The sequence below is a fragment of the Lygodium microphyllum genome, chromosome 12, assembly GCF_053477565.2.
Source record: "Lygodium microphyllum isolate KBCC chromosome 12, Lygodium_microphyllum_v1.1.10, whole genome shotgun sequence".
In the NCBI taxonomy this organism is placed as follows: domain Eukaryota; kingdom Viridiplantae; phylum Streptophyta; class Polypodiopsida; order Schizaeales; family Lygodiaceae; genus Lygodium; species Lygodium microphyllum.
Genome location: NC_141146.1, coordinates 2542620 through 2686798, shown reverse-complemented (window position 1 = coordinate 2686798; position 144179 = coordinate 2542620). Strand labels below are relative to the sequence as shown.

General features: G+C 42.2%; 1 protein-coding gene across 1 annotated transcript; it reads right to left on the bottom strand.

Moving 5' to 3' along the window:
- Positions 1-128671: 128671 nt before the first annotated feature.
- On the bottom strand, positions 128672-132774 carry LOC148027400 (putative pentatricopeptide repeat-containing protein At3g47840). The gene has a single exon (XM_087689080.1). It carries the CDS (start codon positions 132600-132602, stop codon positions 129498-129500), a length of 3105 nt encoding a protein of 1034 aa, XP_087545206.1. The 5' UTR covers positions 132603-132774; the 3' UTR covers positions 128672-129497.
- Between the last annotated feature and the right edge of the window lie 11405 nt (positions 132775-144179).

Here is a 144179-nt window from a genome sequence, read left to right as displayed (position 1 = left end):
TTTTTGATGAGGTTAAAGATATGATTGCTAAAGCCCAGCAATCATATACCAAACAAGCCAACAAGAAAAGACAAGCAATGAATTTTAAAGTTGATGATTATGTTTGGCTGAGAATAGAAAAACGTAGACTGCAAAGTGTAGATAGACATCCAGTTCTCAAATTAGCCCCTAGATTCCATGGACCATTTAGGATCATTCATAAAATTAATGATAACGCATTCAAGTTAGAATTACCACCTCATTGGAAAATTCACAACACATTTCACATTAGTTTATTGAGACCATTTAGAGGCCAATTACCTGTACACCCTGTTTATGAAAACTCGCCTTTATTAGAGGAAGAGACTGAAATACTTGAACCAGAAGCTATCATAGACACTGACTTTATGACCACTAGAACTGGCCGAAGGTATTCTAGATATCTAGTTAAATTTAAGAACCATCCTGTAGAGGAAGCACAATGGATGCACGCTAGAGACTTAAATGCTTTTCCCACGCTGTTAGCTCCACATTGAGCTAATAGCAATTGAGGTCAATTGCTATCCCACCCCGGGGGTATGATGCCAGGAGGCATATTTCACGGTGGATTCCGTGCCACGGTGGATTCCGTGAGGTTTTACGGTGGATTCCGTAAACTTTAATGACCGGGGCTCATACACAAAGTGGATTCTTTGTGCGAGAAGTTGATGGGGACGCCTGTCCTTTTCGGGCGTTTCATTAATTTAGTGTGTACATGGGTGATTCCATAGCGGATGATTCCACAAAATGCATATTAAATTAATAAACGTTTATGAGTTTTGAGTGCGCACTCGTAATAAATTAAGGTTAGGATTTATTTCTAACCAGTTGATTTATTTATGTAGCTGAAGACTGCTAGGTATTCACTTTTGTCGGTTTAATTGTATTATTTTACTAATGATTGTGAATGCTTTAGTTGATGTTTAGAGATAGCAGCAGTGGCGGAGGAAAGCATTGGAGGATAGCGAGTATTCGATTTATGGATTATATTTTGATAAGTGCCACGCCTATATTTTGTCATGCTATTTATTGAGGCATCGATTATTTATTATTATTTTGTATGCACATGGGCGCACGGTTATGTTATTTCTATTTGGACATTGTATTGGGCGTGCCAGACTCTTTGGGCACCGTCCATTAGCTTTATTCCTATTTTTGTGTAAAAGCAAACTCAAAAGCTAAAAGCTTGTTATATTTTTGTAAATTGGGCTATTATTGAGCATAAAGATGAAATATACATAAAATACATGCTTTGTGAAGCGCTCACACAAGGCATGGGGGGGGAGATTGCACCCAATTGGTCTCTTGCTCTTGTCGTTCATGCTTTTTACCTTGTAACTTGTGCAAAAAGTAGAGTTCATTGTTCTTGGGGACCTTCCGGCATTCACTACGCGAGCATACAGCGTCCGATCTGTGCACCAACAACAATGTTTAGTGATAAGGAGAAGACATATGAAGAGATCCTTAAGGTATGGAATGCTATCAGAGCTACCACTTTGAGGGCCATATGGGCAAATCAAAGCTTGGTTGATGTTGGAAAAGCGGTTCAAATCAAGATTGAAGTCATTTTTGGTAAAATTGTTTGGGAAGTCCTAGTGTTGCTCAACAAACTTAGAAATAGGTGGCATGTCTTCAAGGTACTCTCAAGTTCTTAAAGGGAGCTAAGTTGTAAAAATTTTGGTGGCAAAAACTTTTTGGTGCACCAAAGAGTGTAGTTTTAAATATGTACTAATAGTAATATCAAATAACACATATTATTTTTAAAAATTAGAGAGATTTTGAACTCAGAATATATGTATTTGCCATTTTTATAAAGTGCAAGGTTTTAAACTTCCTTCTTCATATTTTGAAAGTTCTTTCGAAAATTTGCCTCAATCACGGCATAAGCTTGTTGTAGGAGAAGAAGAAGGAGAATAAGAGGAGAAGGAGGAAGCAAGAGGTTCACTAACACTGGTCCCTCACTCTACCTCACATTGTCCCTCTATCACACAAGCAAGATGGAAGCAAGAGCAAGAAGAGAGCTCCACAAGATTGCATGCCACAAGAATGAGCTTATCCTTTTATTTCTTAGTTTTTATACATATCCTTGAATTTTTGGGAACCCTTCCATCTCATTGGCTTAAACATGTCCTTTCCCACTTGTACATACTCTATTGATTAGAAATCTTTTCTAGCGTGTTGAGCCAAGAGTATGCTCATGTCTCACTTAAAATATTATTATAATTTCCATGGGAGTGAGCCTAAATCTCTTGAATATTTTATGAAATATTTTTTTAAAATTATAAGCACTTAATGAATATTCTTTTTTTTGTGTCTCTTTTGCAAAATTTTGCAATTCTCCTTGCGTGTCTTACCTTCATCCTTGCTTTCCTGCATGGGGTTAACATCAGTCCCCTCCTAGTGGTCTCATGGCACTCTACAATCGGGTGGATAGCATTTTGTAGTTGGTGTTGGTGGACCATGATGAGGGTGACTAGAAATGACACAACAATCTTGAATCCTTGTTGGTTTGGATGGAATTGACTCTCTTGCTTTTTTTTAAAAGGTGGTATGCAGCAATCATGAGGGAAAGAAGGAACGGAATAGTATGACGAGTGCCACCAATATTGTTGGTTGGTCAAGACAATCTTTAAGCTTTGTAATTTTGCAATAGAAAAGGATGTGCACTCCCTGAGGGTATATACTTGCCTATTATATAGTGACTATTCATACAAGTGAGAGTGCAGCTAGGAGATGAGTCAAACCCCAAGTAAGCTTAATTTGTAGTCTCACACTTAAGGATGCAATTGGTGCAAGAGGTGGTGTGGTGCAAGGCTCAAGGTGGCAGGTCTCTTAATAGCCTCAGTATGCCCTACCCTTGATGTGCCTCAAGTCTGTAAAGTGGGGAAGGACTAGGAGGTTGGGAATGGAGCTTGCTAATTGTTGCCACGAGATGTGGCCAACTTGAGGGCCCCTAGATCATATGATCCTGGGTGTACTTAGTGGAGCTTTTGTTTCCTTTTATTCTCTTTCTTTCTTTTCAAATTTCATTGTGGCTCCTTTTTATCCCCTTCTATTTGGCCAACAAAGTGGTCACAATGATTTTTCCAAGTATGCCTTGCTCATCATATAGGTCTTCAGTTCTACTCCTACAACCAAGGGTATATTCAGAAGAAAGAGAGGACTACAACTAGTGAACCTGCTGGCATTCATATCCTTTATAGCTCAAAACAATGCGTAAGTAGTGGAGTGGCTCACAGAAGTAGTCTCACCATAGCATATCAATTCCTCCATTTATGTCAAAGAAGAGTGGATGCAAACCATCTTCTTTTGCCACCTTTTTTTAATTGACTAGTTGGAGAAGACCTATTTTTGAGATGTCAAGCTCGACACAAGCTAACACTCACGTACACGGATTATCATTTTTGTATTTATATCACTGACATGGTTGGTACCTACATCAATATATCATTCTAATGATACTTTATAGCTAGACATCAGCTATAAAGTATACCTACATCAATAAGTCCACCTACCCAAGTTGCGAGATATCTATCTAGTCATCTTTCTACTTACCATATTCACATTCTAGTGATACTTTAACCCAGTTAGTCCACATTCTAGTGATACTTTATAGTTGGACATCAGTTAGTCCACCTACCACGTTACGAGATATCTATCTAGTCATCTTTCTACTTAGCATTTTCACACTATGGACCACTTGTATATTATGTATGTTTTACTCTCTCTTATTCTTGGTAGACTTAGTGAAGAAGAAGAAGAAGAGAAAGAATAAGAAAGACTAGGGTTTCACCTTCCTATCTTGTGTGCCTCTCTATGCGTTTTGTGTCTTGCAAGATCTCAAGCTCTCTCCCTCTCCCACCTCATCTTTTCATGGTATCAAACCAGTATTCAAACAAGGAGCTATGAGCCGCAAGCGCAAGAGTCTATGATGAAATCCCATTGTGGAGTGAACCTATGGAGATCTCTTTCATATGATCTCTGATTTACAAGTAGTCTTCATAAGCTTGAAGTGCTCAAGGGAGTGCTAAAGACCTCCCATCTAAGCCTATATGATTGAATTCACATTTTAAGCTCATTTCGGCCTCCATTCGAGAGTTTGAGGCTATTTGTATGTGAATCTGGTAAGATTTAGGAACTCTACAAACCTTGTCATTTCGCAAACAAGTTGCATGTATTGGGTGTGGTAGACAATATTTGGATATTGTCGAACATTATAGTTGTTGCTCAATGCATCCTTATGTATTGAGTCCAGTAAGGATGATAGTTTACCTGAATAAGCAGGTTATTTGATAAATGCATATTTGTGGTTTTTGTTGCACAATGATTGAGGGATTTAATCAAATTGTGAGTGACAAGCTTGGCTAATCAAATTGTGAGTGATAAGCTAAAACCCTAGCATGTTCACATTATGGACCACTTGTATATTATGTATGTTTTACTCTCTCTTATTCTTGGTAGACCTATTGAAGAAGAAGAAGAAGAAGAAGAAGAAGAAGAAGAAGAAGAAGAAGAAGAAGAAAGACTAGGGTTTCAGCTTCCCACCTTGTGTGCATTCTCTCTGTGTATTTCATGTCTTACAATATATATATATATATATATATATATATATATATATCTCTCTCTCTCTCTCTCTCTCTCCTCATCTTTTCATGGTTTAAAATGGTATTCAAGCAAGGATTTGTGAGCCTCAAGCACAAGAGTCAATTAGAAAATCCCATTGTGGAGTACACTTGTGGAGATCTCTCTCATATGATCTCTAATTGATAGTAGCCTTCATGAGCTTGAATTGCTCAAGGGAGTGCTAAAGACCTTCGGTCTAAGCCTATATGATTGAGTTCACATTTCAAGCTCATTTCGGCCTCCATTTGGGAGTTTGAGGTTGTTCATATGCAAATTTGGTAAGATTTATGAACTCTACAAACCTTGTCATTTCGCAAACAAGTTGCGGATGTTGGGTGTGGTAGACAATATTTGGATATTGTTAGACATTACAAGTGTTGCTCAATGTGTGCTTATGTATTGAGTCCAATACGGATGATAGTTCACCTAAATAAATAGGTTATTTGATAAATGTAGGTTTGTGGTTTTTGTTGCACAATGATTGAGGGATTTAATCAGATTCTGAGTGACAAGCTTGACAAGCAAAACTTCCATGCTTGGAAGTTTTGATTGACTAATATTCTTGTGTGTAAAGGTTATTGGTACTATATCAAAAGAGATAATGCTAAGGCTCTACAGTTACTAGAGGAAAATACTACACTTGAGGAGACCAATGCATTTAAGAAATGGAACCAGGGTGCTTAGAAATTTATGTACTAGCTTTCCATTAGTGTTTCAAAAAATATGATTAGGCATATATAGGATGCAAATAGTCCTGCAGAAGCATGGAATAACTTAGGTTAAATTATTTGGTACAAATACAAAAGATAGAAAGTTGTAGTTGAAGTTTGGGTTAAACAATGTCAAGCATGGCAATATGTCTATTAATGACTATGTATCGAAGATTAAGAGCATTGTTAAAGCTCTTGGACCTATTGAAGTGTAAGTTGATGATTATGATATAGTGTTTATATATTTGGATGGCTTGGGTGAGGAGTATAAGTAGTTTCAAACCTTCATCAATACAAGAGATGCCATCCTTGATTTCACAAATGTAATATCTATGTCGATATTAGAAGAGAAAAAAATTTGTCACAAAGAAAAAATAGTTCAAAGCGTTTGCTCTACTTTGACACAAGTAGAGATAGAGATCATGGTGGTGGTCACTATGTGTAAAATCAAGGGCAATCTGATGACTCACAAGAGCAGTCACATACAAGAGGTAGAGGCCAATCTTGAGGCAAGGGGAGCCATAGAGTACATGGTAGATAGAATATAGGTTATGATAACAGAGAATACTATAATTGTGGTCAAAAAGGTCATATTTCCTATGATGTCCAAAAAAAGAGAAGAGGTGAAAATAATAGAAATGGAAGAAGACAGCATAACAATTGTGCATCTACCAATAATCGGGTTGATAATGAAAAGCTGTTTGGTATGTAGCATATGATGAAGTCGGTATGTACATATGCATCAACAAGTATGACTAATGATGTATGGTATGTGGATTCATTTGCCTCTAAGAATATGGTGTCTCATGGAGAATGGTTTAGAGAAATGAAAAATCTTAAAATGCCTAATTTTGTGGAAATAGGTGGTAGTACAACACATCCAATTGCTCATGTTGGGATTGTTCCACTGTCTATGAGGGATGGAAAAGTTAATTGTTTGGATGATGTGCTACATGGGCCTAATATCACAAAGAACTTGGTTTTTATTGGGCAAATGGTTGAGCAAGGATTGTAAAAATAAAGTTAAATCAGAATGGTTCTGTAGAAGATTTCAAAAATGGATGTAAACTAGTTGTGGGAAGGTTATTTACCTTGGATGTAAAGGTACTTGAGCTGAAGAATGCTATGTTTGCACAAGGTGCAAGAGTTGTAGTTGATATTGACATTTGGCACAAATGTATTGACCACGTAAATGTGCAATGGTTGAAAAATACACAATCACATGAAATTGTGACAAACTTGCCTAAGTTCAAAGTGGCTAATATGCAAAATGTGTGTGAAGCATGTCAATTTATAAAACAAGCAAGGCATGCATTTCCTCATGATATACAACAAGCATGAATTTACTAGATGTTGTACATTTAGATATATGGGGTCCTACAAATACTACATCAATGGTTGGATGTAAGTATGATGTAACATTTATTGATGACCATATAAGGAAGGTATGGGTATACTTCATGAAGGAGAAAAGTGAGACGTTCTCCCACTTTTAGGATTTTAAAATTTGGGTTGAGAAACAAACATGTGTGTAGATTAAGTATCTAAGGCCAGATGAAGGGGGAGAGTACCTCTCCAATGAATTTTGTAATTCTCTAAAATAGCATGGAATTCAAAGGTGGTTTACATGTAGATATACTTTGCAATAGAATGGTGTTGCAAAAAGGAAGAAGATGCACATTGTAGAAATTGCATGAGCCTTGATGGTGGCTAAAAATAACATGTCTTATTATTATTGGATTGAAGCTATCTCTATAGTTGTGTATATTATGAACAATACTTCCACTATTGTAGTGCATAGTGTGATACCAGAGGGGAAGGTTACTAGCAAGAAACTAGATTTATCACACGTTAAGGTATTTGGATGCATTGGATATGTACATGTTCTTGATGAGCTAAGAAAGAAGTTTGATCCAAAAGCTGAAAGTGTGTATTTGTTGGCTATTCCCTTGAGCAAAAGGATTACAAATGTTATAATCGAGTCATATGCAAGTTACAAGTGAGTAGAGATGTTAGCTTTTGATTAAACGAGTAGTTGGTATACTACTAAAAACTAAGTTGTTGTAGATGATGCAAAAGAAAAGCTGATTACAGAAAATGTGGGTCCACAACCATAGATATTGTGTGGGCCAAAAGAGTCCTCTTCTAGTAGGTCTATTGAGAGACCATGGTTTGGTAGGTTGCATGTGAATAGTACTCCTACAAGTGTAGAAATGTATCACACAAGGGAAAAGAAAAGATGGTTGAGTCACTTGGTGTGACAATTGTTTCTATAGTCTATTTCCATATAGATGGTGAGTTTGATGGCTCATATTAGAGTATGGATGAGGAATTTGGTATTCTAGTTGTTTGTATATTTAGTATAAGGGAAACCAACACTGATGCAAAAGGATCACAGAGTGCTTCACAAGTGTGGAGGTCAATGTGAGTAAGGTATCTTGTAAATAGGTTTACATATGATGGTTATATTGCTTGCCATTATGCATAGATAGCAAAGGTTATAAAATCCATTAAGTCCACTTGTTTTGAGGAAGCCCTTGGGATTTGGTGCCACTACTTGAGGGGATCTGGATGACTATTTCCGCATTCATATCATTGATGTGGTTGGTACTTGCATCATGCTTTGCTGTGTCTCAAACTTCAAAGCGTTCGTCTCTTGCCCTTTAACCTCTTTGCACCACGAATCACTTTAGAGCCTAAAATCTTCATTTTCACTCACAAACACCTTGTAGATCCACCTAAAATTGTCCAAAATTCCAAAAGCGCACCTTTAAACTACCTCTCATATAAGATTAGACAATGGGGGTGAGTACGTATTATATGCCTTTGAGTAGTTTTGTGATGATTAGGGCATTAAGAATCAGTTGAATGCTCCCTATTCCCCACCCCAGAATGGTGTCACAGAGTGCATGAACAAGACCATTTAAGAGAGGATTCATAGTATGCTCAGTCATCATGTAGGCTTGTCTCATACATTTTGAGTTGAGGTAGTCACTACAACAATTTTTTTGATTAATAGATCCCCATGGACTACTCTTGGTGGTAGAGTTGCAGAGGGGGTATAGTCTAGTAAACCTCATTTATATACATACTTTCAAGACTTTAGATGTGAGGTACTCTGCCATATTCCAAAGACAAGCGACAAGTTAGATTCGAAGTTTATCAAATGCATCTTTCTTGAATATGGTGGTGCAAGTGAGATGGGCAATATTATCTTTGGGATCCATAGGCTTGAAAAGTTATCCATTACCATGATGTTGTGGCCAATCCCAATTAGACAACTAGTAGTTGCTATTGATGCTCGAGTGGTCCAAGGTCCACCTGTTATGTAGGATCATATTGATGATGGATAGAGAGATAGAAAGTACTAGCTCCAGAGCTATGTTTGTGATGCTCTACTAAAGCCTCATATCCTCTTGATCATTATGAGCCCTTTATGCACTATATCATGGTGATAAATTGTGATTGAACTTTGCATGTAGATGTTCAAGCGATATATTCAAAATCATAGGAACACCCAACAACAAATCGAGCACCATCTTGTTCATGCACAATAGTGTAGGTATCTTATAAATAAGAATAGCAAACATTGTTGGTTGTAGACCATCAACATACATCGATGGCTTTACAAACTACATTGATCTCCAAATTTTGATGAACACATCCAAGCATATACTTAACAAGAACCCACTTGGAGAATAGAATAGAATTGCAAATAGTAAAAACATTGCTATCATATTCAATACTTTCTTTTTTCTTACAATCTAACCATACTAACACAAATACATCTCATTGGCAAGAATTCTAAAACACATACTCAACAAATTTGAACTACAGTACGAAGATATACACAACAATCAACTACGAACAAGTTCTGCCAAAGTCTTGTTAGACAGCTGAACAAATGACATCTCCACATACATAGTCAAAATCTTATAGTGTGGATTCAACATCTCACTTGAGGCCCTAGAAGAAGTTGAAAAACAAGAACCCAACACAATACTAAAAATATATATGGAAGAGAACAAGTATAGCTACAACCATGAAAAACCTCCCATGACCATCGAAAAGGTCACATACTTATTGAACAAAGATATCTATATCCTTATCCATGGCACCCAAAGTGATCCATTAAGTGCTAACATATACCTCCTAGGCAAGTACTCAGAGCATAGCTTATTTAAATCTCATAATATGTTTAACCCAACACAAAAACCTAACTCTAACAACAGTAACATTCCTTGGAGAAGAGCAGAGTCCAGTAAACCAACAAGAAATTGAACTTCTAACGGCACCAAAACAACAACCTCAACTACTACAAATGTTGCCATCAGCTCAACCACATCTATATTATTCAACACCAACTCTAAGCAACATATATTAGCCAATCCAAAAGTGATAATAGAAGGACATAAGAGTAAACAATTTATCTACAATATTAGATGTAAACAAAATGGAAAGATCTACATATGTCACACTACAAACATTCAAAAAAGACTACATCAATACAAAATAATTTCCATGTAAAAAAATGAAGAAAAACATCTAAACCTACCAATTCTTTGAAGAAAATATTCAGTTTAACATCAAGACAATAGCTAACAATATAAAAAAGGCCAAGCACCTAGAGGAATATACGATTCTAAAAAAGAATATAAGTACTACATGCTACAACAAACTATATGGACACCCATCGAGATGTAAAAAATATAAATTTTTGAAGAGAAGAAACTTGATTTAGCATAGGAATATACTGTACACAATCTATTCCATGCCTCTTCACACTAAATAAATAAGTACAATTACCCCACTTTGTACTTCATTCATGTCTCTCAAATTTTTTATTTTTTTCCAAGTACATTCATTGTTCCTTAAGCTCCAATAAGATATTCAACAACCTTCAATAGAATTGCAATTTTTTAAATATCTATAAATACAATATCTTACCTTAATTTGATGCTATTCTTTAAACACGATTCATAATTTCAAAGCAATTTTCTTATATTCAACTTTCATTTCTTACCAACAAAAACTTAAGCATCCTTCTCCAATTTATTCAAAACTAACCATGTGGCTGTACATGTCAACCTAGTTGTTATACTTAGCGTGAATGTAGTCTAATCTATGTAGTTCCAATTGTAGTAATACAATGCATCATATCTAATGGTAATGTATACCCTCACTTGAATATAGAAAATCAAGCTCCTCCTCCCCTTTGACGATGTTTAGTTAAGCCCATATCATCATCTTGAAAAGCCACCTGCCCCAATCCATAAATGTCTTCACCCCCATCATCACTTTTTTTCCAAAATGGCCCTTATAAGGCTTTTGCAAGCCCTCACTTTCTAAGGCTCTCATGGCTTAATTTAATCATGCTTTTTTCATCACACTCATTGAGCATTTCACTTCATCACAAAAAACACTCTTTTTCTTTTTCTCTCCTTTATAAATACATTAGCAAAGTGTTTTTTCTTTCTCATTTTCTTTAAAGCCTTGAGTACATCCTCATACCCAATAGTCTTTGAGACACCCGAGTATGTCTTTGTTTGGAGCAACTAGTCAAAATCTACATGATATTCAGCATCTAGTGCCATTCGAGTAGTGTCCACCATATTCTGGAATCAATATCGTGGCCACTAAAGATTTTAGGTGCCATGCCAATGCAAACTTGTACCATTCACTAGGAGTGGTTTCCACACTCTATTAGTGTAGATAATTTTTTTTGAGAAATGTATGACAATGCCTTCCATCTCAATACATACAACAAAAAACATTAGCTAGAGAACATGGTGTACAAACTATCGACATAAGTTACCACACTCTCTTAGGCAAGAACTAAAGAGGCCACACCATAAGCACAAAGAGACCTGCAATTGTAGATGCTGAATCTAGGCAAAAAACATCAAAACACCTAGGATTGAAGGATTATCATCCTCCATGACTTCGGTCACTGAGCCTAGTGTTGGGTTTTGAAGAGCTGTTGAAGGAGCTAGACAAGTAGAGAGATTGATTAAATAGAGAAAAAAAAAGCATCCTTAGCTACACAAGAAAGAGAGAAAGAAACTCATGCAACATATTAGCAATAAATCTTTAGTCTAAGGAGAGAATTGGATGTATTGAAGGAGGACAATGATATATGAAAGGGGTATAAAGACCTGCATTACCATTGCTTTCACAAACCACACATGCCTGGACTTAACAAAATGCTTATTGTTTCAAGCACTTTGAGCAATGTGGCTATGACTACCTCTCACATAACCATTTCAACTTGAACATGTCATCATTCCACAATATACATTTGTAATCCTCTTATCTTTTTTTAAAAAGTCATTTCAAGTGAGCTAATAGTGAGTTATTGCATCATGATAGGAACCTGAGATGGCACGACACCATGACAAAGGTAGCAAGCTTCCATTCTTGGAAGAGGAACATGCCAAATATGGCCTAGATATTGAAACAAGAGCCTTTAACCAACTTAAATACTGAAGCATTCAGAACTTAGAAGATCTAATGATAGAGAAGCAAGTAGTGAAATAGATCATCGACCAATGCAACCTCAGCAAGTATCTGGAGAAGGTCAGCCAAGCCATTGATTACATCAAGTGTATGTAGTTCTCGAGATCTTTCAATGCCAATAAGAACTGTGGCATATTTTGATGGTGAGGCAAGGAGAGGAGACCTGAAGAGTAGAAGTTGAGCTGAGGTCTAAACTAGTGAAAAGGGCTATGGGACTTGTCAACAAGCCCAAGAAGTGGCCCAAGAGAGACGTCTATGGAATGTTGGGGATGCATAGGGGCTAGGTGTACACAAATGATAGGATCAGTTTAGTTGACATCCCAACTTGGACATCAGACTACATGCAAAAGCAGTCCACGCATTATTCTCCAACTAGAGGTACAATACTTTGATGAGCAAGATTGGAGTACCACTGCTTGAGAGCCTTATAGCTAGATCCTTAGATGAAATCTACCAGAATGGATATGTGTGTAAGACCATTAAGTCTTCAACAAAAGCACTAGTAGCCACAAGCTCTAGAGTATTAGGTGGGGAGTCTCCGACTTCCACAGTGGAGACAACAAGAAAGAAACCAGCAGCTAAAGCAGCCAAAGCGGCCAACATAGTGTTTAGGGGCGTACTAACTACCATAAGCTAGGAAGTTATGGGAGATGTAGAGAGGGAAGAAGTGGTAGAAGAAACACCTAAGTGCTCACGAGCCCATGGGTCACTAGTGCATTCAACCATTAAAGTGAGCACCCTAGTTTCATTCTCTACCAAAAACTTGGGGGATTATACCCACCACCAACAATTATCATGGTTGCCATGCCTATCACCACACATGAAACCATAGAAGCCACTGTGAACCAAAGAAATGTGTTGGCTTAGGTCCAATGCCTAGTCAACATAGTGCAGTAGCTTGGTTGCCTGGTGCTAGGGACAAAGAGGCTAACTATTGTAGATGCAAAGTCTAGAAAAGACTCAAAGAAGCCTAGAATAGAAGCCTCAACAACATCCATATCCCCGGCTATGCAAGTACCAATGAATTATGATGAATACATAGAAGTGCTAACCCAACTAAAAAAGGTGAAGGAAGAGAGGAAGGCAATGTTGGCAGAGCTGGAGGTGGAAAGAGAGGCATTCTCAACTTATTAGCCTGAAAAGACATGGCAAAAAAATACCCAGTAGAGACAAATAAATGACTTGAAGAAGGAGTTGGAAGTAAAGAAGAGAGAGCACTAGAGAGGCCCATGATGGCAAGGGAGGAGATAGGGTTGGAGTTGGATTTGTTAGTCCTCTTACAACAAAATAAGAACATGAAGAAGCACCTCGAGCAAGTAAAGAAAATCAGAGATAAGCTTACCAAGGAGCTAAAAAGAGTGAAGACTCGGGCCTATGTAGAGACTTATAAGGAGAAACAACAAAAGGAATGGCTGCTCAAAGAACTTCATGATGCAAAGGCACAAAAAGACGAGGTGTCAACTAAAATGCTGGTAGAGGTGCAGAACTAACTCCATGTGACCCTCCTAGAGCAAGAATGATTGGAAGAGTAATTGAACCGCCATATATAGTATAAGGAGAAGATGCTCGAGGAGCAGGTTTAAATGGTAATGATACTGTCTCAATGCTAGAGTAAGGGAATAGAAAAGATGGACTAGAAGGCCAAGGCTTAGGAAAAAAGGAGTGGTGGCATTAGCAAGGGCAGAAAGCAGTGGAGGCCAGTATAGAAGTCCAGCAACAGCAAGCCTTTCTTAATACCGTGTTACATGTGACCTCGGCTAAAGGTGAGGATACAATAGGAGGGCTAATAAAAAGGAAGCTAGAAATTACAAGAAGAGCCATAAGGTATGGTCTTTAGGAGCGTACCCCCACAACCAACACTAGCCTAAGTGCAAAACAATAATGGTAGTACTTGAGGCAAGTTGGGCTCTTAACAAAGGAACTGGAGGAGTTAGGGTTTGGAGAGCAAGAATAGCAGATGCAACAGCCCTACTAAAAAGCCAATAGAGTCAGTGCAAGAAGAGGGGCTAGACTTTGAGCAAGGCCAAGATGAGGAAGAGCAACAAGGTGAACCTAGTCCACCACAGTAGGAGATGCCACTTGAAGATCCCGAGGGAAGTGCAATTTTAGAAAGGGTGATGGAAGCCAAAAGAAAGAGAAGAGAGATGGTGGAGCAAGCATAGAGGAGGCTGAGAGCCAACTACAACAAGTTTTTGAAGTCGAGATAAGAGAAAAATGCTATCCTATAAATTGGGCCTAAGAACTAACTATCTTGGAGCAATGGGGAACAAACATCAGCCTTTTGAGTTCTCCTTCCACTATCTTTGCTCCTTAGATAGGGTCCTATCTCTAAGATTGGTGGAGCAGGTGATTAGATTTGCACAATGACTAGGGAACTGATGGACAAATGAAAGAGGAAAATACCCTACAAGCTGGTAGCAACTCCCCCTCTCAGAATGGAGTTGTAGAGCGTAGGAACTGCATAGTCATGGAAATGGCATGCTCTATGTTGTTCATAGTAGAGCTTCCTGAGGACCTTTGGGTTGAGGCTGTTAACACTTCGGTGTACATCCTCAACTGGTGCCCGACTGTGGCTCTTCCTCAAAAGACCCCGTATGAGGCATTTTTTGGCTCTCGGCCTGGTATTTCCCATTTCAAAGTCTTTGGGTGTCATGCATACACACACACGCCTGATGACAAGATAGGAAAGCTTACTCCCCCGAGCTGATCTCCTTATTTTTGTGGGATATTCCTCTGAAGCGAAAGCCTATCATTTGTCCAACCTTGATACTTGGATGGCCTTCTCTAACACCATATCGGAGAAGTGCAACAATTCCACCTACATGCCATATCCGTAGAGAATATTGGTACACTATAATAAGGATGTGCATGTAGGTACGATTTTCCCAAGATCTATAATATGAATGTAGGGAGTCTAGAGGAGTGCTTAATCTTCACTAAGTGGGACATCCGCCCATCCATCACGCACTTCCTTGACAAGTTTTCATCTTATCTCGACCTTGTATTCATCACTACCTATAATTATCTCAAGGTACTCGGGATTTTGCTCAAGAAAAAGCCCATAGTAGAAGAGGCCCAGTTTCCACCACTCTTTTTTTATCTCAATGTAGGAAATGATAGTTGTATGATGGCCCACCTCCTCATGATGAGGGCCATGCTCCTACCTTCCTTTTGTATGGCAGTCCTTAAAGATATGAATGATGACCACTTCACCAATTGCAATCACCCCTTCCTATCAATGACACCCCTAAACGTACATATTAACATAAAAGGCTACTTGGTTGTAGAGCAAACCCTTCCTTACTAAGTATCTTAGGCCTCCTCGAAAAAATGTAGCTCTTGAAGAGCATCAAGATGACATCTAGCATGCTCCCTCCTAATGTATTAAATATTTTTTAAAAGAGAGAGAGAGAAAGAAAAAAAAGCAAAGAAAAGACAAAGATGAAGCACAAGAAAAGGAAGAAATGGAATTCTCATGTACCATTAGAGTGCCACAAACATTGCACCTATGGACAATTATATCCTAGCCCCTTCCCCCACTTTACACTTAGAGCATATCAAGGGTAGGACTTGCCTAGGGAGTTTACACTCAACCTATCCCCATAAGTCACACCCATAACAACTCCCCTTGCATGATTTGGGTCCTCAAGTTCGGACAACAAAACAAGCTTCGATCCAACTCCCAGTTCCACTGGCACACAAACACCATGTACTACATTGTGAGACAGGCATATCCACAGGTAGTGCACTTCTTTTTCCTTTTTAGGTACATTTGATAACCCATGACCAACCATTGACCTCAGAAGCCCCCATCACCCACTTGATTGCTTCTCAACCTCCACAACCTCACATCCATTTTGTTATGCTTATTCTTCATGACTAATCTCCCCAAAGCCCCATCATCAATCCACATGGCAAACCTTCAACCACCTAATCCCTCACCAACAAGTGTCATGGGACTATCACTTGGCTAGGAGGGGGTAATGTTAACCTTCATGCAAAGAAAGCAAAAGAAAATCAAAAGATGTAGGACAAAGTGGAAAAAGACGGCCCAATGAAAAAATAAGAGGAAAAGGACCAAAAGCATTGGAGCAACTTTAAAAGTCTAGGGTGAGAGCTCATGGTAGGAGGAAACTCAATTAGGCATGAAGGTAATGTTAGATATACTCAATGTCCCACCCTCATAAGGTGCCATCAATGATCCATGGTGCTCAAAGTTGTAAGGCCCCCATTATGAGGAGAAACCATATGTGAGCCCAGATATTGGTTTGAGTCCTGACTTGTATGTCAAATGAGGTCTATGTGACCGGATGGCAAAAAGGTCTATGTTGTGGGTCTAATCTTTGGGTTAGATTGAGTAGTTAAGTTGGTAGCAACTCGAGGCACATTGCATCGAGTTGCGGGGTAAGGGAGTTATTAGGGGCCCTAGCCAACGGTAAAGGAAATATTCATTGGAATATTCCCTAGCCAACTAGTGGAGATGCATATGAAAGGTCAACAAACACATGTGCATATCGAAGCTCAACAAACACATGTACACATGGAAGGTCAACAGACATAGATGCATATGGAACATCATCCATCATGACCCCCTTCGCAGGCTTTAACAGGGAAAACCGCTTCACAATTTTCTTGATCCATCTTTCACCCAATCAGAGTTATTCCAGCTAGCCTTAAGCTCTTCACCTATCTTTTGTCTAGATCGCCATCTAAGTTTCACAATGCAAGCGCACGGGTGGATAGAGCCATCTTTGTATCAGTTGTTTGGAGCTAAATAATTTACTTATTTTCCTCTTATCTATTGTGTACTCTCTATCTCTTTCTTAGATTCTGTTCGCTGCGCCGTGTAATTTTTTTACAGGTAAGCTTACTACACTCATAGGTGTGAGAGTGTGTATGGCTATGTGAGAGGTAGCCATTGCACTTGGCTTGAAACACTTGAAATAATAAGTAGTCTGTGTGGGTCTTGGCAGTTGAGCATAAGCTCCCACAATTATGAGCTCAGAATTGATAGAAAGGCTAGGATTGGAAATCCAAAAGGATGCCTCCATAATTCTTCACATAACTAATGGTAGTTTAAGGCAACCAAAAGGTTGCATTACCAAACTCCATGTGACTGTTGCTAATGTGGAATGCATTGTGGACTTTAGAGTTATTAGGTTTTTAGGATGACCAAGCTATCAAATCAGCCCACTACAGACTAACTACAGACATAAAGCTCTCAAGAAAGCAAATGCATGTAACTGTCCCACAAGCTCAAGCTCAAGTGTAAATAAGACTCTGTGTACATTCGAATATACCAAGAGGCAAATGCAAAGAGAGCAAGCAATGCTCTAATACATCAAATACATAGCATCAGACATACCAAATCCCAGTAGGGTACATCCGGAGCATAAATCCCAAGCTATCTCAAACCTAAAAGCATAAGCCTGAAAGCATTCAAAGAGCATGTAACTGACAACCAAATGTAATTCCTAGTAGATCCAAAATGCTCAAATGCATCTGAAGATGAAGCTCCAAGTAACTGTCAAGAACGGACAAATCAAGTGGCATCCATATCTGACCAAAGCATAAATGAAAGAAGCTTAAATGTCAAGTAGTGACCATAGGCATAAACCGGTCCAAAGCACACCAACTGAAGCCAAATGCTAATGATGACGACCAAGGCAGAGCCTATTCCAAGATCAAAAGCATTCTGGAACCAAGAAGAAGCATTTGACAACCTCCAAATACATCGGTATGATTATTCAAGCCTCCAGTAAGCACGCCGTATCCATGAACCAATGCATACACCAAGTAAATGAGCTTCAACCCACTGTATTACAGTAAGCAATTTACTGTTAAATGGGAATCACCCGCTATGGAATCACCCATGTACACACTAAATTAATGAAACGCCCAAAAAGGATAGGCGTCCCCATCAACTTCTCGCACAAAGAATCCACTTCGTGTATGAGCCCCGGTCAACAAAGTTTACGGAATCCACCGTAAAACCTCACGGAATCCACCGTGGCACAGAATCCACCGTGAAATATGCCTCCTGGCATCATACCCCCGGGGTGGGATAGCAATTGTCCTCAATTGCTATTAGCTCAATGTGGAGCTAACAGAGTGGGGAAAGCATTTAAGTCTCTAGCGTGCATCCATTGGGCTTCCTCAATAGGATGGTTTTTAAACTTGACCAAATATCTAGAATATCTACGACCAGTTCCAGTGGTCATAAAGTCAGTATCTATGATAGCTTCAGGTTCAAGTATCTCAGTCTCTTCATCTAGCAAAGGTGGGTTTTCATAAACAGGGTGTACAAGTAATTGGCCTCTAAAGGGTCGTAATAAACTAATGTGAAAGGTGTTGTGAATTTTCCAGTGAGGTGGTAGTTCTAACTTGAATGCATTGTCATTGATTTTGTGAATGATCTTAAATGGTCCATAGAATCTAGGTGCTAATTTTACAACTGGGTGTTTATCTACACTTTGTAATCTACATTTTTCTATTCTCAACCAAACATAGTCATCAACTTTGAAATTCATGGCCTGTCTTTTCTTATTGGCTTGTTTTGTATATGATTGCTGGGCTTTGGCAATCATGTCTTTAACCTCATCAAAAATAGTAGCGTGCTTGTTAGCAATATCATCAGCACTCTGATTTCTATTTGATAAAGATGCAAAAGGTGTAGATAATCTATAACCATAAATCACTTCAAACGGTGCTTTCTTTGTAGCTATGTGTGGTGTATTGTTATATGCAAACTGCAGTAAATGCAAATGTGTGTCCCATGTCTGTGGTTTAGAAATAGTGTAAGCATGTAAAAGATCTAAAATAATACTGTTAGTAGCTTCTGTTTGTCCATTAGTTTCAGGATGAAATGCATATGAAAAATCAATCTTGTTCCTAGGTTAGCAAACAAAGTAATCCAAAAGTTGTTACAAAATCTAGAATCACGGTCAGAAATAATAACTTTTGGTAATCTATGATTAGTGAAAAGAGTTTTCAAAAACAATTGTGTTGCCTGAGATGCTGTTAAAGTTTTCTTGCATGGAATGAAATATGCTTGTTTACTAAACCTGTCTACTATAGTCCAAATCATATCATGGTTAGCTTTAGTATTAGGTAAACCAGTAATAAAATCCATAGAAATCTGTTCCCATAGTCTTGATGGAATAGATAAAGGCATAAGTAAACCATATTGTTTACCATGATGTCTCTTAACTCTTTGACAAACCAAACATTCAGAAACAAAGTTAGATACATCAGTGTCCATATGTGGCCAATAAAAATCTTCATTCAATGTACGTAAAGTAGATATGATACCTCTATGACCTTGATATGGAGGACAATGAATCTCATTCAAAACAAAAGATCTAAATGGTAATGTAACACATAATCTCTTTTCATAAAACATGAATCCATCATTGTAAGACAGTGAATCAATAGGAATTCAGTTATTTCCAACTAATTTATTCCAATCAGCATGAAAAGTAATGTCCTGATGATAAGTATCTTTCATAGGGGTTAGAGAATCAAATGATATAACAGAGATATTATGAATGGTCGGTCTTTTACTTAATGCATCGGCTACTACATTTTCTTTACCGGGTTGATATTGAATAAGGGGATGCAAACTCTGAATAAAAGCTGCCCATTTGATATGTCAGTCAGATATTTGAGGTTGACTAAGTAGATGTCTAATACTTTGTTGATCAGTCTTAATCATAAACTCAGAACCAATTAAGTAATGTTCCATTGTCTTAAAGCTTGTACAACAGCTAACAATTCTTTATCATATGTGGAATATTTAAGTTCGGAGGGTTTCAATTTATAGCTAGAATAGGCTATAGGATGATTATCTTGCATAAGTACAGCTCCTATTCCAGATCCGCTAGCATTAGTAACTGCTAAAAAGAATGGTCTATTAAAATCAGGTAGTTGTAATACATGAGCATGGGTTAATGCATGTTTCAATAAATCAAAAGATTTCTGTTGATTATCAGACCAATGATAAACAATACCTTTCTTTAAAAGTTTAGTCAAACGCAAAGCAAGTAATTGAAAATTTTGCACAAATTTCTTGTAAAAACTAGCAAGACCTAGAAAAGAACGTAACTCATGCACATTTTTGGGTATAGGCCAGTTCAATATTGCTTCTATCTTCTTAGGGTCAAACTTAATACCTTCTGATGACACAATATGACCTAGATATTCAATTTCTGTTTGAAAGAACTCACTCTTTTCCGGATTAGCAGACAATTGATTATCTTTCAACAACTGGAAAACCAAAGACAGATGTTCATAATGTTCTTTCTCATTTTTACTGAATACCAAGATATCATCAAAGAATACTATAACACAATGCTGATATTTCAAAAATATGTGATTTATCATTCTACTAAATGTAGCAGGTGTGTTAGTCAATCCAAAAGGCATCACTAGAAATTCATAATGACCAAATTGTGTTCTAAATGCAGTCTTAAATATGTCAGATTTATCTAATCTCACCTGATGATAACCAGATTTAAGATCTATTTTACTAAATATGGTAGAACCTTGTAGTTTATCCATAAGATCATCGACCCTAGGAATTGGATATCTATTATTTACAGTAATCTTATTTAGGGCACAATAATCAATGCACATACGATAAGTATTATTATTCTTCTTTACCAAGAAAACAAGTGCACCAAATGGAGAACTACTAGGTCTAATTAATCCTCTTTTTAATAATTCCTCAACTTGATTTTGAATTTCTTTCTGCTCTATCTGGTTATGTCTACATGGTGCTTTACAGGGTGGTTGTGTACCAGGAATTAAATCTATTTTGTGGTCTTCAGGACGTGAAGGAGGTCATCCAGGTGGTAGATCTTCAGCAAAACAATCTTTAAATTGTGCAAGAAATTCTTTATGCCTAGGGTGCATATGTTTTTCTTTAGCTTGTAGTTCATTCACCCAAATTAGATAAGATTTATTACTTTTGCGTAATGCACGTTTAGCTTGAGTATAAGTAAGCAGTGGAAAAGCATTAGATGCGTGCATACCATACAATGTAATGTGTTTTCCTTGAAAATGAATTTTAATTGAATGCGTGGAATAATCTATGTCAGGATTATGCTGATGACGCCAAGGCATACCTAGGATAATATCACTGGACTGTAATGGTACAACTAGAAAATTCCTTCTTTCAGTATATTCACCAATTTGAATTTCTAAATCATGCACCTCTTGTGTTCCATTATACCTTGTGCCTAAGAATGCTGCTTTAATGCGATAATGCGTAGAAACAGTTTGTAATTTCAATTCTTTCACTAACTTTGCATAAATAAAATCATGTGTACTACCATCATCATGCAAAATAATCTTTTCTTTTCCATGCACTAAACATTTCATTGTCAACAAAGAATGTGGAGTTGGCATACCTGGTAAAGTATCCGAAGGAGTAGTAATATCGTCCTCATCTTCCGTAAAGTCAGGCATTTCTTCATGTTCTTCATCTTCCATTGCTCCAAGATAGTTGATATGGACAGGTGGCTTCTTCGATTGGCAATTGGCTGCTAGATGTCTAGGTTGATGGCATTTGTAACACACTATAGGTTTGGCTTTAGATACATTGTTTGCAATGGCTTTGTAACACACTATAGGTTTGGCTTTAGATACATTGTTTGCAATGGTAGGAAGTCTAGGAATATTAGAATTTGGCGGTGAAGATGGCTTAGGGTTTTGATTGGTATTTGATGGCAAAGTAGGTGGTTTTGTCCAAGACTTATGGAAAGATGATGAAGGAAATCGACTTTGATTGAATCTTCTAAAATTTGAATTGAATTGCTTAGGACCATAGTTACCATTTGTTTGAAATTGTTGTGGACGCTTGTCTCTTCCTCGAATCTTCAAGAGTTGCAGGCTTGAACATATTGACTTCAGCGTAGTAATGCCCAAGTAATCCAGACATATACTTGCGCTTGTGAGTCACTTCAGGTACGTCTTCAAGCATGCGTAGTTGGAGTAAGGCATTCCAAAAGCGTTTGGTGTACTGAGAAATAGGCTAACGATCTCTTTGCTGAAGAAGGTTCCATTGCCTTATGGCTTTTTCATGGAATTGTGGGGGAAGGAAATTCTGCATAAACTTCTTCTTGAAACTCTCCTAGGTAGTGGGACAATCTATGCTCTTACGAACCACGGTCCACCAAAGAGATGCTCTATCCACTAAATTATTAGTGACACACTTGTTTTTATCTTTTTCAGCATATGTTTCCTCATGAAAGTAATCATCAAACTGACTGATGAATGCAAGAACAATTTTTCCATCTCGAGTGCCATTGAAAATACGGAATTTGAAATTTCTTTTACTTATCTTTGTTTCCTTGCGGATGGATTAAGCTTCGAGAGTCGCATTGATGGTTCATCGAATAAGATCTTCAGGTTGTGGTTCCTCTTTGTCGGTAGTCGATCTTTGTAAATTGGCCAATTGAACTTGCAATGGTTGCCAGGCTCTTCGTTCTTCGTCTAACTGCATCATAATTAAATCCAACTTTTGTTCCATGGTAGGTTCAGGAAGATCGCCTTCAGCCATTAAATCATCCATATTTTGTTCGGTCATCCTGTAAAAATTCAAAAGACCTCACACTCTCAAAATGCAATTAGCGGGATGAGCGTAGCTCAAAATCGGGTGTACAAGGCTTATAGATTTTTTTGTTTGGCTTTCACGATCTTCGACTTTTGCGGTTGCGGGATTTGAAATCTTCGTAAATTTTGCGTATGACCTTCTGCATGTGCTGAAACTGGTTCAACAAGTCTGCGTATGCGAACAGAGTCTTCCAGGGAACAACTTTTCAGTTCGATGCTTCTGCGCAGGAACAATCCTTATGGGAGTTTTTGGCACAAGTCAGTTCTGACTTCTGGTGACTTGCTGGACTTACAGAGTTGCAGAACTTATGAAACTTGGTAGACTTTGGAGCTTTGTGTGATTTGAGACTTAGGTAACTTAGCTTATAGCTAAGTTGAATGAAAACGGCGAATTTTAGGGGGGCGTTTTTTGCGCCGCGGCAAAAATCACGCTGAGGTCCTCTAATGCGCCGATTTTAGAATTTGTTGAGCTGAGCTGTTTAAAAGCTTAGCCTTGAAGCTTTTAAGCTTAATAGAAAATATAAAACTTATCTCTCTGATCTGTGAGAAGACGGCTTGGTAGAAGGAGATGTTGACGTGGTCCTCCGCCGTTACAGGCCGGTCCTTCGCAATCAGAGGCTGTAAACAGAGGTTCTTGACCATTAGGAATCCACCCGTATCGATCGTTTGCGATGAGACTGACCGTAGAGCTCGATCGTTCCAGGAGCTCTGTCTTCGCACAAGATGGGTAGCGATTGGAAGCTCTCGATCTTAGCTTCGCTCTGATACCACTGGTGCACAGATCGGATGCTATATGCTCACGTGGTGAACACCGGAAGGTCCCCCAAGAACAAAAGAACTCTACTTTTTGCACAAAACTCAAGGTAGAAAGCATGCACGACATGAACAAGAGACCAATTGGGTGCAATCTCCCCCCATGCCTTGTGTGAGCGCTCCACAAAACATGTATTTTATGTATTAATCATCTTCAAGCTCAAATAATAGCCCAAATTACAAAATAGCACGCTTTTGGCTTTTGAGTTTGCTTTAGTGCCAAATAGAAATAAAGCTAATGGGCGCCCAAGAAGTCAGGCATACCAATACAATGTCCAAATACAAATATCTAAATCGTGCACCCATGCGCATACAAAATAATAAATATCCAATGCCTTAATAAATAGGCGCGACAAAATATAGGCGCCATGCCTAAGGTATGTGCCCAACTCGAATACACGCTATCCTCCAATGCTTTCCTCCGCCACTGTTGCTATCTCTATACATCAACTGAAGCATTCACAATCGTTAATAAAATAATACAATTAAACCGACAAAAGTGAATACCTAGCAGTCTTCAGCTACATAAATAAATCAACTGGTTAGAAATCAATCCTAACCTTAATTTATCACGAGTGCGCACTCTAAACTCATAAACATTTATTAATTTAATATGTATTTTGCAGAATCACCCGCTATGGAATCACCCATGTACACACTAAATTAATGAAACGCCCGAAAAGGATAGGCGTCCCCATCAACTTCTCGCACAAAGAATCCACTTTGTGTATGAGCCCCGGTCAACAAAGTTTATGGAATCCACCGTAAAACCTCACGGAATCCACCGTGGCACGGAATCACCGTGAAATATGCCTCTTGGCATCAGATTCCCAATGATGCTCATATCCATTGTGGAAATAAGGAACTACACAAGGTGAAACAGGGAAACCTAAAGTTCAATTAACAAAAGCTTCTCTAATTGTGAAAGGCTTGAAGAAAGGATTACTTGTTTACTTGATCAAGCTTAATAAGGTAAATCAAGATGGTCAGGAGACAGAAGAAGAACCATTCTGGTTAAAAGATTATGCCAACATATTTCCTGAAGAGCTAACTGAGTTACCTTCGGAAAGAGAAGTCGATCATGAGATCAAACTTGTTCTAGGAGCCGCTCCAGTGGTAAAGAGACCTTATAAAATGTCTATTCCTGAAGCCATCAAACTAAAAGAGTAACTCAAACAACTACTAGAATAATATTTGACCAAGTAGTTCACCATGGGGAGCCCCAATATTATTCCAAAAGAAGGAAGATGGAACTCTTTGTCTTTGTATTGACTACTGAGGGCTAAATTAGGTATCAGTAAAGAATAAGTACTTGATCCTAAGGATAGACGAGCTTCTTGATCGTCTACAAGGAGCAAGGATATTTTCTAAAATCGATCTTTGGTCAATATATTATCAGATCAAAATCAAGGATGAAGATATTCCTAAAACCGCCTTCAACACAAGATATGGTCATTTCGAATTCATTGTGATGTCATTTGGACTGACAAATGCTCTAGCTACCTTCAACAAGTTGATACATGACATTTTCAGACCTCATCTCGATGACTTTGTTCATGTATTCTTTGATGATGTCCTAACTCATTCTAAGGAGGAAGAAGATCATGAACCACATCTTTGCATTGTCTTGGAGACAATGAGAACACTTAAGTTGTATGCTAAGAAGAAGAAGCGTTCCTTCTTCAAAAGGAAGATTGAATACTTGGGATTCATAGTGTCTGCTAAAGGTATATCAGTAGATCCTGCTAAGGTCAAAGATTTTCAAGATTGGCCATCCCCAACCACTATCAAGGAAGTGAGAAGTTTCCTAGGTCTAATAGGATGGTATAGGATATTCATCATGCCCAAATTGTAGCACCTCTTACAAACCTACTCAAAAAGCAAGTTGCCATTATCTGTATGTCAATTAAATAGTCTAGCTTTGAGCAACTAAAGCATAGTTTGATAACTGCTCTTATTTTAAGGCTACCTGACTTAAGCAATGAATTTGAAGTTATCACAGATACCAGCTCTCTTGCATTGGGATGTGTACTAATGCAAGAAGGTCATCATGTAGCTTACTCTTCAAGAAAATTGAAAGCCCATGAAAAGAGATATGGTACTCACAACCTGGAGTTGTTAGCATTCATGCTCTTAAATTATGGAGACATTACTTGCTTGGAAATAAGTTTTCCTTGGCCACGGATCATTAAAAGTCTTAAGTGGATTTTTACTCAGCCTGATCTTAATATGAGGCAACAATGGTGGATCGAAATTTTGTAGGAGTATGACTTTGAAATTAAGTTCAGACCTAGTAAAGAAAATGTAGTGGCAAATGCCCTTAGTCGTAAAGCCTTCCTTAATGTTGTTATCGTTGAAGAATCATATAGGGCAGAGTGTCTGGCTACAATGGTATCAATACCAACTAATCCTATCATCGAGTTGACTAAGGATGAAGAAAATAAGGACCCAGACTATCAAGAATTGTTTTGGGAAGTTCAAAATAAGGAACAAGATCCCAAACTCAAGACTAAGTATCAAGAAATCTCTACAGATGAAGATGAAGCACTTGTTTATTTTAGAATGAGGCTATGCATTCCTTCAAGTCAGACTCTCAAGAGAAGGATACTTTGGGAAGCACATGACTCTCCTTTTGGAGGACACCCTGGATATGCAAAAACTCTTAATGCTATTAGGAAAAGCTAATACTGGCAAAGAATCAAGGGTGATATACTTAAGTATGTCACTGAATGTCTAAATTACCAAAGGGTAAAATCTGAACGTGTCAAGTTACCAGGAAAACTCCAGTCACTTGACATTCCCCATATGAAATGGGATTTTATTAGCATGGACTTTGTAGTTGGGTTACCTTTTGTACAAGGAGGATATAACTCAATAATGGTAATAGTAGACATGCTAACAAAGGTCGCTCATCTTATTCAAACAAAAACCAATTACAAAGCTTCAGATATTGCAAGAATTTTTGTAAAAGATATTTTTAGGTTACATGGGTTACCTAAAAGGAAACCAAACTTGTGAACAATGGCTCCAAAGTGACGAGGTGGAATGACCATGAGAACCACCGCAAATGAACTTGTATTGCCGAGAGATAGGAGAGTGCTCGAGGTTGCCAGAATTGCCACTACCAAATGGGACATTGGAAGTGGCGAATGTGAGCGCGAGCAAAGATAAAATTCCCAATGTTGTCGTGCCAAACTAGGTTATTCACTACTAGGCTATTATTTCGATACACAAAATAATAAGGTTTATGCCAAATTTTTACAAAAGATAAATGTTAGCCTTTGCATCAAATGATATAAGAGATACTTGTTAGATTGCACAAACAACATCCGTATAAGAATTAATTACATAAAATATTAGGTCTATATTTTACATTTACACAAATTGACAATTTCATCTAGAAAGCATACTAGTACACGCATAAACAATTAATCGCTAGGATTGAAATGAAAGATAATGATGAATCTCACTAATCCTAATAAGGTTGAATAAAAAAATAAAAAAAATAATTTTATTAATAAAAATATAAAAATAAGTTTTAAATGAAAAAAACAGTTTTATACGCCAAACAATTGTAAAAATTTATAAATGTATTTGTGGATGTATGGTGAGTCTAAGGCACGAGGTTTAGTCTCAACTTAGCCCAATTTACATGTTATAGTGCATGTTTTATGAATTTTTAAATAGGAAAATGACATGAAAATGCCACAGTAGTTAGTCAATGGGTGCTCATTGTGTATGTGCTACGAGGTGCTAGGACACAGATCTATTTGGGTACCCCATGTGAGGAGTTGCGAAGAGATTCGTTAGACTATAAATAATACAAACATGTGTCTAAGTTATATTAGTGTGTTGTGTGTAGCCTTCGGATACTCCTAGCCGTAAGGCCATCAGGTATTTTGGTTGAGCATAAAGGCTCAGCTAGAGCCTTAGAACCAGTGTCGTATACCCGTTTTTAGTCCCAACAAGTGGTGCATTTGTCAGGAGCCGATAATAAGTAGTGGTGTTTGATTCTTGCTCGATAGGGACCAGTTGATTAATGTATGCCAAAAGGTAGTGAAATAGATCCAAAAGACCATCAAACCGAGCTTCAAAAGTAAGAAATAGCTAAAAGGGCTAGATGACAGGCTGAAATTATTAGGAGATATTATCCCCAAATAGAGCAGCCCAATATCCCTATACAAGAAGGGAGGGGTCTTAGCAACCCTAGTTCTACAAGCAGTTATTTAGGAGGAGGAAGCTCTAATAATTCCCCTCTCTTAGTTAGTCAATCCACTTTTAGTGGAGTAATAGTTCCAATAGTTTAGAGACCTTTAGCGAATCCAGTTGTCATGGCCTAGCCCATTTCAATCCTTCCCTATGTTGAGTTAGCTGCAATGGAGCTTCTGTGTAGAGATGCAGGTTGAGAGAGAGAGAAGAGAGAGACACACAAAATTTGTGGTACGAAAGAGTACCTCAATAATGATTTTAGATAGGTATATGTACAATGTACAGTCTGGTCCTTATGGGTGGACACAAGCACTGCCATTTATCCCAACAACCTCCCCCCTAAAGGCAATGTGCCCAAAGGTAGAGGAAAAGAATTAGCTAAGTCTAAGTATGTACAAAGATGAAAAGACTATACCTTTCCAATACCCATCATTTGTTGGGGCAATGGGCAAACCCATCATTAGTATGTACCTTGACAAGCTCAATGCTCTTGCTGTCAAGTACCTCTCTAATGAAATGATACTTCACCTATATGTGTTTTGTCTTTGCATGAAAGATAGGGTTCCCTGCTAACATGATAGCACTCTAACTATCACAATGGAGGATAGGAACCTCAATGATACCAAGCTCAGCAACCAAACATGACGGCCATAAGGTCTCTTTGCATGCCTCAGTGGCAGCCACATACTTTGCCTCCATAGTAGACAATGCAACACACTTTTGTAGCCTAGATATCAAAGAGATAGATCCTCCTGTGAAGGTAAACACATACCCTAAAGTGGACTTCCTACAATATGTGTCCAGCATAGTTTGCATCCTTAAAGCCAACAACAGATGCCTTCTACTTACCAAAGAAAATGCACAAATTATTTGTGCCCTTGAGGTATCTCATAATACCTTTGACTGCTTCCCAATGCTTCTTGCTAGGATTTTCCATGTACATGCTAACCACTCCCACTGCAAAGGGAATGTCAGGACGTGTAGTAACCATAGAATACATCAAATTACATGATTGAAACATAAAAAATCTTGGCCATTTTAGCCTTCTCATCTTCAAATGTAGGGCTGTTCTTTGCACACTGAGTTTCACATATGGAGGCAATGGAACTTCGATTGCTTTGCCCCCCTCCATCTCCTCTAGTGCATTTGGTCTTAGGTGGTCGGGGTATCTCATGATCACTATCCGATCTTACTTCTGACTTGAAATCAAACTCTCAGTCTTTGCTAAAAGAGGGAGTCTCTCCTGGAGGTCGCAGCTCCAATAGTGATTCCGTTCTGAGTACTGGTGTGACACTTGGTTGGGCAAGACCTACTCCTTCATAATCAATCACTCCTATGTGCTCCAACTAGGTGTGATCGTAGCCCATTTGCATGACTCCTTTCTTGATTCTGAAGATGGTCTTTTTCTACGGTTTGGAGTCTTCCCGTATTTGTTCAATCTCATGTCCCTTAGTGTCGTACTCTATTATGTTGATCTCTTCTTCGCTCTCATCACGCTGGAGGAACAACAATCTTTGTACTCATCATCGAGAATTGTCCTCATCCAACTGCATGTCATCTCCTAAGTGCAGCTCCTTGTCATTGGTGGCTAAGGCCCAATTATACATCAAGTTTAGGTCGTGCACCTTGGTCCATCACCACTTGGGTTCATCCAAGAGATCCTTGAGAGGTTTAAGATTTGCGGCTGGGTTACCAATTGATTTTTCCATCGGGTGCTCTAAGATCTCATGGAGGTCTTGTTTATTGTTCAGAAGAAGTGGAATGTGACCAGAGATGGGTCGCCCATGTGAGCTCCTAGCCATCATGCAAATTGGTATTGAGGGCGTGTGACCAAAGGCTTTCCGACTACCTTAGCAACTTGCTCATATTCCTCGTTATTCGAGAATGGCAGATAGATTGTGGCTAGCACATGCATCCAATCTCACTCATCCTCATGGAAAGGGATATACTTAGTTAGTGGCCCGTATGATTCCCAATCTAAGCGTCACCCTTGAGCATAGCTGAGATAGTGTCTAGGTCGACTGGTGTAGTCTTCTAAGTATCCATCTCCACTCTTACCACTTCCTTCTGATTGCCCAAGAAAATTAGACCGCTCCCTAGCCTTCTATGAATCTGCATTGTGCATCAAGAGTCGGCCTAATAGGATATCATAATCCACTCCTTCCATGACTATAAATTCCATAGAGAACCGAAATCTTGCGATCTTCAATGACCAATTTTTCAACACTCCAAATGGCTTTACCTTCATTCTGTTAGCCAGCATGACATTAAACCTAGCATTCTCGATAGGTGGATTACCCCAAGCCTCAAGTATTGTGTAGCTAAGTACATTGACTCCTACCCACGTGTCTATAATCCCTTTTCTCATGGTATCACCTAGAGCTAGGACCGGCAAGACCACGTGCATTTCAGTGCCTTTCTAGAAAGCATTAACATGCAAGAACTTGGGCTTTGTATTTTTCTTACTACGTCGAGGTCTTGCAAGTCACCGACAGCTTTCTCTATCGATCCCTCCACACATTGCTATAGCTTCTTCCATAGTGTCGAATGCTACCTAGGCAGATCTCCTAGGCTCACAGTTACAAGAGTGGTCACTAGCATCGTGAGAAGATTGCTAGCCACTTGCTTGCCTCCTAATTCTACGCTCCTTAGCCAATGTCCTTGACTAGTTTGCTAGCCCATGGTGTTCAAGCTCTGTCTTGGTAGCACAATTTGAGGTGCGGATGCATCTCTCAGTCGTGTGTGGGAGAGACTAGTGTGCTTATACTAGAGAGATCATCGATCTCATCCTACAAGATGGGCTCAGCATCCTTTAGGTGTTCCTGGGCTTCTCATAGATTCCTTGACCTTTTCTATGGCTTTGAATTGGCACTTCAGGTTGTGGTACTCCCCTACCTTAGCACTCCCTTTCTCAGTAGTTTTTGGAGTGGATGTTTTTGCCTCACCGTCCATGACTTTCATTTCGACAGGCATGTTGTTGACAGTCAGTTTTTAACATGACCTTTGCTTCACTTTTCTTTTTTCTTCACCTATTAATTTTCTTTCCAATTGAGGCTACATCCAAGTTACTGGGCCTTGGCAATGATATGCGGTGTGCTTCATCTATGCATGATTCTAACATGCAACAGGATGGGCATGGCCTCCCTGTCGAGTGTCTCGATGCCAAACAACCCCAATGGAATTGATGGTACCATTTCCAAACTAGAGAATGGTCTCCGCCTAGGGCAATCGACAAAAAGGTGAGTGATTCCACACTCAACGCATCTGAGATTAGCCTAATCTCAATTGGCTTTCTCCCTCTTGGGGCAGTGCGAAGAGATGTGTCCTGGGTGACCACAAGTCCAACAAGGCTCTTGGGTTTGCCATCCTAAGACTCTCCCTCTCCCTCTTCCTAACGCCATCACCAACATTGGTCGATAGTCCATGAGAACTAGATTTCCCTCTTCATCGGGTTCACATAAGGCTCCTCATCATTCGGTTCCTCTACGTAGTGGACTTGATCGTCGCTTGGTGGATGGGTTACGTAAGGTCTAGGAGGCCTAAGTATGCCTGTGGGATTGATCTCTATCCTAGGGATGGCTGGCTTTGCATAGTTAGGTGCCGAAAGGGCCAATAAGGCTCTTCTCCCAAAGAAATTCAAAGGCATATTTCCCTAGGTAAGGCTAGTTGTAAGGCTGTGAGTATGGGAGTCTCCACATTAGTTTGCATTACATGGCATCATGGCTGAACCTTCTGCAATTGGCATAAGATTGGGACCGGTCCTAACACTCAGCTAGAAGGTGGTTTTTGCCACAATACACACATTGGATATGTGACCACGTAGGTCTCCTAATTATTTCTTGTAGTCTGGCTAGCTCTATTTTCATCTTTGCTAGCTCCGGGCTTGGGTCACCAGTTCCCTTCCCTTTACCTTGGTTGCTTAGACCTGACCGTTTGCTAGTTGGTCATCCACTCATATGGCCTCTTCAAAGTCCCTAGCTAGTGCATCTCTCCTGCAAGCTTGAGTTTCCTGCTAAGGCCTTGTAGAGTTCCTCACTGCGTATTCTGTTGATGAACGCTATGGACATCACTCTCTCGATGGGTCTCTCATTTTAGTGGTGGGGATTCTCTTATAGAGACTCCGCATGTGAGTAATGTAGTCTCCCTAATGTCCTTTTTGTTCCCCTGCTTGACATTCATTAGCCGCACAATAATATTATCTAAGTACTTGACCTCCAAGAATCTCTTAATGAAGAGACTCTTGAGGTCATTGAAATTGTTGCACTCCCTAGTAGCATCTAGGCTTGTGTACCATGTCCTACCCTTATCACCTAAGCATAGGCTGAAAGCTTGTGAGTGCTAAGCAAGATCCGTGAGGCCGTTAGCCTTGCAGACCTACTCAAACTACTCTACAATTGTTGTTTCATAACTGTAGGGATCCTTGATAGGCTCTTGGAGCCTTGGGTAACTTCTAATCCTGCAAGCAATAATATTGCTAGTGCTGTTGTGCTTTGTTCTGCCAATGTGTTGTCTATTAGTCGCTTCGTGAGAAGCTCGCTTAGCTACCTCTAGCACTCTTTCCCTCATTGTGTTCGGTCTTGTTTGGTTTTTATTTGCTAGGGCTAGCACACGGACTTCTCGCATTTCAATGTCTAGCCATAATCTCCTAGTCTGTTATTGTTGGTTGTATGCCACTATGCTTTGCAAGGATTCCCACACCAGCTTTATTTTCTCCTCAAGGTTTGCTATGATGTCTTATGATAGTCTGCCATGGTGGTCCCATTGGAAGAGAGGGAGAGAGATAGAGTGGAGCGGAAGATGAGCCTTAGCTCATTGTTGTTCTTCTTCCATTATTCTTCCATCATACTAACGAAAAGAGACTTACACACATAGGTATGACTAACCAAGACTAACTGTGGTTAAGTCATTGACTACACCGACTTATTGAATGTCACACACGTGTATAGCTGTATCTAGTTAATGTCAGGTCACACACATAAAGATAGACTAACTAAAGAGTAACTGGAGCTTGATATTCTAACACTTTCCCTCAAGCTCAAACCATCTGATAAACTCCAAGTAGCTATCAGAAGTATATGAAGTTTTCTTTACCAAGAGACTTGGTAAATATATCTACTACTTGGTCTTCAGTCTTCACATGAATCAAGTCACTCTGTCCTGTAAGATCCATTTCTCTAATGAAATGGTAGTGAGCCTCAATATGTTTGGACCTAGCATGGTAGATAGGATCGCTAGCCAACATAACACTGCTGAGGTTATCACAATGCAATCTCACTCTACTTTCTAGCTGTATTCCCAAGTCTTTCAACAGTTTCATCAACCAAACTGCTTCGCAAGCCATTAAGGCAGCTCCTCTATACTTAGCTTATGTACTAGATAATGCAACAGTAGGCTGTTTCTTACTCTGCCAACTGATCATACTACTACCCAATCCAAATGCATAACCGCTGGTTGACCTCTTGTCATAGGCACTGTTGAGTGTTGAAATGACTTGTTTTTTTGGCTGATTTTTGTTGTTTTTGAGAGCTGAATGGTTGATTTTATGGGATGATTGATTGATTTGGAAGTGGTTTGAGAGTGTTTTAGATGATATTGATTGTGTCTTGGAAGTTCATGATGTTTGTTGATGGTTCTGTGATGTTCTGATAGGTTCTGAATGGTTCTGTATACCTTCTGTTTTGTTCTGTTTTGGTCTGTTTTGTTCTGATTATCTTCTGTAAGGAGGGATGAAGTATTGATTGATGAAGATTGAGATATTGTGAAAGTTTATTGAATGGTTTGTGAGAGTTTGAAATGGTTTGAGAGTGAGTTATGAGGTTTTGATAACCTTCTGTAACCTTCTGTAGGTCTTCTGTAGAGCTTCTGTAGACTGTTCTGTTTCTGTTCTGTTCTGTACTGTAGCTGTTCTGGTACTGTTCTGTAGACTGTTCTGTATGCTTCTGTAAGTGTTCTGTGGAATGTATGTGTGACTTTGGGAAAGTTTTGTAGCCTTGGAAAGAGGTGAATACAAGTGCAAAAGAGCTGAAAGAAGTGGAAGAAGTAGCTGCTGAAGACTCAAGAGAAGACTAGAGTGAAGTGACAGTAGTGAGTTGTGAAGAGACACTGTAGTGGCTCTGGTGACTCTTCATATCAGACATACCTCTTGGGAGGGGTATCCACGACCTAAGAAGGATTATTGAGAGTGATTTTGAGAGATTGTAGTGAGGATATGATGTATTATTGATGGAGTGAGAGAGAGAGAGTCAGAGATAGCCAATTCTACTGAAACAGAGTGATTGTATATGAGAGATTGAGAGAGAAGACTATGAAGATATTGAAGATGAATACTATGTGATATATTTCCATTCAAAGATGGTGTACTCCTTTGCTTTCTTTGTTCTATTGGTGGATTTTATGAAGATATTGAAGAAAATGGTTGATTCTATTAAAACCGTGGGAGATCTACATGATGCTGCATGAAGATTTGTTGTGCCTGGTGTTCTTTTCTTCATTTTGGTCATATGAAACATGATAAACAAGCTTGTTGATGTTACAAGATAGATTTTCTTGCAAGAGAATTCCCTTTTCCTTGGTGTTCCTCTCGGGGCTCCATGTTTTTGGTGCGCAGCCGGGGAATCTTGCCATCAACAAGCACCAAAAGAGGCTGAAAATGAAGGAAATGGCATTGCCAAGAAGAGAAGAATTCAATGGATGTTTGTAAAGTTCCTTCTTCCACTGAAGAGTTGGAATTTCTCATAATCAAAGCCACTTTCCACAAAAAGTTCATCCCACAATGGCGGAAACACATCACCATCATGATGCATGCTCTATGTGGTGGACAGTTTCCTCTTCCTGTTGAAGCAGCAGAAACTTGCATCTTGGTGGCAAACTGTTTGGGAACAAACTGAAGAGCAGAAACAGAGAGAATGACCATCCATGGAAGATTTGGTATTCATTGAGAAGTTTCCAGACAACATCAAGTGGGAGATTGTGAAGAAGCTTCAGGAGTCTTGGTCTGTAGAGGTTCACAAAGACAAGAAGGAAAAGAGTTGGAATTTGTTCGTGGACGCTCAACAGCAAGATACATGGGATGCTTGGTGTACTGATAATCTTCTGTTTGTTCAATTAGCAACCCACTGGAAGTTGGTAGACAGAGTGTTTTTCACAACATACACTATTGAAACCATCAGAAGCTGGCATTACTATGATGATGGTACCACCACAATGCTCAGACGTATGCATTTTGACATCTTCAGAACCGAATACTTTCCTCTGTGTAGTGGCATGAAAGCAGAATTCAGGGACGTTGAAAAGAAAGAAGTAGAAGAAATGTTGGCAAGAGAGTCCTCCAGAGACTGAAGCCTTCTGTTAACCCTCTGGGAAGCACTAACAACATAGTGGAGCCACACCCCTGATGAATGACGCAATAAAGAGGCAAGCGTTAGAACGAGTCCAGAGGTACGTGAGAAGAGAGAAAGCAAAAATCAGAGCCGAGAGCGAGCTCGCAGCAGAAGCCGCCTTTGACGCCCTTGCGGAACTCTTTACAGAAGTCCCAATGGCACATCAAGCCCTTCCTCCTCCTGCTGGAGGTCCACTTCCAAGCCAGATCTGTCCTGGAAATGTTGATGACAGGCCAGCGAATGTAGTCCCATTGCCAGTTTTTAAGGGAGAGTACAATGAAGACCCCGATCTTCATGTAGCAGAGTTTATGGTAGCGTGTGTGGCTAACAATGCCAGAACCCCTGAGCATTGGTTAGCAATATTCCCCGCCACTTTCAAGGGCGCGGCGTTTCAGTGGTATGAGAGACAAGCAGCAGGAACTTTTGGCACATGGGACGACCTGAAGTTGGCCTTCCTCACTAAATTCAGGCGTGAAGGTTTTGAAGAGCGGATGAGAGAGGAATTTATGAACCTAAGTCAGTCCTCTGGAGAAAGAGTGGAAGCCTATGTCTCACGAATGGAATCCATCCTGAAGAGATGGACTAACCATAATTTAGATGATGGCATTCAGAAGGGAGTGTTTCTCAGAGGATTACAACCAGAAGTCCGTAAGTTTGTGGAGCTGCAAAGACCAGCCACCCTGCAAGCTGCAACAGAAGGTGCAAGACTGTACGATGAAGTGGAAGCTCGATTAGTGATGAATTCAGGAAGAGGAGTCCCACCTCCTCTGATGCCAGGAATGATGTATCCACCAAATGCAGTCCCAGGGACTGTTCCCTACCCCTACCAACAGATGCCCCCGGTATCACAATACAGTGCACCAAATCCACAGTGGCCACAATCCATGCCTCAAATTATGGTTCAACCACAACAACAATGGTCCCAACCAATTTCCTCAATGACAAATCAGCAGCAACAGTGGAATCCTACCAACTGGAGCCAACAGCCAACAGTTCAAACAGGAGCTCTGAATCAGAACCAGAACAGAGACCCCTCTGTACCAGCCCAACCTGTTTATGCAGTGATTACAGAGACTCCTCAAAACCCTCCTGCCAGTACGTCAAGAGGAGAAAGCTTGAAGGATTATTTATCTAACTCAGTTGCAAACATAAAAAAGGAGTTGATGGATGTGATTACAGAACAACTACATACATTGAAAGTGAATGCCGCTAGCATATCCAATGTTGCAGGAGTAGGAAGAGATGTGATGCGGTCAAACACTTGGTGTGGTAAGTGTCATCAAGCAGGCCATTTAGCCACTGAATGTACACGAAAACCAACCATCCCTGGAGCCTTCTGTTCCTACTGTTTGCGGAAGAACCATACAGAGGACATTTGCTCTCTGAAGGAGATGCATGATAGGAGAAGGAAGGAAGAAGACGCAAGATTCAACTTGCTGGAATCCAAAATGACAACACAGGATATTGGACCCAAGCCTAGAGAGTTTGGTCCTAATTTCGGACCCAGAAGATTTCCCTCCCAAAGTTACAGAGGAAGACAGTCTGGCGGTGGTCAGAGATCAGAAGTGGAGTGTTACAGATGCGGAGAAAAGGGACACATCTCACCAAATTGTCCAAATCCTCGAAGGTCAGTGGATTACAAGCCCTTATGCAGTAGATGCAAAGGAGAAGGCCACACTGCAAAAGACTGCCCAAGCCCAGCCCCAGTGAAAAACAGTGCTACTGATAGTCCGTCCAAGGCTCAAGAGCCTACCTCCAATTTAGTGGAATTGGAAGTTGCTGCCATCACGCATGCAAAGCAGAAGGAACCACCTATCCAGAAAGAAAATAACCCTCCTGCCAGAACAGTGAAGTTCAATCTTCCACCAGAAGAACAGAACAGAACAGAGCCTAACAGTGCCGTACAGAGCCCTACAGTGCCACAAAGAGTTACAGAGACAGTTACAGAGATAGGACCAGAGGTCCAGGATACAGAAGAAGAGGAAGTGCCACAAGTGGCAGAAGAAGTTCCTGTAATTCCTCTGTTGGAAGAAAGAGGGAAAATGAAAATGGGTGTTGCCCCATTCCCTAATCGGTTAGAGAAGCCAGTGGATCCTATTAAGGAATACGATCTGGTTAGAGATCTAGATACCTTTAAACCAAACCTTACATTCCGACAATTATTGATGTTGTCCCCCAGTTGCCGGAAAAGGTTCAAAAGTATACTGACAAGAAGACGTGGCTTAAGGATTTCTCCCTCAACAGCAACAAAGCCCAACAAGGCTCCAGAGCCTGTAAAAGAAGTGGATGTAGCTAATGCTTTCCTAGATCCAGGTACTCCAGAGACTGGTGTGTGGATAGAAGGCTGCTTCATTGCAAACGCACTGATTGATGGTGGTTCATCAGTAAACATTATGACGGATGTGACAATGAAGGATCTAGGCCTACAAGGTGTGCAACCCACCCAATGGCTCATCAGACTGGCGGATCAGAGTAGAATTAAGCCTTTGGGCATTCTTCCATATGTGAAGACTACAGTGGCTGGAAAAGATTATTGGCTAACCTATCTGGTGGTGAAGCCAAACTCTTATGGTACATCTTATCCTCTGTTACTGGGCAGACCATGGGTTTTTGAAGCCCGAGCAAGGACGGATTGGTTCAAAGGAACCTTGACCTTGGGTAGAGGACCCAGCAAAGTGGTGCTGAAACTGTATGGTTCTCAAAAAGGACATGGATCCACCTCCTTGGAATTATCTTCTGACTCCCCTAATGAGGCTACAGATGGAACATCAGCAGACGAAGATGCTGTCAAACAGATCCTTCCCAAGAAAACAGTGGCACATTCCTTAACAGTGGATACTGTAAGCCGACTTCCAAAAGAGGCAAAGCCATTATCAATGGGTGAATACTTCCTGCCTGAACCAGGAATGACTTCTGAAATCACTTCTGACAGTGAGATAGAAGCATGTATGTACTGTTCTCCCTGTTACATGGCCATAGCAGAAACAGAGATAGAGACAGGAGAGGAAACAGAGAATCTATTCTTCTGTTACAGAGCTCCTACAAAGGCAGAAGCAGAAGCAGAAGCAGAAGCAGAGACAGAAGCAGAAGCAGATACAGAGACAGAAGAGGATGGATATGATATGGACGAAGAAGATTATGAAAGTGAAATGGAAGGGTCTATCCCACCTGAAGAGGATACATTTGAAGAAGAAGTTCCAGAAGCATCAGAAACAGACAACCTCATGCTATGGGACAGAATGGTGATGGTACCATTTGGTCTAGTAAATGGATCTTCTCATATGCAAAACTTTTATAAGGGATGGATTAAGAAGAACAAGCCGTCTTTCAAGAGTGGCTCCTGCCGTCCTACCCCATCCTTGCCAAAGAAAGATGATGATGATGCACCGTGCCAACAAGCACCAGTCCCACCAATCCAACAGGCATCAGAAGGTCCCTGTTATGTGACGTTCCTGGATGTATCATCAGAAGATGAGTCTTCAAGCCAAGAGGTAATTACTCTTCAAACCAAACCTGAAACAGCTTTAATCCCATTCCAACATCTCAAGGAGCAACCTAAGTCTCCACCAAAAGAAGAAATTGGTTCTAGTGGGACATCAGAAGAGGACACCACTCCCTTGAAGGAGTCGGATCTGTACCCAGAAGCAGTCCGTGGGACCTTCATCCGTGAAGTAGAAGGTGAAAGGCAGTTAACTTTTGTGGATGCGGAAGGCACTGAACGCCACTTGAAGGTGGGTAGCAGTCTCCCAGAAGAGGAGTTGTCAACCTTGTACAACTTGTTGAAAGAAAATTTGGACGTGTTTGCATGGTCCTACAAAGACCTAAAGGGGATTGATCCCACAATATGTCAACATCATATTGACTTGGAGCCTGATGCCAAGCCAGTACGGCAACGACAGAGGCGAATGAACCCGAATTATTCCACATTGGTGAAAGCGGAGCTGCTGAAGCTTCTGGAAGCCGAGTTCATCTATCCAGTGGCGAACAGTGAATGGGTTTCACCCATCGTGGTTGTACCCAAGAAGAATGGAAAATTGCGAATATGTGTGGATTTCCGAAAGCTTAATTCCAAGACGAAGAAGGATCATTTTCCTATCCCTTTCACAGACCAACTGTTGGACACAGTGGCAGGACATGAGCTTTATTCTCTTCTGGATGGATTCAGTGGATACAACCAAGTCCAAATCGCAGAAGAAGACCAACCCAAAACAACCTTCACTACAGAATGGGGGACCTATGCTTACCGAGTGATGCCATTTGGGCTCTGCAATGCCCCTGCTACTTTCCAACGAGTCATGATGGCTGCATTTCAGAATCATCTGCATGACTTTATCGAGGTATATTTGGATGACTTTTGTGTCTATAGTTTGATCAGTGAACACTGGGGACATTTGGAGCAATGCTTTGATCGATGCCGGGAGTATGGGATTTCCCTCAACCCCGACAAATGCATCTTTGGAGTTTGTTCCGGAGTCCTGTTGGGCCACATTGTCTCTGCACAAGGGATATCAACAGACCCTGCAAAGATTGAAAAGATCGCAGCTCTGACAGCACCCACCAACCTCAAACAGTTGAGGGGATTCCTAGGCCATGTGGGTTACTATAGAAGGTTCATAGCCCATTTTGCGACAAAGGCAACTTCCTTGCACAAGCTTCTGAGGAAAGATGCAGAGTTTACTTGGACGGAAGAATGTGACAAAGCCTTCCATATTCTGAAGCAATGTCTGATTGAGGCACCCATTCTGCAACCTCCTGATTGGACGAAAGAGTTCCATGTACACACTGATGCATCAATTGAAGGTTTAGGTGCTGTCCTGTGCCAAAAGGGCTCCTCGAAGTTGGATCAACCGATCTATTACGCAAGCCGAAAAGTCACTGATAGGGAACGGAACTATACAGTGACCGAGCTGGAGTGCTTGGCAATGGTGTTTGCCCTGGAGAAGTTTCGCCATTACCTCCTATCTACCCACTTTAAATTTTATGTGGATCATGAGGCCCTGTCCTTCTTGATGAACAAAGCAGATGTGAAGGGACGAATGATGAGATGGCTCCTTTTATTCCAGGAGTTCGATTTTGAGGTGATTACTAAGCCTGGTCGTTCCCATGTTCTGGCTGATCATCTGTCGCGTATCCCACAAACTGCAGACGAGGAGCAAGATGATCCAGACCTCCCTGATGCTTCCCTATTCTTGGTAGAAACTGTAACTCCCTGGTATGCAGACATTGCCAATCTGCTGGCAACCCAACAGTATCCTCCTGGCATTTCTAGTCGGGAGAGGAAGAAGCTTATGCTAGAATCAGCCCCATACACCCTGCTAGGTGGTGCACTGTACAAGAAAGGCAAAGATGAAGTGCTTAGAAGATGTGTCGCAGGAGAAGAGATTGGGATTGTTCTGAAGGCTTGCCATGACGAGCCATGTGGAGGTCACTTTGCAGGAGAAGCTACAGCCAGGAAGGCTCTGCTAGCAGGTTATTGGTGGCCTACCATTCATAAGGATGCCTATGATTACTGTAAAAGATGTGATGCTTGTCAAAGAATGGGGAAACCCACGAAGACAAGTGCCATGCCATTGCAACCTATCCTTCCGTTGAAGCCGTTTGAGAAGTGGGGCATTGACTTCGTAGGTCCGATCGATCCTCCTACCAGAAGGAAACAGAACCGATACATCCTCGTATGTACGGATTATGTCACAAAGTGGTGTGAAGCTAAAGCCCTAAAGCGGGACGATGGTAACAGCGTGGCCCTGTTCATGTACGAGAATATCATCACCCGTTTTGGCAGTCCCTTAGAGCTGGTAAGTGATAGAGGCACGCATTTCCTCAACAAAGTCATGGAGGAGTTGACAGAGTTGTATAAGATCCGCCATCGCAAGTCCACTCCTTATTACCCTAGAGCCAACGGCCAAGTCGAAGTCACGAATCGCATCCTCTGCTCGATCCTGACAAGAACGATTGCCGCACATCGTCGTGATTGGGACGATCGACTTACAGAGGCCCTCTGGGCGTACAGAACCTCCCATAAAGCAGCAACGGGACAGACACCCTTCCAGCTGGTGTATGGAACAGAAGCTGTTTTTCCTGTTGAACTAGAATTACCCTCTTTGAGAGTGGCTATCAAAGAGCATTTGGGGGAAGATAATTCACTGCAACGCCGTCTCCTGCATTTGGAATGTTTGGACGAAATTCGTCGGATGGCTCTACAGTGCATGGAAGCCACGCAAGCTCGACGTAAGGCTTACCATGACAGTTTCATCAAGCATAAGGAGTTCAAAGAAGGTGATTTGGTCCTAGCCTATGATTCACGCTTTGGCAAGTTTCCTGGCAAGCTTCAACAGCGGTGGATGGGCCCCTATAAGGTACTTGCCGTCAACCCTAATGGCTCTGTCCAAGTACAGACCGTTGATGCCTCTGATGATCCCTTTCTGATCAATGGATATCGCCTGAAGAAGTACTTCCCTCCTTGGGGATCTTGACAATTACGGACACTTGATCTTTTCCCTCGTTGGCGCGGCTGTAAAATATTACACGGCGCAGCGAACAGAATCTGAGAAAGAGATAGAGAGTACACAACAGATAAGAGGAGAATCAGTAAAATTCTTTAACTCCAAACAACTGATACAAAGATGGCTCTGTCCACCCGTGCGCTTCCACTGAGTGAAGCTTAGATGGCGATCTAGACAGAAGATAGGCGAAGAGCTTAAGGCTAGCTGGAACAACAACTCTGACTGGGTGAAAGATGAGTGTAAGATGGCTGCGAAGGGGTTTAGCTTTTATAGCCCGCGTAGGTCGTTAGGTCGGCCTGCTGACCGACCTACCATATGAGCCTCCACTAGTCGGCCAGGGAATATTCCAGGGAATATTCCCTTTACCATTGGGCCGGGGGCGCTGCCCCCGGACCCCCGCCAGGGGGGCCGCTGGCCCCCCTGGGACCCCCCAGCCAGGGGCCGCTTCCGCGGCCCCCGGACCCCACAATAGGGGCCCCTTTTAACTCCCTTACTACGCAACTCAATGCAATGTGCCTCGAGTTGCTACCAGCTTAACCACTCTGTCTAACCCAAAGATTAGACCCACAATGGTCACCTTTTTGCCATCCGGTCACATAGACCTCATCTGATATACAAGTCAGGACTCCACCAATGTCCGGGCTCACACTTGGCTTCTCCTCATAATGGGGGCCTTACAACTTTGAGCACCATGGATCATTGGTAGTACCTAATGAGGGTGGGGCATTGATCATATCTAACACCCCCCCTCAATGTCCACCCATAGGTGAACTATCTCCTCGGCCCAATGCCGAGTCTCTGAAGATGAACTTGAAGCAGATCCTTCGTAAGTGCTTTGGTGAAGATATCTGCTCCATTCTCCTCTGTTGGACAGTAGACCAATTCCACTATCCCATCCTCCATCAAATCACGCACATAGTGATACTGGATCTCTATATGTTTGGTGCGTGCATGAAACACTGGATTTTTGGCAATGGCGATGCAACTCTGATTGTCACATCTCAGCACAGTTGGTTCTTCATCCTGCACTCCCATATGCCATAGAATCCTTCTCAACCATACGGCCTCACATGCAGCAAAACAAGCTGCCTTGTACTCTGCTTCGGTAGAAGACAATGCCACTGTTGGTTGCTTCTTACTAATCCAAGAGAAAATTCCTGAACCCAAAGAGAAACAATAACCAGAAACTGACTTCCTGGAATCAATGTCTCCTGCCCAATCTGAGTCACAGTTCCCCACAAGAGAAGTTCCGAAACTGTATGTGATACCATAGTCAAGAGTTTTCTTCAAGTATCTGAGCACCCGCATCCCAGCCTTCCAATGACTCTCATGAGGTTTGTTTGAGAACCTGCTCAAAACACCAACAGCAAAACTGATATCTGGTCTGGTGTTACACAAGTAGATCAGACTGCCGACCAACCTCCTATACCTCCCAATGTCTGCTAATGCTGATGTATCCTCGACGGATAACTTTGCATTCACCTCCATAGGTGTAGCTATCTCCTTGCACTCGGTCATGCCAAATGCCTTCAAGATCTCCCATGCATACTTCTTCTGAGAGATGAAGATCTTTCCTGGCTCTTGCCAGACTTCAATCCCCAAACAATAGTGCAGCAAGCCCAAGTCTGTCATTTCAAACTCAGAACTCAAAGCCTTTCGAGTTTGGTTGATCATATCTTCATAGTCACCTGTAATAAGAAGGTCGTCCACATATAGGACAATCACTACAGACTTTTTACCATCCCTGTAAACATACAAGTTAGCATCTGAGGCACATCTTTTGAAGTTTAGGTTTAAAAAGAACCTATCTATCCGCTGGTACCATGCTCTAGGGGCTTGTTTCAGCCCATACAATGCCTTCTTCAGTTTACACACTTTGTTCTCAGAATGGGGGGCCTCAAACCCTGGTGGCTGAGCCACGTACACCTCCTCCTTGAGGTCACCATTTAAGAACGCTGACTTAACATCCATTTGGTACACTGGCCACTTCTTGTGGGCAGCCACTGCAAGTACCGTGCGAATAGTGGTCATTCTGGCAGTTGGGGCAAATGACTCTTGAAAATCAAACCCTTCAACTTGTGAAAATCCTTGGGCAACCAGTCTAGCTTTGTACTTTTCTAAGGTACCATCAGCCTTGTACTTTACCTTCCAGATCCACTTGGTGCCAATAATCTTCCGCTTTGCTGGCCGATCCACTAGCTCCCAAGTGTCATTCTTCATTATGCTGTCATACTCCGCCTGCATAGCAGCCTTCCATGATGGATCTGCAAGTGCTTCTTCTAAGTCAGTTGGCTCCTTTACTTCTCTCATAATCTCAACCATCAAGGCCATGTTGACTATGTGAGCAGAAGCCCTCCTTTGCTCCTCTATTCTCTGAGACCTCCTTGGTCCGTCTGCCTTCTCCTCAACAGATGCAGGCCTAGGATTATTGTGGTCATAGAGCTGCTTCACCCAGCGCGGCAATGGCTTTTCCGGTGGGGTGATGTCAGGTTGGTGAACTTTTTCCTCATCATCTGAAGATGATGCTTCCTCCTCCTTAAGGATAGGGATAGCTCTCGGGACAGGTTCATAGTGGACTACTTCTTCGCTTGATGATAAAGTGGAAGACCTTGCCTTCTCCTCCTCCACTGTATGCGGCTCCTCCTTGAACACCACATCACGGCTCGCGATGATCTTCTTTGCCTCTTGGTCATATAACTTGTAAGCCTTCTGCTCATCACTATAACCCAAGAAGATACATTTTCTGCTTTTTGGTTGTAACTTGTTTCTCTTCTCATCTGGAACATGTGCATAACATTCACATCCAAAAATTCTGAAATGTGAAACAGATGGTTTCTTACCAGTGTAAGCCTCATGAGGTGTTTTTCCCTTGAGAGCCTTTGTGTAGCTCCGATTTAGAATGTAGACTGCAGTATTAACAGCTTCAGCCCAAAAATGGTTAGGCAATCCCTTGCCCTTTAGCATGCATCTTGCCATCTCCACAATGGTACGATTCCTGCGTTCCACAACACCATTCTGCTGAGGTGTGTGAGGCGTCGTCAATTGACGCTTGATCCCTTTGCTCTTGCAAAAGCCTTCAAACTCCTTTGAGTTGAACTCACCACCACCATCTGTTCTAAATTTCTTCACACTTTTCCCTATTTCATTCTCAACAAGTATTAGCCATTCTTTAAACTTACCAAAAGCTTGAGCCTTATCACGAAGGAAGTACACCCACATCTTCCTACTGTAGTCGTCGACAATCAACATAAAATAAGAAGATCCCCCCAAGGCCTGTGTAGGCATCTTACCACACAAGTCAGCATGCACCAACTCTAGAGGAGCATGTGCTCTATTCTTGCTTTCTTGTGGAAATGCCTTTCTTTGTTGCTTGCCCATCATACAAGCTTCACATGGTTCCTTCAATTCAGTTATTGTAGGTAGGTGAGCAACCATACCTTGCTTTTGCATCTCCTTCAATACTGCAAATCCGATGTGTCCAAACCTTTCATGCCAAAGCTTACTTGTGCCCACTCCAGCGGTGGCTGTAAGAGCACTTAGCTCATACAGGTTGTTCCTTCTTTCTCCTTTGCCAACAATTGTACCAGCACTATCAATAATTTCTGCACCTGTCTTCTTGAACCTCACTTCATGACCAAGATCAGTTATGGCAGCAACTGATAAGAGATTTCTCCTGATTTCGGGAACATACAACACATTTGAAAGCTTTTTGACTTCACCATTTGCAGCAACAAAAGAAATAGTACCTGTGCCCGCAGCAGGGCATTTAGCATCATTTCCAACCGTCACAGTGATGGATTCTTGTAGAGGCTGCATAGAACTGTATAGACCTTTCTTGTTGGTCATGTGACGGGAGGCCCCACTATCCAACACCCAAGAGTCAGTGGTAGATTCTTCTTGCGCCGAGGAGCACACTTCCTCAATGGTCGCCATGAATAATTCCAACTCTGCTTCAGCCGTATTGGCTGTCTCTTTCCCTTTAGTTTTAAGGGTACCATTCTTTTCATCTGCCTTCTTGACACGACAATCTGCAATTGCATGTCCTTTCTTCTTACAGTAGAAGCACTCTCCTTGAAACTTCTTCTTGCCGCCCTTTTTCTTTTTGTCACCATCATTTTTGGTGGAGGAAACACCTTTGCCTTTTGCATTGGCAGAGAATGCAGCATCTCCATTGTTGCTTCCTTCTCGGGCTTTCAGCCTCAACTCCTCCTCCATTAATAATGCACAAAACTCCTCAAAAGTCAAAGCTTGAGGTCTCACCTGAGTATTAAGGGCAGTTACTAGTCCATCAAACTTTTGTGGACAAATCCGAAGACACCTCCGAGCTAGCTCTTCGCTAGTCTTTTGTATCCCAGCGCCAGCCATCTGGTCGCGCAGATTCTTAATCCGAGTGATGAATGCTTCAACCGTCTCTCCTTCAGCAAACTTCTCCGCTGCTAGTTGATTCTCCAAGTTTTGAATCCTTGTTTGGTTTCGTGTTTCATACTGACTCCTTAGTACATTCCAAGCCTCTGACGCTTTGGTTGTATGCTGAATCAGAGTCAAAACACTGTCAGAACAGCTTGTAACTAAGGCACACAATGCATCTGCATTCCTTCGTTTCCAAGCTCGTAGAAGATCTGCATTCGGAGGAATCATCACACTAGGATTTGATGGGTCGGGGGTAGGCTGTGGTTCTGCGTCAGTCCCCAGCACAGTCTCCAGAAGCTCATAAGAATCAAGGATAGTTGTAATTTTGAACTTCCACAAGGTGTAGTTTGTACCATCTAACTTGCCTTCGCTGAAGGTTGGTGGACGAATCCTCAGTGTTTGAATAGCCGGTACAGCAGCACCACCTCCTGCACCGCTTCCTGATGCGCCAGAACTGCTTCCCGGAGTCGACATCGTTTCTCTTTGCTGTTGAAGCCTTTGCCTCTTGCACGCTCTCCGATCTCTAGAGCCCCCTGGGCTCTGATACCATGTAAAATATTACACGGCGCAGCGAACAGAATCTGAGAAAGAGATAGAGAGTACACAACAGATAAGAGGAGAATCAGTAAAATTCTTTAACTCCAAACAACTGATACAAAGATGGCTCTGTCCACCCGTGCGCTTCCACTGAGTGAAGCTTAGATGGCGATCTAGACAGAAGATAGGCGAAGAGCTTAAGGCTAGCTGGAACAACAACTCTGACTGGGTGAAAGATGAGTGTAAGATGGCTGCGAAGGGGTTTAGCTTTTATAGCCCGCGTAGGTCGTTAGGTCGGCCTGCTGACCGACCTACCATATGAGCCTCCACTAGTCGGCCAGGGAATATTCTAGGGAATATTCCCTTTACCATTGGGCCGGGGGCGCTGCCCCCGGACCCCCGCCAGGGGGGCCGCTGGCCCCCCTGGGACCCCCCAGCCAGGGGCCGCTTCCGCGGCCCCCGGACCCCACAATAGGGGCCCCTTTTAACTCCCTTACTACGCAACTCAATGCAATGTGCCTCGAGTTGCTACCAGCTTAACCACTCTGTCTAACCCAAAGATTAGACCCACAATGGTCACCTTTTTGCCATCCGGTCACATAGACCTCATCTGATATACAAGTCAGGACTCCACCAATGTCCGGGCTCACACTTGGCTTCTCCTCATAATGGGGGCCTTACAACTTTGAGCACCATGGATCATTGGTAGTACCTAATGAGGGTGGGGCATTGATCATATCTAACAGCGGCATTGTACTTCTTATGATGTTACTTCTGATAGCCGTTCTTCAATCACTCCTGATGAAGTGGACGCAACCCTCTGTCCCCTTAAAACCCCTTTTCAGCCTTGATCTCTTATCCTCTATTTTCCACCAGTGACAGTGGCGAGGTTGGTCTTGAGACATGGTTTTTCTACCATTCCCTTGCTCAATTTGGAGAGAAAAAAAAAAAACGAAAAAAAAAACAAAGCAAAACATATCGGTCATGGGAGAAAAGGACTTAGGTCCCTGTCATGCCGACCTATTCTTCGAGAAAAGGTGGAAACACCCTCGGGAATAAGGGAAAACAAGAAAAAGAAAAAGAAAAAGAAAAAAACAAATCTGTTATGAGAGAAAAGGAAGCAATTCCCTGTCATAGCAGGCCTCGTTCCAAGAAAAGGTGATAAACACCCTTGGGCGAGAAGCTGGCTGTGGAAAAGGTGGTAACACCCAGCAGTCCAGAAAGCGGATTCATTAATTGATATCCCCAGGATCCAATTCCGAAGCTGCCTCCCTTGGTACGCTGTGTCCTGGGTCTCTTTGCAAAGTGACTACCTGTCCTCTAGCAGACAACATGTTCCTATCCAATACAATAATCGATTTGATGGCTACCTCCCTGGGTACGCCTCTTTAACAACTGATGACGCGAACTTCATCGACAACCCCTTGAGTGATGTGAGCTTTCATCCTAACCGGATGGGGAAGTGAGTATGGTTGCCCTCCCTTCGCATACTCCTTCTGCACCATTTCCCCCTTGTCGATTCCTCAACCGGGTATGAGATATGGGTTTTAATCATTCTTTCTCGAGAGATATTAGTCATGGGGCGAGTGACTGTTCTTTCATCTCGTTTCAGTGACTGTGAGTTGAGTGTAGTATCCCTCATCATCATCGACGAATTTCCTGCGATTCCTTCCATCAGCTACCTCCCTGGGTGCTGCCGCGTGGTCCCTGCCATGACGAACGTGTGCCGAGAAGATGCCTTGGTCCCTCCAGCGCTGACAACCACAGTGGACGTGCCATCGATACTCAACCTTGATTTTTGACGAAACGGGCCAAGTTTATCTAACCCTACACTTTGGTTTCTTTGTGCCGGTCATGTTTTAAGTGTGGGGAAGTTAGTGGATGGTCTGTGGCGTGGTCCTAGGTCCCTGTTGCTCGGTTAACCCTATCCATTGAGGTCTTAAGTGTGGGGACGCGTCCCTGCGCGTCTATATTGCATATCTTCTGCATCTGCCTTAACCTGTTCATGCATGAATGCCTTGCCTTGCTTTTACCCTAATGGGATCCCTTCCCACCCTTCCGGTTATGTTCCACCCACCCTTGGGGCTGTTTCCCTGCAGTTTTCCTTCATTCCTTGATTTTGAGGTTTTTCCATGTGAATGTACCCTACGTTCACTGAAGTCCAAATCCAACCTCATAGCCCTATTCCTCCCGTTGAATTGACCATTTTTCCTTTTTACCTACCCCTATTCCGGTGCACGGTTTTTGAGTTATTAATTTTTGAAGCATTTTGCGTAATTTAGCCGGTTTTCCATGTGAATGTGCTTTTCTTGCTTCGGAACCATGTTCTGACATCATATCCCTGACAACCACTTTTCCCCTGACATTTTTCCTTTTTACTCCGAGTCATTCTGCTACACGGTTTGTCCAATATTCATTTTCCGGTTTTTTTAAGACTTTTTCCTGCGTTTTTTTGCTATTTTTCCATGTGAACCTGCCCTATTTGCATCGGAATTCCAATTTGATTTGACAGCCGTGTCCCTGTGCCTCCCCCCACCTTTTTCCTTTTTCCTCCACCCTTTTTCAACTTCTGGATTTATTATTATTAATTTTTAAATGTGTTTTCGGGAGTATTTTTGGAGTTTTTCACATGTGAACCCCTCTTACTTCCACCGGAACTGCGTTTTAACGTGTTACCCCTGTGCCACCCCTTCCTACAGACAAATTTCCTTCTTACTGCATGTCATTCCGGTGAATGGGTTCGCCCGATATTAATTTCCGATCCTATTTTCAGGGTTGTTTTTTGGGTTTTTCCCATGTGAACGCGTCTTATCTCCGTCGGAATTATGTTTTGATGTAATAGGATTGTCGGGCACATCTTTCTGCACAGTTTTCCTTTTTTCTGCACCTCATTCCGATGCACGGATTTTTCGCTATTAATTTTTACTTGCGTTTTTTGGTTCGTTTTTTGTGTTTTTTGCACGTGACCGCCCTTTACCCCTCCCGGAACCTCCTTCATATATTTTTCTTGTTTTCCCTCTGTCGTCCTGCCCACTTTTTGTTTTTACACTATGTCGTTTTGACGTCCGGATTGGGAGTTATTACTTTTTCTTTATTTTTACGTTTTTTCTCGCGCCCGTTTTGCGCGTGAACGCGCCCTTTTTCGATTTTACGAGTCTCCACGCGCCCCGGTCGTGTCCGTGTAACCCGCCCTGTCATCCCAGCGCCATTTCACTCCCGTCACGGCAAATTTTTTTACCCCGCCCCGCGCACGAGCGCGGGACGGGGGTACGCGCCCTTGCCCCCCACCCCTTCCCCCCCACCTGCCCACCCCATGGCCCCCCCATGGGCCCCCACCCCTTTCCCCTAACTGCCCACCCCTTCCCCCCAACCGCCCGTTTCTTTCTCTCTCTCTCTCTTTCTTTCTCTCCTCTCTCTCTCTCCTTCCTCCCCCCCCCCCGACGTCCGTGCTTCTCCTTCCCTCCTTTCTTCTCTTCTCCACCTCCTCCCTCCTGTGTGCCCAGCCCTCTCCTTCTCCACCTCCTCCTTCCCACGTGCCCTCTCCTTCTCCACCTCCTCCTTCTCACGTGCCCTCTCCTTCTCCCCTCCTCCTCCCGCCAGCGCCCTCCCGCCACCGCCTTCCCCTCCCGCCCTTCTGCCCCCCGCAGCAGCGCCAGCCTCCCCTCCTTCTTCGTTACCCCCCGCCATCTCCGCCTATCCCCGCCTTCCTCCTCTTCGCCCCTTCTTCCCCCCCCGCCATCTCCGCCTCCCCCCAGCCCGTCGCCTTCTCCTTCCCTTCCCCCAGCCCGCCGTGCTTCGCCAACGCCCCCCCGCCCTTCCGCCGCGCCGTGTTGCAGTCGCCAGGAGTCGCCGCCGCTGTCGCCAGGAGTCGCCACCACCACCTCCTCTCCCCACCACCACCTCTACCCTTAACTGCCTCCACTAACCCTATTCTGGTTAGTACACTAACCCTAGTTAGTTCAAACCTAACTAACCTAACTAAGAACACTAACCCTAGTTAGTTCAAACCTAACTAACCTAACCTAACTTAGTTGACTAACCCTAACCTAGTTAACTTACCTTAGTTGACTAACCTAACTTAGTTAGCTAACCTAGCCTAGTTGACTCACCTAAGCAACCTAGCCTAACCTGACTTGACTTAGGTAGACTAACATGACTTACCCCACTACCTAGACTTAACTGACTTATGCCTAACTGACTTATCTGATTAATGTGATTTAGGTGACTTAATTAATCACTACATTAATTTTTCCATTAAAAAAATTCAGAAAAATTTCTAAAAATTCCTTTTGCTTTTTGCCAATTTTTGAGAGTTTGTCCGCTGAAAATTACCTACCCTACAATTTCTGCAAATTCAATATTTCCTCATTTAACCCCCAAATTGCCAATAAATGTAGAAAATTCATTTAAAAATAGTGAAAAAATTCTAAAAAATTCTCAAAAATTCCCCTCACCTCCCTTGATCATTTTCCATTTATTCAACCATAAATACTCCCAACTTAACACAATAAAAAAATAATAAAAAAATAAAAAATAAACATAATCATACAAATAAAAAAAAAACCCACAACAACCAAATTAACCCATCCGCTAAGGTGTTGTTATTGTTGTTTCATCAGTGGTCTTTACTTTTCCTTTACTGGATTCACTTCTTTTGGGAGACTCTTCCGTGCGCATTTCTGCATTACATACACACCCCTTCCAGGTATTTATTTTATGTGCTTTATTTATTTTCATTTCCCCCTTAATCACAAATTAATTGTTAAAATGAACCCTTTAATTCACCCACAATTTCCACGCGCATTCGTGCTAAACACACATTCTTTTTAATTAAAATAAACCCGCCGTTCACTTAGCACGCGCTATGTGCGCTAAAGAGGCACTTTAATTTTTTAATTAAAAAGAACCAGCCGTCACATGAGCACGCGCTGGCAAAAAAGCGCTCCACATCACCTTAATTTGTAATCAATGAATTGCATTTAGAGACCCAGTCGGGAATCGAATAAACGCACCGTTTTAACCTAATAATTGGTAATTTAATTTTTAATAAGGAACCGCCGTTTTCTTGTTAAGGTTTATCACCTAATAAAAATTCACCTATTTTTTATAATTTATTAAAATTAACCCTTCATTAAATTAATTCCCCCCTCACTGCACTTACTTCCCCTTTTTACTGAACCGTTTCGAGGGATGGGTATGCGCAGTCATTAACGTTATTTTCCCTGGTCCAGTCTTGGTTTATCACAGATATAGTTTTGATATGTGTCAGATATGGTATTGTTTTGGTTTCCTGTCTTAGTTACGGTTACGGGTACGGTATGCAGTTTTTTTTCTTTTATTGCCTGATACGGGGGTTCTGGGTGTTTGTCTGATGTATCGCATGAAGCTTTCGGTCGCATTTGTCTCAAAGTCATGTCAAATTTTTTTGGATGTGGTTTGCTTGGGGTTAGTAGGTCGAGTCACGTTTTATTGGTAATTCTCTTATCCTTGGGTTTTTGTCTGTTGCTTTGCAGGCATTCTCCTTGATTGTCTGTGTTTGTGGTGTGTGTGTAACCATCTGAATGGCGCCTTCTCATGCTCCTCCCCCTATCCAGTACGTCCCATTAGTTAGTAGGGATTACTCTTCCCTACTTACTTTTGAGCTCCTCACGAAGGCGGGACTTGCTGCTTTTGTGGCCACTCCTTTTCCATTGCTTCCAGAGGATCCGTCCTTATGTGATGAGTTCCTGGCCTCTTACAGGAAGAAGACAGGCGTAGTCCAAGGCATGTCTATGACTTTGACATCTCGAGGCTTAGGGAAGGCTCTGTCTTTACCCTTCAAAGGAGAACCTTTTGTGACCACTCGTCAGCTCTTCTCTAATGAAGAGATTCTCAAGTTGTTGCAGAAGCAGACAAGGGAAGTCCTTGATATTAAGAAAGTGATAAACTCTTCAGGAGTTTCTTTTTCTATGATCACTGATCCCGTATGGAAGACGATCTGTCAGTTCCTTCAGGACAGGTTTATGCCTGCCAAAACGCCATCCCACTATTTGTCCAAAGAGCTTTTCACAGCTTCCAGGATGGTGCTGAAAGGAGTTGCTATTGATTGGAGCACTTACCTCCTTACTAAAATGGATCAGCATTTTGTTAAAGTCACCAGAGGTAATGTTACCAATGTTACATACGGATCATATTTGTCTGCCTTCTTGACCTATTCAGGTTTACAGAAGACTGTACCTCCACCTCCTCCATCAGATCCAGTACCTCCTCCTCCACCTTCAGAAGAGTCAGCACCCATTGACATTGAGGATGATGATTCTCCGCCTCCCCTGGTCATACAGCGCAAACGCTTGAAGAGGGTAGCGGATAAAGCCCCTGCTGTACTTCCCTCAGTGCCTATCCCTGCTACTTCTGGCAGTGAACTCCCTGGGTATCTCACTTGCAATAACCTGTTCCGAGCACATCGCGAAGGATCCTTGGAGATCTCAGTTCCTTCCCTGAACAGTCTCGTTTCAGGAGATGCCATTCCTTTCCTCTGCAAGGATATTCAAAGTTCCATTGAGTTGTCAGTGACAGCCTGTGTTCAACAGCTGTACGCATCTTTCTATGAGGAGCTCATGCAGTCCAAAGACCAGTTGCATAAGGCAACATCTGAGTTAGCTTCTGCTAAGGATACCCTAGCAGATTTATTTAAGCAAATGGAACAGCGCCAAATCCAGCAGTTGCAAGATCAGCTTGCAAAGTCCCGCTCTGTTCCTCCAAGCCCTCATGTTCCATTAATTCCTTCTCTTTCACAGCAGGACTTGGCTGCTCTACAGAGACAGGCTACTTTGTGCCCTCTATTCCAAGATAAAGTGGAAAGATTGCAGTCCAGAATGGACTTGTTATGGTCTACCTTTGAGCAGTTTCAGGAATATGTCTTACCAGACCATTCTTTCTTTGTCCGCTACCACTTACAGAAGTTGGTCTTCTATATGAAGCTTTCCACGATGGATTTACCTTTTCCAGAGGATGGCTGGAGTGGGGCTTGGTCTGCTGAGTTGTTGACAGAGGTAGTCAGAATGGTCTTTGAAGATTCTGTCACGCCAGATACCATGTTGATGTCATACATGTATCTCCGAGGAGATTTGTTAATTCCAGATGAGGTAGATATGGCATGGTATGTGGGGGATGTGGTCTTACAGGCTGTTTTATATGTCAATCATTTGGAGTTACGCATAGCTGATATGTTCCAAAGTTATTCCTCCAAAGTAGCTGATTGTCAGGATAGTTCGTGGCATCCCATGATTGATTCGGTGGTCCTAAATCAAAGACAAAACACAGCTCCTAGCTTTGCCCAGAGTACTAACCAACTGAGGATGGATCTATTAACCTATCTTTCCAAACATAATCCGTTTGATGCTACCTTCTTTGATGCCTATCATAGACGATCTCTCTTAGGACCTTCTGTTCCTACCCTCCTCTATTATCAACAAATGGCTCACCGCTATGCTATATATTTTTCCCTTTGTCAATCTAATTCCACAATTATTTTACCCCTTCTTTTCCAACCTTCATCTTTCCCTCAAATTCCTATTTTCACTTATTGTTCCTTTATTGAGGATAGGGTATTTTCCCCTTCTCCACCCTGTCCTTCACCCCTCATTAATGTACCCTCCACATTTCCTATTTATCAGTTAACACCGTTCCTTAGTGATTCCTTACAAATTTCTGCCACTCCTTCTTTAACCTTTTCTTCCTTTTATGATTTTTCCTATCCCTCACTTCATCCACTCTTTCTTATTCCATTACCCTCTCCTAGCACTTCCATATCTCAACCACCTCAGTTGGTTAGTGACTGTGACGGGTTTGATAATCAGATTTCCAGAAGAAGGGGATGGAGTTCGGATGATTGCCTTACAGGACCGCAGATTAATTGGCCAGTAATTCCAGGAGAATGGACAGCTTCCAGTCAAGCTTATCAGAATTATGTTCATTTTGCCCAATAGTATTCACAGTCTGCAGATCCCTCAGTGAGATTAACTGCTCACTTTGCTTGGTACCTGGCGTATATGCATAAGCACTCTCATAATGATTCAAAGCCTATTCCAAAGTTGTGCATGAATGTCAATGTTAGCATTGATTCCCAACAGCTGGAGATACTGTATTTTCATGCCCTCTGTTTGCCTAGCAGATACTTGGTCCTGTTGGAAAGGATGTGCTGTCTCCAATTTTTTCAAAATCCTCCTAAAAACTTTGTAGATGAATCTTTATCTATGGATCGATTCCGACAGCATCAATCTTTTAAGAGGGATCATCTTCATTGATGCCTTTCCAATGTATGGTGGAAGCTTTTAATGAAAAACTCTCTTTTTGAAGAAGTCATTCAGATGGTTGTGTTGTGTATTAGTGTTTGTGTTGTGAGTTCATTTATGTCAAACGAACGTGGTGGTTTCCTATGGGATTTCGTGTACGAGCTATGTTTTGGAGATTTGTGGTGATGGGGTCGTGGTTGGAGAATTGAAGCAGATGCAGATGCAGAAGAAGCAAACTCTTATATCCTTTACAAATTTGTGGTGATTTTTAGTTTGATAAGAGGTGTTAATGTATAAAGGGTTTTCCTTTCTTTGTATTTTTATATCCGAAACAGGTTATAAGTTGGGGTCGTGGTGGATGGATTCTTTGTGAAAAGATATTGAAGATCAAAGTTGAGCTTTTCCCTGAACTTGTATTCCCTTTTTCCTGGGTCGCGAGGACGCTTCCTTATTAAGTGTGGGGATATGTTGAGTGTTGAAATGACTTGTTTTTTTGGCTGATTTTTGTTGTTTTTGAGAGCTGAATGGTTGATTTTATGGGATGATTGATTGATTTGGAAGTGGTTTGAGAGTGTTTTAGATGATATTGATTGTGTCTTGGAAGTTCATGATGTTTGTTGATGGTTCTGTGATGTTCTGATAGGTTCTGAATGGTTATGTATACCTTCTGTTTTGTTCTGTTTTGGTCTGTTTTGTTCTGATTATCTTCTGTAAGGAGGGATGAAGTATTGATTGATGAAGATTGAGATATTGTGAAAGTTTATTGAATGGTTTGTGAGAGTTTGAAATGGTTTGAGAGTGAGTTATGAGGTTTTGATAACCTTCTGTAACCTTCTGTAGGTCTTCTGTAGAGCTTCTGTAGACTGTTCTGTTTCTGTTCTGTTCTGTACTGTAGCTGTTCTGGTACTGTTCTGTAGACTGTTCTGTATGCTTCTGTAAGTGTTCTGCGGAATGTATGTGTGACTTTGGGAAAGTTTTGTAGCCTTGGAAAGAGGTGAATACAAGTGCAAAAGAGCTGAAAGGAGTGGAAGAAGTAGCTGCTGAAGACTCAAGAGAAGACTAGAGTGAAGTGACAGTAGTGAGTTGTGAAGAGACACTGTAGTGGCTCTGGTGACTCTTCATATCAGACATACCTCTTGGGAGGGGTATCCACGACCTAAGAAGGATTATTGAGAGTGATTTTGAGAGATTGTAGTGAGGATATGATGTATTATTGATGGAGTGTGAGAGAGAGAGAGTCAGAGATAGCCAATTCTACTGAAACAGAGTGATTGTATATGAGAGATTGAGAGAGAAGACTATGAAGATATTGAAGATGAATACTATGTGATATATTTCCATTCAAAGATGGTGTACTCCTTTGCTTTCTTTGTTCTATTGGTGGATTTTATGAAGATATTGAAGAATATGGTTGATTCTATTAAAACCATGGGAGATCTACATGATGCTGCATGAAGATTTGTTGTGCCTGGTGTTCTTTTCTTCATTTTGGTCATATGAAACATGATAAACAAGCTTGTTGATGTTACAAGATAGATTTTCTTGCAAGAGAATTCCCTTTTCCTTGGTGTTCCTCTCGGGGCTCCAGGCACAACCAGCCCAATCAGCATCAGTAAACCCTGTCAAGTCAAGGGATTTTCCATATGCATAAAACAACCCATAATCTGTAGTACCCTTTACATATCTCATGATCCTCCCGATTGCATCTAAATGTGGTTGGTGAGGCTTCTGCATGAACTGACTAATCAACCCCACTGCATAACATAGGACTGGTAATAGTCAAGTATATTAAGCTACCTACCATTTGTCGATACGTGGTCACATTCCCTATGTCATTCCCAACATCAATCTACAGCTTGGCATTCTGATCAAGAGGTGTCTCCATAGGCTTGCATTCAGCCATACCATACTTCTGTAACATGTCATGAGCATACTACTTCTGTAGCATCCATATACCTTGAGGCGTAGAGACTATCTCAATCCCAAGAAAATACTTTAGTTCACCAAGGTATTTGACTCTGAATTCAGCCTGTAAACATGATTTAATTTTAGCAATGCCCTTTTCATCATCTCCAGTGATGATAAGATCATCTACATAAACCACTAGAAACACATATCCATGATCTATCTTCTTCGAGAATAGACTATGATCTACATCATCCAATCTAAATCCATGTAGTTGTAAATAACTATTGATTTGAGCATTCCATGCTCTTGGTGCCTGTTTCATCCCATATAAAGCCTTTTTCAGCTTACATACATGTGTAGGAAAGCCCGGGTGAACATAGCCTTCAGGCTACTCCATAAATACTTCCTCAACCAAATCATTAGTCAAGAAAGCATTCTTGACATTCATTTGCCATAATTTCCAGCCTTTGCATGCTGCCAAAGCAATGACACTTCTAACTATTGCCATTTTATCCACCGGATTGAAAGTTTCCTCTTAATTAAGGCCATATTGTTGTGCATACCCTTTTGTAACAAGCCTGGCCTTATAGCGTTCTAACGAACCATCTGACTTGCACTTAACCTTGTACATCCATTTGCAGTCAATGGGGACTTTGCCTTCAGGCAACTCAACCAATTCCCATATCTCATTTTCAATCAAGACTGCATACTCCTCATCCATGGCAGCACACCAATTATCATCTATAAGTGCATCATCAAACTTTGTAGGTTCTTTGTAACCTGTCACTCTAGCCATATATGCGTAATGGCGGGCTGAATAACCAGTGTATGTAAACCTATCAACTGGTTTTATGACTCTCTCAAATCTCTGTAACTGTGGCTCACTCAGAGCTTGCCTCTCATGAGGCGGTACATAACGACTATGCCTTGCTCCAGGTATCATAATAGATGGAATGCCCAAATGCAAACTGTTGTTGTTAGATGACTCATAACCTGCTATAAGTGGACCTGTCACATCCTCAATCATCTTTTCTTTTCCCTTATCCAATCTTCCCCTCACTGACATATCCGTGTCAGTGGACATAGGAGTACGACTCTGCAAGCCTCCTGACCAAGGACTTACCGTAGGTGACCCATCACCTATAGGACCACTCATAGATGTACTCACTGTAGGTGTATTTTTAGCATTACTAGTGCTGGTTGATCCATCAGTAGCCACTGCAATCGGATTACCATACCATGATGCCACCTCATCAAAAACAACATCTTTGCTAATCAATGTCTCATGTGTAGACGGTACATAACACTTGTAAGCTTTCCGGTCTTGTGCATAACCAAGAAACACACTCTTGACAGCTTTAGGATCCAATTTCTTCCTCTTTTCATCAGGAACATGCACATATGCAATGTTGCCAAATACCTTCAAGTGTGAAATGTTAGGCTTATGACCATACAACCTCTCATATGGAGTTACATCATGAATCCTTGCTCTAGGGGTTCTATTTAGCACATAGACAGTAGTCACTACCGCTTCAACCCAATAGCCATTTGGAAAACTCTTCTCATTTAGCATAGCTTTGGCTGATTCCATCAATACCCTATTTTTCCTTTCTGCTACACCATTTTATTGTGGTGTATAGCTACAAGTTAACTATCTTCTAATCCCATGTTTAGCAAGATACCTGTCAAAGTAATTAGAGACATATTCTCCACCTCCATTTGATCTAAGACATGAAATTTTACAACTCAACTCATTTTCAGCATGCTTCTTAAATTCCTTGAATGCATCAAACACATCATCCTTATGTTTTAGTATGTAAAGCTAAGTGTACCTCTGCTGAAATCATCAATGAAGGATACATAGTAACGAGCACCACCAAACGAAGCATTATAACACAGACCCCATACATCTAAATGTACCAACTGCAAGGGTTGTGAGCTATTCCGTACATGTCTCATAAATGGAAACCGTGCTTGCTTTCCAAATTGACAAGCATCACATACATGTCCAAAGTCATGATACTTGAACTTAGGCAGTCCAAGCACAATCTCCTTCTGATGCGTAGATTTCAGCTTTTGTACATTCACATGGCCGATCCACTTATGCCATATCTCAACATCCTATATAGCAACATCATCATGTGCAAACATGGTTGCTTTCAATTCTAGAATTGACGCATCAAGAGTAAACATTATGCCATCTCTTCGGCCTCTAGTAATCAATTTGCAACCATTACCATATTCTTCAACAAAGCATCCATATCTATTAAATCTCACCTGCAAATTTTGTTCTGCCATCTGTCCAACTGATAAAAGATTCTTGGTTATTGTAGGTACATGTAGTACATCATGCATGATATTTTTCTTGCCATCAAGCATCAACAATTGAACAATTCCTGTGTGTTGAATGTCATGTTGGGTGTCATCCCCAGTACACACATAACCATGTGAACCTACGACCATCTCATCAAACCATTCTCCATGGGGTGTCATATGATTTGAAGCCCCTGAATCAATGTACCATCTCTCATCTTTGTTCTTCCTAGATGCATTCTTAGACACATACTACATGGAAAACAATCTATTAACCTGCTCATCATGAGCACAGCTAGAAGATGCATAGTGCCCATGTTGTTTGCCCTTTGCCTTCATATCTCCCTGATTCTTGTGACAATCCTTTGAAATATGTCCATATCTATTGCAATAATGATAGTCCTTATCTCTGTTTGACTGATCATTTGACTGCCATGAACGAGATCCACCACCTCTACCATGGGGTGATCTCCCCTGCCTCTAAAGCCGCTAGATCCATGTTGGCCTTGTGTACTTGTGCCATGCCAGGCATTCTACTGATGCTGTCCATAAGCATTTCGAGTGTCTCCTCGACCTCGAAAAGAGCCACAGCCTCTGCCACCTCTACCACATTGGCTAGAGTAAAGAACAATATCTCTACTTTGCGACGTACTAGAATATGTATTCAACCCAAGCTTAACTTTCTCATGCAGCAACAAAGCAATTAGCTCATCCCAATTAAGGGATTTAGCTCTCACAGAAATAGACATATCAAATGCTTTTTACTCTTTGCCAAGTCCATTCAATGTCACTGCAATCATATCATCCTCAGACATTGAAGATCCAATGGTGGCAAGCTGATCCGCTATGTTCTTGATCTCTGTAGTGTAGGCATGAATGCTTCTGCCATTTCTAGACATATTATTGAACTATTGGTTCAGTTGAATCTTTCTTGCATGTGTTACATTTCCATAATTCTTCATGAGTATGTCTTGTGCATCCTTTGGAGAACTGCATCCAGTAATCTGTATAACCATAGCATTTGATATACATAAGGAAAACCAATGTAACACCTTGCGTACTCTCTCAATCCATAGCTTATGAGCCCTTTTTTGATCATTTGTCGGATTTCTTTCATGCATTTCAGGTTCAGCCTCATCACTTGTACATAAGTCCCAATAACCTCTACCAACCAAAAATACGGAACTTCCATAAAGCAAAATTTTTATTGTCCAGCTTTTCTCCCACAAATTGAGTGATATTGTCAGTGCCTTGAGCATTTTCCATAGTTGCAGCTTAGGTATTCAATGATCTATACAAGTTGTAAGTATCTGACTCCTTTTCCTACAGTTCAGGACCAGTTTCTTGCTATTTAGGACAGTTTTCTGCAATTCATGAGAGTTTTGCTGACAACCTTCTTGCTGTAAACTATATTCCAACAATAGAAAAACACAGTGAAATGAGCATAAACCAAGCTCAAATCAATTCAAAACATTCTATGGTAGTGGCAAAACATCCCAGCAACAAACTATATTCATACAAGTATCAAAGTTTGTACTGTATGCAAGTAGCAGTACCAAATACAGCCAACCCACTGATATAAGCAGTAGTATTTTCTCTGTTAAAACAAGAGTATTCAAACCTCAAAACAACCCCAAAACATCTCATTCAGTTGCAACTCTATGCAAGAATTGTACTTGTCCAACCGGTCAGAATATATTGCATGTATGTCAAGTGAAGATGATAGGTATCCTTCCTGCAGACAATAACCAGTCAATACCCTGGCATAACTAGCAATAAATCAGTCCAAACTTTGGGCTTTCAGCACTCACAATATCCCAAAAAGCATCTACCACTCAAGTGGTATGATCCAAGCATTTGTCAAACAATAGAAAATAAGTATCACAGATACTTCAACCCTGTAGGTATATTGTTTTCAAATTCAGGACAACAACCAATTCACTATTTCTAGCCTGCAAATGAGCTCCAAAACTGAGCATTTAACACTCCAATATCATGCTCAAATGCATGATAATAAGGGCATATACATTGTAAGGATGAAAGCCACTAGTGCCCTAGAATCACCTGCTATTTACTGCAGTAAACAACCAATATGCACAGGCCTATGCTAAATATCTCAAAATCTATGAGGAATTTGAAAAACTTTCTTCTGCAAAGTTGTAGACCATGTCAAAATGATCAAGAATTGGTAGGCCGTTTCTCCAAAAATCATTTTTCTAGCAAGATATAGCTTCTGCAAAAAAAAAACGGGCTATATAGGCACAGTCTCCTTTGATGACGTTTTCTTCAGATCTAATGTCTTGATGTCAAATGGCCACTGCCAAGCCTTCATGGTTCAGGCGTTCAAGCTCTGATACTATGTTGGAAGAGAGGGAGAGAGACAGAGTGGAGTAGAAGATGAGCCTCAGCTCATTGTTCTTATTCCATTATTCTTCCATCATACTAACTGAAAGAGACTTACACACATACGTTTGACTAACCAAGACTAACTGTGGTTAAGTCACTGACTATATCGACTTATTGAATGTCACACACATGTACAACTATATCCAGCTAATTTTAGTCACACACATAAAGATAGACTGACTGAAGAGTAACTGGAGCTTGATATTCTAACATGTCCAACTTGGTTTGTGCATCGTATTCATTTACCATATGTTGGATTTCGACTGGGAAATCCCCTAGGTTGAGCTCAAAGTTTTCATGGTTTATATTGGGTTCTACCATATCTGTGGTCTCTTGCTCCACTAAATTTTCGATTGATGTTGATTAAGTCAGGCAATGTCGCACTCCTAATGGTGTTGCTCCTTTGATGCGCGTCAGGCCTTCCGTGTTGTGTTTGTCACTTAGTCCTACCTTAGGGTTACTTGATCACCCATCTAGGTTTGAGGGTCATCTCCTATTGGTGGGTTCATTCTGTTCATTAAGTTTGAGTGTGTTTCTTTTTATTTACAAACAATCCTCAATTTATGTTCACTTTATGTGTGTGTGGTGCTCTTTTCCGTGCACTATAATTAGGCTTTTAGATTTTTTTAAAAAAAGTGTACTTCCAGTGTCAAACAATGTGTGTTGCAATGCAGAATGGTAAATGCAGCTTCCGCACTCCTATCTATGTTCTCAGCCAACTATAGCTTTAGGTTTGATTGCTAGCCGCGAGTTGAGTCTGAGACCAACACAATGTCATCTGCATATAGTAAGATATGAACTGTGGCTCCACTGAGATCTATACCTCCACCGGCTCGCTATTGAATAAACTCTGCTATCTCATCAATGTATAGCCCAAATAGAGTCGGTGAGAGTGGGCATCCTTGCTTCACACCAATGGTGCTCACAAGGGGATCTGATATACCTCCCGGACATCTGACTCTGCCAGTAACCCGCTCATATAGTGTATAAATACCCCACATCATGTCATCATCCACCCCTAGATCAAGTAGGCGTCTGAAAAGCCTCTCTCTCGGAACCGTGTCAAAGGCTTTGTGGAAATCCACAAAGCAACAGTACAATCTCTGTTTCTTCACTCGTGTCTGATCGATCAGACAACGGAGAGTGAAGATGTGGTCTATGGTAGAAAATGCCCGTCTGAACCCTGCCTGTCCGGGTGTGCGCATGCACTCTCTCTCTGCCAGCGTGCTGAGCTCCTCCTCCATCACCGTGCCATAAATTTTGGACAAAACTGGCCCAATCATGATGGTCCTATATGTGTTAGGATCCATAGGATCCCCTGACTTATGGATAGGTACAATGGTGTGCTCTGTCCACGAGTCAGGGAACCCCTCAGACAATGCACGGTTGAAGAGGTGAGCAATGAGTGGAGCCAATGTGTCTCTGCCATATATAATATGCTCTACCTGAAGATCAAACTAGTCTCGAGCGCGGCCATGCTGTAACCGTGAGATAGCATGTTTCACCATACTAGTGGTGAAAAAGGATGAAATACCTGGTCTCGGTGTACATGGTGTGGGTATCAGCGGCTGTGCGGGTACATGATATAAACTCTGTGCGTATCCATGCCATACTGCACGGTCATGTATCGGTGTGGGTGAGCGTGGTTCTCTGATCTGCCTCCATGCCTCTGCACAATCTCTGCTCATAAGAAGGTGGTATATATCCCAATATCTCTCCTCCTCCCATTCCCGCTTTTTACGGCGGGTCAAGCGGTGCATGCGTCTCTGCGCCTGTCTGTGTGTGATCTCTCCTCTCGCCTCCAAATCGCGTAGCTGTTGACATAGATCTCTGCACTCATCATCATACCACCTGTTCTGTGGCATGGTACCGGTCCGAGGGGGGTGCGTGTATGTGTGATGTGGAAAACTAAGTGTAGCAGAATCATGCAGAATGCGTGTGATATCAGTGGTCAGTGTATCAAGGGGTGCGTATGGATCAAGTGACATGATGTGCTCCTCCAGATGCTATGAGTAAACATGTGAGAGCTCATGAGTGAAGTGTATGGTAGTATGCATGTGGGGTATGATATCTGCAGGTGGTAATGGTAATGAGGTGAGGAGTGAGAAATTGAGAAAGGTGTGATCGGCACCGAGTGGAAGTCTCCCAAGGCCGAAGGACTCGATAGTATGCATCCCATCGATCGGTCCGAGCAGATAATCTACAGTACTCTCGCCCCCCCCCATGTGGGAAGCATGTAAGACCTCCTGAATATGGCCATCGTGCCATCCCATTATAAATAACGAGATGATGTCTACTACCAAGCTCAAGTAAATGCCCTCCATACCCTGTGGCATCTAGCCCAATATCTACTGACTCCCTACTGATCCCCAACTCCTCAGGGTCTAATGCTCTCATGATCTCTGGCTGCTCCATATCAAAAGTCTCACACTGTCGGCTCTGTGTGCGCCCGTTGAAGTCCCCCATAAGGAAGACCTCACCCAAACTAGAATACAGAATAATGTCCTCTGAGAGCTGTGAATAAGGGGAGGGGAAATCTCTGGCCTGAATATCACCCTGCGTAGTAGCATATCTGGACCCTCGTGGTGAAAAGTAGCATACTGCCATATAGATCCATCTCTCATCTGATATCTGCACTCTGATCCATATGTAACTGGCCTCCTCATCTCGTCTCACTAACTGGATATGTCTCTGTATCCCCTGACGGAATAGAACTGCCACCCCTCCTGAGCCCCTAGATGTGCTCTACCTAGTAGTAGCCCGGTATGCAGATACCCACTCAAATCCTGTAATGCGTGGGAGCCCTCTCTCTGGGCTCTCATGTGTCTCTGTGAGGCATATAACATCATGGTCGGGTAAAATCTCCTCAAGTCTGTCCGGTCGTGACCATAGGGAGCCGTTGCAGTTCCAAACTGCCACACGTATCGGGGTCTCCTGTACAGTCCTCTGCCTCGTCTCATAGGCCATGCCCCCCTATTTGGTGGGGCGTCCATCTATAAAAATCCGGCCATCTCGATAGAAGGCCTTACGGCCTTCTCTACGTGCTTGGAGTATCTGTGGCATGCATGCTCGTTTGTGTGCAATCTGCATCTGAGTCAGGTCCTCATCCATGAAGATGGGAGCCCCAGTCATCCCTCGGAGTGAAATCCGCTTCCGAAAGAAAGCGGCTCTGTCCTCCGGTGTGCTCATATGTAATATCAGAGCTCTGACCCTGGTAGTATCTCGTCCTGCACGCCATGCTTGAGTAAAGGGCATGCTCGTGTACCCTAGTCAGGTGCATAACCTGCGTGCGTCCTCCTCCGGAGAGGCCCCTTCGAGGAGCCCGGTAATACGCATGTTCAATCTAGGTGCGTTCCTGAGCCTCTCCTCCTCTAAGGTCTCCTGAACCCGGACTACCTCCTCCTTTTTATTTTCTTCCTGGACCTCCTTCTTAATGTTCTTCTTCACTATCTCAATCCACCCCTCCTTATTCCCTTCTAATTCTTCCTTCATGTTTGCTTTGATTTTTTCCTCCCATCCCTCTCTCGAAGCCTCAACTTCGGTTTTAATGCATACCTGGAGGTCCTCTCGGCATTCCTTCGTGATAGCCTCTCGGAGGTCCGCTTTGAAATCCGCGTCCTCTCTTGCCTCCCGTAGATGTGACACTTCCGTTTGTAGCTTGTCCAGGTCGGTTTTGAGATCCCTCTTCTCTTCCGTGAGTGTCTTCACCAACTCCTCCAGTCACCGGATCCTGTCATGGAGCCGGCGGGTTTCTTGGTTCAAGGCATTATCCGCATCCTTCTTGAAATCTTTTTTCGCCTCCTTGATAGCTTGGCTAATTAGAAGCTCCACGTTATGGAGCTCGAGCGGCATGTCGCCTCACGGGGAAAAAGCCCCCTCGACAGACCTGTTGAATGTCAGAGAGACCACCTTCAATGAAGAAAGTTTCCCACTTTTCACCTCCTCCTGAAACTGCACATCCACAAATGCTGTCCCAGCTTGCACATTCCAGGAGCCTTCCTTTTGCAATGCCTCTAAGCTTGACAATGTGTAACCCTTTGGAAGAACAGAAAAATCCTGCACACTACGAATCTGAATGTATGTGACCCCAGGCTGGGCAGGCTATTTTAGAGCATGAAAAGTGAGAGCAGAAATGCCAGATCCTCCAATGCCCAAAGATGTGAAGTCGTATACATGACCTCTTTCTAAAGACAACTCTATTTGCCCAAGAAGTTCAACTTTCACACCCAAGTGCTCCACTCTCTTGCCTGGCAATGGATCTATCCACACCTCCCCTGCTACTGTCTCTCTTCTGTGAAAGACAGGAAATGTTGAGGAGAGACCATTTTCTTTACGAATGGAGGCCTGAGAGAGAACCAAGTCTAAGTGTTGACTCTCCTACCCCACCCTACACCCCTCTCCATAGCCCCCCTCTCCAAAACTATACTTCTAAATTTTTTTGAATAAAACAACCCCTAATGTAGATTTTACAAGAGGTACATTTTTAAACCCCTTCTATTTTTGAAAATTTGTAAACATGATCAAAATACCCTTTCTTTTGAACTCACGTGGTACATTGCATGTTCTATAAGGTGACCCCCTAAGCCTTGTAATAACAAGGATGTCCTCTTGCTATCATTAATCACCTATTCCCCTTGCCATAGTTGCTTCTACCTCATATAATTGCATGCCACCTCTATATGCCTACCACTAGCTCTAAAGCTTGCCTTTTCCACTTGTTACTTTCTTCATTTCCCTCTTGTTTTGTGCCATTCTTTCATGGAGCTCCACCCCACATAATGTTGGCACCATCATCATCACCCTTACCACCATGATTAACATCACTATGCTTTTGTGGTTTCTTAGCTTTTTTCTTCAAAAAGAAAGCTTATATGCTTTTTGTCCATTGACTTTTTTTGCAATTTTCAGTGTTGCTTCAAGGTGGCACTTTTCCATGTCATCATGTTTCTTTTAGGGTGGCACTTTGCATCATCATTTGGGCCCACTAGCCTCTATCCATGTCATTGTCCTCCATATTGCATCACATGTTGGTCATCTTGGTACATCTAGATCAAAAAAGTGTTGAAATTTTAGTCTTCAAACTCCCCATAATCAAAATTTTGTTTTTCATGCTACCATAACAAGTCTATGATGATATATGTACTCCAATTTCTAATATACTAAGGCTTAAATATTTTTGTTGATCATGACCCTTGATCCAACATCCAAACTCAAGAACTCATTCAATGGATGTCTATGAATCCAGGAAACAACCCTACTAACTATGAAAGAGAACCTAGGACTCTCTCCTATATGAAACACCAAGCACTCTAGCTAGTAAAACCATCTAGATCTATCTTGCCAAAGGACATAAAATAAGTCATTTTATTACTATTTGTGGATTTTCCATATGACAACTCTTTATCCCTAGTCTAGTTCAAGTCCTCAAGAAAAAACCTCACAATGTAGCAACCATACTTATAAATGTGATATTCTTACAAAGCATGCTATGTTCATGACTAACCTAATGGCCTTGTATTAGTAAATTTTCTTCCATTCAAACAATCTCCACCACTCAAAAAGAAAGCAATGTCACACCTTGAAGCTCCAAGTCCAAACTACACAAGTTGTCCTACACCACAACTTCACATGAATCCTTTCCTCCAATGAATACATGATCCTGAAGCCCGATCAACTTGCCATACTCAAGAGTGCATTGCACATAATATACAAGCAATCCATAGTGTGAGCATGCTAACTAGAAAGATGATTAGATAGATATCCCATTAGTTGTAACTCAAGTAGATGGACTAATTGATGTCCAGTTGTAAAGTATCACTGGAATGATATGGTAATGCAAGTACCAACCACATTAGTAATATGAATGTGGAAATGGCCATCCATGTATGTGAGTGTCAACTCATGTTGAGCTTAACATCTCAACATTGAGGCATTGGGATGAAACCATTCATAATAAATCTCATCAACTTTGTGTCAACCCTCTGATAATATGGTGGAAGGCTACAAAATAAGCTTCACTATCTAGTCATTGAATGATCCAATTGCAACTTCATGAACTAGCTTAAATGGATCCCTATAGAGATGATCCTGGTTATGAGAAAGATCATCACATCTTCAAAAAGACCAGAATCTTGTACCTTAGGAGAGGATAAAGATCTATAACCTAAGGAAAGGTTATATTATTACATTGTATATATGTGTGTAAATTCATATCTATCAATCTATTCATCTATCTACCTATCTATTGGTGGCCTTTTGTCCATTCATTTTAATATTTTTTATGTTGTGACTCATAAGTTCAATGTTGAGGACTTGAGAAATTGTCCATTCTTCCTATCTATTTTTGATTATGTTGTCCATTATTTTTAATATTTTTTAATGTTGAGGCTCACATTCTTTCAAGGGTTCTCCACACAAAGGCTCACTTACCTCTCATTTAAGTTGCCTTATCTCCACCTCTCTCACTCTCTACTCTCCTACTTCATTCCCACTCCAAGAATATAAGCTAGAAAACAAATATGAAAGCTTAAGAGCTCAATGTGCACTCATTTCTACCTCAATCTTAGCCATCATAGTCCAAATGGTGCGTAGATAATCTTTGATGATGCCTTGTTTCATGATGAAAACTCTAGTAGCTTCTCTCAATTTGCAATGCACTACCTTCACCATGAGCACATAGAGAAGAGAGGAGAGAGTACTTGTAAGAGCAAGATAGGAGAATCTCTTACACCCTTAAGCTTCAGGAAGCCCTCACAAAAATCTCAAGCTATGGAGAGAGTACTTGTACGAGTAAGACGAGAGAAGCTCTCACTATAGCTCAAGTTATGGAAGATAGATAAAGAAAGTCCACAAGTATGCACACCAAAGAGCTGGACTTTCATTATGTGAATTTGAGCTTTATATTTAGGTTTTTGCCTTTCCACTAAGTCATTTGGTCATCTCTTATTAAGTATAATGCATGTCTATTGGCCTTGGCCTCATGACATTTGTTTATGTGATTGTACAACTTGCACAAGGATGTCAAGAATCTTGTGGTGGTGGGGGACTTGCTTGAGCTATTGCACCAAACACACACCATACATACAAGAGGAAGCTCACCCAAGAACACAAGAAGAGATATGGAGGCCAGTCTTTGGGATATCTTGTTCCTTGATTCGGATTTGATAGTATCTGAACCTTTGATCAATCTTGGAAAAAGCCTTGGCTTTGAGTAGGCAATCTAAAAGTTCATATATCGTGGATATGGGGTACTTGTTCTTGACCGTAACCTAGTTTAGTCCTTTGAAGTCAATGCAGAGTCTAAGTGTTCCATCCTTCTTTTTCTAGAAGAGAACATGTGCTCCCCAAGGTGAATTACTTGGATGGATAAATCCTTGATCTATCAATTTCCTCAGTTGTTCCTTAAGCTCAATAGCTTCAAGAATAGACATTTTGTACGGTCGTTTTGGTTCGGCTCTAGAAACCAATTCTATTTCATGATCAACCTCACAATTTGGAGGCAGTTGAGTCAGTTCTTCTAGAAAGTCATCCTCAGTCATTGATCTAGGAAGTTAAAGTTCCTTCATTAGTCTTTTCAACCTTATTCAATCGGATCATGTAGATTGGTTGACATTTCTTCGATCCTTTCCTGAGTTGGCTTGCCTTGGCTAGTTGGCCTCTAGTTCTTCTAGCTTTCCCATATGCCTTTACGATTTCTCCTTCCAAGTCTTGAAAGATTATTTCCTCTTCACCACATAGAATCTAGGCTTTGTTCTTCTTGAGCCAACCCATTCCCAGAATGCAATCGTAGCATCCTAGTGGTGGGATTCAAAATTTTGCTTCTGTTGTATGGTTGTCTAACTCAAATTAAAGTTTCCCTATGGTTTCAATTGAGGCGATTTCCTTCCCTTTGCCAATTCTACTATCATTTTCCTTGTCCCCCTAGATTCTAGATACAATCTTTTAACTATTTTGGGTGCAAGAAAGGAATGAGTGCTACCACAATCAGTCAAGATTATAAATGACATGCCCTTAAAAGTAGCTGGAGATTGAAGTACTGAACATTGGTGGTGTGCTCCTTTCCTTTCCATAGCAAGATGAATGGATCCTCTTTCAATTTCTTCACCTAATGTGCATTCCTCGGGCCGTTCAATCATGGTATTTACCCGAGTAGCAGTTTCTCTTCCACGTTCACAACCTATGTTGTTGTTGTCGTTCCCTCAGCCTCTTCCACCAACTTGGTTTGGGTTAAGATTTTGAGGACAATTAGGACCATTTTCCCTTAGGTGTCCAGTCCTTTCACACTAGTAGCATTGCTTGTTGCATATCCCATTTGGTCCTTGGGTGATTGCATTAGCTCTACCATTCCCTCTGACATTAGCCATGTTGACACCATAGTTTGGTAGCCCCTTCCATAGTTGTTTATTGGGCGGTTCCTTTGGCCATTTTGAGCAATTTCCTTGGCCATAGACTTTTCTTGCATAAGAGCATCTTCAAGAGTCGTTAGTCTCATTAATTCAAGGCGAGTGTCCAAGGGTGGATTTAGTCCTTGGCAGAACCTTGCAATATGTCGAGACACTGTCATTGGGGGTGCAACTCACAAACTTAGAATAGTATCCTTCCAAGGTTAGGTTTAATTGTCATAAGTTGTAGAATTCAATCAACTTGATTGATTCAAAAGATGGAAAAGATAACATCCTTTCATAGCTTCTTTCATCTGCTCCTCCCAAGTTCGGGAAGCTTCTGTTACCCCTTTATCTTGGAAAAAATGTTTCCACCAAAGCTTAGCTTTGCCAGTAAGATGAAGGCGAGAAGTCATGGAATGATTTGTAGCAGTAGTTTCAACCGCTAGGAAATAATTTTCCATAGCCTTAATCCAAGCTTCGGCATCTTACTCCATCTTGGGTCCTTCACTGCTAAACCTAGGTGGTGGTGTCTACTTAAGAAGAAACTTCTTCTCTTGGGGTTCCTTGTATGTTTCATCAATTTGCACTAGTTGGTGATTCTGATTACATCACAAGTTGAATGTTAGATTTTATCTTCCAAGAGTTAAAGTACCTACTCACTCTTAGTCAACTTTAGAAAATAAGGTAATCTTTATTTATCAAAAGAAGAAATACAATGGAGTTCAGTCATGGACTTCCTGTAATGGTACATTTACAAGGTAAGGGGTTTTCTTATCTATCTCTAAGGCTCTATAAATTGAGGGTATCCTCTAACAGAGTAGCCATTTTGGGCATGTCTCCCGTAGAGTACTATACAGTCAAGAGGTATAATTTGGATGACTTGTTCATATACCCAACAATGTAGGGTCATTATCTCCCCATTAATTGTCACAGTATCATTAACCCTATGCCCTCTAATGACTATGATGACGTTGACTCTCTAGATTAATAAGAAAGCCAAATGATGATGCACTCCAGGTTTTTTCACACTATGTCCACGTGTGGCATTACAACGTGCACTTCACATTTGTAATTGTTGGATGCACTGCACTTGGGGGTCATCTCCTAATTTCTTCAATTACTTCCATGCCATGGGTTGGGTAAATGCACTCTTTGTCCCATGCACATGCACTCGAGAGAGTAGCTTCATTGAACATGCACAGTTTATTTCACGCACAAGAGTTGGGATGTTCATCATAGAATTAGAAACCTTAGGATGAGCGGGAAAGATGGTGAGGTGATTTTAATGGTCATGAAGGATGCTGAGAGTGGGACTTTATGACCTGAAGGAAGCCCAGAAATATTCCAAGTTTTGTATATTTGAAGCAGAAATTAAAGCTTGATGGAAGCAACGGACGCGGATCTAACAATTTTAAGCCACCGAATTCTCTTAAGATCAATCTTGAGGTTCCTTGTATGATCAGGGTTGATCATGAAGAAGTTACAAGCTATTCTCCATGGCATTCCTCTAAACCAACCCCATTGGATTAGGGTGTAATGAGGGTCTATCATATTCTCAAGAATTGTCATCATGGATTCTCGAAACTCAATGTTCAAGGATTGGCAAGTAGTATTGTACGTATTCTTAAATACCGTAAATTGATTATAAGCTTTTTTAACATCCTGAAATACCATAATACACTCATCAAAAGAAAAAGAGAGATATTTTTATTGTCATAAGAAAGTACAAGTGTTTAGCAATGTATCTTTGTAACTTCTTTGTTACAAAACAAGGTGGTTTGGCCTTCGTCTTTAGGAATCGATAAGATTTTGGGAGATTGGGATACTCTGGAAGCTCATAATTTTTTGACTTTACATGCTCGGTAAGGGCGATCCTATCAGGAGAAATAACCTTTGTATATTGGACATACACCCATTTATTTCTCATTACAATTTTTCCATCTATATATTTTGCCTTATCATTTCTAAGAGTATCGTACTTATAAAGTCCTATCAATTTGAGGTCTTCGAGCCATTTCAACAACTTGAGATGGACTTTAACATCTTTGTATAGGGTTGAGTCTAAGTAAAAGTAAGGGTCATCCCATCCTCAGGTTGGGCTCCAATTGTAGCCCCTTTGTAAGCTTAAACAACTCCATAGACAAGTCTTCTCTAAGATAGCCATTATGCTCTCTCTTAATTCCAACATGTTTGGCTAGCAAGCAATGGAATACAAGATCTCAAAAATCAATCGCATAAAGTGTACTTCATCATTAACCTGTCAAAGCAACTCAACTATCATCATAAGCTCATAACTCAAGCTCTTCAAAAATAATAACGAGACTTTATATTTATGAAAAGTATTTACAAAGATATATTGATCATAATATGATCTACCAACACACCATCTCATGGATCCTTTCCTCATGAAAAGTATCAAGGTCTATACTCTCATATCTTGGCGGATTCTCATGTACATGGCAAACAACATAATATGGTGGCTCTTGGGGGTAACGAAAACATCCGGTGCCAAAATAAGGCCTTCTTGGCAAGCACTAAAAAATTCTCTTGAATGGTACTATTTGTAGCACTTTCTAATATACCCACAAGATTTCAGGTATAGGCTCATTCACAATGTCTAGTAATCATTCAACAAAGGCAATGAACAAAAGGTATATCTTAACTATCCTCAGTTGTTCAGCCCATCGAATCATCCATAGTTGTTACGCCCACAATATATCCCCATTATGTGACCTGTTCCTTGACTAGAAATCTCTCATGTACCATGAGTTAGGATAAGGTTGCAATAGAATTGGAGGAATAAATATCATTTCCATTATCTCAAATATAGCCTTGTGGTATGAGAAATTATTCTACCCTAAGGCTACTTGATACATTATGGGAAAAATATCATATAAACGTGTAGCTTCCTCATCGCTTAGTTCATGTGGGCACAATGTGTATGCTAGTGTTAGTGCAAGATAATCAACAACGGTTTTCTTCAAACAAGTGTGGTTATTTTATTAATTCCTTTTATACATTGACTACTTAACCTTACACTAAAATCTCTTTTGAAACCTAGCCTCTAATACCATTTGTTAGGTGCCTCCTCCAATAGACCCGGAGGAGTCCTCTTAGTAGTCTATCAAAATTCATATCCATGCACATCACTATCTAGTCTCCCCATGGGAAACCTAGGACTTAGTTGAACATGGAAATCTCACTTCTAGATCACAAGGTGAGCGTGGACAAGTCACCCCTAACAATAATCTAATGCCCACCTAAGAAAGATCGCTTTGCAAATCAATCAAAGGTGGGAGTGAGGTTAACACTGCACTTGGTTCAAAGAGAGTGAGAGACGGGGGAGAGTGTAACTTGATCCCCCTACCCATAAGGTAAAATCTCAGCTTTGGCCCCCTAAAACGATGTTAAACCTGGTAACTAATCCTACCAATATTTGGAGGATCATGATTTAATCACCTCTATCTAGTGTTAGAAAGTTACCCAACTTATCGGGTCCACCCAGCCATAAGTGTTTGATTGTCAGGATCGAAGCCTCCCACTTTTCTCGATTGGCTTTGCTTTAGTTTTCTAATTAACAAAGCATACTACCACACTGTTTGGACATTTTTTTAAAAATAGCTTTCTTTTATTGCTCAGTTCAACTGGGTTCATTAAACTCAATCTTTAGCACATAACAACAATTCGAAAATCAAATACTTTATTTCGTAATAATAAGCATAACCATCACTCCACAGAGAGTGGTACAAAACCGTCTTTCTACAAAAAGACACTGTCCAACCTAAGATGGGACCTTCCAATCTCATAGGATTGGGTTGTATGTGATCACACTCAGTCTGCGGTCAACAGGCAATTTACTAGCTTAGAGCTCCTCTAAGCTTCCGTGGGCCTTAGGAGCCGTCCTACATAGGAGGGGCACTTATCACTCAACCCTTTGCCCTCTCAGGTGCTCGAGTGACCAAAAACCAAAAACAACTACATCTCTTGGGAGCATAGGACCCCCACCCGCAGGTGAGTTTTTCCACACTCTGCAGAGTGTTTGGAAAGCATTGGGTTGTGGATCCCAATGTCCTGAACCACCACAATCCACAACTCGTCTTGCTAAGCACGGGATCATAAGAGAAATGGTTCATCATTCACAAATCCAAAAGCAAACATAACCATAAGACATTTTTAACACACTTGTCAATGTATGCGATGCATAGAATCTATTCCCCTCACAATTCTCGTATTATTTTCTAAAAAGAAATTAATAATACTAACATTTTTTTGTAAGTTTAACTACGTTCTAACTAATCATAATCTATGTAATAGACTTATCATATGGGCTTTTCTAACATTACTAACTTATCCCTCATTTTATCGTAAGATGCAAAAAAGCATTAACGTAAGATAGAAAAATTAGGAAGTTGTAGAGTTAATAGCTTAAAAGTAATCATTTTCTTATGTACTAAACCTGATTATCTATGTTCGGTCATCCATCGTGATTACAGGTTATGAAATGTCCTTCTAGTTGAATGGATTTGGGGGTAACTTCCACTTGCGCTTCAATAGCGACTACTTTCTCACATTGGGAAGCTCTCCAAGCATGACCTCTCTCAACAACTTGATGTCTCTTGGAAGCCATGGAAGAAGCTTGATCGATTTGAGTAGCGCTTCCGCGCGTAGGTGTGGAGAGAGAGAGGCTTGGCTGATTGCAGTAGAGCTTCATCGTGTCAATAGTAGAGAGAGTATTGCAAGGGTTGTTGTTGTCTTGACGTGACACTCTATCCATGTTTATATAGTAATCGGGGGGGAGTGAAGGGGGGTAAAGAGAGAATGCTTGCTTTTATCATTTTTTATGAGATCATTGATGATGCCAAAGAGGGGCTCTGTTTTTGGAACGTAGCGTGGAGATAAAGATAAGAATTTACGACTAATAGCGAGCACCACGTGTCGCATCATCGGGCGGCAGGTGTCACTTCAAGGTGGCGACTAAGGTGGCAACCAAGGCATAGACCTTGGCATCTTGGTCTTGGCATACTTGGTAATGGCTATGAAGGCTTCGTTGACGCCATTGGCTACACACGAGAAGCTCCCACTAGCTTATAGGAGAAGCTTCCCAGGAGGTCACCCATCCCGACAGTGTCGTCACCCAAGTGCACTTAACTACCAAGTGACTATCCACTAGGCTAGTTCTTTTTGTTGTTCTATACTATAAACATAGTTTTAAAAAGGTGTCTTGGGAGGGTTTCTCAAGCCTTCCTTCAATTATCTTCATAGTTAGAGCTAGTTTTAAAAAAGTGCAATCTTTATCATTTTGTTTTCAACATAAATCAATTTTTGGAATGTATATGCACATTGTTTAGTAAAATAAACTTAGTAATGGGGACATTACATTAAGTGAGAGATTTGGAACATTAATTAAGGTAGATACAAGGTTCTCATATGGCTCTTGATTTACACTTGCTAGTAATACTGTTATGGCTTCATCTTCATCAATGTTCTTCTTTAGAGTGGCAAGTTGAGTTTTTAGGGTCTTAAACTTATTAATGTGTATGGTCATAGAAGAACTATCTTTTGCATATAGTTTGTAGAATTGCATGAGTAGTTTTACCTTGGAATTTTTTAGCCTATGTCCCAAAATTTTTATCAAGTTCATCCCACATAGCTTTGGCATCCCTGATGCTAGAGATATGATGCAACACATCATTAGTCAATCCCTAGGCAATGATGCCTAGAGACTTGTTGTTCATTCTCTTTCATTCTTTTGTCTTTTGTTGGACTTCATCAAAGGTCCTACCATTTGCATCTCTTCCATCATCTTCAAATAGATCCCATAGGTCTTTGCACATGAGATAATTCATGGTTTTATCTTTCCATGCATGGAAACCTTCACCATTAAATTTGGCTATTTTCTCAAGATATGTCATTTTTAGATAAGGAGGTCTTACTGTGATTTTATGGTACACTTGGGTAGTGTCTATCCTTTTACAACAAAATTGAGAGTTTGCAAAGGTTTAATTAATGGAGCATTCCACACAGTAGCTTTCCACAAGAATGTGAATCACTTTTGGGATCAAAATTGGCTAAGTCAACAAGGTTTTGAGTGTGAGGAAGAGGGTGTGAATGGGGTTAAGCTGAACTAGATTGAGAAGTACATAAGTGTGAAAGAGGATTGAATGAAAGGCTCAATTAGATAAGGCTTTACCTTATCTTAGGCAAAGAAAAGCTTTTAACCTTTTCATGAGTTAAAAGGCATAAACTTGGCATTGCAAATGTATGCATCTCTTGATATGAACTCACTATGCTCGATTCATGTAGGTATGTCCTCTTGGTAGCACAGGTGATGGATTTGTGGAGGCTACACAAGCTACTCAAAATCTATTTCATTCTCTCAGTCTCTATGTGACAGAAATAGAAGCATGCCTCTTGCTTAGCACCTCCAATACAAGCTACAAACCAAGATTCTTGACTGAACTAGAAATCACCACGTGTAGCTTGGGAGATTGAGATGGGGAGTAGATGGTTTGATGAGTTGAGTAGAGAAGAGGATAAGAGAGGGAATGGTTGAGAGAGTATGCAGACTAGCTACCTAGCTCAATCGGCTCTGATACAATGTTAAGAAACACGAATCTAGAGCTAGATTTGGCTATGGTGGACATGATACATGATTATAATGAGATAGTGTAACTCGAGTGAATTAGCTTCCAAGTTTTATTAGCTTGGACTCATAAACACAATCTTGAGTTGACACAAAAGAGAATAGTTTGATTATTTTGAGAAGAAATGCTATCATAAGCAAAATGCAATGTCCAGAGGTCATGAAAGGACACAATATGGTCATCATGCAAGTGGTTATGGAGGCTCAAGCTATGTTTCTATAGGTGGTTCATCACCTAGAGGTCATATTTTTGCTATGGAGCATGTACTTGATAGCATGACATATCCCCCTAGAGAGGATCATTGGTTTTTGGACTCAAAAGCTATAAACTATTGACACATCATGTAGAATTATTTGATAGGAAGCAACAAATGTAAACTAAGAATATGTGTCTACAAGATATGATACCTTGCATAAGATACTTACATAAGATAACTCACATTGGTAGTCTCCCATTGGTAACTAGAGATGGGATATATAATAAGCTGGGAGATGTCTTGTATGTGTTTCCAACCATCACTAAATATTTGGCTTCAATTGAATAAATGGTTGGTCTAGGGTTGCAAGTAAGGTTCAACAAATATGGTTGCTTTTGGGCTGAGATATTACATATTCTAGTTTGTATTATGAACAAGATACCTACGTCATTGACTCATCACATGTCACTGTATGAGAATATGTATAAAAAGAACACCTGCAGTTGCATATTTCATGGTATTTGGTTATGTATGCTATACTCATGTCCCTAATGATTTGAGGAGAAAGGTGGAATTGAAGGCTATCAAATGTGTTTCTATTGGCTATCTAGATGAGAAGAAGGGTTATAAATACTACGATCATGTCACTAGAGAGGTCTGCATAAGCATTTATGTAAGATTCAATGAATATGAGTCTTGGTATACATCTAAAGCAACAATTGAGATGAATGCTTATAAAAGTAGTAATGATGATGGTTAGGGGAAGAAAAATGCAAAAAAAAAATAAAATCAAAGAAATCAACATATCGAGGACATGTCTAGACCTCAAGACCATGAAAAAGTAGTGGGAGCTGTAGCCCATGGAGTGTTAAGTTGAGGAGTTCATAGAAGAAGGTAGAAATAGCACAAGAAAATAAGCCTACGAAAGCGATTTTAGAGAATGATGAGTTTAGGATACCATATGTTGGAACTCTAGGAATAAAGTGTGTAGTAAATTATATACCACCACATGTGCAAGAACGGTTGAGGCACTATATAGTGCACCTTAGTTGAGAAGATAAAAAAGAGTAAGACATCTAGTTGATAGGTTGACATCATACAATGGATTTATGAACATTCATTATGCATACATGGTATCTTATGTGTAGCATGTAGAGCCTACTTGCTTTGAAGAAGCAATCAGAAGCAAAGATTGGAAGTATGCAATGGATGAGGAAATGGATGCATTGACCAAGAATAAGGCTTGGGATCTTATTGATTTGCCTTATGGCAAGAAAGAAATTGGTTTCAAGTAGGTTTATAAAGTCAAATTTAAGTCAGAAAGCTGGAAAAATACAAAGCAAGATTGGTTGCAAAGGGTTGTGCACAGGCATATGGATTGGACTATGAGGAGACATTTATTCCAATTGACAACTACAATGAGATCGGTGATTGTATTAGCTTCAATTTATAGCTAGAATATATATCAGATGGATGTCAAGAATGCTTTCTTGAATGGTATATTGGAAGAAGAAGTATATATGGAATAGCTTGAAGAGGGTATGTATACCCTAAGTATCTTCATTATGTCTGCAAGCTAAGGAAGGCATTGAATGGGTTAAAGCAAGCACCTAAATCTTGGTGTGGGAGGATCAAGTAGGTTTCTATGCAACCTAGGGTCGACAAAGCATGGTTGATTATTCACTTTATGTCAAACATATGAAGGATGGAATGGTGATTGTTGTTATCTATGTTGATTATCTTATCATAATAGGTACTTGTGAGAAAGAAAAAAAATTGAAGTAAAGCATGGTCCACACAAGGAGTTATTGAAGTACTTTCTGGGATTTGAAGTGATTGACACTCCACATGGAATTCACTTGGTGCAATAGTAATATTCATTGGAAATGTTAGAGAAGCATGGAATGATAGCACATAAATGAGTTGATACACCATTGGATCAAAACATAAGATGGTTGATGATGGACAATATGTTGAGGATATCACTATGTTCAATAAGATGGTTGATAGCTTAATCTACTTGACCATAGCAAGAACTTAAGCTATTTAGTGGGAGTGATAAGCCAATTCATGCAAAAGCCATGCAAGTCACATTTGGATGTTGTGATGAGGAGAGTGTTGAGGTATGTGAATAAGATAGTTAAACTCCATAGACATGACCTCCTAAGTCCATACCACAATCCAATAAGTTTCATTCATTGAATCCTTAAGGATGGGACATACCAATAAATTTTTAGCTTACCTATCATTAGACCCACCCCCAAGTCACAAATTTATGCATACTATTACTCCTAATGTGGAAGCATGCCCCCTAGGGAGAGCACTTATACCATTGCTCCTATAGTTGAAGTCCATCACTTACTGTCCTTATCTTTTCCACCAAATCATCAATATCTTGGAAGACCTCTTTTATCCACCATTAGAGAAAGGATTCGATTTAGATGTGCAATGGAAGGGATATGACACAAGATATGGAGGTGCAACCCCATCTTTTTCTTCATCATTTTCATTCTTCTCTATCCTTTATTGTTAATAGCCTACACACAAAGTATCTCTCAAAGTGATAGATACCTTTTAAGTTTTAAGTCACTTTACATGGAGTCTCTCTTTTATTTAGTACATACATAGGATATAAGCATAGCCTATGTGATACTTCTCGACACTCCCCCTCAAGCTCAAAATGAGTTTGATGATACAATACCCCAAGTGTGCTTCTAAAGTACTCAAACTTATCTTTGTCTAATAATTTGGTAAAAATGTCTACAACTTGGTCATTGGTTTTGATGTGTACCAAGTCTATCTCTCCATCCATTACTCTCTCTCTCTATGAGATAATAGTGCACTTCAATATGCTTTGTTCTTGCATGGTAGACTAGGTTATTTTCAAGCATGATGTTGCTAATGTTAGCACAATACATGATAACTTCACCATCTATCTCAATCTCCATATCACATAGAAGTAGTCTCAACCATGTCTGTCCATATATTGCCAATGTTATACATCTATAACCTACTTCTGTGCTTGACAAAGTAACTATAGGTTGTTTCTTGATGCTCTAACTCACCATGCCTAAACCAAATGAATAATCATAACCATTGGTGGATCTCCTATCCATAATACTTCTTGCCTAGTCTACATCTATGTAGGAGCTAATTGACATAGGCAATTGAGTCTTAACAACTTGAGGACACCTAGCTATAATGATTGTTCATGAAATATTGGGGATTGCCATGTATAACATGCTAGGTGGATTATACATGAAGAAAGAAGTTATATAGATGACAATTGAGGTAGAGGTGTATAAGGGAGAGATTTGGAGAGAAATTTTTGACCAAGAAGATAGTTGTAGAGGAAGATGTGGCTTAGCAATGGTATTTATGGAAGAAATGGGTGATAGTAGGCCATGAAATTATTCTCATTTTTATCTTCTATGACTTGTAGACATTAAATGGGAAATGTCCAGAGATAGGGCATTGCTATTGGCAAATGGATCTATTCCTATATAAATATTAAGTAATAAAAAAGGGAGGCTATGCTCATACAATGATATTGAGGAGGATAAGAAGGGGGAGGTAGTTGATGGTGCTAATGATAGTGAGGTCAAGATAGTTGGAAAATTTGATGACAAAGGATTGGAAAAAGGGAAGGAGTTCGATAAATTAGAATAGCTAATTTGATGCCACATCATTACTTTCATGTCATGGGTGTTGCCAAGTGCATTGATTACTATAGGCCTTGGCTAGTTTACCTCAATTGTCAATCCACCACTTCTTATGGTTGGAGAAACATTATGTGAACATGCCCACTTGAGACGTCCTTGGTAGCACGATTTAGTCGTCCATTGAGATGATTTTTCTAGGCAAAAATGCTCGGTACTGTAATATCTCTGCTCAATAAAAGTTAGTTGGTTGGTTCGAAAGTTAGCTAGTCAGTTAATAAGTTAATAAGTTTACTAACTAAAGACTAATTAAGGTAAAAACTAACTAACATTAATTATTAATAATTTTTATTTAATTTAAAATATTTTATTTAGAAAAATCAAGAGTCGTAAATTCGATATTTTTCTCGGATTGGCAAGGACCGTAGCCACCCTTCACGTAAATTACAACGTGAACGAGACTTATGAGTTATATTAATCACTAGGTTAACGTGTATAGTTTGGATGGTCCAAAAATATTAGATTTTGGGCAAAACTAGTATATTTTAGATATTTTAGATATTATCCTAAAAAAAGATATGGAGATTTTAGAACTGGATGTCATTTAAAAGAAAAGACAAGTGATATTTTAGTTAGTTTGGAGATTTTATAAAAATAAAAAAAAAGAGAGGATTTGCGAAATCGCGCGCGCCGCGATTGCAGTACACAGGCAGTGGACAGCACTTTGAACAGAGAAAAGAAGGAGTGAACTAAGAGCTTTCTAACCGAGTGTCTTGAAATTTTACCCCCCTTTCGGAGCCAATGGAACCATCAGATTTATGATCTGAGCATCAGATCACCGATCTTTCCAAGATCCCCCTCCACAAAGAGCTCCACTTCTCAACCACAAGCCCTCTTCTCTAATTCACTATAAATATGAGGCATGGGAGAGGCATAAGAAAAGCATAAGGAGACCCCGAGAGGCTGCGAGAGAGAGGTAAAGAGAAGGATACCCCTCCAAGAGATTGTGAGGAAGAGCTTGAAAGAGAGAGAGAGAGAGAGAGAGAGAGAGAGAGAGAGAGAGAGAGAGAGAGAGAGAGGTCACCCGAGAGGCTGCAAGGAAGAGAATTAGCTCAATTCCCTCTATCTCGATCCTCGACTTAACCATCTTCTCTTACGCTCTCCCATCTTAATCTATTCTATCTTCTTAATCTCTTGAGTCTACCTGCGGACAATGGCCTCCAAGCGAAGAATGTCACGTGTGGATGACAATCCTGCAACCAACAAGGCTTCGGGCAAAGGCATCACTGTCAATCCAACTGCGGTTCCGGTCGTAAGTAATGTATTTTCAAATTGATAGATGTCTGTTTTGATTCTCGTATGAGATACGTTAGGCCCCATACTATTGCACGAGTATAGGTCATGGGAAAGGATAAATTTCGTCTCACCTACTCAGAAGATGGAGTTTGTGAAGTACATATATCAAGGGAAGATAATTGCACCTAGTTACATATGACTTATTTGCTAGTAGAGCAATTACAAGGAAGAATTAGTCAAGCGTTATGAATGGCATAGACATCAAAAGAACGACATCAAAAGATTGGCCATACAAGTGCTAGATTAAAGTATAGTCAAGGGTTATAGATAGCATAATTGCTAAAAGAATATGACATTAAGAATCATGAGTAGAGAAGTACTAGTTTAAAGTTTAGATACTTCAAAAGTACTTAGCCTAAGAGCCCAAATATTAAGAAAAAACTAGATTCTAGCTAGCTCAATGCAAGGCCTGTTGGAGTCTAATTACTTGAGATCATCCCGCACTTATCTTATCAAGTATTTTTACATTATGCCTATACCATGTTTGATATATGAGGATAATTTTCTAGTTGCCTCATGACTTGACTAAGGACTAGTACAAGAAATTGATCATAAGGGATAAAATTAGGATGTCTTGAGTTCCGTCGGATAATGATGACTTTTGCCAATCCAAATCCATGGTTGGGTTATCAAGCAAGGTAAGTGACCTATAGAACTTACATCATGAATAGTGTTTGAACCCTTAACATATGCCCTAGCCAAGGGAAGGAAGTGTTAAGATCATGTTTGCATAGTATTGCTCTTAGATCCCAAGGGGAAGAGCAAATATACGATGGAAATGTTATATCATCTATTCTTGCATTGGAAGGAAAGAATGCAATTGGTTTTGTTGATTGATCGAACAACATCTTAAATGCTTTTATATTCAACTGGTTGTTAGTTGTTGTTTGGATGATTATTCCAAGTGCTTGTGATTTATGGTAAATGCATGGCAAGGTTCTGTGATGACAAGTCGCCATGGGAATAAAGGAATGTTTTCTTGGAAAATGATATTAGGCTCAATGCCTTGTTTGTGCTTGATTCTTAAAGGATTTAATTAAGGAAGGATATATTGTACAAGTGGATCACCTCCATGGTCGCACTGCGTAGTAACCCGAGAGGGCACTGCTCGATTCATGGGCCAAAGGTCGAGTGGTGAAAAGGCCAACCACGGGAATGATGTTTCGCTCCTAGACAGCTTGCGGGTCAATTGGAGCTCTAGACACCCCTTGCTAGGTCTAGAATGGAGTTGAAGACCTCCATGGCGCCCAACATCTGGGCATGTTGGGAGATGCCATTTGAATTGGACCAGTTACTTCTGCAGGGCAGAAGGGATACTTCTGTTGGACAGAAGCGGAACATAATTTCTCCTGTATGGGCGGGAGACAAAGATTAACTTGAAGATAAGTTAAGGAACTTGTTTGATCTTGTTTGTCAATAGATTGCTTTGCTCTGTTTTCGTGTCTATGCTATAAGTTATGCGAACGAACCCTGCTCCCTAAAAGGCTTAATTAATGAAGCTGACTTTAAGTATCACACATAAATGTGGTAGGACCTAATTAGAAAACTAAAGCTATTAAGGGAAGCGGGTGGGCGAAACCCCCGACGGGTTTGTCCTATGGCAAGGTGATCCCACAGAACTGGGAGGCTTCTCATAAGTTTTTATCGTCATTCGACCTTTAGGTATTGTTAGGTTAGGACCCAATTCATGCTGTTTTAGGGGACTGGAATGGGACTATGCCCTATGGGCAGAGAGGTTGAGTAGCACATCCCTCTCGTTTCCCATTCTCTTTGAACCAAGTGCGGCATGGATCTGCCTCGGATTGGGTATCTTTGCGTAAATTAGGACGTCCAAAAACCGACGCTAGAATGCTAATAGGAGCCCTTGACAACTAGGAACCCGAATTTCATGTCGATCCTAGTGGGTTCGGTCGTGAACGTTCCGTTGCGAGGCGGATTCAGGAAACCCTAGGCGACAAAACTCGGAACATTCCCTGGGAGTGCCGGGCAGCGATGCTTATATTTTTTTCTCGATAGACTGCTAAAAGAGTGCCTGGGAAGCTGATGGGCGGGCACCTCACAAGTACTCTTTTGAAAAATATGAGGTTTACTACCTAGACTCTCTCAAGACCACTTTGCACAATTGAAGGTCCTGGCTATTTCCACAATATGTGACTTGAATTTTGCTTTCTAAGCAAGCTAAGGTCTCCTATTTTGGAGTTAACTAGCATCAATCTTCGAGCAACTAATTGTGCTAGATTGCTTGAAAACCGATTGACGTCTCAACACTTTTCCTCAACCTCAATTCCATGACCTAGATTCCAAGTAAGCTTCAAAATTATTAAAGTTTTTTTGCTTCTAGGATCTTGGTGAAGATATCTACAACATACTCCTAATGGGCCTCAATGTATTCCATGCATACATGAAACAGTAGGTTCCTCGGCCAACTGTATGCTGCTCATGTTGTCACAATAAATGACTATACTCCTATCTATTTGTATCCTCAAATCATCAAGTAGCTTTTGTATCCAAGCTACCTTGCATGCAACCACAACAATAGCCCTATACTCTATCATAGCAACACCCCTAAATTCTGCCTCTATACTCAATAATGCAATAGTGGGCTACTTCTTATTGCTCCAAGTCACAACCCCACAAAGGAAAATACATAGCCACTATTGGACTTCTAATTGGACACACTACCTACTCAATTTGCAACAATATAGTCAAATAACTGCACTATCAAATGAGCCTTATAAAAGATACCATAATCTAGTGTCCCCTTAGGGTATTGAAAGGTACATCTTACACTACCTAAATGAGGCTTGTGAGAAACCTACATAAAGTGGCTCTCCAAGCCAATTGTATAGTTACAATTTGGCCTAGTGATAATAGACTCTCCAAGCCAATTGTGTAGTACAATTTGGCCTAATGATAGTACTAAAGATCAAACTTCTCATCACTATCTTCCTTACATTTTGGGATCCTCCAATATCTCACCCACTATAATGTGCCACTCGAGCTATTCCTTGGTGATACATTCTTAGTAGCCCATTAAGAGATATCCTAGGAAGCGCCATATCTGAGATTTTGATAAAACCCTCGGAGTTTGCTAACTAGGCTCGCTTGAGTCTACCTCGCAGTGGAAGTTCAGGCTGCTCCCACAAGGATCGACTTGAGTTTTTTTTGTCAAATCTATTACTAGTGGCTAATTAATATTAGTGGATTCTAAAGTAATGTGAGTCAGACAATCTGGTTTCTAATGATCCATCAAGTGCAATTTTTATTCCTTCTTAGGAAAGCTCTCCGCTTACCAAGACCACCCAGCCATAGGTCGAGATCTGTCCATCCTCCCACTTCCCTCGAGAGAGTACTTTTAGTTATTTAATTACCTACCACTTTAGGTTCAACATATAAAATCAGCTTCCTTGAATTATCTCCTGATACAAATTCATTACACACCCTTAATTTATGACACAAAAAACAGAATAAAGCAATTCCTTCTTAATAGTTCCTTTTTAAAAAATGACTTTTACAATGTTTTCTGTTCAAAGTATTATTCTCTCCAAGTTCCGTTCCCCAACTAGTATTGGAACTTCCAAAACACAGTCTGGAAATTGAAGGGTAGTTAGCAATTTGTAAGAGCCTAAGGAGTTTATAACTAGAGCCCCCTACTATCCTCACCTCCTCTTGTGCTAGCTAGAGTTCCCTATGACAAGACCTTTTGAGTCATGATTGATCTAAAGTCACTAGCATGAAACAAAGAAAAAGCCCTTGGAGTAGGTTTTATTCACACTGGCCTTAGGGAGGTCTAGCACCATCAAAAACACTGCCTCAATCAGTGTTCTGTGTTCACCAAAATACTGCCTTAGTCAGTGATCTATACTCAGTCATCCATCTTTTAGCCTAATGATTTTAGAAAATATCAATACTTAGCTGACAATCACAAACATCTTATTTCGAATGAACTATATATAAACTCTTAACAAGTTTATTTCCAAGAGAAATCTTTTCTTTCCAAAAATAATAACATCGAGGAAATTTAGCATAAGTGATAAAAGAACTACAAGTGACAAAATAACTTCAAGACAAATCAGCCTAAGTGGCAAAATAACTTCGAGACAAATCAACATAAGTGGCAAAATAACTTCGAGACAAATCAGTCTAAGTGGCAAAATAACTTTGAGACAAATCAATATAAGTGGCAAAATAACTTCGAGACAAATCAGCATAAGTGGCAATACCTTCCAATAGTCTTCGTGGATTCCCTCTTCCTTGGGGATTAGTTTGGATTGAATTTAAGGAAGAATTTCATACTTGAGGATAACTCCCTTGGAGTTTCATGGATCTTTACCCGCAATAAAAGAAAATCTTGATTATTTTAATTACGAACAGTATCATTTGGCAATTGCATCTCAAGGTCTCTTATATACCGAGGATTAGCATTTGTGATTCAGAGATTTCATTTGATCAACATAAAAATAAAGAATATTAAATATTTTAGGGACACAGTACCTTCATTGTACTCGCATAGGTTCATCTCGTACAAACCCAAGTTAACTCTTGGAATTCGCGGTTAAAATTTTCTCAAAGAAATTATATGCATGAATTGAATAAAATCTTATTTATCGCAAGCAGTTTCTATTGCATATTCATGGGATAAAGGCCTGCTAGCTGCTTTTATTTAAGGAAATTAGTACTTGAAGATCCATGATGGGTGCTTAATTGATGATATTCATGGCTTCATTTGTAATCCCCATACTTGCCATTCCTTTTATAGTAATTGTGTTCGCAGCATTATTGGTAGCTCTTGCCTCCTCGACCTTCATAGCTTTCTTCTTCGGGGCCATGGTCTTTAATCGCGAGACCACAAAAAAGGGGAATTTAGCAAAGGAGCTTGGGGGGTAATTAGATTGATGGAATTTTGATAGATGGGGGGGGAGGGGGGGGGGGGGGGGGGAATAGATCACCAAGAATTTCAAGAAACCGAGAAGAGTCTTGATTCCACAAGGGGGATATGATAGAAGGGATGGAGAAATTGAATTCGAGAGCTTGCGGAGTATCCTCCTTATCTTCTTGACGAGGAATTCTTGTGTGCATGCTTCTGTTACCTCACTCCCTCTTGTTCTATAATCCTGAGAAAGGACTCTCCCCTCTTGCTCCGACTACTCTCAATGGCTCCCCATGCCTCTTATTTATAGCTAAATTAGAGAGGAAGGGTTGTGGCTTAGAAAAAGAGTTCTTTAAGGAGGGGATCTTGGAAAAATCAGCAATCTAATACTTAGACCACAAATCTAATGGCTCCATTGACTCCAAAAGGGGGGTAAAACCTCAAGACACCCGATTGGAATTCTTCCAGATCACTCCGTCTTCTTCTCCTTGCTTGAAGTGTTGTTTGTTGCCCATAAATTGTGATCGTGACGCGCGTGGTTTCGGCAATCTTTCTTTTTGCATTAAATCTCCAAAACTGGCTTTAAAAACCACTTGCTTTTTTTACATGACAACCTGTTCTAAAATTTTCCATATCTTTTTAGGATATTTACAATAAATAATATCCAAAATATAAAAAATATGCTAGTTTTGTCCAAAAATCTAGTATTTTTGGACCACTAATGACTAATATGACTCATAATTCTCGTTCACACAGTAACTTCCGTGATGGGTGGCTACAGTCCTTGTCAATCCAAAAAATGTTGGGTTACGATCCTCGTGTCTTTTTGCTTGAGATCTTCTCTATTTAATGATTTTACAGTTCTTGAAGTCCATTTTGCGAGAAGTTGGAAAGATTTTAAATTAAAACTGAGAGATCACACCTTGCTTCACATTTGTATCTAATGGTACTGAGATTAGCTTATAATTAGCCATACTATGCTTTTTCAACATATCCAAGATGTACTACCTTTGTGAGAGCCATATCTCCTTAGATGTCCTTAGCACGTAAATGCTAAGAAAGTACTTTAGCTCTCCCAAATCTTTTATGCCAAATTTCTACTTGATAAGATAAGATACTATATTATCTTATCATGCCATACTCTCAATGCTTGTTTCAGTTCATACAAGGCTTTGCATAGCCTATACACATAATCACGTAAATCATACTCTCATAATGATGTGGTTGATCCATGTACACTTCTTCTTGCAACTCACCATGCAGGAATGCATTCTTTACATCCATTTGATGCAAGACCCAATCTGTTGTTGTAGCCACTACAATGATAACTCCTATAGTTTCCATATTTGCTACTGGAACAAATGTCTTCTCATAATCGATCCCATAAATCTATGCATAATCTTTGGCAACCAGTCTTAATTTATACATGTCACACTTCCATCTCCATTGTGTTTTACTTTGTAAATCTACTTGTAGCCTATAGCCTTCTTTCCCCTTAAATAGTGGCCCCAAATCCCAAGTCCAATGTAGCTATTTCTTCATCCATAGATTTCTCCCAATACACATGACTATTAGCTTTCTTAAAATAAGTGGATTCAATCAATTTTATAACCTTTGTTACATATGCATAATGGCAAGCAACATAACCATCATATGTCAACTTGTTTATGGGATACCTTACTCTCGTTGACCTGTGCATTTGTAGGTCACTATTTGATCCCTCTACATTAGCCTTAGTTTTCCTTACTGGAATACCAAATTCCTCATCCATACTTTGATCTGAGCCATCAAACTCACCATCTACATGTGAATAGCTTGAGAAGAAACATCAAGCACACCAAGTGGCTCAACCACTTTTTCTTTTCCCTTTTGTGATGCATTTTCAACACTTGTAGGAGCTTATTCGCATGCACCCTACCACTCCATGGTCTCTCAATAGACCTACTAGAAGAGGACTCTTTTGACCCACTCCATGGTCTCTCAATAGACCTACTAGAAGAGGACTCTTTTGACCCACTCCATGGTCTCTCAATAGACCTACTAGAAGAGGACTCTTTTGACCCACTCAATGTCTATGACTGTGGATTAACAACCATCTTTTATTTTACATCATCTACAATAATCTATTTTTTAGTAGCATACCAAATGTTTCTCTCATCAAATACAACATATATGCTCACATGTAACTTGTGCGTAATTGCATTATACCTCATGTAACCCTTTTGCTCGAGGAAAAATAGCCAAAAAATACACAATTTTCAACTTTCTATCAAACTTCTTTCTTAGCTCATTAGGAGCATGTACATATGCAATGCATCCAAATACTTTAATACGTGACAAATCTAGTTTCTTGCAGTAAACTTCTCCTCCGGTATCACATCATGCACTATAGGAGTGAGAGTCCTATTCATTATATATATAGGTACAAAGATAACTTTGTCCCAATAATAATTATGGATTTTCTTTTCAGGCCCATCAAGGCTCGTGCAATTTCTTTCTTTTAGCAACACTATTTTATTGCAAAGTGTACCTATATCTGAACTGTCTTTGAATTCTATGCTATTTTAGAAAATTACTAGATTTATTAGAGAGATACTCTCTGCCTTTATCTGACCTCATGCACTTAATTTGCACACCTATTTGTTTCTCAACTAGATTTTTAAAATCTCACAAGTAAGAGAACACCTCACTTTTCTTCTTTATAAAAGACACCCATTGTATGGTCATCAATAAAGATTACACAATACTCACATCTAACCATTGATGTAGTATTCATAAGATCCCATACATTTGAATGTACAACATCAATAGATGCATGCCTTCATGTTTATCATGAGAAAATGCATGCATTGTCTATTTTCCAAAGTGGCATACTTCACACACTTTCCACATATCAACCACTTTAAATTTACACAAGCCCCATCACAATTTCATGTGACTGCATATTCTTCAATCATTCCACATTTACATGCCCAATACATTTATGTCAAATGTCAATATTAGCTATATGCCTTATATCTTGTGTAAATAGTGTAGCCTTTAGCTCGAGTGCATTTATATACAAGGTAAACATCCTTCTCACATGCTTTCCTTTGCAATCAGTATATATCCACTTTTGAAATCTTTTATAAAATAGCCATTTTGATTTAACTTTACTTGCAATCCTTGCTCAACCATTTTTCCAATTAAAAAAAGGTTTGTGCTTGCGGTGGATTCAATAAAACTATATTTATTTGTCGAGGCTCGTACACAAGGTGGATTCCTTGTGCGGGAAGTTGACAAGGATGCTTGTCCTTTTCGGGTGTCAAATTAATTTAATGTGCACAAGGGTGATTCCGCAAAATATATATTTAAATTAATGGATGTTTATGAGTTTAGAGTGCACTCGTATTAAATTAAGGTTATGGCAGAGTTCCAACCTATTTATTTATTTTCTAGTTGAAAACTAATAGGTATTCACTTTTGTCAATTTAATTTTATTATTTTCTAACAATTGTGAATGCTTCAGTTGATGTGTAGAGTAGGTAGGAGTGGCATTGGAAAGCATCAGGCAATGGCATGTATTCAGATTATCTAAAAGAAATTATCATTTTTTATGGGTGTGCGCCTTATCATTAAAGGCGTGACACTAATATTTATTTAGGCATGTTTATTTATTGAAGCGCTTGACAAACATTCATTATTTTGTATGTGCATGGGAGCTCAGTTTAAATATTTCATTATTGGACATTGTACTTGGGCACAACCCAACTTTTGGGGTGCCCAACCGCTTTATTCTTTATTTGGGCAAAAGCAAACACAAAAGCCAAAGCATGCTAATTGTAAATTGGTCTATTTTTAAGCTTGGAGATTAATAAATTTATAAATACTTGCCTAGTGGAGCGCTCACACAAGGCATAGGGGAGATTGTACCCAATTTGTCTTTTTGCCTTGTGTCATGCAAACTCTCTTCTTGCTTTTATGAAGTTTATGTAAAGTTCTTTATTCTTGGGGACCTTTCGGCATTCACTACGCACGCATACAGCATCCGATTTACGCATCAACGGTATCAGAGCAAAGCTGAGATCAAGGGCTTCTAATTGCTTACTATTTCGCGCGAAGGCGAAGCTCCTAGAATGAACGGGATCTACAGGCAATCTCGCGACGAACTGTCAATGCCACCATGTTTCTGGGGGTGAAGAACCCCCTACTATGCTATCAGATTGCGAAGGACCACTCTTTGGCGATAGAGGATCACTTCTAAAGCCTCTTTGTCAAGTCCTTTCTTATCATAGAAAAATTGCTTCAATTTATGTTAATTACTAAGCTTAATGCTTAAGCTTATAAAGCTTAAGCTTGAAAATTCCTCGATTTGGTAACACGGCAAGTCCTCACTGCATTCGTCGCCGTTGAAAAGCTGTCGTCTTCTTGTCCTCAACTTAAGCTTTTTAATCTAAAGCTTAAAGCCTTTAAGCCTTACTAAGGCTCAAAAATCAATCTACAATCTTTTCCATAGTGGGAGTTCACACACAACCAATCCCAAACCCGCTTTACACCTTATGCAAGCCTTTGTTCATTCTTGCACCCTGACAGAGACAATTTACAGAAGACGTATTTGCTTGTTGAAAGAAGACCGTCATCAATTATTGTACCCGCTAAAGAAGCAAGATCACAAAAAGCCATATTTATTTTTAAAAAAGCAAGCTTTGTAAACCCAAACTTGAGCTATGCTCATCCCTCTAATGAGATTTCGAGTGTATGAGGTTGTTTGAGATTTTGCAGGATGTCCGATCAAACCATGGAAGATTTTATGGCCAAAGGTGATTTACCGAAACCAACGATGGAGCAAAATCTAGACCTAATTATGATGCAACTTTCAGAGGAACGAAGAGCACATCAAACTTTTCAAGCTCAACTGGCTACTCTTCAGTGATCCACTGTTGATCAAGATGGAGCGCAACCCAAAGATGCTATTTGACGTACGATCGATGCGACACTCGAAGCACAATCTCTCAGGAAAGAAGCCAAGATAAGTAAAAGAATTTTCAAATTCTGTACTTTTAATGTGCAACGTGGTGGAAAAACTATTCTCAATTTTATCAGTCAGTTTGATGATTATTTCCATGCAAAGCAGTATGCCGAAAAAGATAAACTCAAATGTGCCACTAACCATTTAGTGAATAGAGCATCGTTATGGTGGACTGTTTTCCGCAAGAGTATTGATTGTCCTACTACCTAGGAGGCCTTTCAAAATAAATTTTTACAGAATTTTCTTTCATCTCAATTCTATGAAAAAGCAACCAAACAGTGGGATCTTGTGCAACAAAGAGATCGTGAATCCATACCGCAATACACTGAGCATTTCTAGAGTGCCTTACTACAACTTGAAATGCTTGAAGATGTTCCTCAGAGGCGATCCACAAGCGCAAGTTTATGTCCGGTTTGCATGGTTACTTCTATGCGGAAGTGAACGTGTTCAAGCCAAAAACTTTGGAGGATGAAATTTCTTTGGCCCATGATGCTGAAGACAAATTTCATGGACGAGAAAAGCGACCCAACAAATTTTAACTAATGGTAGCTTTGGTACAAAGCAATTCAATTCTAACTTTCGAAGATTCAATCAAAATCGCTTTGTTCCTTCTTCTTTCCGTAAACCCTGGACATGACCTCCTCCTTTACTATCAAACACAAATCCAAACCCTAAGCCTTCTCTCCAGCCAAATCCCAACATACCTAAATTTCTAGCCATTACCAATAATGTTTCCAAAGCAAAGTCTATAGTTTGCTACAAGTGTCAACGACCTGGACACTTAGCAGTGAACTGTCAATCCAAGAAGTCAACTGTTCAGTGACAACTGAAGATGAAGACCATGAAGATATGCCAGATTTCACGGAAGATGATGATGATATCAGTACTGCTTCAAATATTTTACCAGGTATGCCAAATCTTCATTCATTATTAACAATGAAATGTCTTGTGCATGGTCACGAAAAGATTATTTTGCATGATGATGGGAGCACACATGATTTTATTTCTGCAAAGTTGGTAAAAGAATTGAATTTACATACTGTTCTAACTCATTATCGCATAAAAGCTGCATTCTTAGGCACTAGATACAATGGTACACAAGAAGTTCATGATTTAGAAATTAAAATTGGTGATTATGTTGAGCGTCGAAATTTTTTGGTTGTGCCTTTGCAAGTTAGTGACATTATTTTAGGAATGCCTTGGCATCATAAATATAATCCGACATAGATTATTCTACACATTCAATGAAAATTTATTCTAACAGAAAACAAATCATATTACATGGAACGCACACCTTTGATAATTTTCCATTGCTTAGTCACACACGGGCTAAACATGCATTGAGAAAAGATATCAAATCATACTTAGTATGGATGAATGAAATTGAATCTAAGGAAAATCAGATGCATCCTAGGCACACACAATTTCTTTCACAATTTAAAGATTTTTTTGCTGTTAATTTACCCCCTGGTTTACCATCTACACATCGTGAATATCATAAAATAGATTTAATCCCAGGTTCTCAGCCACCATGTAAAGCATCTTATAGACACAATCAAATTGAATAGAAAGAAATTCAAGCCCAAGTTGAAGAACTGTTAACCCGAGGACTTATTAGACTCAGTAGTTCTCCTTTTGGTGCATCTGTCCTGTTAGTCAAGAAGAAAAATAATACCTATAGGATGTGCATTGACTATCGTGCCCTAAATAAGATCACTATCAAGAATAGATATCCAATCCCTAGGGTAGACAACCTCATGGATAAACTATAGAGAGCCACAATTTTTAGCAAGATAGATCTCAAATCTGAACATCATCAAGTACGATTGGATACACCTGACATTTTCAAAACTACATTAGAATTGAATTTGGTCATTACAAATTCCTTGTTATGACTTTTGGTTTGACTAATGCACCAGCTACATTCAGTCGTATGATGAATCATATATTTTTTAAGTATCAGCATTGTGTAATTGTTTTCTTTGATGACATATTGGTTTTCAGTAAGAATGAGAACAAACACTGTGAACATCTATCTTTGGTTTTCAAATTATTGAAAGAGAATCAATTATATGCTAACACTGAAAAGAGTGAATTCTTCCAAATCCAAATTGAATACTTATGACATATTGTTTATTATGATGGTATTCAAGTTGATCCTAAAAAGATAGAAGCAATTTTGAATTGGCCAATCCCTAAAAATGTGCATGAGTTACGTTCTTTCTTAGGTCTTGCTAGTTTTTACAAAAAATTTGTGAGAAATTTTTCATTGCTTGCATTGCCTTTGACAAAATTGTTAAAGAAAGGTGTTGTATATCATTGGTTTGATAATCAACAAAAGTCTTTTGATTTATTGAAACATGCTTTAATACATGCACCTGTTTTACAATTACCTGATTTTAATCGGCATTCTTTCTAGTAGTCATTGATGCTAGCAGATCAGGAATAGGAGTTGTCCTTATACAAGATTCACATCCCATAGCCTATTCTAGTTGCAAACTTAAACCCTCTGAACTGAAGTATTCTACCTATGATAAAGAATTGTTAGCTGTAGTACAAGCTTTACATCAATGGAAACACTATCTAATGGGATCTGAATTCATGATCAAAACTGACCAACAAAGTATCAAACATCTCCTTAGCCATCCACAAATCTCTGACTATCATATCAAATAGGCTACTTTCATTCAAAGTTTGCATCCATTTATCGAATATCAACCTAGAAAAGAGAATGTTGTTGCCAATGCATTAAGTAGAAAACCAAGTATCCACAATATCTCTATTATATCTTTGGATTCCCTTATCCCTATGATGAAAGATACCTATGACCATGACCCCAGTTTTCAAGCCGATTTGAATAAATTAGTTGCTAATAATTGGATTCCAATTGATTCATTGTCTTATTCTGATGGATTTATGTTTTATGAGAAAAGATTATGTATCACTATTCCATTTAGATCATTTGTGTTGCACGAAATTCATTGCCCCCCATATCAAGGCCATAGAGGTATTATTTCTACTTTAAGAACATTGACTGAAGATTTTTACTGGCCACAAATGGAATCTAATGTTTCTAACTTTGTTTCTGAATGTTTAATTTGTCAATGAGTCAAGCGACGCCATGGTAAGAAATATGGTTTATTAATGCCTTTACCAATTCCTGAACAACTATGGAAACATATTTCAATGGATTTTATAACTGGTTTGCGTAACACACAAGCCAATCATGATATGATTTGAACTATTGTAGATTGATTTAGCAAACAAGCATATTTCCTTTCATGCAAGAAAACATTAAGTGCATTTCAAGCTGCACAATTTTTTTTGAAGACTATTTTCACTGACCATGGTTTGCCAAAAGTTATTATTTCTAATCGTGATTTTAGATTCTGTAATAATTTTTGGACTACTTTGTTTGCTAATTTAGGTACTAACATTGATTTCTCATCTACATTTCATCCTGAAACCAATAGGCAAACAAAAGCTACTAACATTATAATTTTAGATCTTTTGCGTGCATACACAATTTCAAAACCACAAACATGGGATACACACTTGCATTTACATTTACTTCAATTTGCATACAATAGTACACCACATACAGCTACACATAAAGCACCTTTTGAAATCATTTATGGACATAGGTTGAATTTAAAGATATGATTGCAAAAGCCCAGCAATCATATACTAAACAAGCTAATAAGAAAAGAAAAGCCATGAGTTTCAAAGTTGATGATTATGTTTGGTTACACATTGAAAAGAGAAGATTGCAAAGTGTTGAGAAACATCATGTTGTTAAATTAGCACCTAGATTTTATGGACCTTTGAAAATCATTCAAAAAATCAATGGCAATGCATTTAAATTAGAACTACCCCAACACTGGAAAATTCATAATACTTTTCATATCAGTTTACTACGACCTTTTAGAGGCCAATTACCTGTCCACCCTGTATATGAAAACCCTCCTGTGTTAGAAGAAGAAACCGAAATCCTTGAACCTAAAACTATTCTAGACTCTGACTTTATGACCACTAGAACTAGCCGTAGATATTCTAGATATTTGGTTAAATTTAAAAATCATATTGTTGAAGAAGCCAATGGATGCACGCCCGCAACCTAAGTGCTTACCCCTCACTGCTCGCTCCACATTGAGCTAATAGCAATTGAGAATAATTGCTATCCCACCCTAGGGATATGATGCTAGGAGGCATGTTCCACGGTGGATTTCGTGAGGTTTTTATTCTACGGTGGATTCTGTGAGATTTTGCAGTGGATTCCATAAAACTATATTTATTTGTCGAGGCTCGTACACAAGGCGGATTCCTTGTGCGAGAAGTTAACGGGGATGCCTATCCTTTTTTAGCATCAAATTAATTTAATGTGCACGTGGGTGATTCCACAATGGGTGATTCTGCAAAATACATATTTAAATTAATGGATGTTTATGAGTTTAGAGTGCACTCATATTACATTAAGGTTAGGACAGAGTTCCAACCTATTTATTTATTTTGTAGCTGAAAAAACTGCTAGGCCTTCACTTTTGTTGGTTTAATTTTATTATTTTTTAACAATTTTGAATGCTTCAGTTGATGTGTAGAGCAAGTAGCGGTGGCATTGGGAAGCACCGAGTGATGGCATGTATTCAGATTATCTAGAAGAAATTATCATTTTTGATGGGCGTGCACCTTATCATTAAAGGCGTGGCGCTAATATTTATTTAGGCACGTTTATATATTGAAGCACTTGACAAACATTTATTATTTTATATGTGCATGGGCGCTCGATTTAAATATTTCATTATTGGACATTGTATTTGGGTGCACATCCCGACTTTTGGGATGCCCAACCACTTTATTCTTTATTTGGGCAAAAGCAAACACAAAAGCCAAGGCATGCTAATTGTAAATTGGGCTATTTTTTAGCTTGGAGATTAATAAATTTATAAATACATACCTTGTGGAGCGCTCACACAAGGCATGGGGGAAGATTGTACCCAATTTGTCTTTTTGCCTCATGTCGTGCAAACTCTCTTCTTGCTTTTATGAAGTTTATGTAGTGTTCTTTGTTCTTGGGGACCTTCTGTTGTTCACTACACGCACACATAGCATCGGATTTGCGCATCAAAAGTTCTTTATGATATTAGGCACATGTAGCACACTTTTCCATATTGTGCATAAACAATGAAACACTCCCAACATGAAAAATAGGATGCATTGTATTGTCACTTTTTACACAAAACCAAGCATCTTAGGATTTTTTATTTCTCTGAACCATTCTTCATGAAACTTCATATGGTTAGAGGTGGCTAAATCCATTACCATTGGAGAATAAAGAGTTGAAGATGAGTTGTGGTGTTGGCAAGATGCCTATGGGAAAAAAGAGTGAGAATGTTCAAGATGTATGGAAGTTAAGAAGAGTGTTGAGAAGAAGAGCACAGATGTGAAATCAAAGTCAAAATGTGTTGAGATGGATGTGATGAAGAAGATAGGAAGTGGAGTTGAAGGGAATCTGTTAGTGGATTAGAGAGAAGTGTGTGGATGCCTCATCCAGCCCAACAACCAAGCATAAATGAAGAAGGACCATTCGCTTATGGTATGCCTTGTGTGGATTTCAATGAAGTGAGTGGTGTTGTGGTTGGGGAAGACTTCTTTAGCTGAGAGTATAAAAGAATGACCCCCTATGATGTTAATACGTGCTTGGAAGACGCCTTGAGCTGAGAGTATAAAGAAACAATCGTACGGAATGAAGAGAGTGGAGATGTGTTTGTGTGGAAGACTCATTAAGTCGTGAGTATAAAAGGATAGCCGTAACTTGTGAGGAAGGCTCCTTATGTTAGGAGGGTAAAGGAACCATTGTAGCGGTGAAGAGTGTGTGGAAGACTTGTTAATCTGCAAGTATAAAAGAATGGCCTTGACTTGTGATGAGGAAGGCTCCTTGCACCTGGAGGGTAAAGGCGGCCGCTAGTGATGGAAGAGTATACGGAAGACTTGTTAAGCTATGAGTATAAAATAATAGCCTTGACTTGCAATGAAGAAGGCTCCTTGCACTGGGAGGATAAAGGAATGATTGTGAGGGGTGAAAAGTGCATGGAACTCTCATTAAGACGTGAGTATAAAGGAATGGCCTTGTGTGATAATAAGGAAGGCCCCTTGTGCTGGGAGGGTAAACAAACGACCATGCATAGAGATGGTGATGAGGTGAAGAGTGATGATGTGGAAGACTCATTACACTTGGGGGATAAAAGAACAAGCTTTCATGATGTTGCGAAAGGCTCCTAGTGCTGGGAGGGTCAAAGAACATCCATGGATGTGAGTGGTGTGGTGATGAAGAGAGATGTTGAAGAAGGATGGACCTTGTGCCAAGAGGGTAAAAGAACGGGCATGACGGATGAATTGTAGAGTTATGTTGGTGTGGAAGGAAGTGGTGAGAAGAGTAGTGTTGAGGAGGTAAAGAGTTGTGTTGGTGTGGAAGGAAGTAGCGAGAAGATGGGAGCCAAAGCGGGCTGCCCAAGGAAGCAAAGGAAAATGTGGAAACTAGTGAACACTGCGTCTATGCTTGGAGTAAAGGATGAGACCATTGGGTCAACTATTGCACTACCAAAGTCTGAATCGGTTAGTAGGCGACAATAGGGAAGCTTCAATGATGAAGTGAGGACCTACTGCTATGAACCCAAGGAGGAGTGAACTCTTTGTGCTCAAATGGCTGATTCAAAGGGTGAAAGACCCTCATGTAGCAAGGAGAAATAGATCAAAGGCCAATAACGAGGATGTTAGATCCTTGCACAGTGAATCGATCAGGAGTGTTGGGGCACTCCAAGTGTGAGTCGACTCTGGTGATTGGATCTTCATTAATGGAACCCAAGTGGAGGAGATATGGGATGAAACATGCCCTATACTCACCATGAAGATGAACTCCAAGGAGGTGTGAACTTGCAAAACCCACATGTGCAATCAAGCCCATTCCAACCTCTGAGCCAAAGGGATGCAAGCTACTTGGAGAAGTCAAAGTGGTCAGATGGCTATGAGATTGAGCCAAGGTAGAGGCAAGGAGGCTTCACCCTCTAGGCTATTCCAAGTGCATTTGGCTCGTCATGGAGCAGCTAGGAAGAAGAGGGCAAGGTGTGAAGGCCTAGTGCTTATTAGTGCGGTCAAGATGGATTCGGGCATGCTGAGTCCTATGAATGAAGAAAAGTGAGGCACAATGACCCCTCCACTCAAGTTTCCCAAACTTGTTCAATCATGCCATTTCTGACCACTTCAAAGTAACTACAGTGGGGGACATGGCCCTTGTGATGCAAGCTAGAAGGTTCGATTCTATGAATCGGGCTTGTCTAGCTTTAGCATGGACCATAATGTTTGATCTGGCCACAAAGGGCCTAAAAGTTCAAGTGGGTGTGGCATGTCTAAATAGATCTAAACCCCGCCTTTTATTCTAGTGATTACCGTGAGGGAAATTGCTCTCACTCTATTGGCATGACGGTTTGATGTTACTCATCAAGTTGTGGCATGCTATCCAGGTGCTCCAACCCATCAATCCAATCAGAGTTGGTACTCTTATCTTATCTCTCCAAAGGTATGTGGCACAAAGAGGATGAGGGTACTTGATGCAAGAGACATGGATGTCCTTCAGTGGGCCAAATGGTATGGAGCTTCTAGGCATGTCATGCGGCTCGTTCCGACCCCACGTGCTCCCCATGCAATCCAGTCCAATAGAAGACTCCCCCACACTCGTTCAAATTTTTGTGATGCAAAACAGGGGAGGATAATGGATGTGAGTGAAATGGACCTCACAAGAAGGGCAAAGCGTCATCTGTCTGTTGGGGGTAAAGGCGCCTCTGCCTAGCCACTTGTGTATTACTACACTGACAGTACCCGCCACTGCACACTGTAGGTGGCGGGCACCTGTCACAGCCACTTATTCTTTATTCTTTTAGTGAAAATTTGAATAAAAGGAAGGCCTGGCCACACATTGTGGTTGTTGGAGTTCCCACTTTTGAGTGTCCCTCTCTCTTGGCACTTGCTCTCCATCTGCCATAGCTCTCACCACCAAGCTTCTTCCTCCTGGGTTCCACTTCCCTTTCAACTGATATCAGAGCAAAGGCATTGGAGCTTGCCTGGCATTCTCTTGAGCCCAGATTTGAAGAGCTTCAACCCAAGCTTCAATGGCAGCCATGGCACCTTCATTTGCAAGTATGTTTTGATCTCCTGCCTCCTCCCCGAGCTTCCAGACCTTCATCGGCTTCCTCCCGGGCTGCATTGAAGCCCCCTTGACATTGCCATGTGCCCCCGAGAGCTATTGAAGATCCCCCAGCCCCCAGGAACAGCCAGCGCAATTTTTGGCACATTTCTAGGGGGCTGGTCTGATCTGCTCCCCGGCATTTCCCTACTCCTCGGCTTCTCGGCACACTTAGCAACCCTCCCGAGCATTTCTTGACTCCCGGACTTTAGTGCTTGACTCTCGATGATTGATTCGAGTGCTTCCTCCTTCAGCCCTTTGTTGTATACATAGTCCCGGGACTGTCAAAATAGGGCAACACTTGACATTTACTATTTGATGCTTCTTAGCATTGCCCGTTTGATGCCTATTGATGCCCGGTGATGTCCGGATGTTATGGGATGCTATATCTATGCTTTGGGACTGATTTGGAGCAGATTTGAGCACCATTTGAGCTTCATTTAACAATAAATTACTTGTTGTAATATAGTGGGTTGAAGCTCATTTACTTGGTGTATGCATTGGTTCATGGATACGGGGTGCTTACTGGAGGTTTGAATGATCATACTGATGTATTTGGAGGTTGTCACATGCTTCTTCTTGGTTCGGAATACTTTTGAGCTTGGATTAGGCTTCGACTTGGTCATTCTTCACTGGCATTTGACCTCAGTTGGCATGCTTTGGATCGGTTTATGCCTATTGTCACACTGCTTGACATTTTAGGCCTCTTGCATTTATGCTTTGGTCAGATATGGATGCCACTTGGTTTGCCCATGCTTGACAGTTACTTGGAGCTTCATCTTCAGATATATTTGAGCATTTTTGAATCTACTGGACATTACATCTAGTTGTCAGTTACATGCTCTTTGAATGCTTTCAGGCTTATGCTTTATGGGTCTGAGATAGCCTGGGATTTATGCTCCGGATGTACCCTACTAGGATTTGGCATGTCTAATGCTATGTATTTGATGTATTAGAGTGTTGTTTGCTCTCTTTGCATCTAAATTCACTTCCAGTGGGAGCCTCTTGGTATATTCAAATGTACACAATGTCTTATTTACAGATGAGCTTGAACTTGTGGGATAGTTACATGCATTTGCTCTCTTGAGAGCTTTATATCTGCAGTTTGTCTGTAGTGGGCTGATTTAATATGCCTATTGGGGCAGGCACCTATCTCTGTCACAGGTTTGTCAGTTTTGTATGCATCTTGGATGGTCATGTATTGAGCTTCGTGCTCTATCAGTTATGCTTGTGCTTGGTCTCTTCTCTTACTCCGAGACCCATTACATGCATGACTTCTAGACCTATGAGATGTCTCTTGCCTCTGACAGGTGATTGGTTTGACAGTTCTTGGTACCTTCTTGCCCCTAGAAACTCACTGTTGGATGTATCTTGCTACCTGGCAGTTGCAGTGACATATGTATCAATGATTGCTTCATTTTGGGACAATTTTACGTACTGTCATTTATTACAGCAAGCTGAAATCTACAGATTTTGAGCACTTCTATGAGGGTCATGCTTACTATTTGATGTTATCTTGGTCATATTTGGTGGATAGGTGCTTCTCTTGGTGAAATCCACTCTTTCAACCAATTTTTGCAGTGGTTTTAGTGCATTTTTTGCAAATTACAGCAACCTATAATTTTGCCTTTTTTGCTTTGATTTGGGACATCATGGCTGATCATTTGAAAGATACAGCTCTCTTTAACATTCCCAAGTTGGATGGTACTAACTATGGGTATTGGAAGTCCCAAATATGGCAAGTTTTGGTGCAAAAATTTCAGATTAAACCCTTGCATTTCAAGGGTGTCAAACTTGAGGATATGGATGATGATGTTTGGATGGAAGTTGATGAGCTATGCAAGTCTACCATTATTTTGTCACTCTGAGAAGAGGTTCATGATAATGTTGTTGAAGATGAGAATTAGAGTGCATGGGATTTATGGGAGAAGATTCAAGAGCTCTATGCGTAGCAGAGTCCTACATCATAGATGTATTGGCTGAAGCAGTTAATGGACCTTCGCATGAAGGAGGGGACCTTCCTTTCATCTCATTTCAGTCAGTTTCATGCTATCATGAAGAGTCTGTTGTCACAGGGTATTGAGTTCAAAAACAACTTGCACCTGTTGTTTCTTCTTGGCACCTTGCCTGAATCATGGGATGTATTCCATACTGCCATATGCACGAACAAGCTTGATGGGCTGAAAATCAAAGATGTTGAGAGTGCTTTATTGACTAAGGAAATCAACAGGAGAAATAATGATGCTTCCTGCTCTTCACATGCATTGACCGTTAGAGGTGGCAAACATGGCAGGCATGATAATGATCATAAGGGTAGGGACTCTCAGAAGTCCAGGTCCAAGTCAAGTGGTTGTAGTAAGTCCCATGGATGGAAGTCTGATCTTACCTGTCATTATTGTGGGAAAGTAGGACATATTAGGCCACAGTAGTGCCATGAAATGCGCGATGATAAGCGCAAGGAAAAGGGAAAAGAAAAAGTGCAAAAAAAGTCTTTTGAGTGCAATATTGTACATGCAAAGTCTAGTGTGAAGATAGATAGAAGAGGTTAATGTCATGCAGGCCACTGATTTAGATGATGATTACACACTTGCAGCTTCTTCATGCGATGCCTTACAAACTTCTGAGACACATTCTATGTATGCGTAGTGCTGGTGGATCTTGGATTCGGGTACGTCCTTTCATGTGACACCCTGTAGAGATTGGTTTCATACCTATCGTACCATGTCTGGTTCTGTACATCTTGATGATGACAAGTCTCTTAACATTGTGGGCATTGGAGATGTTAGACTACAATTTCCTTCTGGCAGTTATTTTGTTTTGCATGATGTAGGCCATGTACCTGCGTTGACTCGCAGTCTTATGTCAGCTGGACAGCTTGATGATGCAGGGTATTTTGTATCCTTTGGAGACTCTGCATGGAAGATTACTTGTGGCAAGCTTGTACTTGCAAGAGGTGTCAAGTCTAGCAGTCTCTATCCCTTACTTGTATCTGGAGCTACCTTGGATCATGTTTTGTCTGTGGATTCTATTCCCCATATATCCCTTTGGCATGCTCGTTTGGGACATATGTCTCTTAAAAGAATGAAAATGCTCTGTGCTTTGTAGTATCTTCCGCCTTTTGACTCTTTGCATTTGATTCTTGTTATTATTGTTTGTATGGCAGGCACACTAGAAATACGCATAAAAAGTCTAGTAAGAAATGCATGGGTGAGCCCTTGGCTCTTGTTCACTCAGATGTATATGGGCCCATGCCTTGTCAATCACTTGGTGGGGCAAAGTACTTTTTTACTTTCATAGATGATTACTCACGTAAGGTTTGGGCTTATCCCATAAAGAGAAAATCTGATGTCTTAGACACATTTCAGCGTTGGCTTGCATTGGCAAAGAACCAGCCTGGGAAAAGGCTCAAATGCCTAAGGTCAGATAATGGGGGTGAGTATGTATCACGTGCTTTTGAGCAGTTTTGTGATGAGCGGGGTATTAAGCGTTAGTTGACCGCCCCTTACACCCCACCCCATAATGGTATGGCTAAACGCATGAATAGGACCATTCAGAAAAGGGTCCATAGCATGCTTAGCCATGCTAGCTTACTGCAACACTTTTGGGCTGAGGCAGTTACTACTGCAGTGCATCTCATTAACAGGTTGCCTAGCAGTGGCATTGAATTTCAGGTTGCAGAGGAGGTATGAGCCGGCAAGCCCCCCTCTTATGATCATTTGCGTGTCTTTAGACGTGAGGCATTCTACTATGTGCGCAAGGACAAACGCAATAAGGTGGATCCTAAAAGTGTCAAATGCATTTTCATTGGCTATGGAGATGCAGGAGAGATGGGTCACCGTCTGTGGGATCCGCAGGTGCGAAAAGTGATCCGTAGCCATGATGTCATCTTTCATGAGGAAAAAATGCATATGCAACCTGAGAAAGTGGTTGAGGTATGCAGAGTTATCTTTCAGGAGGAGCCACTTGCTACCGTTTAGCCCGCTCCACAGCCAGCTAGATAGCGTGCAGCATCACCTAATGCTCATGGCCCAGATGCTAGACATGCTGATGCTAGACAAGATGTTAGTTAGGCAATAGATCCTGGGTTGAGACATTCTACTAGAGATAGACGACCTCCTCACCATTTTGCGCCCTCTATGGATTATTATTGGTTATAGGTGCAGGAGAGCCTCTTACTTATGATGAGGCTATGCATAGGGGTGACTAACACTCTTGGGAGAGGGCTATGCAGTCTGAGCTTGACTCATTGCATAAGAATCAGACTTGGATTTGGTTTCCTTGCCTCAGGGTAAGAAGGCTTTGCCATGCAAGTGGGTGTACAAGCTGAAAAGTACCCTTGGACACCCCAAGTTGGCATACAAGGCTCAATTGGTTGCAAAGGGTTTTAAGCAAGAGAATGGTGTTGACTTTGATGAAGTCTTTTCTCCTGTGGTCAAGATGACCACCCTACACTTAGTCTTGGTCTTGGTTGCACAGCTTGACCTGGACTGGTACCAGATGGATGTCAAGACAGCTTTTTTACATGGGGACTTGCATGATGAGATTTACATGGAGCAGCCTAAGGGCTTTGTAGACCCTGGCAGGGAACACCTAGTGCGCAAGCTAAAGAAAATTCTATATGGCTTGAAGCAGGCACCAAGGGAATGGTACCATATGTTTGATGCATTCCTGCAGTCCCAGGGCTATAGTCGCAGTGTTATGGATCTATGCTTGTACACAAAGAAAGCCCGTGATGGTTCTTTACTGATTTTGATACTCTATGTGGATGACATGCTTTTAGCAGGGACAGCTCATGAGGATCTAGATGCTCTTAAGGCTCAGCTCAAGAAGAGCTTTGAGATTAAATATCTAGGATAGGCCTCTCATATACTCGGTATGCGCATTATGCGTGATAGATCTCAGGGACTACTCTAATTATCACATAGAGGGAGTACTCTAATATCTGGGATAGGCCTCTCATATACTCGGTAAAGAACCATGCATGATAGATCTCAGGGACTACTCTAACTATCACACAGAGGGAGTACATTCATAAAGTCCTTGAGCGCTTCCACATGCAGGATGTTAAGCCTATTGGTTGTCTATTACCTTCTCATGTGAAGGTTTCACAGGCTGATTGTCCGCAAACAGATGAGCAGAGGGCCGAGATGGCCAAGATTCCCTATGCATCAGCCATGGGCAGTCTTATGTATGCCATGATAGCCACCCGTCTAGATATAGCTTTTGTAGTTAGGGTTGTGGCACGTTATATGGCTACACCTGGCAAGAAACATTGGGATGCCATAAAGGGTATCATGAGGTACCTAAAGGGCACAGAAAATATGTGCCTTCGCTATGGCAGCCAGGATACAAGAGTCGTGGGGTACACTGGCTTTGATTATGCAGGATGTGCAGATAGTAGGAAGTCCACTTCTAGCTATGTGTTCACTTATACTAGAGGGGCTATCTCTTGGATGTCCAAGGTGCAAAAGTGTACGGCTCTTTCTACTATAGAGGCCAAGTATATTGCAGCCACAGAGGCTTGCAAGGAGGCTATACTGAAGGGGCTATCTCTTGGATGTCTAGGGTGCAAAAGTGTACAGCTCTTTCTACTATAGAGGCCGAGTATATATTGCAGCCACAAAGGCTTGCAAGGACGCTATATGGTTAGGCCGTTTGATTGTAGACCTTGGTATGACAGATGTTATGCCTACACTGCATTCTGATTCCATGAGTGCCATTCAATTGGCCAAGAATCCAGTCTTCCATACGAAGACGAAACATATCGAGGTGAGGTATCACTTCATTCGCAAGGTCGTTGAGGACAGGTCTGTTGACCTTGTCAAGATTCCAAGAGTAGAATCTTGCAGACTTGCTCACGAAAAGCCTCACTACCGACCGCTTTGCCTTCCTTAGGAGATTGATGGGCATTGGATGAGATGATGTCTTTTTCCTCATCATGTTATACATGTGTACATGTTGTACTTTCTTTTTTCTCTCTCTCATTGGGGTAGGTTCGCCTTTAAGTGGGAGATTGTTGGGGGTGAAGGCACCTTCGCCTAGCCGTCCATGTATTACTACACTGACAGTACCCGCCACTGCACACTGTAGGTGGTGGGCACCCGTCACAGTCACTTATTATTTATTCTTTTAGTGACAGTTTGAATAAAGGAAGGCCCGGCCACACATTGTGGTTGTTGGAGTTCCCACTTTTGAGTCTTTCTCTCTCTTGGCTCTTGCTCTCCATTTGCCATAGCTCTCACTGCCAAGCTTCTTCCTCCTGGGTTCCACTTCCCTTTCACTGTTACATAGTGTGATGAGTGACAAAAAATAGGAGTTTATCAAGCCAGATCTATTCCATTAAGGGCATTAAGAAGAACAAAAAGAAGAAGCATGGCCCAACGAAGACCCATGCAACCAAGGGCACCACTAGAAAGAACAGAGCTTCAAGTTAAATCCATATCTCCAAGGGCACCAAGACAACGAGGTGTGTGGGAGGTGCTGCAGCATGGGATTGCACCTTCCAAGCAAGGCAACACACAGCTTCTCTTCGGGCACATCATGCCACCTTCAACTCATTTCCTAGCACATGAACTCAACAGAAAACTCGAGTGACTAAGGCCCAACTCTTTTTAAGGGGAGGTGCATCTAAACCAAAACTTGCATCTCAAATCAAGGAGTGTGGCTATCCCACAATGGCCCCATTTCACTTTCTTTTTTGGATTAGGATTGACAGGTGAGCCAGGAAGGGCCATTCATCACAAGGTGTCTCGATGTAGAGCTTGGTGCCGAGTCCTAGTCCACAGGCAGTTCTACCTGCTCAAGCTTTATGACCGAACGTTGGAGCATGGGTGCACAATGTGCTCTAACAAGGTTACCTTCCACTCTGTGCTTGTAAATATGGTCAACAAATGGACAATTGATGTGCACAATAAAGTTAGAGTTCTTCGCATTTTGCTTGATCCTATTCCATCCCACAATTATAAATTGAGTTAGTGGGTGGGATGTAATTATAATCTTGAAAAGTCCATGTTTCACATTTGTATAGAGTTAGTGGGCATGGCACCTAGCAGGCAGACACAGACCGCCTTGATAATGAGGCATGTTAAGATCCTCAAATTCTAGAGTCTAAGTTTAAAAGCCAATTTTTTAGGCCATGAGATGGTTCCTCTACTCGATGTGGGCATTGAGTTTTTTTTAAGGGGAGGCAGGTATGAGGGAGTACCCCTAGCTCCCTCACCTCATAGCATTGAGTCATGCTTGGATGTGTGTTGATAGCACCAACCCTCACTTGTAAACCATCACCCTTTGTGCCTTCAACTTTTCTTGTACATAGTCCCCCTTCGTGAATATGAGCTTTGCCCTCAAGATGGGCCATTCTGCAAACTTTGGTGCTGTGTCACATTGAGTTGTGTGTGTTGAGTGCATGTCGAGTTCAAAAGCGGTGTTGTAAGGCAACATGTCGTGGGCCCACAATATGCCTCTGTGGGAGCTTTCGCTCATCCGCCAAGACCCACGGACCACTTATTGTTTCAAGCATTCCAAGCGAGCTCTAATGGCTACCTCTCACATAGCCGACCCGCCCTCGATCCTAAGAGTGTAGTGAGCTTACCTTGATGCCAATATGAGTTGCCTCCTCCCTTCCACACTCCGGTAGCTCCACGATCCTAGATGCTAGCTCAAGCATGCTCAAGCCTCCTCCTTCTCCAAGCTCCAACCTCCATAGCCGTGCGCGCAAAAGAAGGAAAGGGAAGAGAAGAGAAGAGAAGATGATGAAGAGCTTCACCCCCTTGATCCCTCACTCCCTCTCACTCCCTCCCTCACTCTCACAAGGGCACACACACAAGCAAGGAGAGGGGAAGAAGAGAAGAAGAGAAGAGCTCTTGTTGGGCACACACCAAAGAATGAGCTTCCATTCACTTTTTGAACTTTATATATACAAACCCTAAAACCCCATGGGCACCCATCCTTTTTTACATGACCGACCATTGTGGCAAGGTCCCTTTTTCTAATTCCCTCTTTTTGCTTAGTGCCCTAGGCCTATATTCAGCTATTCTTTTACTGTGGCACAGGAGGGAGCCTGGCGCTCTTTTACAAAAGTTTTTTGGATTTTTGAGGCGCCTTTTATTTAAAACTATGCTTTTGGCCCCGGCTTAGCTCTGGAGTCCGCCTGCATGTCCTTGCTCCTTTTCCATCTTCTTTCTGCTTTTCATTCGTCTTTTCTTCTTTTCGGCTTGGGGTTTTGCTCCTTTTCCATCTTCTTTCTGCTTTTTCGTTTGCCTTTCCTTCTTTTAGGCTTGGGGTTAACATTACCCCTCTCTGAGACGAGTACCAGTCCCATGGCACTCTTGTCGACTGTTGGTGGCTAAAGAGGCAATCGGTGGAGCAGTGATGTGGGGGTAGGGCAGCATGTAGACTCAGGTGCTCATGGAAGCGTGGGAGGAAGGTTGGGTGGAGAAGTAATGGATGTTGACGGGGGCCTCCGAAGTTGGTGGGTGGGCGCGGTGGTGGTGCTTGGAAGAACAGGGGGTGGTGCGTCCCATAAGGAGGGGGATGTCTATCTTAGTGTGTAGTGCGAGTGGCTCAGGGTGACAGGTCTTACCATAGGCGAGTGGCCTCCCTAGGTATGTCCTGCCCTTGTTGGGCCCTAAGTGTGCAATGGGGGGGCAAAAAAGGGGCTAGGGGGTTAGGAGTGGAGCCAGCCGACCAAAGCCACCGGGCACGCCTAACTTGAGGACCTCTAGGTGCGGTGATTGTGCTTTATGTGGTTCTTAGTGGTTGTGGAAGTGAGTTGATTGGCTTATTCCATGTGTAGAGATGCACAGATATTCCATGTGTAGGGAGAGTTTTTTAGTAGGAGAGTTTTTTTTTTTAAAAGGAGAATGACGGCCAGTACCTAATCTTCCTTGTCTAATGGAGGCGAAGAAGGGGGTCGGATGGATTTGCTCAAATATTGGCAGCTTTGCATGTATGCTTTGAGGTTCATGCGGACGTGGAGAGAAGTGGTAGAAAGCAAGGGGTGGTTGCACCTAGTAAACTGGCTATCGTTCATGTCTTCTAGGAGAGCTAGGCAAAAGGAGGGAAGTAGGCTAGCTCTCATCATTAGGCATGCCATTGCGTAGCTATCAATAGCATTGGGGTCAAAAAAGAGGGGGGCAAGCCACTCTCTTGCTTGAGTAATAACTTAAGAAGCCTAAGGTAATTACATGTAGTTATAAAGGCGGGATCTGGACAGGAGGAGAAGTCTGCGAGGAAGCGCGTCATGGAGTCACTTAGGCTTCCTAAATCAAAAAGGAGGGCATGCTCGAAGGAGGTGGCGTTGGAGTTGTAGATGATGGGGAAGTCATGCCGCCCGTGGAGGGTGGCAACAAAATCCACGCCTACCCTACGAGGATATGCCATGAATGTGGGATCGTTCCTCTCGTAGGGTAGGGTGTTGCAAAATGCCATCCAGGCGAGCATGTTAATATCGCATACTCGCCTTCTCCAGAGAGGTTGGCAGTTGTAGCCCCTTACAGTGTGTGGTACCTCGAACACCTTGTCTTGCCAAAACTCTGCTTCCTCTGTGCCCTACAGAGTGGGGGTCTTTGCCCTGTCTTCCAACCATTTTTGGCCCAGCCGGCTGCCAGCCGATCACCTCCTCCATTACCTTAATTGGCAGGACCCTTCTCAGGCTGTTAGGCACAAGGAAACTGAAAGTAAAAGGGTCCTTTTTGTTTTCCTGTTGTTCCCAAATTACCAGTTCCGCGTGGAATTGCATTGGGAGATCATCAGGGCATGGTGGGAGGGATGCGGATGGCCGCACAACTGATTTGGCTCGCAACTGCCTTCTGGTTTCTTCCACTAATTTTCTCCGTCGCTCCTTGAGCGTGGTTTGTCTGTTCGGGGGCGGGTCGAGTTGCTACTGTTCCTGGTCGTGCGGCAAGGGGGATTGTGGGATTATTTCTTCGCTTGTATTTTTTATGGAAAATTCAATGACAGTGTCCTCCCCCTGTCGGTCATCTAGCTGCGCTCCTTCCTCAAAGCCAAGTGCATCCGCCTCCTGGGGGGTTGGGCCAGCCAATAGCAAGTATTTTCGTTGTTCTTCTAAGCCGAGCCTAACCTCTGCATGTTGGGGTGGCATCTATAGCCCCACATGCAGGGCTCTGCGTGCGATGCTCAGTTTCTTCTGCACCACCTCCAACGACTCCTTTCCCTCCGGTCGGGTTGTGTCCAGTAATGTGTTGAGGAAGGTCTGTTGCTGGGCAGTGAAGGCTATCTGGGCGGCGTCTGCTTTGCTTTCTGCCAAGATTTTTTCTTTTTCCACCAAAGCGAGGTGTCGTGCCAATGCCTTCACCCGTTTCTCGTTCTGCTTTACCCACTCCTCGGCCCTTCTGTTCATTCCTTCCATGCTCTCCCCCTGCTTTTGTGCTAGGGTTACGAGCTTCTACTCCTGGGCTCTGAGTTCTTTGCTCATACTCTCGTGCTCTTTCCTTCCGAGGTGTAGTTGATCGGTCATGGACTCGATCTCTTTTCGCTATTGCTCCTTCTCTTGTCTTCTCTCCTCTTCTTTGGCGTTTAGTTCCTCCATCATCTGCTCAATGTTGGCAGTTTTCGCCTCCAGTTCCCCATGTTGCATCAGGAGGAGCTTGTACTCTCGCTGATCTGCACAAGTTCTTGATTCTCGTCCTCAAGCTGCTATTTGTAGCTTTCTTCTGTGTCTTCTTTTACTTTCAATTCTTGCTTGAGGTCAAGTATTTGACGTTGTTGCATGGCTATGATATGGGTTTTCTCCAGTTGGAAGGCGGCCACTGACTCTGTCTCTGCCACCAACTCAGCCACTACCATTCTCTTTTCCTCCTTCACTTTCTCCAATTGGGAGAGCAGCTCGGCGATGTATTCGTCGTAACTGGCTGGTGGCGTCATTATTGTGTGGGTGGGGGTGGTTGAAGCCTCCACACGTGGCGCTTCTGGTCCTGCCTCGATTCTACATCCGCAACTAGCCTTTTTTGCCCCGTGGCCATGGTTTCTGTGCTCTTCGCTTGGGCCATTTCTTTACTGATGAAGTATTGCATCCAGGCCACAAAGTTTGAAACCTCCATGCTGGTGGGGATGCTAGGGATGAGCATAGCGGGTTCAACGGAGGGTGCCATGAGGGTGGGGATAGGATGGAGGGGTGCTTTGCCTTTACCTTCCGGGACTGCGGGTGGCGCGGTTTCTGGTGCCTGTGCGCTAGAGCTAGGCCCTTCTCCCCACAGCTGGCTCCAAGCTTTTGGATCATCCACCCTGCATTGTTGCTCAATGGACCAGCATGTGGCCTCGGCCAAGTCCTCTTCCTTTCTTCTTAATTCCTCTTCTTCTTCTGTAGCTCTTCTTTGCCTTTCTTTTTCGGCCTTTCTCTATTCTTCCTCCAGTTTCTCCTTTTCTTCATGCTCCTCTTGTTTCTCTTTTAAGCCTCCTGCTTCGACGCCTTTTTAGCCCGCTTGACTTGCTGTGTTGCTTCTTCTTCTTCTTGCCTTCTCTTCTTCTCCCTCTCCTCCGCCTCCCTGATGGATTGTCTTTTTGCTTTTTCCAAATCTTCATTTTCCTTCCTGCGGCCTTCATCAGGTTTCTTTTTCTTCTACGCTATCTTCTTCTTGGTTTCCTTGACCGGCCTTTTGCTTGATCGCTCTTCTTGCCCCTGTCCTTCCTTATCGGTCTCAGTCCTGTCGCTGGACCTCTCCTGGTACTGCTAAGGGGGTGACCTGTTAGGGGCGTTTCCCCTTCCCCCTCTTCTGCATCCTGCGTCTCTTTCACAGCCTCCTGGATGATTGCTGTTAAGATGCTTCCATAGGCGATGAACGAGGCCTTGGACGAGGCCTTTTTTCTTTCTACGGCCTTAGATGCCGGAGACTCTCCTCCTATGGGCATGCTTCCTAAAGCCAACGCCTTAGCCACCTGGTCGATAGTTTTATGCACATAGCCGTTCCAATCGACTTCATGCAGGGTATGAGCCGCCACATTCTCCAGTACCGACACACTAATTCGGTGCATCAATGCGTTGTAGTGCTGGCTAGAAAAGAGCGCGTGTACCAGTTTTGCCTGCAATCTGGTTTCTGCATCAGGGATATCTTGAATGCTGATGACGTCATTTGTCAGCACGTCCTCCTTTCTCATCCCCAGCATGGCGTACACATCTCTCTTCTGCTTCTTTTCTATTTTGGGTTCTAGTCCCAGTGCCTTTTTCACCAAGGTGGGGGTTAAGCGAACTAGTACTTGCTTGGCGTTTTGTCCCCTTCCCATTGTGATGGTGCCACATTCGTTGTCAGGGTCGTAAGACCTGAGAAATTCCACGCATCTTGTGTGGTTGGGTTCTTGTGCGAATCTTTCTATGTACCTGGTGAAGTTGCAGTTTTCAATGACTCTCCTGGCCGCCTCTTCCTTGGCCACCAATCCTTCTATGTTGTGAATAGTTCGGAATTTTTGTTGGTTGTAGGCGCGGCTCTCTAGGGTGATGTTGTACTGCGCTCTCTCTTCTTCCGTGAATGGAAGCCGGTGGGGGCACAGTCTTGTTGCGACATTTTTCGTTCCTGTCATGAACCCCAGTTTCCATTAGTTCTTCCAAATTGACAATACAAAAACATCCTAGACTGAAAAGGAAAGATTTGCGTGTTTATTGAATGGAAGCCTTAAAATCCTATCCAACATGAAGCCCCCCTTTTCAGCTTTAACTTTTTTCCTTTTATATTAAAGTTCTCTTGTCATTTTTCTACTTTGCTTGTTGCCTACGTGCTTAGGTTTTGCTTGACTTCCACGAATTTTAATTGATCTCTTGGTTCTGTTTTTAATTGATCTCTTGATGCTCCTTACTCCCCTTTCCCTCCCAGCTTGAGAAGAATCCTTACTAGGATTGAAGGTGTGGGGGGTTGAGGACCTTGGAATGGGTCTTAGGAGTCATCAGTGTAGGAACCAAGTGTAAAAGGCGGGGTTTTACTCTAACTGAGCTCTGCAGTCGAGATCAACCAAGCGAGTGCCCACGTGCGTTATGTAAGTGAGAACATCTGTTAGGAAGTCACCGAAGGCATTGCGGCTAGCAATGTGTAGCTCCTCCTCTATCAGTAGGCGATCGAGGTGAGGATGTCCCTTGATGTGCTCCTCCAAGGGTCGATTGCGAAGAGTGGTCAACACTCTGTACGAGGTTGGCACGATATAAGTGGAGTCGTACTCCGCTGTTTTGATTATGTGGCCCTGCTCTGCGTTGGTCATAACTCGGCAGCCCTCTACTTCCCATTGCAACCTAAGAGTGTACCAATGCCGTAAAAATGGGGATTCCATCCCAGCAAGTTGGGATAATTTTGCGATTTCTTGGTCGGTGATGGCAGAAGTGGTTCGCTGATCGTATGATGTTATGAGACACTGTTTGAGTGCTTGCTCTTTGGAGACCTCGTTGTCGAGTAATACAGTCGTGGAGTTTGTTGCCTTTGCAAAGGCAAGTTCAAACGTCTCCCAAGAATAAGGCATCGTGCGAATTTTGGTTATGAAAGGTTCGGGCAACAAGCTTAAGTCCAATCGGTCATAGCTTAGAGCCAGGTCTCTGAAGGTGGCATCGAGCCATCTAATGCAATCAACCATGTCATCCCCTGTATCTACGGCTAGATCTGAGGCCAATGTCAAAAATGACTTTTGCTTGTAGGAGGGCTTAAGACCTATCGGTGGTTGGGGTTTGATTGCCCAAGAGCCTTTGACATTGGATAGTTGTGGTTGCGGGTGTGCCAAAGGTTGCAGTTGGGCACCCTGGCTTAGGGCTGGTGGAGCGGCAGCTACTTCGGATTGATTGTTGCCTTCAGCATGGATGATTGTCATCAGATGGACTCTAGTGCATGATGGGTTATGCGATGGTGTCTGTCGGTTTGGTCGGTAGGCTTGTTCGAGTCTCTCGGGTATATGTGTAGATGGGCTTGCTGGACGTGGTCCTGGGGAGCACTGTGGCTCGTTGTGTTGAGGTTTGATGGGGCTGGGGGTGATCAAGCTCGAGGGTAGCATACGAATGGCGGTCTTGGCCGGGTGGGTTTTAGGGATATACAACAAGGTGTTTCCCTCATAGTAGCCTTGCACAAGAAAGAGAGCTTTGGGAACCCATCTGCACCGAATCATGCCCTAATTTATGTAACTGCGCCTTGCTGTCCTAGTTTTAGCGCCAGGGGTCTTATGCAGTCGCGCGTAGTGACTCCTAGGTGGTGGTTGTGGTTGTTTAGGTCTCCATTGGAAACTATGCTATTGTGCCTTAGCTTTTGTCGCCACGAGTAGTGGTTCTTGAGTAGTGGGAGGCGGCCGGTCACTACCCGGCTCCTTAGATTCGGATGCTAATAGTTTTACTGATGGTCATGTGGACTGTTCCATCGCACCACCCTTGCTGAAAGGTGCATCCATACGGATGTTGCCTATGGTGAGGTGAATGTGTTGCGACTCATAATCGACGTGGCAACGAGTTTGCTTCTTGAAGGTTCGCCCTGGCAACGTCTCCGTGCCTGCATCCTTGGTGCTTGGCAGCACATAGAAGATCATTGGTACAGTTTCAGTCTCAATAGAAATGGCGGCCCTGCACTTGCCGAGGAGTGCATAGGAGCAGTTTCCATATGGGTTCAACCTGGTGTTAGTGGGTTATAGTGGTGGTTTGCCAAGTTGGGTCCAATGATCGTGAGTTAGGACATTGAAGTCTACTCCCTCATCAATTAAGGCATTGAGGATGCATGTCCACTTGGTAGTGACCGTGATGTGTAGGTACGTAGGTTCTACGACTTTCTCCTCCACGTTGTCGATTTCGGTGATGGTGGCTACATGGACGTTGACTGGTGGTTCCAACATTGGTGGTTCATGCAAAGGATGCACGGGGGGATAGTATTTCTTGACACGGCTGCCATTGAAGAAGCCAATTCCATCATCGGCTATAGTCTCAAGCTTGACGTTGCCTGTTCGACTGATTGCACGGACCCTGAAAGGTCCAAGACCCCGAAACTTCATTTTTTGCTTGTGCCCCTTGATTGAGTATAGGAGCACTAGGTCACCTTGTTCGAAGTCGCGTTGCTTGACATGTTTGTCAAACCAGATCTTGCATCATGCCTTCTTGCATATGAGTGCGTGAGTGGCTAGAAGGCAGGTCTCCGAGAGACGTTCGAGTTCTACTAGTCGTTGCGTCCATGCTTCCTTTCCTTCCCATCGCTCTTGAAGTGCAATTCGTAGGCCAGGCACGAAGAATTCTACGGGGAGAATTGCTTCGGTTCCATAGGTGAGCCTAAAGGGGGTCTATCCAACGGTTGTTTTGTAGGTTGTGCGGTAAGCCCACAAGGCTACCATTAGCTTGTTATCCCAATCATTGCGTGAGGCCGAGACTACCTTGGTTAGGGCGTTGACAAGAATCTTACTTGTGGATTCCGCCTGGCCGTTTGCTTCAGGGTAGTATGGGGAGGATTTCCGATGGATAATCAGGAAGGTGGATAGGAGATGAGTTATCACTTCATTGATGAAGTGTGTCCCCTGGTCACTGACTAGTTCGATGGGGCATCCAAATCGTGAGATCACCTACTCCCATAAGAACTTAGCAGTCGTTCGAGCATCGTTCTTTCGGGTCGCTCTCGCTTCTGCCCACATTGTTAGGTAGTCTGTGGCCACAATGATGTATTTGGCCTGAGAATACTATGCAGCAGGGCTGATGGGTCCTATGAAGTCGATTCCCCATTTTTTGAAGGGTTGTCGTGCAATGACTAGGGTCAACTCCATCTGATCCTTGTGAATCGGGACCTTTGTCCGCTGACATTCGTCACAATGCTTAACAAATCGCGTGGCATCATGGAACAGCATCGGCCACCATAGTTAAGCTTGCAACACCTTGCAGGTTGCTGTGTCTCCGCAAAAGTGTCCCCCTGCAATCCGACTATGTGCCTCTGAGAGCACATCGTGCATCTCATGCTCACACATGCACCTGCGCATCAATCCATCTTTCCCTAAGTGATACAGCTGGCCTGCTATCATCTGGTAGGGTTAGATTTTGAGACTAAGTTACCTTAGTCTTGCCTTTTCCATTGGTCGTTCCGGTAGTCCGTGCTCCAGCAGTTGGACTATGTCATCTGCCCAATACGGTGTTAAATCGGCTTTGAATAAATCCCTCCCGTTGGAGAGGTTAAAGAGGTGATTCATCCATGATGCCTTCGCCAGCAGGTTGTTAGAAATGCGGGATCTAGAGCATGACATAACCGGAAGCTATGGAGGATGGAAAGAGAAGTGTAGACTCATGATGGAATGGACACTGTTTGTTACACAAGTGAATTAGGTTCCAAGATTGAGACTTGGACTCATAAACACAATCTTGTGTATGTGGACAATGACATTGACACTTTACTGAAATGAAAAGAGTACTATCATTGCATTAAGAAAGAAAGCAAGTACAATGCTTTATAGGAAAGTAGGAAACTGCAGTAGGCACCATTGTGCATATGGGATAAGTTAGCCTGCATATCCTTGACCCTGAGACTCCATATAAAGAGGCTGTTTTGAGTGTGATTGTTGATTCTCAACACCCCTCCTCAATCACAACTGGAAAAGGCACAAAGTGTGTAGAGGCTGTAATGAGAACCACCTGCAAAGTGTGGGCATACCACAGACATGGCAAAACACCAGAGGCTGTTGCAGAAAAATCTAAGTGTGGGTACCATAAACATGGTGGATATCCAGAGGCTGTAACAGGGGCCTCACAAAGTGTACAGGGACTGTAATGCCAAGTTACATAAGGAGTTTACAAAGCTTATGGCAGGAAGCATTAGGGCAAGGAAAATACAAGGCTATTAAAACAGTCTATCAGAATTATGAGAGTACAAGGACTGATGAGTCTTGTCCTTCCGATCCTGGTGGTCTTCATCTTCTTCTTCTTCTTCCTTTGCTCCATTTTCTTCTTCTTCTTTAACTGCGACTAGATAGGCCTTTTGGGATCTCTTTCTTGCGTGGCAGAACTTCTCGGCGTGTCCGGTCCTTTTGCAGAAGTCACAAAAGAGCTGATCCTTCTTGCCTTTGTACCCGTTGCCAACATATAATGCATGCTCATCTCTAGAGGTACTTGGTTCTTCTTTAGTTTTTAGCTTCTTTTCTTCTTCTAACAGTGATGCCTGGATATCAACAAGTTCAGGATTTGGCATGTTGATTAAAGTTGTTGATACATTATTATATTCAGGAGGCAAGCTCTTAAGTAGAACACCGATGCAAACATCTTCATCCATTTTAATGTTTATTCCTGCAAGTTGGGTTAGGAGTCCTTCCATGTAATTGAGATGTGTGGCAAGTGATGTGCTGGACTTCATTTCAAGCCTGAAGAACTCAATCAGGAGACCATACTTTGATGATTTAGATTGTGCACCGAACAGGGTGTCAAGTCTTTTCCATGTATCCTGTGAGGTCTCACAGTTATCCACATGATGGATATAACTGTCGTCTAGCTCCAGTTTGATAATGGCCTGAGCTCTGTCATCATTCTTTTGCCAAGTAGTTGCAAGGTCCGCGTCCCGAGGTTTCTTCTCTTTGCCATTTGTGATGGCCCAAAGACCCTTCTTCATCAGGATGAGCTTGATGCGGGTTTGCCAAGTGTGGAATCCGACTCCTTTGAATCGAGCATTTGGAGAGTCTTTGCCCATGTTAGATTTACGGGAACAGTAGCAAATCAACTTCAGAATTTATTAGATTTGAGCAACAGAAGAATTGATTGAGAGACACAAGTGCTAAAAAGCACTAACTGAGTGTCAATGAATACCAAATCTACAAAAGTCTTTTACTCCAAGTGATCTTCCCCTTCTTGATTTGATGCTGATGCCTTCAGATCTGAGTGACAGTACTTTAACGAACTTCACAGAGTATTGCTCAGTGATTAAAATCACTGTTGATAACTTCAGTGAGAGAAACAGTGAAAAATGTCAAGATTTTGAAGCTTTTGGCTATGGTGGAATTAGGGTTTCTGAGACAGGAGCCTGGTTTTTTGCTGATTACAGGAGCTACAGTGGATCATTTTCAAAACTTTTTATATGCCTAGGAAGCTGATTTCATGGGCTACAAAAGCCCTATCAAAATCGTCAACATCGTGGACAGTATGCAGCACGTAGGAGCCACGAACAGAATCGGCGCAGATCTGGACAGCGACAGCGAATTTCTGCAATGCTGGAGGCAGGGAGCAGCAATGTCATCGATTATCGTGCCAGGATGAAGCGCCTTGAGCAGAGGAACAACTCTCCAGAAGAAATCGTGGGCTGAAATGGCCTGGTTGAAGAGTTATGGAAGCTCCAAGCAAGGTAGGTCCTGTCTGGCTATGGCAGACACAGAGCAGAGATTGGGGATTTTCACAATGCTGAGCTCCAGATGGTCCAATGTCCTGGATTGATGTGATACAGGGAAGCTTTATGAGTTGGGGAATACTTTTCCAGAAGGAAGCTCCAAGAGATTTGACCTGTGGAGTGATATATAAGCAGTTCAATCTGACAGGGTGCTGCTGGCTATGGCTGCCATGGAAGCTTCAGTGAGAGTAGAGTTGGGAGATGAAGTCATGAGCTGACATTGAGCTAGACTGAGGTTGAAAGAAATCAAGAGAGGCTAGACAAGAAATGCCATGCCCAACTGGGCTCTGATACCATGTTAGAAATACGGGATCTAAAGCATGACATAACCGGAAGCTATGGAGGATGGAAAGAGAAGTGTAGACTCATGATGGAATGGACACTGTTTGTTACACAAGTGAATTAGGTTTCAAGATTGAGACTTGGACTCATAAACACAATCTTGTGTATGTGGACAATGACATTGACACTTTACTGAAATGAAAAGAGTACTATCATTGCATTAAGAAAGAAAGCAAGTACAATGCTTTATAGGAAAGTAGGAAACTGCAGTAGGCACCATTGTGCATATGGGATAAGTTAGCCTGCATATCCTTGACCCTGAGACTCCATACAAAGAGGCTGTTTTGAGTGTGATTGCTGATTCTCAACACAGGTTCCCCTGTGGGGATGCGTGACATACGATCAGCCATGTAGTGTTGTTTCCCTTTCCATACAACCACCGAGAAGTCAAACTCCAAGAGCAGAAGGAGCCACCGAGCGATGCATCCCGTAGCGCAAGGTTTGTTCACTACGTATAGCAAGGCTTGGTGGTCTACGAAGAAGGTAAAGGGTGTAGTCAATAGATAATGCTGGAACTTCTTCATAGCAAACACCGTGGCCAAGCCCTCTCTTTCGATCGTTGAGTAATTTATTTCCATCTCCGTCAGTTGTCGGCTTGCAAAGCTTAATGGATAGTCTAGGTTGTGCTTGCCAGGTTGGCACAACACTGCCCCCACCGCGATTTTAGAAGCATCGATATGCACGTGGAAGGTTATGGTCCAGTCTAGGGCTTGTAGAATTGGTGATGTGGTTAGAGCCTTCTTCAGCTCTTCATATGCGCATTGGCAGGCTTCAGTCCATTCGAAGACAATCAGCAGCTTGTACAAAGGTCTTGCTATCAATGCATAATTCAACACAAACCGTCGATAGTATCCCGTATGGCCTAAGAAGCATTGAACTCCCCTGTAGTTGGTTGGTGGTGGAAGGTCGACAATATCCCTAACCTTTGAGAAGTCAATGGCAATGCCGTTCTTTGACACCACATGGCCGAGGATGCATCCATGTTTCACCCAAAACTGGCATTTCAAGGGGTTCAGGGAGAGACGATATAGGCAACACCGATCAAAGACTGCTTGGAGTTTGTTCAAGTGTTCCATCCAGTTCGAGTGAACGCAGAGGTCGTCAACAAAGACTTCTAACTCCTTGCGAAGCATGTCTTTAAATATGGTGCACATGAGACGTTGGAAGGTGGCAGGGGCATTAGTCAACCCAAAGGGCATGACTATGTACGCAAAGACGCCCCACTCGGTGGCGAAGGCAATCTTATGCCTGTCAGCAGGATACGCTTGCACCTGGTTGTATCCTGAGAAGCCGTCCAGGAAACTATAGGCCTCTTTGCCTGCCACTCTTTCAAGCATGTGCTCGGTGTATGGTAATGGATAGTTATCCCTCTTAGTAGCAGCGTTTACCTTTTTATAATTGATGCACACTCTAATTTTTTCGTTTTTCCTCATCACAATGACTATGGGTGATACCCAATCCGTGTGCTCAATTTTGTAAATGAATCATGCTTTCATCAGCTTATCAATTTCTTCCTTGACAGTGTGAGCGTGCTTAGGATTCATTGGGTAAGGTCGCTGCTTTACTGGTGTTGCGTCTGGTGTCATGGGTATGTTATGAGTCACCACACTCGGATCTACCCCTTTAAGCTCTTCCAAGGACCATGCGAGCACGTCCACACACTCTCGCAAGAGGGCCACCAGACTTGCCTCCTCATTCTCGGCCAAGTCATCGGTAATGAAGACTGGCTAGGGTGTCTCCCCTTCCCGGGCTAAGTTCACCTCTTTGACTCTGGTTGGTCCCTCGATTGGTTCGCTTGTTTGTCCTTGCCGTTTGGCACCCATCAAGATCACTACCCTATTTCCTTTTTTGAATTTTGTAAATCGTTTCGGAAGGTCACGTAGTTTTCGTTGCTCATCTGTTCGGGTGTCCCTGGGTTGTTTCGCCTTTTCTTGCTTCAGTCGTTTGCGCCTCAGATGGACAGGTAAGTCCACAGTGGTGTGTCGGCCTAGGTATCTCTGGGTCGCTATCCGAGCTCACTTCTAACTTAGAGTCGAACTTGTCGTCTTCACTAGAGGAGCGGGTCTCCCCATGTGGTCGCAGTTCAAACGGTGATTCTGCTCTAAGCACTTGTGTCTTTCCTGGTTGACCTAGGCCTGCTTGCTCAAGGTCTATGGCTGCTATGTGTTCTAACTAGGCACGGTCACAATTCACGTGCATGAGCCTTCACTTTGTCTGGTAGGCACTTCTTTTTTGTGGCTTGGAATCTGCCCGTATCTGTTCTATTACATGTCCCTCCATGTCGTACTCTATCGAATCCACCTCCCCTCCACTCTCATCCTCGAAGGGTTGGCAGTCTTCCTACTCGTCGTCAAAGTCCTCTGCACTAACTGGTTCGACGTCCCGTAGGGCTTGGTACTTCTCTTATCGCTGCTCCAAGACCAAGGCCCAGTTGTACATAAGGTTCAAGTCATGCACTCTGGTCCATTGCCACTCAGATTCGCCTATTGGAGAGGCATGAGGTTTGTTGCTGAGTTGTTAGCCAACTTGTCTGTTAAGTATTCCAGGGCCTCTTGGAGTTCTTTCTTGTTGCCTGGCACTTGGAGGGTGACGGGCTTAGGTCTCCCAAGATGGGTTCCTTCCATCATGCATACTGGTATAGTGGGCGTGCCATCGGTCGGGCCCATCGTCGTGATGGCTTGCTCGTGTGCTTCTTCGTCTGAGAATGGCAAGTCGATTGTAGCAAGGACATGCATCCAATCCTGCTCGTCTTCTGCACATGGGATATACTTGGTCAAGGGCCCATAAGACTTCTTGACCTGACTGTCGCCCTTGAGCATCGAGGAGATGGCATCCAAGTTGACTGGTGAGGTTTTTCAAGTGTCCATCTCCACCCTCACAGCTTCCGTCCCGTTGCCTAAGAAGATCAAGCTGTTACCCCAATCTTCAATAACTCTGGCATTGCGCATCTAGGGCTGGCCTAACAGAACATCATAGTCCACCCCCTTCATGACTATAAAGTCAACCGAGAACTGGACACCTACGATTTTTACTGGCCAGTTTTTAAGTACCCCGAGTGGCCTTACCCTCATGCCGTTTGCTAGTCTGACGTTAAACCAAGCGGTCTCAACAGGTGGGTTTCCCCAGGTTTGCAGTATCGCATGGCTCAACACACTAACCCGGCTCCCGTGTCTATGATCCCCTTCCTTGTTGTGTCTCCTAAGGCTAGGACTGGTAACACTGCATGCATCTTGGTGCCTTCCCAGAAAGCATTAATGTGCAAGGATTTTGGCACAGAGTGTAGCGTTCAACTCGGTATTTGTATTTCTGCGTCCTGATCCTGCAGGTCCGACGCCTGCTCCCGTGACTCCTCAACCCACTACTTGAGGTTTCGCCATAGGGTGGGGTGTTGCTTAAGCAGGTCTCCTAGGCTTAATGTCACTGGGGTGGTCACTAGTGTGGTCTCATGTGCCAAACTGCCCTGGCCAATGGCCGTGACTAATTTGTGGCCCTTCAGCATCAAGGCTTGCCCTCAGGGGTGATGTCTGGGGTGCAGTTGCCCTTCCTGGTTTTGGTTGAGGGGGTAAGTCTGCCGTGGTTATGCTGATGAGATCCTCGCTCCCATCCTCTAGGATGGGCTCAACGTCTCTCAAATGTGCTTGTGCCTCTTTTACCCAGTCCCTCACTTTCTCTATGGCCTCGAGTTGGCTCTTCGGACACGGGTACTCCCCTACCTTGGCACTCTCCTTTTCGGCCGTCTTGGGGGTTGAAGTTTCCGTCTCTGCATCCTCGACCTTCTTTCCAACAGGTAGAGTTGTAGCACTCTCGGCCTTCACTGCGATGTTAGCCTCCGGCCTCCTTTTCCTTCGCTTGCGGCTCTTCTTTCCCGTCGATGCTGCATCGAGGTTACTAGGCCCTGGTAGAGATATGCCGGCCTGCTTTGTCTGGGCACGGATCATGACCAGCAACGGGATGGGCGTGGCCTCCCCATCAAGGTTCTCGACGCAGAACAGCCCCAATGGGGTACTTCGGTTGGATTCGTAGACGGTTTCCGCTTTGGGCAATCGACGAAGAGGTGGGTGATTCCACACTCTATGCACCTTAGGTCAGCCTTGTCTCTATTCTGCTGCTCCCTTTCTAGGCAACGCGATGAGACATGGCCTGGGTGTCCACAGGTCCAATAGATAATTGGTTCCTGCAGCTACCCCCCTAGGCCTCTACCTCATCCCCTTCCTAATGCCATCACTGGTACTAGTCGATAGTCCATGAGGACGGTGTTACCCTCTTCGTCGTGAGAGACATAAGGGTATAAATAAGTCTCTTCCTCATTTGGCTCTTCCACGTAGTGGACTGGAGCATCACTCGATGGATGGGTCACATAGGGACCGGGCGGCCTCGATATACCTGTGGGGTTTATGTCCATCCTGGGGACAGCCGGCTTCAGGTCGTTAGGCGCAGGAAGTGCCAATGGGGCTCCCCTTTCGAAAAGTGAATCCGGTCTGTTGGCTAGGTAAGGCTGGCCATATGGTTGGGAGTACGGAAGTCTCTTGGGCAATCTGCAGTGCATAGCGTCGTGCCCGAACCTGCCCTAGTTAGTGCAAGGTCTCGACCGAGGGTCTTGACACTCAACTGGCAAATGATTTCCGCCACAGTACACACATTGGATGTGTGGCCGCGTTGGTCGTCTCCACAGGTCTTGCAGCTTGACTATTTCCATCTTGACATCAGCCAGGTCGTGGCTCGTCTCGGTGGCCTTCCCCTTATCTTGGGATGATGGTGCGGGTCGCTCACCAGAGGTTGGTGCTCTTTCCAAACCTCGTGAGCTGGTTTCTTCTGAGCTGGAGTTCTTGGAACTCCTCTCTTTCAGTTGGTCATCAACTCTGATAGCTTTCTCAAAAACCCTAGCTAGTGCGTCTCGCTGCAGGCTCGAGTTGGCTGCCAAAGCCTTATACAATTCCTCATTTCGAATGTCCTCCTTCTCTTTCTGCTTGACATTCATCAATCGCACCAGCAGATTATCAGAGTATCCAAGCTCGGAAAATCTCTTAATGAAGAGATCCTTGAGACTGTTGAAGTTTGCCCGCTCAGCAGCGTCTAAACTTGTATACCAGGTCTTGCCCTTATCCCTTGAGCAGAGTCCGAACACTTGAGAACGCTGAGTCAGGTCGCTGAGGCCGTCGGCTTCGTAGACTTGCTCAAACTACTCTACAAAGCTGTATGGGTCGTCATGGGGTTGGTACTTGTCGAGCTGCTTTGCAACTATCGAGATTTTAGACTGGCTCTTAGAGCCTTGGGTTGCTCCTAACCCTGCAAGCAATGAGGTTGCTAACGTGGTAGCACTTTGCTCTGCTACGGTGTTGTCTAACAAGCGCTTTATAAGAAGTTCGCTCAGCGTTATGTCTCCTTCTAGGGCCCTCTGGTGATCCGTTCGGTTTCGGCCGGCTAAGTTCAGCACTCGTTGTACCTCACGCAATTTCATGCTTTGCCTTTGGCTCCTGACCTTCTGGTCTCTATTGTACGCGGCTATGCCTTGCAACGCCTTATGGGCTAGCTTCCTCTCTTCTTCTAAGTCTGCGATGATAGCATCTGCTGTCCGACCGCGGTGCTCATATCTGGCGTGCGCATCGTAGCTGCTGCTGACCAGTTGTTGAATAGCCTCTAGGAAGACGCCCAAGTCGAGTTCCTCATTAGCCCTATGGTCCACGCTTTCCTCCGCCATGGCTAAGTTCTTATGCTTTGCCAAGCTATCAATCGGATTGAGTGGATTTGTCAAATCTCTTTCGCTTGTGCCGCTTGCTTGGTCCCACTTTGTGTGTTGATGGTTTGTCTTCGTTCGTGGGTTTTCTCTTATTTGTGGGTTCCTTAAGTGGCTTGTCTGAGTGAGTTCCTTGGCTTATTAAATGCAGTTCTCAAGTTATCTCCACTCCGTGCGGGTGTTCTTTCTGGTGCACATGTGTTCAATCAGGCTTTCAGTTTTTCTCGAGTGCCCTTCAAGTGCGGAAATTCAAGGTCAGTGCAACAACCAGCCCCTAAGCGCCTCATGCACCCTTGGGTGCTACGTTGCCTTGCCGTTTCTTGTGGGCTCAATCAGGGTTTTACGGCTCGGTGGGTTACCTCTAGGTCTTTGGGTTTCTAGGTATCACAACAGCCCACTCGAACTGTTAAGCGGCCATGTCTTACGGTTTTGTCTACTCAGTGTGCCAGAATCAGGCTTCAAGCGTCAGGAAGGCTTACGACAAGTTGCGTCGCTGGGCTCCAGTTGGGTCAGGTCAAATTTCTGAGACTGAGTTGGGGCACTCGCTCGGCCCAACTGGCCCGAGTTGCAGGGGCCGAGTGGGTGACTCGAACGGGCCGAATCTCGCCTGTCCGAGTGCAAAAGGTTTTTCTATAGGCCGAGAGCTGAGTGGAGTAACTCGGACGGTTGAGCCGAGTGTTGGGCCGAGGGCCGAGTACCGTGTCCTGGGCTGAGTGGACCTGGGTCCGAGTGTTAGTTTGGTCGGACGGGCCGAGTCGAGTGATTCGGGCGGGCCAAGTCCGAGTGATTCGAACAGGTGGGCGGGTCCGAGGGCCGAGTCTGGGACTCGACCTCACAAGGGCCATTCAGATGGGCCGAACGCGGCGCAACGAATGCCACACAATGTCGATTTCGTTTGAATCTCCCTAGTCAAGCAATCATTCCATGCATAAACTTCCAGATCCTGGCTAAGGCACCAAGGGAAGTGATTGGTATACCTGGGGTGAGCGCTGGGCTCTCCGACAGCGTGATCGAATCTAATCTTCGCAGGGGCTCTCTCTCACTCACTCACTCTCTCTCTCACTACAATGGTTGCAAATGAGCTCTCCCTTGGCCTTCTGACCCTTAAACCCCCTCCCGAGCAGGGCTTTGACACTCTCAATCATTCACTTGCCGACATTAAGCATCCCAAGCTAGCTTTTTGCCATTTTTTGCATGCTTTATGCCCTGTTTTGCCCTGTTTGCAACAGTAAACCCTACCCTTTCCCGGTTTGATTTCCTAATGCTATCAATGAGAATCGAAAGCAACAAACTGACATGATTTCTCCCTATTTTTCAATCATCAAACAAACTAACTAACCCAAAATACTTACTGGTTTCGAAGATCAAAACATCCAACCTTCCTACCTACCTTAAGCTCCATTTCGGGGGAGAATCCCTTACTTCGATGCTTGATATGGGGCACGCAAGTACTCAAGCTTGAATCCATGGTCCCGGCAATGGAACCAAAATGTGGGAGCTTTCGCTCATCCGCCAAGGCCCACGGACCGCTTATTGTTTCAAGCGTTGCAAGCGAGCTGTAATGGATACCTCTCACATGGCCGACGCGCCCTCGATCCTAAGAGTGTAGTGAGCTTACCTTGACGCCAATATGAGTTGCCTCCTCCCTTCCACACTCCGGTAGCTCCACGATCCTAGATGCTAGCTCAAGCATGCTCAAGCCTCCTCCTTCTCCAAGCTCCAACCTCCATAGCCGCGTGTGCAAAAGAAGGAAAGGGAAGAGAAGAGAAGAGAAGATGATGAAGAGCTTCACCCCCTTGATCCCTCACTCCCTCCCTCACTCTCACAAGGGCACACACACAAGCAAGGAGAGGGGAAGAAGAGAAGAAGAGAAGAGCTCTTGTTGGGCACACACCAAAGAATGAGCTTCCATTCACTTTTTGAACTTTATATATACAAACCCTAAAACCCCATGGGCACCCATCCTTTTTTACATGACCGGCCATTGTGGCAAGGTCCCTTTTTCTAATTCCCTCTTTTTGCTTAGTGCCCTAGGCCTATATTCGGCTATTCTTTTACTGGTAGCCCAGGAGGGAGCGTGGCGCGCTCTTTTACAAAAGTTTTTTGGAGTTTTTGAGGCGCCTTTTATTTAAAACTACGCTTTTGGCCCCAGATTAGCTTTGGAGTCCGCCTGCGTGTCCTTGCTCCTTTTCCATCTTCTTTCTGCTTTTTCATTCGCCTTTCCTTCTTTTCGGCTTGGGGTTTTGCTCCTTTTCCATCTTCTTTCTGCTTTTTCATTCGCCTTTCCTTCTTTTCGACTTGGGGTTAACTGCCTCCTAGGGGTCACGGACATGCCCCGCAGGGGGATTCCAAGGCATGGACCGTGCACCTATATTGGAGATATCTCTCTTAAGTATTGGCTCTCCAAGGTGTGTCATGACATGGGGTTATAGTGTATCACGCTTGGATATGATTAGGTGGCTTGGGGTCTCCATCCATACTCTAGAGTGGGGATGGTGAGTGCATTGAGTGACTAGTGAGAGGGATAGGTGTCCATTTTGTGGGGTGAGGGGTGAGTGGGACAGCATGACTAGTGTATGGTTTCATGTATCCAACCTTACATAAGCACCAAAAAAGCCACACTGATGTGGTAAACTCCATGTCCATTGGGGGAAAGTGTCAAGGTGGATTGTTGTGGCACATTGGTGCATTGCCATGTCATGGTGTCATACTATGTTAAGGTGTCATGCCATGTTATGGTCTTGGGGGTGGCTCCTAGCTCGAAGGGGGAGCCGTGACACATTATGGTGTATCATGTTACAGTGTCATGCTGCATGTGCTCAGATGGTCCATGACGTGATTGCGTGAGGTTGTGACCTAGAGGGATCCATGACACTTGGTATCAGACCCTTCCCCGTGATGCAATGAGGCTTCTAGTGTTCAGGGGGGTGATAGTGGACAAAAAGCGAACATTTTCAAATTTTCAAAATGGCAAGTCATGGTAATTGGAAAGTAAAAATTGAGTGTCTTTAGACAAGTGGGGCGCACTTGATAATAGGCTGTGTGAGCAAAAGGGAAAATGTGGAGCCTCACAAGGCTGTGATGACATATTGGGCAAGTCCTTGAAACGAGTTGCAGACGTCCAAGAGAGTTTGAAACCAAAGCTGTGGGTCATAAATGACAAGATTGAAGATTGGCTTGAGGAGAAGAGTATGAGAAAACGGCATGAGCTACTTGAAAATACTAGATTGAGATATGGGTGCGAGGTGATGTACATTGGTATGCCCAATGAGTCGGGGACTCAAGCGAGGGGAGTGATATCCGGAAGCAAACGAAAGAACAGTTTCGTGCCTGAATGAAGCAGTTCCATGCAGGGCAGCTCATGAAGATTGGCTTGAGGAGAAGTGATATGGGTGCGAGTATGAGAAAACGGCATGAGCTACTTGAAAATACTAGATCGAAATATGGGTGCGAGGTGATGTACATTAGTATGCCCAATGAGTCGGGGACTCAAGCGAGGGGAGTGATATCCGGCAGCAAACGAAAGAACAGTTTCGTGCCTGAATGAAGCAGTTCCATGCAGGGTTGGCTGAGCTGCAGGGAGGTGTAAAGTCTAATCAAACAAACCGTGGCAGGGAACAAAGGGGAAGTATCCTGACGTAGAAGGAGAAAACAATGACAACCATGGGCAAATCTGAGAATGAGAATTCAGAAACAGAGAACTGGATGATGTTGTCGATGAATCCTAGTTGGATGATCAGATAGACTGGGATGAAGAAATGCGGATTTGGGAGCAGATGAGGCTTGAAGAGAGAAACCAAAGTAAAGAGGAAATGGCCAAGTAGATGAAGATCTGGGCAAGTTTAACGACGCAGAGGGAGATGACAAAGCAGACAGGGTGAGTCAATGGGCTGAATTGAATGAGTGGGTAGCAGAAGAGCCATACCACGATCATTTTGATGAACCTGGAGATATTCGAGATAGCAATGTACCATTAGAAGATCAAAACACCGAGTGTGGCGAATCAAGTTGGGAATGGAGAGACAGTGATTGGTTCTGTGCTGACTACCTACAAACCTTTGAACCAAGCTACAAAGCAGATAATGGTGAGTGGCATCAAGGGGAAAACAAACAGGCCAAATGTGTTGAAACCTGCAGAGGAGAAGGGTAAAACTCGTGTAGTTACGAGTCTAAATGAACGTGCCAGTCGTGTGATGAGACAGGTGATGAGGCAGCAGCAGCCATGGGGGTCGAGGCGTGAAGAACTCGTGGTGTCGGCGAGTATAAAAGAACTGGCTAGATCATGTGATGAGGAATGGAGACTCACCATAGTGAGTATATGAAAGAAGCTGGAGGAAGAGGTTGATGGTGAAGATCATGGCGCAACGCAAGGGACTTCTAGATGTTGGCGCAATGGATTATGTGAGGAGGCAAAGCGATGTGTAGCAATTCAGCATGTCGCAAAGTCTTCCTCAAAAGGAGCGTTTTTCACATTGAGTAATACAAGAGTATACCTTGCTTTAATATATCGTGTTACCTTTCTATGTCGTATTGAGTGATTAAAAGCAAGTGCATTACCGGGGGGGGGGAGGCAAGAGGAGAGGGAGTGTGTTTGTGTGTGCACATGTATGTGACTCAGCCTTCAAGTGATGTGCTAAGATGAGAGAGAGAAAGATTTACACTTTGAAAAGAGAAAGAGTGTACTCAACCAAGATCTTCATCTTGAGATCCCCAAGGCTGGCAACTATGTAGTCGTTATTTGAATTTTCTTCATATTTTCATACACAATGGACCTTTGGCTGGGCGCAAAAATATACACGTCTTTGTGAAAGGCATATTGATGAGAGCACTTTCAAATAACCAACTTCTTAATATGCCCACATAGCACATCATCCATTTCATCATCTGAGATGGCTTTTGATACCCAATGCAAATGTAGGGAATACCCTTCCAGCCATAATCTTTGCTGAATAACTTTTAGCTTTGCAAAAATAATATCGCTCTAGGGATGGCCCTCATTGCCAACAGTAAATGAATGTACATTTCCACCTATGTCAGTCCACCAACAATGACACCATAACTTCCATGCTGCATTTTTGGTGGGGAGGAGGAGGGGGAGAGTGTGTGTGTGCATGTATGTGTGTATCTGTGCACACGTGTGTTGAGTGACTCTTAAGCCTGCAAGTGATGTGCTAAGATGAGAGAGAGATTTACACTTTGAAAGAGAGTAAGGAGAGAGGCCTGACAGAATCAGGACATACACATGAAAAGTAACAAGTACTGCATGCATATGCATACAGAACAATGGATGAAAGGATTTGAAAAGAGAAAGGGAGGGTACTCTACCAACATCTTCATTATTACACTCTTGAGATCCCCAAGGTTGGCAACTATGCAGTCATTGTTTGTATTTTCTTCATTTTTTCATATAATTTTATTCCCCTTTTTTTTAAGGAAACATACCATACCACAAACAAACACAGCGAAGCTTTGCCTAGGCCCAAAAATATACGTGTCTTTGTGAACTCTTAGGTGTATTGATGAGAGCACATTCAAATGACCAACTTCTCAACATGCTCACATAGCACATCTTCCATTTCATCATCTGAGATGGCTTTTGATACCCAATGCAAATGTGGGGAATACCCTTCCAGCCGTAATCTTTGCTGAATAACTTTTAGCTTTGCAAAGATGATATTGCTCTGGGGATGGCCCTTATCGCCAACAGTAAATGAATGTACATTTCCACCTATGTCAGTCCACCAACAACGACCTGGTAACTTCCATGCTGCATTTTTGGTTCTCAAAGCCTCAACCTTGTCCGCTTCTTCTTGCATGCCAGCAGCTGCATATATATTACTCATGCAGACATATGCTGCAGCACAATTATCATCAAACTCTAATGCATGCTCAAAGGCCCATCTGCCAAGCTCCACATTTACCCACTTTTGACAAGCACCTGACAGAGGCAACCACAAATCAGAATATTGTACCTTCTCGATCACGCTTATTGCCTTGTCAAAGTGACCAGCACGGCTGAAAAGATCAACCAGGCATGTGTGGTGTTCTGAACTCGGGATGATGCAATAAACAGTGCTCATCATATCAAAGTACATTTGCCCCTCCTCCATTAGACCCGCATGACTGCAAGTGGTAAGCAAAATACAGAAGGTGACACCATCTGGCTCTATACAGTCTCCTATCATTTTGCTAAATAAGTCAAAAACCTTTTCAGCCTCATCAAGCCGAGCATATCCAGCCATGAGTGCATTCCAGGAGACTGTGTTCCGTACTGGAAGGCCATCGAACACTTGTTGTGCTTTGGCAAGTGCACCGCACTTTGTGTACATGTCCACCAATGCAGTGCCAAGCACAACATCATGTTCTTCCAATAATCCAAGCCTGCGGATTTCAGCATGTATTTCTTCACCACCCTCAGTTGCTCCTATGCTGCCACAAGCTTTCAAGATGCATATAAAGGTGATTACGTCCGGAGAGAAGCCCTCATCACGCATCTGCCCAAAGCAGCTCAGAGCTTCTTCAGCAAATCCATGCTGAGCATATCCACCAATTAATACATTCCAAGAGAATGCATCCCGTATTGGGAGCCCATCAAACACTTCTTGTGCTTTGGCAAGTGCACCACACTTGGCATACATGTCCACCAACGCATTGCTGAGAATAATCTGATGACTTTCCATTAACCTCAGCCTGTGGACCTCAGCATGTATCTGTTCACCCTTCTCAGTTGCTCCTATGCTGCCGCAAGCTTTCAAAATGCATGCAAAGGTGACTGCATCTGGGGAAAAGCCCTCATCCCGCATCTGTCCAAAGCAGTTCAGAGCCTCCTCACCATACCCATGCTGTGCATATCCACCAATTAGCGCATTCCAGCAAACTGCATTCCGTACTGGGAGCCCATCCAGCACTTCTCGCGCTTTGGCAAGTGCCCCACACTTGGCATACATGTCGACCAATGCAGTACCTAGCATAATATTTTGATTTTCCAATAGGCCCAACCTGCGGACCTCCACATGTATCTCTTCGCCCTGCTTAGTGTTTCCTATGCTGCCACAAGCTTTCAAAATACATGCAAAGGTGATTGCATCTGGAGAGAAGCCCTCATCTCGCATCTGCGCAAAGCAGTTAAGCGCTTCCTCACCAAGTCCTTGCTGGGCATATCCAGCAATTAGTGCGGTCCAGGAGACTGCATCCCTCATTGGAAGCCCATCAAACACTTCTTGTGCTTTTGCAAGTGCACCGCACTTCACGTACATGTCCACCAATGCATTCCCAAGAACAGTCTCACTCGTCTGCAATAAACCCAGACTATGTAGCTCAGCATGGATCTCTTGGCCATTTTCAATTGCTCCTATGCTGCCACAAGCTTTCAAAATACATGCAAAGGTGATTGCATCTGGGGAAAACCCCTCATCTCGCATCCGCGCAAAGCAATTAAGTGCTTCCTCACCAAGTCCGTGCTGGGCATATCCAGCAATTAGTGTGTTCCAGGAGACTGCATCCTGTCTTGGAAGCCCATCAAATACTTCTTGTGCTTTGGCAACCACACCGCACTTAGAATACATCTTCATCAATGCAGTACCAAGGACAATATCATCATTTTCCAATAACCCCAACTTGCGGACCTCTGCATGTATCTGTTCACCCTTCTCAGTTGCTCCTATGCTGCCACAAGCTTTCAAAATGCAAAGAAAGGTGACTGTGTTTGGGGAGAAGCCTTCTTCTTGCATCCGCCCAAAGCAATTCAGTGCTTCCTCATAGAGTGCATGCTGGACATATCCAGAGATCATTACATTCCAAGAGATGGCATCCCATACTAGAAGCCCATCAAACACTTGTTGCGCTGTGTCAAGTGCACCACACTTGGCATACATGCTTACCAATGCATTGCCAAGACTGATATCATGATTCTTCAATAGCCCCAGCCTGCGGACCTCAGCATGTAATACTTCACCCTGCTCTATGCTGCTGCAAGCTTTCAACATGCATATAAAGGTGACTGGGTCAGGGGAGAAGCCCTCATCTTGCATCCGCCCAAAGCAGTTAAAAGCTTCCTCACCAAGTCCATGCTGTGCATATCCAGCAATCAGTGCATTCCAAGCAACCACATTCCGTAGCATAAGCCCATCAAACACTTCTTGAGCTTTTCCAAGGGCGCCACATTTGGCATACATTCGAATGAGGGCAGTGCTGATACAGATGTCGCTCTCAAGCAACCCCGTTTCACGAATATCAGCATGTATTTTTTCCCCTTTAAGGAGGTCCTTCTGTCTGCCACAAGCTTTTATGGTATCCATGAAGGCCTGGTGTGTCTTCTGTCGCAACTCCTCTCGGTTCGATGGATCATGTGCCTGTTCTGTGTGTCTGAGCCTGAAGTCGGGGGACCGGCGACCTCTCTGTGATGCAATGTCCAAAAGCGCACGGGTCTTATCGAATTGAGGCACATTGTGCACACCTTGTTGCTCTGCCTGCCTTGTCTGTTTGTGCGTGAAGTGGGGGGACCTGGGGCCTCTCTGTGATGCAATGTCTGAAAGCGCACTAGTCTTATCGAATTGAGACAGATTGTGCATACCTTGTTGCAGTTCCGGCTGTGCCAGGATTGGGACTCTTCCCGTAAGAAGTCTACGCCTCTGCATGCCATTCCGGTGATTGTTATGTTGAAGAAGACGCGGGCGAATGAGAAGCCAACCCACTGATACGACCACTCCTGCTTCTGGGGAGTCTCCAGGGTTCAGATCTCAGGTAGATGCAGACGTAACACACCTTACACAAGAAGTTTCAGACGTTAAGAGTTTAGAAGCAGCTTAAGACATTAGACACCTTACATAAGTAAGTTTTAGACATTAGAAGCAGCTTCAGACATTAGACACCTTACATAAGTAAGTTTTAGACATTAGAAGCAGCTTCAGACATTACACACCTTGCACAAGTAAGTTTTACACAATTTCCCATTATAATTTTCCGCATTGTGAATTATGACAACCTTGTGAGTTTTTACGAGGGGATCCCAAGCCAGTAGTCCCCCCAACTCCACCTAGCTAGGTATGCAGTGCCTTCGGGAAGAAGCTCATGATGTTGAACACCATGCCAAAAAATGGAAAGAATCACATTTTTTCTGTGTGAGAAAATGTCAAACATTACGAACGTTTTTTCCCAAATGAGAAAATGTCAAACATCTTGTGTTAGTGCCTTTGTTGGCTCAAACTGAACTAGCTTGATACCTATGCTTAGGTGTCATCAAACTCACACAACCATTTTAACAATTGGTCTACCAAGCACGTCAAGGCAGGCTATCCATATGGGGGCATTGCATAGTACTGAATCATATGAAATGCATCTAAAAGAATATGCACATCAATTTAAATTTATGTTCTCCCTCTCCACATGCAAGTTAGAGAGGACACCAAGTAGTGTTCACAACAAATATTTTTTACAGTAGATACAAAAAGCCTTCACCCCAAAATCACAAGGGGATTTTTAAAACAATTATACATATTTGTGATTTTATAGCTTTTACAATTCAAATGACAAAAGTTGAATTGACATGTGCATGTTATGGCTCTACCATTATTTAGCACAAATGAGTTTGCTTTAATTAACCAAGACAAGGAAAAATATGAGTTGCAAGGTAAAGGGTTAGTCAAGTAACAAACAATAGTTATGCTATACTCTTGGAATAGTAATGAGGGCCAAAAATGGCGTGCATCCATAAAGTTCTAGATCAAGCAAAGTACTTATGTACCCACAATTGTATTGCGCTAACTATCAAAACCTCCTCATGGTGACACAACTAGGTCAATGACCTCATAGTCTTTTCTTGAATTTACAAAAGTGATATCGAATGGCAATGCTTAATGTTTGTTGGCACTAATGCTCAACAATGGAACATTGGATGGACTCTTATTGTTTCAAGAGTTTCAAACACACATCAATACAACCATCTCTCACATTTTCAGCTCATGTTCTAATCTCAAAGCCATTTACTCTCTCCACACTGTCCCAAATAAGCAAGAAAACTAATGACCAAGAGTTTATAGTAGACTAACCTTCTCACCTTCATGCATTATAGTCTGAATGCCTTCAAAGGTTCATCAGTAGCCTCGCAATTCAAGCATTACCATCCACTCCCACTATTCCATGGTGATTCACAGGCCCTCCAATGAAGAAAGTAAGCATAAAGAAGGAGGAGAAGTACCAATCTCAACCATACACTCTACCTCTCATCCTCCAAGCTAGAAGAGAAGAAAGTGAGAAGAGAGAAGAGCTTTACTTTCCAAGTCCCTCACTCACACTCTTACTCTCAATCTCCCTCACTCTCAACAAGGTATACAAGAAGATAAGATAGAACCAAGGAGACGGGTTTTGCTCAACAACTAATGATTAAGAGTTTGTAGTAGACTCACCTTCTTACCTTTCTACGTTGTAGCCCAAATGTCTTTGAAGATTCATTAGTGGCTTCATAATTCAAGTGTTACCCTTTCAATCAACTCCCCCTACTCCATCACAACCAATCCAATCCACAAGCACTCCAACAAAGAAAGGAAATTTAGAGAAAAAGAAGAAGCACCAAGCTCAAGCTTACACTCTATCTCTCACTCTCATAAACTTTGGAAGAAGAAGTAAAAGAAGAGAAGAAAGGCAAGAAGAGAAAAGGGCTTCACTTTGTCAAGTCCCTCAAACTCCCACTCTCACCCTCTCATTCTCCCATACTCTCAACAAGGTGCACAAAAAGATGGTAGCTAAATTAATTCTCTTCCTTCAATTCCTTTTTGCCCTCCTTTCACAATTGAATTGGTGGCACTAAATAGAGTGACAAAAGTGCAAGTGACTTAGGGAGATAGGTATAATCATAGGTGAGTCAAGTCTCCTTAGGTGTGTTTTTCCCTTGATGATCCTTGAGTAAATGTGACGGAATTAGAAAGGGGGGTTAAGGTGCTAGAGAAGAAGCCAACCAATGCATGTATCTAAATTGAGGACACCTAGGTGTAGTGTAGTGCTTGTGAGTGTATACTCAAATTTTATTTCTTTTTTTCCTTTCCTTTTGAATGAATATGCAAGTGCCATACAATGAGGCTTCTAGTCTTACAAGTGTGAATGGAAAACATTAGAGATTGGAGGTTGACCATGATAGCAATTTCAGTGCTTCACATAGAATAGATGTTGATCCAATGCGATTTGAAGCACAAGTTTCAATGCTAGAGCGATTGTTGCCAATGAAAAACCATAATGAGCATTGGAATCTTTTGGAGGAGTTATTCACACTACCTTATGAGGAAGTTGAGAGCTTCAAGGTAGAAGTCAAGAGACAATTTACATAAAGACATTAGGGCCTCGATGATCCTAGTTCTTATATGCCTTTAAGGATAGTTGAGGATTTCCAGTATTGATATGTCTTTGGTATTTTTGCACTTTGAGCTCTTTTAAGAGATTTGGTTACTCTAATGAAGTTTTCTTAAGCTTAAATTACTATTGCATGTCACCAGTTTTGGTCCTATATTCACTTGAAAGACTTGAGAGCACATGCAATTGATTGGAGTTCAAAAAATAAAAAAAATTAGATTTCGATTTTTGCCACTTATTAATATCATAGTTTGTATTTACTCATTTTCTCTTTCCTCCCCCTCACAAGAGATGTTGCAATGCTTTCGAGCATTACAAAGGTTCTTTTCTTATGGTGTTTGTTGATTTTTCATTACATAATTATATGCGTACAAACAAATATAATGAATTGTTTATTTCTATACATGTGGGCAGACTATAGTATAGTATCACTTGACCTAAGAATAAGTTGTTGATAAAAAAATAGGATTATACTGAAATGTGGCATAGCTATAAAGAAATTATGGTACTTTTTAAAGGGAAAAATATGTAAAGAATGATATCAAATAGCACATTTCCTTGGCCCATTTTGTTAGCAAGGTATGGATTTTCTTCCCCAAGTAGTTTGTTTAGCAAAGGGTGATGTTAGGCTAGTTTAGATAGCTTGACATTTCGTAAAGTTGTGAGCACTTATAGGGGAGGGGGAGCTACATACATCTAATCATTGCATGAGTTGCATATCACTTGTTCTTCCTCAAGAACACTCATTAGTCAAGCTCCAAGTCTTGTGACCAAAGTTAGCATGGTGTACCATTTCGTATCAAACTTTGCTTTGTTCTTCTACTTTTAGCTCTATGCTTGGACTTTCTCCATGCTTTTTTCACAATTCTTAGTGTGTGTGGAAAGACAAAATCAAGTGCAGCTCCTAATACGAGGACAACATCTTATTTGGGTCCTTGTATTGATAGGAAACATTTGTGTTTTCAAGGTTTTAGACATAATCTTAACTACATATTACAATGGAGGTTGTTTCTTCTTATGTATTTCCTTTTTTGGATCCTTGTATTGATGGAAAGCATTTGTGTTTTCAAGGTTTCACACATGATATTAGCTACATACCATGATGGAGGTTGTTTCTCCTTAAGTATTTCCTTAATTGTTTTCTTTCAATTGTGCAACAATAGGTTGTTGTTACTACTAGGTTTCTTGTTTCCACTTGGGTGCAAAGGATCTTTAGACTTAGGAGACTTCAAGCGTTTTGGTGGACTAGCTACCTTTGGTTATTTTTCATCAATAGGTGATGTTCCTACCATTTCCTTTGTAGGGTTTTCTTGGCTAGACTTAAGGGCATCATGAGGACTCTATGAAGGTGGCCTCTCAAATGCTTTTGGTTTATCTTGCAAAATCATCTTGCTTTATCATGTTGCTCTAGGATAGACTCTAGCACCTTCTTCTCTGATAGATAAGTGTGGGCTTTTCAAATACTGAGTTGGTTGGTTTTCATGCAATAGTCAACTTAGATTTTGACTAGGGTTTTTTTTAGGTATGGTTCTCTATAAAGGTGTTAGGATAAAGGCCAATGGCCAATGGCCAAGCGAGCACCCCTTGTATCATTGTGTAGTCACATATATATATAAGAATAAGGGTACCATTCATTTTGTACCCACAACTCTCTTGTGTTCTTCTCTCTCACAACCCTTTTGCACTTCATAGCTTCTACCTCACATCCCACCATTGCTTCCCTCTCAACAAGCATCAGAGCAGCATTCAGTGTTTATGGAAGCTCGTGCTTAGAGCAAGGAGTGAAGCTTTGATGTCACGAAGATCGAGGATTCAATCTTCTTCTTTGACATTGATGCTTGCTACCCACACATTGATAGAGGTACTATTCTCATAGTTGGAATCTAGATCTAAGTCAAGTAGGTGCTAGAGCCATTTCTTGGGGGTAAAGGCGGCTCCGCCTAGCTGCCCGTGTATTACTACACTAGCAGTCACCGCCACTGCACACTGCAGGTGGCGGGCGCCCGTCACCGCCGCTTTATTCTTTATTCTTTTAGTGATAGTTTGAATAAAGGAAGGCCCGGTCACACATTGTGACTGTTGGAGTTCCCATTTCTTGTCTCTCTCTTTCTTGCTCTTGCTCTCCCACCATTGCTCTCGAGTGCAAACTTCGATCCTTCTCACCTTTCAAATGGTATCAGAGCACGGCTTCCCGACTCTTGAGCTTGGCTCGTGGCATTCTCAGCTTCCCATCGACTCCCCACTCGCATTGGGTCTCCTTCCCAACAGCCATAGCTCATTCTCTTGAGCTCCCGTCACTCCCTAGCTTCCTAAGCTTCTTCTCGACCTATTGAGGCACCATTAGGGCATTGACATTGAGGTATTGCTTCATTATTTCAAAGTTTTACTTCAGTCCACAGGTCTAGGTAAACAGGGTTTTCACAGATTGTGGGCAACCATAGCTCACACCTCTTGGAGCTTCCTTCACCTGGATCTTGCTTCCAGCCTATCAAGGCTTGCTGAGGCTTGGTGTAGGCCTTCTTTGGCCCCCATTTGTGCCCCCTTTGGGCCCCATTGTTGACACGTGGGATAGCAGACCCCCCCCAGCCAACTCACGTTTTTTTTGCGCCTATTTCAAAATCTGGCCCAAAAATCACTTTTTTTGTCATACCTCGGGCATTCAGAACCCAATTTAGGCAAGATAAGAGGCTAAGTTGGGGTTTTGGCATGCTCTGGATGCGATGGTGATGTCGGATTTGCCAAATTTTGATGACATAATATTTTGCAATAGATTTCAAGTCCGAGACAGCATGTATTTGTATACCTATGGCTTATGTGATGCTTCTACTGATGTCTATTGATATTGGATCACTTGTGGATGTTATGCCTCTTATGTGAGACGCATTTGGAGCTGATTTAGCTCAGCCATTCACTGTTTTGAACAATCCTAGATCTGTCCAAAACAGGACAGCCACTTGTTACTTCAATTTTATTCCTACAGATCTTGGCATTTGATGCCCGATTATGCCCGGTTGGTGCCTATACATACGGGAATGTATGCCTATGGTTTGCCTATGGATTTGAGCTTGGATTGAGCACTAATTTGCTCAATTTACAGAGGTTATATGCTGATGGAAACTTCAGGATTGAAGCTATTCATGCTACAGTTGGGTTATGCTTATTGGTCACGGGGTGCTCCCGGCTACTCGGTATGATGTCATGATGTATTTGGACTATGCCACATGTCTTGTTTATGCTCTGGGATGCTTTTGAGCTGAGATTAGAGCTCTATTTGGCTTTGACTGCCACTTCTTTGCAGCTGGCATTTCATCTATGACATGGTTTATGCCTAGGCTACCCAGTACGGGTTATGATGTCTTGGTGAATGCTTTATGCTTTGGCTGTGGATGGCAGTTGTTTGAGCTCGTCTCGACATTCATTTGAATATTCCCTTGACCAGTTGGACATTGACTTGGATTTTTCCGTTACGACTTGGCTTTTTCCATTACGACCTTGGATGCTATTGAGGCATTGTCTTGGTTACCTGTCTTTGGTACTCTGACTTGGTTTGCTTGAGTTGTTGAGCTCGTTTATCCGTCTTTTGAGCCAATGGGAGCATCTTGTATGCTTGATCGACATTGAGCAGGAGGTTTATGCTATTTTGAGCATTTTGTAGATACTTGAGACTTTGGGATCTCTTACACTTAAATGTTGCATGGTTCATGCACTGATATCTTGGAGTTGCTTTTGACCTGAGCTTGGGCTTTGCACTCTTGTGAGCATACACCTTTGGTGTCAAGTCTTGCCAGTGTTATGTATACTTTGCCCTATTGTCCAGGGGGTATGCCTACTCTGACGGATGCTTTGGTGACATGTTTGGGTGTTTGCTCAGGGTCTTGATGACTGTTTGGTGCTGATTTATGCCCGTTTATGGCTGGTCATGTCTTGCTTGTCATTTATTGACTTGGTGCAGTGATTTGGTCAACAATTGACTCTCACAGCACCCTTCTGTCATTTATTACAACAAGCATATAACTCCGGACTGACATGGATTTTTCATGTTGAAATATTCTGAAATGATGTACTTTCACTAGTACTTGGTGGGCATCAGCTTTGGTTACACTTTTCTCGCCATTTTTCTCTTGATTTTGGTGATTTTTTGGTCATTTTCTGCAATAAATAGCAAGCAGTTTTAAACTGTCTGCAATCTTCCAGCCTGCATTATGGCGAGTTTGTCCACTGATCATGCTATTTTCAACATCACTAAGCTTGATGGTACGAATTACTCTTATTGGAAGAGCCAGATTTGGCAGGTGTTGGTGCAGAAATCGCAGATCAAACCTTTGAGGTTGAGCGGGCATCCGCCTGCAACTATGCCAGAAGAGGAATGGCTTGAGCTTGATGAGTTATGCAAGTCCACTATTGTATTATCTCTCACAGAACAGGTTCATTACAATGTATTTGAGGAAGAACAGAGTGCATGGCAGTTGTGGGATAAAATCAAGAATCTCTATGACAAGAAAAGTCCAGCGAGTCAGATGTATTGGCTAAAGCAGCTTATGGATATGCGCATGAAGGAGAATGTGACTATGTCTGCTCACTTGAGCCAGTTCCATGCTATACTCAAGAACTTGGCTTCACAGGACATCACTTTTGCAGAGGATGTCACTCCTCTTTTCTTGCTTGGTACTCTTAATGAGTCATGGGATGTATTCCGCACTGCATTATGTGCCTCTACTGCTACCTTGAAATTATCTGATGTTGAGAGTGCTCTTCTACAGGAAGAGGTTAATCGTAAGAATTTGGATGCCTCTCGTGTGTCGCATGCTATGATAGTTAGAGGTAGGAATGATGGATATGGAAAGCATGGCAGTGGTAGTGGCTGTGGACGGGATTCTCAGAAATCTCGATCCAAGTCTCGTGGAAAGTCACGTAGCAAATCCCGTGACAGAAATACAAATGTTACTTGTCACCATTGTGGGAAAAAGGGCCATATTAGGCCACAATGCCATGAATTGCGCAATGAAAGGCGCAAAGATAAGGGGAAAGACAAAGTGCAGGATAAGTCTTCTAATCGCAGCATAGTGCCTGCAAAGTCTAGTGTTAAAATTGAAGAGATCAATGTTATGCAGCCTGAGGATGTTGATAATGATTATATCCTTGCAGCTTCTTCTAGTGCTTCGCAAATGACAGAGATACACTCTATGTATACACGGTGTTGGCTCTTGGACTCAGGTGCGTCCTTTCATGTGACACCTTGCTGAGAGTGGTTTCATTCATACCGTATTGTTTCGGGTTCTGTGCACTTGGGTGATGACAACTCTCTTGACATTGTGGGCATTAGTGATGTTAGGCTACAGTTTCCTTCTAGGTGGCAGCAGTTTTGTTATGCAGGATGTACGTCATGTACTTGCTTTGACACACAGTCTCCGGTCAATTGTACAGCTTGATGATGCAGGTTATCATATATCTTTTGGAGACTTTGCATGGAAGATCACTCGTGGCAGACTTGTGATTGCGAGAGGTGCTAAGGCTGGCAGCCTCTATCCCTTGATTGTATCTGCTTCTTCCCTTGATCATGTTTTGTCTATGGGTTCTATCCCACATGTATCTCTTTGGCATGCCCGTTTGGGCCATATGTCTTTGAAGGGAATGAAAATGCTTTCTGGTTTGCAATACTTATCGCCCCTTGATTATGCATGTTTTGATTCATGTGAGCATTGTCTTTATGGCATGCAAACTAGGTCTACACATAAGAAGTTTGGTAGGCCCGGCATGAGTGAGCCCTTGGCATTGGTACATTCGGATGTTTGTGGGCCCATGCCTTGTCAGTCTATGGGTGGTGCCAAGTATTTTGTTACTTTCATAGATGATTTTTCACGGAAAGTTTGGGCTTATCCCATTAAGCTGAAATCCGATGTCTTGGCTGTGTTTCAAAGATGGCTTCCATTGGTTGAGAACCAGTCTGGGTATAGGCTAAAATGCCTAAGGACAGATAATGGGGGTGAGTATGTCTCACGTGCTTTTGAGTAGTTATGTGATGAGAGGGGTATTAAGCGTCAGTTGACCGCCCCCTATACCCCCCCTAGAATGGTTTGGCTGAGCGGATGAATAGAACCATCTAGGAGCATGTACGTAGTATGCTTAGCCATGCAGGCCTACCACAGAGCTTTTGGGCTGAGGCAGTTAGTATAGCTGTGCATGTCATAAACAAATCACCTTCTAGTGGTTTGGATTTCCAGGTTGCAAAGGAGGTATGGACTGGAAAACCTCCCTCTTATGCGCATCTCCGTGTCTTTGGATGTGAGGCATTTTGCAATGTGCCTAGGGACAAGAGAAGTAAGCTGGATCCTAAGAGTGTCAAATGCATTTTCCTTGGTTATGGGGATGCAGGCGAGATGGGTTACCATCTCTGGGATTCGCAGGCGCAAAAAGTCATCCGTAGTCATGATATAGTCTTCCATGAAGACAAGATGCATTGGCAGCCTGAGAGAGTTGTTGAGATCCGCAGGGTCATATTTCACGAGGAGCCAAGAGCTCCCGCACAGCCAGTTGGACAGCCTACAGCTGCAGCAGATGCTCATGGTTAGGGTGTTGGACAGGTAGCTGGGCAGGCAGTAGAGCCTGCCGTGAGACAGTCTACTAGAGACAGATGTCCACCTGACAGATTTCAGCCTTCGATGCATTATGTCTTTGTTACAGATGCAGGAGAGCCTTTCACCTATGATGAGGCTATGCGCAAGGGTGACAGTCACTCCTGGGAGAGGGCTATGCAGTCTGAGATAGACTCCTTGCATAAGAATGAGACTTGGGATTTGGTTTCCTTGCCTGAGGGCAAGAAGGCTTTGCCATGCAAGTGGGTGTACAGCCTGAAAAGTACCCCTGGATACCCCAAGCCTGCATACAAGGCTAGACTGGTAGCAAAGGGTTTTAAGCAGGAGCATGGTGTGGACTTTGATGAGGCCTTTTCTCCTGTGGTTAAGATGACCACCCTGCGCTTAGTCTTGGCTTTGGTTGCTCAGCTTGACTTGGATTTATGCCAGATGGCTTTCTTACATGGGGACTTGAATGATGAGATTTATATGGAGCAGCCTAAGGGCTTTGCAGAACCTGGCAGGGAGCACCTAGTGTGCAAATTGAAGAAAAGTCTTTATGGCTTGAAGCAGGCATCTAGGGAGTGGTATCATAAGTTTGATGCCTTTATGTAGTCACAGGGCTACAGCAAGAGTGCTATGGATCCGTGTCTTTACACGAAGAAAGCCCCTGATGGTTCTTTATTGATTTTAGTACTCTATGTGGATGATATACTAATAGCAGGGAAAGCTCATGATGAGCTAGATGCTCTTAAGGCTCGGCTTAAGAAGAGCTTTGAGATTAAAGATCTGGGACAGGTCACTCACATACTTGGTATGCGCATTAGACACGACAGGCATCAGGGACTCCTCTACTTGTCACAGAGGGAGTACATTCATAAAGTCCTTTAGCGCTTCCCCATGCAAGACGTAAAGCCTATTGGCTGTCCATTGCCTTCTTATGTGAAGGTATCACATGCTAATTGTCCACAGATAGATGAGCAGAGGGCCGAGATGGCCAAGATTCCCTATGCATCCACAGTGGGCAGTCTTATGTATGCCCTGATAGCCACTCATCCAGATATTGCCTTTGCAGTTGGTGTTGTGGCACGCTATATGGCTATACTTGGCAAGAAGCATTGGGATGCTGTGAAGGGTATCATGAGGTACCTGAAGGGCACTGCAGATATGTGCATATGCTATGGTAGTGATGGACCTAAAAACGGGCCGGCACTGGCTCATGCACTAGCCGGGCCTCGTCACTACGCACGAGACAACCCCTCGGCCTCGCGGCCAGGAGCGTCTATCAAAATCTCTGCCTTCCTAAACATTGCGTTTGTAATACGATATAGTCCAACTGATCCTAACCCAATATTACTCCTCAGAGGGAGTCCCTTTCACATAGCCAAATAGGCTCGAATCACATACACATGGGGTTCCTCCTACGGCTGAATGTCGTCAACCCTCTGCAACTCTCCTACACCTTGGGGATTGGCCCCTCGATGCGTCGCTCAACATTTAGACATTTCGCACACACGTCACTCAAGGTACCAAATAAGCGTGTCCAGGAATGTACCATTGTCCTTACTTCTCTTTCCCCTAGACCCCACGACTAGCCTACAGCATGGGTACCTCACTGCCTCTCATCGTAGGTCATGTTCTAATGAACCAATTGCAATGCATGTCCAGGAGCTGATCACTGATATTTTTAAATTCTTTTTCATGCTCCATGCATTTGATGGATGCCTAGTGCTCAAACATTTAGCAAAACAGTATCGTGCACAAGTGCAAAAACATTCTTTTAATGGTTTCCAACTACCGTTCGTACTTCGTTGCATGGGCTTAGCACCGAGGTGATCCTCGTGCTACTAAGCTCTTAATTTTAATTATCATCCGTCCTAAATTCTATGCATAGAAATCAGCAACTTTCCCATCATCTCACATGGCATTTAGACATATTTCAACTCCTCTACCCTTCCCCGTGTAAATATTACATCGTTGCATAGGTTTATAGGGTATTTTGACATCATTTTATGTGAAAAAAACCGGAAAAAGACACACTAGAACAAGAAGGTGGGGTTGAACTGAGGCAAATCCTCATGCTTCAGTCCCCACAAACATTCACAAACAGTGCTCTTATTTATCCTTATTTTTCGGAACCCAAAATGTATTTTTCCCCTATTTTTAAGGGTTTTTTCACCATTTTCTTGTATTTTCCCTTATTTTTATGCATTATTTAATTACTGAAAATTCAAACCAGGTTATGGGCTGTGGCCCTTAGTTCCTTCTTGCAGAAAAATGAAAGTTTAGTTGGTGTTCCTA

Bases quoted from the DNA above. Each gene is read 5' to 3' on its own strand.
- LOC148027400 (XM_087689080.1), bottom strand. From the start codon at position 132,602: ATGCAGAGGCGTAGACTTCTTACGGGAAGAGTCCCAATCCTGGCACAG.